This window comes from Hypanus sabinus, unplaced genomic scaffold (assembly GCF_030144855.1).
Source record: "Hypanus sabinus isolate sHypSab1 unplaced genomic scaffold, sHypSab1.hap1 scaffold_1188, whole genome shotgun sequence".
In the NCBI taxonomy this organism is placed as follows: Eukaryota; Metazoa; Chordata; class Chondrichthyes; order Myliobatiformes; family Dasyatidae; genus Hypanus; species Hypanus sabinus.
This window is the reverse complement of record NW_026779249.1, coordinates 1-130646: the sequence shown is the minus strand read 5'-3', so window position 1 is coordinate 130646 and position 130646 is coordinate 1. Positions and strand designations below refer to the sequence as shown.

At 49.2% G+C, this 130646-nt stretch overlaps 1 protein-coding gene across 5 annotated transcripts; it reads left to right on the top strand.

Annotated features, from left to right (window-relative positions):
- The first annotated feature begins 49898 nt into the window (after positions 1-49898).
- LOC132386521 (NACHT, LRR and PYD domains-containing protein 12-like) lies at positions 49899-108624 on the top strand. Of its 5 annotated transcripts, none has more exons than XM_059958809.1 (13): positions 49899-49915; positions 58667-58942; positions 63208-63299; positions 65057-65223; positions 70152-70323; positions 70422-70487; positions 73221-74985; positions 105990-106076; positions 106232-106402; positions 106558-106728; positions 106884-107054; positions 107201-107368; positions 107533-108624. In XM_059958809.1, exons 3-13 carry the CDS (start codon positions 63290-63292, stop codon positions 107618-107620), a joined length of 3036 nt encoding a protein of 1011 aa, XP_059814792.1. In that variant the 5' UTR covers positions 49899-49915; positions 58667-58942; positions 63208-63289; the 3' UTR covers positions 107621-108624. The 5 variants fall into 5 exon arrangements, with proteins under 5 accessions (XP_059814792.1, XP_059814791.1, XP_059814790.1 ...); XM_059958808.1 differs by lacking the exon at positions 49899-49915 and adding an exon at positions 54159-54453; XM_059958807.1 differs by lacking the exon at positions 49899-49915 and adding an exon at positions 55621-58438.
- Positions 108625-130646: the final 22022 nt, after the last annotated feature.

Here is a 130646-nt window from a genome sequence, read left to right as displayed (position 1 = left end):
CACACTCCGGGAGTCAGACACAGAGTGAACCTCCAACTGCACCGTCCCGTTTCACACTCCCGGATTCAGACAGAGTGAAAACCTCTCTGCACCGTCCCATCACACACTACCGGATTCAGTCAGAGTGAAACTCTTTCTCCATGGTCCCATAACAACTTTCAAGGGTCAGACATGGGTTGAAGCTCTCTGGGCACTGTTCATCACACAATCCGGCTGTCAGACACAGGGTGAAGCTGGATCTATAGTGCCGCATCAGAGATTCCCGGAGTGAGACATAGAGTGAAGCGTTAATGTTTCGTCTCACAATCCCGTGGTCAGACACGGTGTGACTCCACCTCCACAACGTCCCATCATATTCTCCTGGATTCAGTAATAGAGTGAAACTTCCTTCTCGTAGACCTATCACACACTCACGGGTCAAACCCAGATTGAATCACGCCATATACCATCTCTACACACTCTCCCGATGTTAGGCACGGAGTGACGCTTCCTGTCTCCATGCCTGTCCTGTGATGAGGAGCGGGTGAAAGAGGGGGATGATGTCTCACCTCTTCTGCTGGTCAAAAATTCACAGATTTGAGCCTTGGTTTCGTTGACGGATCTGTACTTCGTTTCCATCTCATTGAACTGGTGACGGAGATCGTTGTGCATTCGTTTAAGATCGGACAGATTAGAGTTGAGCGCAGAAAGCTTGGATTGAAGGGTTGAGTTTAACTCATTGTAGTTTCCGTGACAGGTTTTCTTAGAGTGACGAATCTGTGACTCTGAGAGAGATGGTGAAGGATGTTTAGCGTTTACAGTGACACGTGAGTCAGCGCCAAGCTACCGAACGGGTCCCAGAGAGTGTGGTGTCAGTGTCACGGTGAAGGATGTGATTCTGGCACAGTGAGAGGCGTCGGCGTCACCATGAGCGACGTGTCGTTGTCACGCTGAGGGGTATTTCAATATCCATCTGAAGTTTTTATTGTTGTTACCAGTAAGGGCTGCGTCTGTATCGTGCGGGACATGTCCGAATAGGGACTTGTCAGTGTTCAATCTAATAGGAGTTTCTGTGCCCCGGCGTGAGTTGTGCCGGGTCACAACGAACTGGATCACGATGTCAAAACGAGGAACATTTCAGTGTGAGGGGCCCTGGGGTGTTACCGAGGGTGGAGTATGTGTGTAATGGTGTGCTGTTCTCGCAGAGCGGGGTTATGTATGTGTCACGGTGAGATATGTCATGGCCACGGTGTGTGTGAGAGTGTCACGCTGAGGGATGTGTTGGTGTCATGGAGAGGACTTCGGTGGCATTGTGAACGTCTGTTTCACGTTAAGTGGTTTCCATGGGTCAGGGTGAGGTGTGGGTACCTGCCTCAATGAGCGGTACATCGGTGTTATGTTGAGGGGTGATACTGTCTCGGTAAGGGCTGTTACAGTGAGCAGTGTCGGCGTCACCATCAGGGACGTGTCGGGGTCGCGCTGAGGGGTATATCAATGTCACGGTGAAGGTTTTTTTTTTGTTTTTACCATGAGGGTTTGCGTCACTACCGTGCGGGGCATGTTCAGGTTGCTGTGACGGACGTGTCGGTGTCACTCTAATAGGAGTTCCTGTGCCCCACCGAGAGGTGTAACGGGTCACAATGAAGTGTATCTCGATATCAAGACGAAGGAAATGTCAGGGTGAGGGGTCCTGTGGTGGCACTGTTCGTGGAGTATCTGTGTCATGGTGTGGGGTGTGCTAAGAAGGGTATGTCTGTGTCACGGCAAGAGACAAATCATCACCACAGTTTTAGCGAGGGTATGACGCTGAGGTGTGTGTCGGTGTCACGGAGAGTACTATGTCGGTGTCATTGTGAATTTAGGTGTCCGTATCACGGTGACGGATTTGCCTGTGTCAGGGTGAGGTGTGGGTAATTGCCTCAGCGAGCTGTGCATCGGTGTTATGTTGACGGACGATACTGTCTCGGTAAGTGGTGTTACCGTGACTTCTGAGTCTTTGTCACGATGCGTTGCGGGGCGGATCACGTTGAGGAGTTTGAAGGTGTCACGGCGTACGGTACCACCGTGTCACGGTGAACCGCGTGTCGGTGTCACTCTGAAGTGTGTTTATGTGTCGATTTGAGGAGTTTATCAGTGACACGGTCAGGGGAATGTCGATGTTACAGTGAGGGGTACGTTGTGGTCAGTGTGACAGCCACGTGTGTGTCACGGCGATGGTCGTGTCAGTGTCGCGGTTAGGAGTGCATCTGTGTCTCATTCAAGGTCGTGATCGCGGCAGTGTTGTTCATGGTAGAATGACTGGCGTGTCAGTGTCAGGACGAGTCTTGATTGTGTTACGGTAAAGGCCGTGTCTTCATCACGGTTAGGGTGGTGACCGTATCATGGTGATGGGTTTTAGTCGGTGTTACGGTGAGGGGCGTGTCGGTGCCCCTGTGGTCTTTTACAATAACTATTTATTCCACTCTCTTTACTTACGGTCTGTCTCCACCCGGAGCCCGTTCCACTCACCGTGGATCGAGAGACCGGCCACAATAATGGCGAGGGCGGACATAACAAGGCAGAGTAGGCAGATCAGACGGTACGGTCTCCTTCCGATGTTCCCTTTCGGCTCCTTTTCATGAGCAGCTGTGGAGAGACCACGCCACCATAACACCATAAGACACAGTGTTAGGCAATTCGGGCCATCGACTCTGTTCCGTCATTCACTCATGGGCTGACCCAATTCCTCCAGTAATCCCCGCTCCCCTGCCATCACCCCATACCCTTTGATTCCCTGGCTAATCAATAACCTGTCTATCTCTGCCTTAAATGCTCCCAATGACTTCTCCCCCACAGCCGCTCGTGGAAACAATTTCCACAGATTTCCCACCGTCTGACTAAAGTGATTTCTGCGCATCTCCGTTCCAAATAGACATCCTTTAATCCTGAGTTTCTGTCCTCTTGTCCTAGATTCCCCTATCACGGGAAGTAACTTTGCCATATCTATTCTGTTCAGGCTTTTGGCATTCGGAATGTTTTCACGAGCTCCCTCCCCCCGCCCCCATTCTCCTGAGATTGAGCAGCCTTTGTACACCACGGTTCCTGTACCTTGTCATCCTTCCCCTGTCTCTTTGGAACGTACCACTGCAGAATGCCACGTAAAGAACCCCTGAACATTTGCCACATTCCTGCCGTACATTTCCTTTGGAGCAACTATTACCAAATAATGCTTCCAGATTCCCGACAGACATCTTCATATTTTCCCTTACTCCAAGTAAAGATTGTCTAACGTGTCCGTCCCTCTCCGTCACCAATGCTGTGGCAAAGGAGATAGAATTGTGGTCACTTCCTCCAAAATGCTCTCCCACTGAGAGACCAGACACCTGACCGGGTTCATTACCCAATACCAGACCAAGTACAGACTCTGCTCTGCTAGGCATATCTACATATTATGTCAGGAAACCTTCTTGACACACGGCACCAAGTCCACCCCATCTAAAACTCTTGCTCTATGGAGTTACTAATCAACATTTGGGAAATAAAAATCTCCCACCACGACGTTGTTATGACATTGTTACACCTTTCCAGGATCAGACTCCCTATCTGCTCTTCTATGTCCCTGCTACTATTGGGTGGTCTATTAAAAACACCTAGTAGCCTGACCCCTTACTGTCTCTAACTCCCACGCACAGAGATTCGACGGACAATCCCTCCATGTCTTCCTCATTTTCTGCAACCGTGATACTATCACTGATAAACAGTGCCGCGTCCCCCTCTTTTCCCTCCCCCCTGTCCGTTCTGGTTTGTTCATATTGATAGATATAATGTACGCTAAATTTTAACAAATCCATTAGCAAGATTCCAGATGGCCGATTGCTCTATAAGATGAATGAGCGGGAGTTAGGGATAGGCAGAGAATGAATGGAGCGCTGAGATGGGAGGGCAGAAGGGAAGATAGTGAGAGTAGAAGAGACAATGGCGAGGGAGATTCTGGATGGCGTGAGACCCATGGAAAGTTGTCGGGTTAATTTGACGAGGGATGACAGATCAGGCACTCGTAGTAGATGCAGCGTACAGAGACTTGACCAAGACTATTAATAAGGGCTCAGATGGTAGACCGGTCTGCAGGATGATGTGCAAACAAAGGCGATCTCTTTGAATGCAGAGTAGTGATCCGGGTTGGATGGCTGATGTAACATACACAACATTTAACGAGATCCCAGAAGGAACATCCAACTGGAAGAATTGGCTTGGCGGTAGAAGAAAAGGTTTAGGGTGGAAGTACGTTTCTCAGACAGGCAGTCCGGCACCAGCGGTGGTCGCCGGCGAGTGGGTGGTGGGACCTGTCATCATTGTCAAACATCGACCTTTTATAGCAGATTATATAGGACACGGGTGGTAAGCTTGTAGACATTGGTGGCGTGTTCAACAGTGGAGGCAGTTATCTCTTATTGTGGGATCTCGATTAGCAAAGGAAGAGGGCCAAGCAGTAGAAAATGTAATTTACTTCGCATATATGTGGACTATCATATTTCAGTAAGGGAAATCAGGGTATAACTCAGTTTTCGGGAGGAACCCTGGGGTTTGTTGTAAAGCAGTGTGTTGCGACCCAGGTACATGGTTCCGAAAAGTGAGGTCAGAGGCAGGCGGGACGGCGAGTACAGGGTTATGGTGGTCACGTTGTTGTTGTAGAAGACGTCCCTAAGGCCACACATCGCGTTCTGGTCTCCCTGCTGCAGGAAAGATGCCACTGAGCTGGAAAGAGCACAGAGGGAGATTTACGAGGATGTTCCGGAACTCGAGGGACTGAGTTACGAATATTTGTCAGGCTTTGGAGTGCAGGGTCGACCTTATAGAGGTCTATAAAACCAAGTGGGCACAGACAGGGTGAATGCGCACTGTAATTTTTTTTCTGAGCTTGGAGAACCGAGGACGTAAGTGGACATGTCAGAGATTAGCAGAAAGAGATTTAATCTGGGCCACAAGTGACAACGCGCTGTCACAGGAAGTGGTCAGTACAGATGCAATATAACTTGTACACGTGCGGGTATAACATGTGACACCATCAGAGTGACGTCAGTAATGTGAACTCTGACCTGCTTGTGCAGTCACCGGCAGATTGGCGGGTCCCGAGGCGGTGTGAGGATCTCCACAATCATCGATATGAAGTTTGTCTTTCGGAAGTTTCAGCACTGAGTAGATGGATGGTTGACCGTCATGGAAAGAAAGACAATGTGAGACAGTGAATTAGAAGGAGGAGAGACCTGTAGAGAGTGTGGGTTTGAGGACAGAGAGAGAGAGTAGAGAAACGGGTAGTGAACGTAGGGAGAGAGAGGTTTAAGTGAGGGAGACAGAAAGGGCCAAGAGGGAGAATAGGCTGCGAGGTGATGAGTGAAGTGCAGGTGAGAGGGATGAGTGAGATAGCGAAAGAGTGTGGGAGGGAGGGTGAGAATGATGGGAGGGTAAAAGTAGGAGACAGAGCAAGATATTTGAGTTAAAGCAAGTGGCGGTGAACGTGGAGATAGACTGAGATTGGATGGAGCGGAAGTGGACGGGCGAAGTGAGCGGTGTGAGGGAAAGTGTGCGCCAGTACAGCGAGAGAGGTAGAGAGGGAGAGTGTGATAGACAGATCAGAGAGTGTGGGGAAGGAAAGAGTTGGGAAAGGGAAGTAGATAGAGGGGAAATGGCAATAGAGAATGCAAGAGACGTAGAAGAGGAGACCTGGAAAAGACAGAGAGAAGGGTTGGGAAAGGGGAGAATGTGTGAGAGGGAGGGTGAGGGAAAGAAAGTAGTGAGCCAGAGAAGAAGAAAGGGGATGATTACCGTGTACGAGATGGGAGAGAAAGGGGGAGTCAGGATAGAGAGAGAGTGATGAGAGGCTGGGGTTAGAAAGGGGAGAGTCCTGCACACATTTTATAAAGTTCACTTTCCTCACTGCTTCTTGCCAGTCTCTTCCCTCCTCGCCACTCCCTCCAGTGTGTTTCTGCTCACCGACCATGCCACAGCACTCACTGCTCACGCACCACCCCACTCACCACACAGCTCTACCTCCTCGTTGCCCCCAGTTTAACCCCCTCTCACGGTACTCCCACCGCACAAAAATCTCATGGCATTCTCTGCACAGAACCCACCCAGAGAAACTCCTCACCCCGTTCCTCAGCTCTCCCTCTGTACGGCCTGGCCGTTGCTCCGCCTCCACAGTCACTCCAACTCTGCCCTAGGTACCTCTCGATGAAGACAGTGAATCCGGTTTTACGACCTGCACATTCATGTAAGCCCCGCTGTCGTCCATCCTGTCCTCCTCCCCCAGGTTGTTTCTGCTCAACGACCATGCCACATCATTGACTGCTCACGCACCATCCCCCTCACCACACAGCTCTCCCTCCTCGTTGCCCCCAGTTTAACCCCCTCTCACGGTACTCCCACCGCACAAAAATTGTCATGGCATTCGCTGCACCGAACCCACACAGAGAAACCTCACACCGTTCCTCAGCCCTCCCTTTGTTGCTCTGTCCGTCTATCCGGCTCTGCCCTACTCACCTCTCGACGGAGACAGTGAATCCGGTTTTACGATCTGCATTATCATGTAAGTCTCGCTGTCGTCCATCCTGTCGAGCAGCTTCTGCCTCTCTGGCCTCAGAAAGGGGAAGTAAAAGATGTCATAGGAAGCCAATGTTCACAAGGGGATCAGACCGACTCAGACCAACAGTAGATGAGCGGCTGATAAAGAGAGGAGCCGAGAGCAGCGGGAGGACGTGCTGTGGAAGAGTGAAACAGTGTGAAGCAGGGTTGACTGGATCGATGAGAGAGGCGGGAGGAAGAGTCGTGTGACTGGGGATAGACAGAGGCAATTGCCTGTGAGGGCTAGGTGAAGGTTTGGTGGAAAGTGAAGCTTGGGTGACAGGGGTCAGAAAGGAGATTGGAATCACAGAAGGGGAGTGCAAGAAGTGTGATAGAATGCGCGGGAGGGGATGTGCTGTGGCGGCTGTGTGTGTCTGTCTGTGTGTGTGTGTGTGAGAGAGAGAGAGAGAGAGAGAGAGAGAGAGAGAGAGAGAGAGAGAGAGAGAGAGAGAGAGAGAGAGAGAGAGAGAGAGAGACAGAGGAAGAGAGAGAGAGAGTGGAAGAGAGACAGCGAGACAAACTGACAGACAGAGAGAGAGAGAGAGCGCCTCGGCTCTGCCAAACAAATACTCTCGGAGTCAGACACAAAGTGAATCTCGCTCCATACTCTCATCACACACACCCGTGATCAGACACAGAGCGAGTCTCCGTCTTCACTCCATATCTCCCTCTCACCAATCACCAGCACTTCACCGTTCCTGTAGTCTCCAACAGAGTGTCTGTCTCTGAAATAAAAGTGTGTGTGCGGGCCCAGAGATAGAACTGATAACTGTGTCTGATCCCGTGAGTGTGTGATGCGACGGAGAGGAGAGAGATTCTCTCTATGACGGACACTTTTAGTGCGGAAAGTGTGGAGGGAGCTTCGCATTGCGTCTGATCCCCGAATTATGAAATGGGAGCTTCAGTCTGGTGTGAATGTATCTTCTGTGTGGCTCACACATACCTCTTCCTCTTTTGAACTTATTTCAAGACGCTTTGAAACTGAGTCAGTATAATGCTGCTTCGGCCCATCGTCTATTCTGGAAAATAGGAAGAATGAGCAGTGAATCTCTGCACAGCGGCCATTCCATTCGTCGGTAGTCAGACGGAGAAAGGGGAATCTTTCACATCTGCCCATCACACATTCACGGCGTCGGTTGTAACGTGAATCTCTCTTCGAAGCGTAGGATTACACAGACACGCCGTTAGAGACAGAGTGAAGCTCCCCCTGCACTGTCCCACAGAAGAATGCTGTTGTCAAACATTCAGAGATGAACCCAAAACAAAATATACTCGGGGGAGCAGAAACAGAGTGGAGCTGCCTAAACTCAGTGCTAGCTCATAGAAACAGCCTTAGAAAACGAGTAAACGTGCCTCTACACTGTCGAATGTCACACTCCCGGGGTCAGACTCGGAGTGAAATTCCCTCCACACCGTCCCGTCGCAAACACCCGGTATTCGAATCCGAGATACCCTCCTCCACACTGTCCCATCAAACAATACCGGGTTAAGACACAGAGTGAATCTCCCTCCAAACCGTCCCATCACACTCTCCTGGGGTCAGACACAGATTGAATTTCCCTCCACATCGTCCCATCACCAGACTCCCGGGGTAAGACACAGTGTGAAGCTACCTGCACACCGTCCCATCACACAATCCCGGGGTCAGACACAGATTTAATCTGCCGACTCACTGTCCGATAACACAGTAACAGATTCAGAAACAGACCGAACATCCCTCCACACTCCCACTCTGCCCCTCACCAATCAACAGCAGTACAGCATTCCTGGAATTTCCGACATTGTGTCGTCTCAGAGATGATAAGTGTGTGTGAGACTAGAGGTGAAACAGAGTAGGGAGGGGAGTGGAAAGACGGCTGTGGACAGGTGGTGGATTTTCAGTCAGTGGGAGGAAATGGTGTGAAACCACACGACTGGCCTGTACAGAGAGTGAAGAGGAGAAGCCGAGAACCGAGAGATCGATATCCGGTGGATGCGAGCAGATGGAACAGAAACGTTGTGCAAGGTGTTTGACCATGTGCCTGACCCCGAGAAAGTGTGATAGGCAGGAGTGGAGGGAGCTTCACTTTGTGTTTGTCCCCGGGTGTGCGTGATTTGACGGTGTGCAGCGAGCTTCGCCATGTGTTTGAACCAGGGAGTGTGTGAAGGGACGGTGTGTTCGGTGGTACCCCATGTGTATAAATCGGGAGTGTGTGCCGGGACGGTGTGAAAGGAGCTTCACCATTTGTTTGTATCGGGGGGTATGTGGCGGGAGTGTGGAACGAGATATACTCTGTGTCTGACACGGGAGTGTGTGATAGGACAGTGTGGAGGAAGCTTCAACATGTGTTTGACCCCGGGGGGGGGGGGGGGGGTGACGGGACGGTGTGGAGTGAGTCTGACCACGGGTGGGTGTGATGGGACGGTGAGGTTTTCCCGCACAGACGTATGGCTCACTGGTCTATAATTATCCGGACAATCTCTGCTTACCTATTTGAAGAGGTGTGTCACAATTCGCCTCCCTATAATCCTATGGTGTCATTCCTGTGGAGGACATAAACGAGGACATAAAGATCGTAGCCAGAGGCTCAGCTATCTCTTCCCTCGCCTTGTGGAGCAGCACCTGCCCCTCAATATCATCATGCTACTGAACATAATCTCACTCATATTGTCCTCAACAGAATAACCTTCCCTCTCATTGGTGAATACAGAAGATGTATTCAATGAGGACCTCGCTCAATAGCAAATCCTCCAGGCACATTCTACCTTCACTCTTGTCATCCTTTCGTTCTTCACATGATTGAAGAATGTCTTGCGATTTTCCTTTACCCGACTCTCCACGACCTTCTCATGCCCCCTTCTTGCTCTCCTCAGCCCCTCCTTAATCCTTTTTCTTGTATTCCAATATTCCACCACAGACCCATCTGATCCTTGCTTTCTAAACCTCATGTGTGCTGTCTACTTCCACCGGACTAGATTGTCCACCTCACTGGTCACCCATGGAGGCTTCATCCTACCGTTCTTTATCTTACCCACAGGGAAGGTTTTACGCTAGCCTCCTGCAAGAGAGATGTAAACATCGAACACATCTAAATAGTACATTTCCCTGCAGAAACTTCATCCTAATTCACACCCACAAGTTCTAACCTCATAGCCTCACAATCTGCCGTCCCACAATTTAAAAATGCTATCCTTTTCCTTGAGGGAAATGGAGGGAATTAAACACTATATCAGACCACGGGAGTGTGTGATGGGACGGTGTGGAGGGTGATTCACTCTGCTTCTGACCGCGGGAGAGTGTGATGTGACGGTGTAGAGGGAAATTCAGTCTGCGTCTGACCCCAGGAGAGTGTGATGGCACGGTGTGGACAAAGATTCAGTCTGTGTTTAAACCCGGGACTGTGTAATGGGACGGTGTGGAGGGAGATTCACTCTGTGTCTGACATAGGGAATGTGTGATAGGACGTTGTGGGGGAAGCCTCACCATGTATCTCACACCGGAACAGTGTGATTGGACGGTGTAGAAGATCATTTCGTTCAGTGTCTCACCCCGGGAGTGTGTGATGGGAGGGTGTGGAGGCAGTTTCTCTCTTGTCTGAAACCGGGAGTGTGTGATAGGAGGTTGTGGGGGGGGGAGTTTCCCTCTGTGTCTGACACAGGGAATGTGGGATGGGACGTTGTGGGGGAAGCTTCAGCATGTATCTCACACCGGAATAGTGTGATTGGACGGTGTAGAAGATCATTTCATTCTGTGTCTCACCCCGGGAGTGTGTGATAGGAGATTGTGGAGGGAGCTTCACGCTGTGTCTGACCCCTAAATTATGAATTAGGGTGGAGTGGTGGGAGCTTCAGTCCGGTATGTATGTATCTTCTCTGTGGCTCACACAGACCTCTTCGTCTTTTGAACTTACTTTAGGGCGCTTTGAAACAGAATTAGAGCAATGCTGCTTCGCCCCATCGTCTGCTTTGGAAAATGGTCGAATAAACAGTGTTCTCTCCGCACAGCGTCCATTACATCCGCCGGTAGTCAGACAGAGAACAGGGAATCATTCCCACCGGCCCATCACATATTCACGACTTCGGTTGTAAAGTGAAGATCTCTCCGAACCGTCCGATATCACAGACTCTCCGGATGAGAGAAACAGTGAAGCTCCCTCTGCAATGTCCGATCAAATAATCCTGTTGACAGATATACAGAGAAGTTTCAAAAAGCACATTCCCGGCATCAGACACAGAGTCAAGATTCGAAAACACAATATCAGCTCAAAAAACAGCGCTAGAAAACAAGCGAATTTGCTTCCACACCATCCATACCGTCCCATCTCTGACTCCCGGGGTCAGCCATAGAGTGAGTCTCCTACCGCTCCGTCCCATTACACAGGCCCGCGGTAAGCCAGAGCGCGAAGCTCCCGTCCACACCGCCCCATCACACACTCCCGGAGACAGACACCGAGTGAATCTGCCGCCTCACAATCCAAAAACACAATAACGGAATCAGAAACTGAGCGAATCTCCCTCCACACTCCCACTCTGTCTTTTCAGCATTTACCGGCACCACAGCGTTCCTGTAGTCTCCGACATTGTGTCTGCCTCAGAGATGATAAGTTTGTGTGAGAGCAGAGGTAGAACAGAGGAGGGAGGGGTGGAGGAGAGAGGGCTCTGGACAGCTGGTGAGTTTGCAGTCACTGGGAGGAAGTGTATTGAAACCACACGACCGGCCTTTTCACACAGAGACGCAGAAAAGCTGTGAACCGAGAGATCGATATCCGGTGGAAGTGAGCAGATGTTCCGCAACGTTGTGCAATGTGCTTGACCATGTGTCTGACCCACAGAATGTGTGATAGGCAAGTCTGGAGGGAGCTTCATCATGTGTTTGACCACGGGAGTGTGTGATGGGACGGTGTAGAGCAAAGAACAGAAAACCGTACATCACGGTAAAGGCCCTTCGGCCCACAATGTTCTGCCTACCCTTATACACTGCCTCCCATATAACCAACCTGCGTAACTTCCTCCATATACCTGTCTAGTGGTCTCTTAGATTTCACTAGTGTATCTGCCCCCACCACTGACTGAGGCAGTGCAATCCTCGCATCAACAACTCACTGAGTAAAAAACATTCCGCTGATATATCCGAACGCTAAGAATATTTTCCAACAGTTTTTCCACCTGAGTCGTCAGGCTCACTGGTCTATAATTATCCGGACTATCTCCGCTTACCTATTTGAAGAAGGGTGCACAATTGGCCTCCCTCTAATCGTCTGGTACCATTCCTGTGGACAACGTGGACATAATGATCCTATCCAGAGGCTCAGCAATCGCTTACCTCGCCTCGTGGAGCAGCCTGGGGTAGATTCCGTCAGACCCGGGACTTACCGTCCGAATGTATTTTAACAACACCAGCACCTTCTGCACTCTATATTAACATGCTCCAATATCAATATGCTCACTCATATTGTCCTCACCGTGATCAACTTCCCTTAATTTGGTGAAAACCGAAGGGAAGTATTCAATAAGAACCTCGCTCACTCCCACAGCCTCCAGGCTCATTTTCCCACCTTTATCTCTAATCGGTCCTACCCTCACTCCTGACGTCCTTTAGTTCTTCACATAACTGAGGAATGTCCTGGGGTTTTCCTTCACCCTACTCTCCAAACCTTCTTACACCCCCTTCCTGCTCTCCTCACCCTCTTCTTGAGCGCGTTTCTTGTTATCCAATATTCCTCAATAAACCCATCTGATCCATGTGTTCACAACTTCATGTAAGCTCACTTCGTCCACCTGACGAGATTGTCCACCTCACTACACAACCATGGAGGCTTCATCCTACCATTGTTTATCTTACTCACAGGGAAAAATTTACGCTAACATCGTGCAAGAGATATCTGAACATCGAACACATTTCCATAGTATACTTCCCTGCAGAAATTAGATTCCAATTCACTCCCGCAAGTTCTAACCTCATAGCTCATAATCTGCCAACCCAAAATTTAAAAATGCTATCCTGTTCCTTGAGGGAAATGAAGGGAGTTAAACACTCTAACTGACCACGAGAGGGTATGATGCAACGATGTGGAGGGAGATTCACTCCGTGTCTGACACAGGGAATGTGTGATGGTACGGTGCGGACAGAGGTTCACCCTGTGTCTGACCCCGGGAGTGTGTGATGGGACGGTGTGGAGGAAATTCACTCTGTGTCTGACCCCAGGAGAGTGTGATGGCACGGTGTGGACAGAGGTTCACCCTGTGTCTGACCCCCGGAGTGTGTGATGGGACGGTGTGGAGGGAGATTCACTCTGTGACTGACCCCGGAAGTGTGTTACCGTCCGGTGAGGAGGGAGCTTCACTCTGTGTCTGACACAGGGAATGTGTGATAGGATGTTGTGGGGGAAGCTTCACCATGTATCTCACACCGGAATAGTGTGATTGGACGGTGTCGAAGATCGTTTCATTCAGTGTCTCACCCGGGGAGTGTGTGATGGGAGGATGTGGAGGCAGATTCTCTCTTATCTGAACCCAGGAGTGTGTGATAGGAGGTTGTGGGGGATCTTCACTCTGTGTCTGACCCCTGAATTATGAAATAGTGCGGAGTGGAGGGAGCTTCAGTCCGGTGTGTATGTATCTTCTCTGTGGCTCACACATACCTCTTCCTCTTTTGGACTTACTTCAAGACGCTTTGAAACAGAATTAGAACAATGCTGCTTTGCCCCATCTTCTGCTCTGGAAAATAGTCCAATGAACAGTGTGCCCAATGAACAATGCACAGCGTCCATTACATCCGCCGGTAGTCAGACAGACAAAAGGGAATCATTCCCACCGGCCCAACACATATTCACGACTTCGGTTGTAAAGTGAAGATCACTCCGAACCGTCCGATATCACAGACTCTCCGGATGAGAGAAACAGTGAAGCTCCCTCTGCAATGTCCGATCAAATAATCCTCTTGACAGATAAACAGAGAAGTTACAAAAACACTTTTGCCAAAGCACATTCCCGGCGTCAGACACAGAGTCAAGATCCTAAAACAAAACAACAGCTCATAAAAAACAGCGTTAGAAAACAAGTGAAGTTTCTTCCACACCATCCCATCTCACACAATCTGTGTTAAACACAGAGCGAAATTCCTTTCATACAGTCGCATCTCTGACTCCCGGGGTCAGACACAGAGTGAGTCTCCTTCCGTTCCGTCCCATTACACAGGCCCGCGGGAAGACAGAGTGCGAAGCTCCCGTCCACACCGCCCCATCACACACTCCCGGAGACAGACATAGAGTTAATCTGCCGCCTCAGAATCCAATAACACAATAACGGATTCAGAAACTGAGCGAATCTCCCTCCACGCTCCCACTCTGCCTTTTCAGCATTTACCGGCACCACAGCGTTCCTGTAGTCTCCGACATTGTGTCTGTCTCCGAGATGATAATTGTGTGTGAGACCAGAGGTAGAACAGAGAAGGGAGGGGTGGGGGAAAGTGGGCTCTGGACAGCTGGTGAGTTTGCAGTCACTGGGAGGAAGTGTTGTGAAACCACACGACAGGCCTTTGCACACAGAGACGCAGAAAAGCTGAGAACCGAGAGATCGATAGCCGGTGGAAGTGAGCAGATGTAATCCCAACGTTGTGCAATCTGCTTGACCATGTGTCTGTCCCCGAGAATGCGTGATAGGCAGGCGTGGAGGGAGCTTCACCATGTGTCTGACCCCGTGAGTGTGTGATGGGACGATGTAGAGCAAAGAACAGAAAACCGTACATCACGGTAAAGGCCCTTCGGCCCACAATGTTCTGCCTACCATTATACACTGCCTCCCATATAACCAAGCTGCGTAAATTCCTCCATACACCTGTATAGTGGTCTCTTACATTTCACTAGTGTATCTGCCCCCATCACTGACTGAGGCAGTGCATTCCTCGCATCAACAACTCACTGAGTAAAATACCTTCCTCTGATATATCCGATCTCTAAGAATATTTTCCAACAGTTTTTCCACCTCAGACGTCTGGCTCACTGGTCTATAATTATCCGGATTATCTCTGCTTACCTACTTAAAGAAGGTTACACAATTCGCCTCCCTCTAATCCTCTGGTACCATTCCTGTGGACAACGAGGACATAATGATCCTATCCAGAGGCTCAGCAGTCGCTTACCTCGCCTCGTGGAGCAGCCTGGGGTAGATTCTGTCAGACCCGGGACTTACCGTCCGAATGTATTTTAATAACACCAGCACCTTCTGTCCCTCAACATTAACATGCTCCCATATCAATATGCTCACTCATATTGTCCTCACCGTGATCAACTTCCCTCTCATTTGGTGAATACCGAAGTGAAGCATTCAATGAGGACCTCGCTCACTCCCACAGACTCCAGGCTCATTTTCCCACCTTTCTCTCTAATCGGTCCTACCCTCACACCTGACGTCCTTTAGTTCTTCACATAACTGAGGAATGTCCTGGGGTTTTCCTTCACCCTACTCTCCAAACCTCACACCCACTTACTGCTCTCCTTAGCCCCTTCTTGAGGGCGTTTCTTGTTATCCAATATTCCTACATAAACCCATCTGATCCATGTGTTCACAACTTCATGTAAGCTCACTTCGTCCACCTGACGAGATTGTCCACCTCACTACACAACCATGGAGGCTTCATCCTACCATTTTTTATCTTACTCAAAGGGACACATTTACGCTAAGATCCTGCAAGAGATATCTGAACATCGAACACATTTCCACATTATACTTCCCTGCAGAAATTACATTCCAATTCACTCCCGCAAGTACTAACCTCATCGCCTCATAATCTGCCGTCACCAAATTTAAAAATGTTATCCTGTTCCTTGAGGGAAATGGAGGGAGGTAAACACTCTAACTGACCACGAGAGTGTATGATGCAAAGATGTGGAGGGATATTCACTGTGTCTGACAGCAGGAGAGTGTGAAGGATGTCGTGCGGGGATCTTCGCAGGGACACTGACCCCGTGTGTGTGTGATGGGTCGGCGTTGATGAACATTTCATTCACCGTCTCACTCCGGGAGTGTGTAATGGGACGGTGTGGAGGGAGATTCACTCAGTGTCTGACACCGGGAGTGTGTGATGGGATGGTGTGGAGGGAGATTCACTCTGTGTCTGACACGGGGATTGTGTGATGGGACTGTGCGATGGCAGATTCACTCTGTGCCTGACCCCGGTAGTGTGTGATGCGACAGTGTGGAGGGACCTACAATCTGTGTCTGTCTCCGGGTTTGTGTGATGAGTCGGTGTGGAGGGAGCATCACATTGTTTCTGAGCTTGTGTGATAGGAAGTTGTGGACGAAGTGTGTTGTCTCACACCGGGCGTGTGTGAAAAGGATTTGTAGGTAGCTTCAGTGCTTGTCTGACCACGGGATTGTGTGCTGTGACGGTGTAGATGGGATTCACTCTGTGTCTGAACACGGGAGGGTGCGAAGAATCGTTTTGGAGATAGCATCACTCTGTATCTGAGCACGGGACTGTGCGACGGGACAATGTGGAAAAAGCTTTGGTCAAGGTTTGACCGCGAGTGTGTATTCGAACCGTCTGGAGTGAGATTCATTCTGTGTCAGACCCCGGGAGTGTGTGATGGGACGGTGTGGAGAGAAATTCACTCTGTGTCTGATCCCGGGAGTGTGTGATGGGACGGTGTGGAGGAAGATTCACTCTGTGTCTGACCACGGGAATGTGTGATGGTACGGTGTGGAGGGAGCTTCACTCTGTGTCTGACCCGGGTATGTGTGATGGGACGGTGCGGAGGGAGATTCACTCTGTGTCTGTCCCCGGGAGTGTGTGATGGGACAGTGTGGAGGGAGATTCACTCCGTGACTGACCCCGGGAGTGTGTGATGGGACAGTGTGGAGGGAGATTCACTCTGTGACTGACCACGGGAGTGTGTGATGGGACGGTGTGGAGGGATATTCACTCTGTGTCAGACCCCGGGAGTGTGTGATGGGACGGTGTGGAGGGAGCATCACTCTGTGTCGGACCCAGGGAGAGAGTGATGCGACAGTGTGGAGGGACCTACAATCTGTGTCTGTCTCCGGGATTGTGTGATGAGTCGGTGTGGAGGGAGCATCACATTGTTTCTGACACAGAGCTTGTATGATAGGAAGTTGTGGATGAAGTGTTTCGTCTCACACCGGGAGTGTGTGAAAAGGATTTGTAGGTAGCTTCAGTGCTTGTCTTACCACGGGATTGTGTGCTGTGACGGTGTGGATGAGGATTCACTCTGTGTCTGATCCCGGGAGTGTGTGATGGGACGTTGTGGAAGAACCTTTCATTCAGTGTCTCAACCCGGCAGTGTGTTACGGCCCGGTGAGGAGGGAGCTTCACTCTGTGTCTGACCCACGGAATGTATGATAGGTCGTTGTGGGGGAAGCTTCACCATGTATCTCACACCGGAATAGTGTGATTGGACGGTGTAGAAGATCATTTCATTTAGTTTCTCACCCCGGGAGTGTGTGATGGGAGGGTGTGGAGGCTGTCCTCTCTTGTCTGAACCCGGGAGTGCGTGATAGGAGTTTGTGGAGGTAGCTTCACTCTCTGTCTGACCCCTCAAATATGAAATAAGTTGGAGTGGAGGGAGATTCAGTCTTTGAAACTGAGTTAGAACAATGCTGCTTCGCCCCATTGTCTGCTCTGGAAAATAATCCAATGAAGAGTGGATCTCTCCGCACAGCGTCCATTACATCCGCCGGTAGTCAGACAGAGAAAAGGGAATCATTCCCACCGGCCCATCACATATTCACGACTTCGGTTGTAAAGTGAAGATCACTCCGAACCGTCCGATTTCACAGACTCTCCGGATGAGAGAAAGAGTGAAGCTCCTCCTGCACTGTCCCAGCAAATAATCCTGTTGACAGGCATACTGAGAAGTTTCAAAACACATTTTCCAAAGCACACTCCCGACATCAGACACAGAGTCAAGATCCGAAAACACAATACCAGCTCATAAAAACAGCGTTAGAAACAAGTGAAGTTGTTTCCACACCATCTCATCTCATACAATCTGTGTTAAACACAGAGCGAAACTCCATCCATACAGTCCCATCTCTGACTCCCGGGGTCAGACATAGAGTGAGCCTCCTTCCGCTCCGTCCCATTACACAGGCCCGCGGTAAGCCAGAGTGCGAAACTCCATCCATACAGTACCATCTCTGACTCCCGGGGTCAGACACAGAGTGAGTCTCCTTCCGCTCCGTCCCATTACACAGGCCCGCGGTAAGCCAGAGTGCGAAACTCCATCCATACAGTCCCATATCTGACTCCCGGGGTCAGACACAGAGCGAATCTCCCTCCACACAGTCCCATCTCTGACTCCCGGGGTCAGACATGGAGTGAGGCTCCTTCCGCTCCGTCCATTACACAGGCCCGCGGTAAGCCAGAGTACGAATCTCCCGTTCACACCGCCCCATCATACACTCCCGGAGTCAGACACAGAGTGAATCTGCCGCCTCACAATCCAATAACACAATAACGGATTCAGAAACTGAGTGAATCTCCTTCCACACCCCCACTCTGCCTTTTCAGCATTTACCGGCACCACAGAGTTCCTGTAGTCTCCGACATTTTATCTGTCTCAGAGATTATAAGTGTGTGTGAGACCAGGGGTGGAACAGAGGAGGGAGGGGTGGAGGAGAGAGGGCTCTGGACAGCTGGTGAGTTTGCAGTCACTGGGAAGACGTGTTGTGAAACCACACGACCGGCCTTTGCACACAGAGACGCAGAAAAGATGAGAACCGAGAGATCGATATCCGGTGGAAGAGAGCAGGTGTAACCACAACGTTGTGCAATGTGCTTGACCATTTGACTGACCCCGAAAATGTGTGATAGGCAGGTGTGGGGGGAGCTTCACCATGTGTCTGACCCCGGGAGTGAGAGATAGGCAGGTGTGGAGGGAGATTCACACTCTGTCTGACACCGGGAGTGTGTGATGGGTCGGTGAGGAGGGAGATTCACTCAGTGTCTGACCCCGGGAGTGTGTGATGGGACGGTGTGGAGGGAGATTCACTCTGTGTCTGACCCCGGGAGTGTGTGATGGAACGTTGTGGAGGGTGATTCACTCTGTGTCTGACCCCGGGAGTGTGTGATGGGACGGTGTGGAGGGAGATTCACTCTGTGTCTGACCCCGGGAGTGTGTGATGGGAAGGTATAGAGCAAAGAACAGAAAACCGTACATCACGGTAAACGCCCTTCAGCCCACAATTTTCTGCCTATCCTTATACACTGCCTCCCATATAACCAAATAGCGTAAGTTCCTCGATATACCTGTCTAGTGGTCTCTTAGCTTTCACTAGTGTATCTGTCTCCACCACTGACTGAGGCAGTGCATTCCTCGCATCAGCAACTCACTGAGTAAAAAACATTCCGCTGATATATCCGAACTCTAAGAATATTTTCCAACAGTTTTTCCACCTCAGTCGTCAGGCTCACTGGTCTATAATTATCCGGACTATCTCTGCTTACCTATTTGAAGAAGGGTACACAATTCGCCTCCCTATAATCGTCCGGTACCATTCCTGTGGACAACGAGGACATAATGATCCTATCCAGAGGCTCAGCAGTCGCTTACCTCGCCTCGTGGAGCAACCTGGGGTGGATTCCGTCAGACCCGGGGTCTTAGCGTCCGAATGTATTTTAACAACACCAGCACCTTCTGTCCCTCAACATTAACATCCTCCAATATCAATATGCTCACTCATATTGTCCTCACCGTGATTAAGTTCCCTCTCATTTGGTGAATACCGAAGGGAAGTATTCAATGAGGACCTCGCTCTTTTGCTCAGCCTCCAGGCTCATTTTCCCACCTTTATCTCTAATCGGTCCTACCTTCACACCTGACGTCCTTTAGTTCTTCACATAACTGAGGAATGTCCCGGAGTTTTCCTTCACCCTACTCTCCAAACCATATCACACCCCCTTCCTGCTCTCCTTAGCCCCTTCTTGAGGGCTTTTCTTGTTATCCAATATTCCTCAATAAACCCATCTGATCCATGTGTTCACAACTTCATGTAAGCTCACTTCGTCCACCTGACGAGATTGTCCACCTCACTACACAACCATGGAGGCTTCATCCTACCATTGTTTATCTTACTCAAAGGGACACATTTACCCTAAGATCCTGCAAGAGATATCTGAACATCGAACACATTTCCATATTATACTTCCCTGCAGAAATTACATTCCAATTCACTCCCGCAAGTACTAACCTCATCGCCTCATAATCTGCCGTCACCAAATTTAAAAATGTTATCCTGTTCCTTGAGGGAAATGGACGGAGTTAAACACTCTAACTGACCACGAGAGTGTATGATGCAAAGATGTGGAGGGGGATTCACTGAGTGTCTGACAGCAGGAGAGTGTGAAGGATGGCGTGGGGCGGGGGGATCTTCGCAGGGACACTGACACCGTGTGTGTGTGATGGGTCGGCGTTGATGAACATTTCATTCACCGTCTCACTCCGGGAGTGTGTGATGGGACGGTGTGGAGGGAGATTCTCTCTGTGACTGACCCCGGGATTGTGTGATGGGACTGTGTGATGGCAGATTCACTCTGTGTCTGACCCCTGTAGTGTGTGATTGGAAGGTGGGCAGGGAGATTCACTCTGTGTCTGACCCCGGGAGTGTGTGATGGGACGTTGTGGAGGGAGATTCACTCTGTGTCTGACCCCGGGAGTGTGTGATGGAACGGTGTGGAGGGAGATTCACTCTGTGTCTGACCCCGGGAGTGTGTGATGGGACGGTGTGGAGGGAGATTTACTCTGTGTCTGACCCAGGGAGAGAGTGATGCGACAGTATGGAGGGACCTACAATCTGTGCCTGTCTCCGAGATTGTGTGATGAGTCGGTGTGGAGGGAGCATCACATTGTTTCTGAGCTTGTGTGATAGGAAGTTGTGGACGAAGTGTGTTGTCTCATACCGGGAGTGTGTGAAAAGTATTTGTAGGTAGCTTCAGTGCTTGTCTGACCACGGGATTGTGTGCTGTGACGGTGTGGATGGGGATTCACTCTGTGTCTGAACGCGGGAGTGTGCGAAGAAACGTTTTGGAGATGGCATCACTTTGTGTCTGAGCACGGGACTGTGCGACGGGACAATGTGGAACAAGCTTTGGTCAAGGTTTGACCGTGAGTGTGTATTGGAACCGTCTGGAGTGAGATTAATTCTGTGTCTGATCCCGGGAGTGTGTGATGGGACGGTGTGGAGGGAGATTCACTCTGTGTCTGACCACGGGAATGTGTGATGGTACGGTGTGGAGGGAGATTCACTCTGTGTCTGACCCCGGGAGTGTGTGATGGGACGGTGTGGAGGGAGCATGACTCTGTGTCTGACCCCGGGAGTGTGTGATGGGACGGTGTGGAGGGAGATTCACTCTGTGTCTGACCCCGGGAGTGTGTTATGGGACGGTGTGGAGGGAGCTTCACGCTGTGCCTGACCCCGGGTGTGTGTGATGGGACGGTGTGGTGGGAGATTCCCTCTGTGTCTGAACCCGGGAGTGTGTGATGGGACGGTGTGGAGGAAAATTCACTCTGTGTCTGACCCCGGGTATGTGTGATGGGACGGTGCGGAGGGAGATTCACTCTGTGTCTGTCCCCGGGAGCGTGTGATGGGACGGTGTGGAGGGAGCTTCACTCTGTGTCTCTTCCGGGAGTGTGTAACGGGACGGTGTGGAGGTAGATTCACTCTGTGTCTGACACCGGGATTATGTGATGGGACTGTGTGATGGCAGATTCACTCCGTGTCTGACCCCGAGAGTGTGTGATGGGACGCTGTGGAGGGAGCATCACTCTGTGTCTGACCCAGGGAGAGGGTGATGCGACACTGTGGAGGGAACTACAATCTGTGTCTGTCTCCGGGATTGTGTGATGAGTCAGTGTGGAGGGAGCATCACATTGTTTCTGACACAGAGCTTGTGTGATAGGAAGTTGTGGACGAAGTGTGTTGTGTCACACCGGAAGTGTGTGAAAAGGTTTTGTCGGTAGCTTCAGTGCTTGTCTGACCAAGGGATTGTGCGCTGTGACGGTGGGGATGGGGATTCACTCTGTGTCTGATCCCGGGAGTGTGCGAAGAATCGTTTAGGAGATGGCATCACTCTGTGTCTGAGCACGGGACTGTGCGACGGGACAATGTGGAACAAGCTTTGGTCAAGCTCTTTTGGAAGAGGACAGCGAGGCTTGAGAGGAAGTGCGGCGGCGGCCATTTTCCAATTGCTTCTCAGATCGGAGTTCTGAGAGTCGGGACTGCGCAGGCGCGTGAACGAGTCCCGGGAAGGAGGGAAGATATATAAAGGAAATACTGAGTGAGGTAGTTCTCTTTTGGAAGAGGACAGCGAGGCTTGAGAGGAAGTGCGGCGGCAGCCATTTTCAAATTGTCCAATTGCTTCTCATATCGGAGTTCTGAGAGGCGGGACTGCGCAGGCGCGTGAAGGAGGCCCGGGAAGGAGGGAAGATATATAAAGAACGCCGCCTTAATAAGCGGGCAGTGAGCCGGGCGCAGAGTGTAGGGCTTGGGCTCAGAGGGCTTAGGGGGAAGAGGGGACAGTAGGCTTACCTTTTAGTTCTTGTATTTTCAGTTATTTGGGAGGTATGAGTGTGAGGGCAGCTTGTTGTTCTCGGTGCCGGATGTGGGATATCCTGGAGTCTCCGAGCCTCCCGGACGTCCACATCTGCGCCAGGTGCGCCGAACTGCAGCTCCTGAGGGACCGAGTTAGGGAACTGGAGCTGCAGCTCGATGACCTTCGCCTGGTCAGGGAGAGTGAGGAGGTGATAGAGTGGAGTTACAGGCAGGTGGTCACTCCGGGACCACGGGAGGCAGATAGGTGGGTTACAGTCAGGAAGGGGAAGAGGCAGGTACTAGAGAGTACCCCAGTGGCTGTACCCCTTGACAATAAGTACTCATGTTTGAGTACTGTTGGGGAGGGGGAACAGCCTACCTGGTGGAAGTGACAGTGGCCGAGCCTCCGGCACAGAGGACGGCCCTGTAGCTCAGAAGGGTAGGGTGAGAAGAAAGAGGTCCATAGTAATAGGGGACTCAATAGTCAGGGGCTCAGACAGGCGTTTCTGTGGAGGTGACCGGGAGTCCCGGATTGTAATTTGCCTCCCTGGTGCCAGGGTTCGGACATGTCTGATCGCGTCCAAGATCCCCTGAAGTGGGAGGGTGAAGAGCCAGAGGTCGTGGTACATGTAGGTACCAATGACATAGGAAGTAAAGGGGAAGAGGTCCTGAAACGAGAGTATATGGAGTTAGGAAGGCAGTTAAGAAGAAGGACCGCAAAGGTAGTAATCTCGGGATTACTGCCTGTGCCACGCGACAGTGAGAGTAGAAATGGAATTAGGTGGAGGATGAATGCGTGGCTGTGGGATTGGAGCAGGGGGCAGGGATTCAAGTTTCTGGATCATTGGGACCTCTTCTGGGGCAGGAGTGACCTGTTCAAGGACGGGTTACACTTGAATCGTGGGGGGACCAATATCCTAGAGGGGAGGTTTGCTAGGGCTACAGGGCGGACTTTAAACTAGTAATATGGCGGGAGCGGGAGACTATTTGAGGAGTAGTAAGATGGGGGGGGGGGCGGGAATCAATGTGAGGAAACTATGGAAGAGGAGGTTAGTTCACCAGTGGAGCAAGTAAATAGACAGTGTGTGAGGGAGGAAAGGCAGGTGATGGAGAAGGGATGCGCTCAGCCCGAAAATGTAGGGGAGAAGAAAGGAAAGGATAATAAATTTGAATGCATTATTAGGGATGGAAAGAGAGGAGGAGATGGAGAGTATCTTAAATGTATCTATTTTAATGCTAGGAGCATTGTAAGAAAGGTGGATGAACTTAAAGCGTGGATTGATACCTGAATTATGATGTTGTAGCTATTAGTGAAACATGGTTGTAGGAAGGGTGTGTTTGGCAACTAAATATTCCTGGATTTATTTGCTTCAGGTGTGATAGAGTAGGAGGGGCCAGAGGAGGAGGTGTTGCATTGCTTGTCCGAGAAAATCTTATTGCGGTGCTTTGGAAGGATAGATTTGAGAGCTCCTCTAGGGAGCCCATTTGGGTGGAATTGAAGAATGGGAAAGGTGCAGTAACACTGATAGGAGCGTATTATAGGCCACCTAATGGGGCGCGTGAGTTGGAAGTGCAAATGTGTAAGGAAATAGCAGATATTTGTAGTAAACACAAGGTGGTGATCGTGGGAGATTTTAATTTTCCACACGGAGACTGGGAAGCTCATTCTGTAAAAGGGCTGGATGGTTTAGAGTTTGTGAAATGTGTGCAGGATAGTTTTTTGCAACAATACATAGAAGTACCGACTAGAGATGGGGCAGTGTTGGATCTCCTGTTAGGGAATGCTATAGGTCAGCTGACAGATGTATGTGATGGGGAGCACTTCGGGTCCAGTGATCACAATAGCATTAGCTTCAATATAATTATGGAGAAGGACAGGACTGGACCTAGAGATGAGATTTTTGATTGGAGAAAGGCTAACTTTGAGGAGATGCGAAGGGATTTAGAGAGAGTGGATTGGGTCAAGTTGTTTTATGGGAAGGATGTAATAGAGAAATGGAGGTCATTTAAGGGTGAAATTATGAGGGTACAGAATCTTTATGATCCTGTCAGGGTGAAAGGAAAGGTTGCAGGTTTGAGAGCACCATGGTTTTCAAGGGATATTAGAAATTTGGTTCAGAAAAAGAGGGATGTCTACAACAGATATAGGCAGCATGGAGTAAAGGAATTGCTCGAGGAATATAAATAATGTAAAAGGAATCTTAAGAAAGAGATTAGAAAAGCTAAAAGAAGATACGAGGTTGGTTTGGCAAATAAGGTGAAAGTAAATCTGAAAGGAGTCTACAGTTATATTAAAAGCAAGAGGATAGTGAGGGATAAAATTGGCCCCTTAGAGAATCAGAGTGGTCAGCTATGTGTGGAACCGAAGGAGATGGGAGAGATTTTGAATGATTTCTTCTCTTCGGTATTCACTAAGGAGAAGTATATTGAATTGTCTAAGGTGTGGGGAACAAGTAAGGAAGTTATGCAACCTATGACAATTAAAGAGGTGGAAGTACTGGCGCTTTTAAGAAATTTAAAAGTGGATAAATCTCCGGGTCCTGACAGGATTTCCCAGGACCTTGAGGGAAGTTTGTGTAGAAATAGCAGGAGCCTTGACGGAGATATTTAATATGTCATTAGAAACGGGGATTGTGCCGGAGGATTGGCGTATTGCTCATGTGGTTCCATTGTTTAAAAAGGGTTCTAGAAGGAAGCCTAGCAATTATAGACCTGTCAGTTTGACATCAGTGGTTGGTCAATTAATGGAAAGTATTCTTAGAGATAGTATTTATAATTATCTGGATAGACGGGATCTGATTAGAAGTAGCCAGCATGGATTTGTGCGTGGAAGGTCATCTTTGACAAACCTTATTGAATTTTTTGAAGAAGTTACGAGGAATGTTGACGAGGGTAAGGCAGTGGATGTAGTCTATATGGACTTCAGCAAAGCCTTTGACAAAGTTCCACATGGAAGGTTGGTTAAGAAGGTTCAGTCGTTAGGTATTAATGCTGGAGTAATAAAATGGATTCAACAGTGGCTGGATGGGAGATGCCACAGAGTAGTGGTGGATAATTGTTTATCGGGATGGAGGCCTGTGACTAGCGGGGTGCCTCAGAGATCTGTTTTGGGCCCAATGTTGTTTGTAATATACATAAATGATCTGGATGATGGGGTGGTAAATTGGATTAGTATGTATGCCGATGATACTAAGGTAGGAGGTGTTGTGGATGATGAGGTGGATTTTCAAAGCTTGCAGGGAGATTTATGCCGGTTAGAAGAATGGGCTGAACGTTGGCAGATGGAGTTTAATGCTGAGAAGTGTGAGGTTCTACATTTTGGCAGGAATAATCCAAATAGAACATGGTAAATGGTAGGGCATTGAGGAATGCAGCGGAACAGAGAGATCTAGGAATAACTGCGCATAGTTCCCTGAAAGTGGAGTGTCATGTAGATAGGGTGGTGAAGAGGGCTTTTGGAACGCTGGCCTTTATAAATCAAAGCATTGAGTAGAGAAGTTGGGATGTAATGCTAAAGTTGTACAAGGGATTGGTAAGGCCAAATTTGGAATATTGTGTGCAGTTCTGGTCACCGAATTATAGGAAAGATATCAATAAATTAGAGAGAGTGCAGAGACGATTTACTAGGATGTTACCTGGGTTTCAGCAATTAAGTTACAGAGAAAGGTTGAAAAAGTTAGGTCTCTATTCATTGGAGCGTAGAAGGTTGAGGGGGGATTTGATCGAGGTATTTAAAATTTTGAGACGTATAGATAGAGTTGACGTGAACAGGCTGTTTCCATTGAGAGAGGGGGAGATTCAAACTAGAGGACATGATTTGAGAGTTAGGGGGCAGAAGTTTAAGGGAAACACGAGGGGGTATTTCTTTACTCAAAGAGTGATAGCTGTGTGGAATGAGCTTCCTGTAGAAGTAGTAGAGGACAGTTCAGTCGTGTCATTTAAGGTAAAATTGGATAGGTATATGGACAGGAAAGGAGTGGAGGGTTATGGGCTGAGTGCGGGTAGGTGGGACTAGGTGAGATTAAGGGTTCGGCACGGACTAGGAGGGCCAAGATGGCCTGACACCGTGAGTGTGTAATGAAACCGTCTGGAGTGAGATTCATTCTGTGTCAGACACCAGGAGATTGTGATTGGACTGTGTGGAGGGAGATTCACTCTGTGTCTGACCCCGGGAGAGTGTGATGGGACGGTGTGGAGGGAGATTCACTCTGCGTCTGACACCGGGAGATTGTGATTGGACGGTGAGAATGGAGATTCACTCTGTGTCTGACCCCGGGAGAGTGTGATGGGAAGGTGTGGAAGGAGATTCACTCTCTTTCTGACCCCGGGAGTGTTTGATGGGACGGTGCGGAGGGAAATTCGCTCTGGCTGACCCCGGGAATCTGAGATAGGTCGGTGTGGACGTAGCTTCTCTGCCTGCCTGTCCCCCGATATGTGAAATCGGATGGAGTGGAGGGTGCTTCACTCTGGTGTGGATGTATCATACATCACTCTTGCTCTTTTTACTTTATTTCAAGAAGATTTGTAACAGAGTTAGAAAAATGTTGCTTCGCCCCATCCTTTCACACCGGCCCATCACACATTCCAGGCGTCAGGTGTAAAGTCTGATCAAACAGACTCGGCGGGTTAGAGATACAGTGAAGCTCCTCATGCACGCTCCCAGCAAATAGTCCTGTTGGCAGACATTCAGAGAAGTCCCAGCACATTCTCCCAACACACTTTCCCGGGATCAGACAAGAGTCAAGATTTCAAAACACAGTCCCAACTCTCAGTAATTTGGCTGGACTCTCTCTCTCTCTCTCTCTCTCTCTCTCTCTCTCTCTCTCTCTCTCTCTCTCTCTCTCTCCCTCTCTCTCTCTCTCTCTCTCTCTCTCTCTCTCTCTCTCTCTCTCTCTCTCTCTCACCACCACCCCTTTATCACTACCCTCACCCCCATTTCAGAAGCCCCGATTTCGTTTCCCCTCCCCCCTTACTTACAGTGGAGGATGTAATTAATCCCCACTGTCCAGTCAGCGGCGCCATTCACGGAAACGGAACAGATGGCCCGGTCACATTTCAGTCCGTTAAAATTCCCCTCTGAGCGGGAGAGAGTGGGAAGAGAGAAAATGGGGAAGAGAGGGTGGGGAGACAAAAAAAAGGCTTAGTGAGGGGGGCAGTGAGATAGAAAGGCAGAAGAAAGAGAGGGGGTAGAGGAAAAAGAAGAGAGCATGATAGAGGAGCTAAATTGAAGCGGGTTATAGGCATTCATGGGAGAGAATCGGGGGATAGTTAGGGGTGAGTGAGGAACGCAGAGAGAGAAAATGATAGACAGAAGGTGATGGAGAGTTTTTGAAAGAGCTTTTGAACTCCGTCTGCTGGACCGACGCCACTGCTATTTTTATTTTTATTTTTTCCTGTCTGTATGCCGGCCCAGTGAGTGTAACTGCAAGCATTCAATACTTTTCTGAAATACTGACAACCCCCAGCTTATTTTCCAATGTGTGAAGAGAGTCAAACCTCAGACACCGCGCAGCGTGTGTTAGTTTCCTGTAAACTTCAATATCTAAATATATGCATTCTTTGATAAGTTCTACACGGTGTGAAAAGGGCAATCTGTTGCTAGTCTCGGTGGCTCGGTTACTTCGTTGGGTGTTTCTGGTTTGTTCCGTGGCCTTGGTTTCTAGAGCACAGAGGGCCTGACTGAACAGTAAGTTGCGGTAGGCGATGGGGTGTTGGTTGGAAGCCTCTCGGACTGTAAATGCAACATATCCGCCCGAGAGAGCGAATAGAATAAAAAGAGAGAGCTCGAGAGAGGCCTAATTGATTCCCTCCGACAATCCACCCTCTCTACTTCTACCCCTCTCTCTACATTCACATGCACTTCTCGCTCTCCCCTTCATTCAGTGATACCCCTTTCTGACACCTGTCACTCACGATTCTCTCTCCTCCAAAACATAACTTTGCCCTCACTATCCCTCCGTCTGTTCTCCACAATCTCATTACTCCCCCTACCCCGCCACGCTCATCTCTTCAGACCACCCTCCTCACACACTCAATCTCCCTCTCACCCAGCACTCCCCTCCCCCTGCTCTCGGGTCCTCTCGTTATCAGCAGCACATCCGGTGTTCCTCTGAGTCGGACTGATCGGCTTGTCAACACGGGCTTCCTCCGACAACGGTTACTTCCCATCGCTGAGCTCAGAGACGCAGAGAATCCTCCACAGGATGGACGACAGCGAGACTTACATGAAAATGCAGATCGTAAAACCCATCTCACCGTCTCCATCGAGAGGTAAGTGGGGCAGAGACAGAGAGAGAGAGAGTTTCAATCTCTTTCTAACACGGGGAGTGTGTGATGCGGGGTTGTGGAGGGAGATTCACTCTGTTTCTGACCCCGGTAGAGTGTGATGGGACGGTGTGGACGGTGATTCGCAGTGTGTCTGACCCCGGGAGTGCGTGATGGGACGGTGTGGAGGGAGATTCCCTCTGTGCCTGACCCCGGGAGTGTGTGATGGGACGGGGTGGAGGGAGATTCCCTCTGTGCCTGACCCCGGGACTGTGTGATGGGACGGGGTGGAGGGAGATTCCCTCTGTGACTGATCCCGGGAGTGTGTGATGGGACGGTGTGGGGAGGAAGATTCATTCTGTGTCTGTCCACGGGAGTGTGTGATGGGACGGTGTGGATGGAGATTCACTCTGTGTCTGCCCCGAGAATGTGTGATGGGACGGTGTGGAGGGTGATTCATTCTGTGTCTGATCTGGGGAGTGTGTGATGGGACAGTGTGAAGGGAGATTCACTCTGTGTCTGACCCCGGGAGTGTGTGATGGGACAGTTTGAAGGGAGATTCACTCTGTGTCTGACCCCGGGAGTGTGTAATGGGACGGTGAGGAGGGAGATTCACTCTGTGTATGTCCCCTGGTGTGCGGGATGGGACGGTGTGGAGGGAGATTCATTCTGTGTCTGATCTGGGGAGTGTGTGATGGGACAGTGTGAAGGGAGATTCACTCTGTGTCTCTCCCCTGGTGTGCGGGGAGGGACCATGCGGAGGAAGCCTCAGTCTGTGTGTGACCCGCGGATTGTGTGATGGGTCCACAGATGAACCTGATGTATCGTAAGTGGAACTTCATTTCAAGACCCTCTCTGTTCCCCGGGTCCGGACGAATGGAGGTCTGTTTCACTTTGTTGGTTTGACTCTGCTCAGCTGATGTACCTATTCCTGTTGAGAAATTTCGTGGCAAGCGCACTGTTATTCCTAATTGATCCCTGTGAGTCAGGTCAGATCAATGCGTGAAAGACTGGATGAGATACGAGCTCTCGGGTGTAGTCGGTGAGGAGTGAGCGTTCTGGGAAGGGTCGGGGTGGAGACAGAGCAGCAGGCGGGGCATTGTAGAGGGAGGGCTGAAGAACAGGATGGGGAGTTGCTGTGGGTTGGGTCGGTGCACAGAATGCCATGAGATGTTTTGTGCGGTCGTAGTACAGTGAGTGGGGTTTAATCTGGGGACACTAAGGAGCATTGTGTTGTGGGGGGAGGGCGGGGTGCGAGAGTAGGGAGTACTGCGGCATGACGGGAGAGCAGGAAACTCTTTGGGAGGAGTGCGGCAAGAGGCAACTCTCTCATCCCCCTCTCTACTCTCTTTCCCCTGCTTCCCTCTTTCTCACACATCTCTCACACGCTGATCCTCTCATCCTCTTTTCTTCCTCTCTGGTCCACTATTTCCTTTCTTTCACCCTTCCTCTGACGCTCTCACCCCTTTCCCACCTCTTCTCTCTGTCTTTTCCACATCTCTCCCCTTCTACGCCTCCCGCTCTCTCCGTTCCCATTTCCCCTCCAGCTGTTTCTCTTTCCCCACTCTCCCCTTCCCACACTCTCTGCTCCCTCTCTCACACTTTCCCTTTCTAACGCTCGCTGTCCTCGCGCATTCTTTCCGTCACTCCCCTCACATCGTCAGTCCACTTCCGTTCCCTCCTAACTCCTTCTCTGTTCCCATTCATCCCCTCTCCCTCTCTCTCGCTCCCTTTGTTTTGCATCCCTCTGCCATCTAAATTTCTCCGCCCAATCCCCACACTCACCTTCTTTTTCGCTATACCTCTCACCAGTCTCACTCTCCTTCAGGCATAACCTCGCTCTCCTTACTCCGTCCCTCTTTCTATCTTTCCCCTTTCTTGCCGCCATTCACTATTTTCTCGTCCATCGCTCCAATCGCTCACTGCTGACTCCATTTATCATTTTCATGCTCACTCTCCTGCTCTGTCTCCTCGGCTCTTCCCCCTCACTTCCATCTCTCTCTCACTCCCAATCCCTACCTCTCAGCCCTCCCTTTCCGCACTCTATTTTCTTGTCCCTCTGTCCTGACCCCTTCCCCATTCTTTACCGGTCTCTCCTTCTATTTCTCTCTCTCTCTCATCCTCTCACTTTCTTCCCCAGACAGTCAGACCTACACCTACTCACAGCTGAATATTGGGAAAGACGAACGCCTCACCGATGAAGGTGAGGATCCTCCCATTGCCTAGGGAACCGGCGAGCTGCGAGTCACTGCACAGGCAGGTCAGAGTTCACAGTAGTGTCGCCATTCTGAAGGAGTCACGTGTCATACTACCAAGTGTCCAGGTTTCTCATGAGTGGTTTACAGAATAGGCAGTTTGACGTCTTTAGCAGGTGAATTTCTAGACACTTCTGTCTTGTCATCAAAGAGGCCATCCTTTTTTGAGATTATCTTACTGTTTTTAAATGACTTGAATCCAAATCCCTTTACAATTCATTGTACTTAGCAGCCTTCTGGATAGGTATTTTCATACTTGACTGTTTATCATGCTTTCCCACATCTATTCTAAAATATTCTACATTAGGATTATTGTTCTCCAACTGACTGCTGGGACACTGGAGTTGCTTCATCTGCCCTTACTCCCAAAAACTCTATACAGTAACACCTTTCCTGTTGAAACGAAAACATACTGATCAAATAGGGCTCTGATGTGCATATTTCAGAGGGAGGGAGTCACCCCTCCCTCTGTCATCTTGCCATGACATATTCTTTAGTCTATATTCGGATGATCAAATTTCCTTCCAAATATTATTGTGTATCTCTTGTTCACAGGCAAGTTTGTAGCTTCAATTGCAGTTTTGCTCCTCCATGTCCCTCAGTGTTCGGAGAGCGTAGCTTCTTCTTTGTTATCTATTTCTTCTCCAAATAGATCTGTTTCCATTGCTTGATGATTTCAAATCCATCCGCTGATATAATTCATTTCTGGGGTACATGTTGTTCCTTGCTCCTTTTGTCCCGTCTTTCAGCTTTCATTGAATATTTTGTAGTTAACAATTTACTTCCCTTTGAGAGATTTAGAGGCGGAGTATTAAAGAACCAGAGTTGTGTTACTTAATCTTTAGCATGTGTATGTTGGCATTTTTCATTTTAACAAGTCTGCTAATGTGTTCATCCGAAGAAAAAAGCAAGTGCTGTATGAACTCAACGGGTCCGAGCAACATCCTTGGAGCCAAAAAGATGATATCTGAATCAGGGTCAAGGTCCTGACTCACAAACTAAACTTTACTGTCTTTTGTTGCGGGGCCTTAACCTTTTCTTTTATGTGTCATTAGTCCATACATAGACCATATATTTGACCTGCCCAACTTTAGTCCTCAAAACATTTTGTTCTTGCTAAATGGGTCACATTGTTTTAGTAAAGAGGGGTATCTTTCCTGTAGTACCATCAGTGGTTTCACGAATAATATTAAACCCACATTGACCACAGCAATTCTGTATTATACTGTTCTCATAATGCATTGCATGTGCCATAATATGCATTTCATTAAGCTATCATCACACATGTTAGCATTCAGCACTGAAAGATAGTTGGAGTCTGCCATCCTCCCAGATGAGCTGTGCCTCAGTTGCCTCTTCCTAGCTTTACTGTTCTGATCTCTCTGAGGGAATCACGTGTAAAAAGACTGAGGTTACTCGGAAAGAAAATAACTCTCCAACTCAGTGAAATAAAACTTGGCTTCAGTTCAGTAAACTAAATTGTGTACATTTCATGGAACAGTAATACAAATTTAATATTTTGAAGTTATGAATCATTATTATGAAGGAGGAAAGAGAAAGGAAATTAGGAAATTAGTTGTCTTCACAAAAACACAAGAGATTCTAGATGAGCTGGAAATCGTAAGCAACACACATAATATTCAGGAGAACTCAACAGGCCAGACAGCACCTATGAAGTGCCTTGACGTCAAATGTCATCGGCTAATTTCCCATCAGAGATGCTGCCTGATATCTTGAGATCCCCCAGCTTGTTTTGTGCATAACGTTAGAATTATGCGGACAGAGACGGAGAAAATTGCCAATGGGCTTTAAAATGTTGTTTCATCCGTTGCGATTGACTTCATTGCAACAAACTTGGATGCTGTTTTCCAAAAAGGCATTTTTGGTGCATGGAACAAAGTCAGACTCCTGGCAAGTGAGAGTCTTGTTTGGGATTTCACTTCAGGTCAAGCTGGTTTAATTTCATGTGTTCAACCTATAGTTAACCACAGATACATCCAGGACCATAAAATCTGTCAGCATCTATTGCTGTAAACTGTCAATGATGCGTGCTGTATTCAAAATAGTTTCTTTTTTATCTGGAAATATCTTGCATCTTGAACTTACAATATTTACTGTAGTATTTTTGTTCCTTACGCTATCTACTGACGCACAGACTTCTGTGTTCTGCAGTTGCGTGTAATGTTCTAATATTAAAAAAAAGCATCATTGAAAGTATAAAGGTAAAGGTTCAGGGGGAGGATAGGGCTGCATCAATTTACTGTCTCTTTGGTGACTTTGAAATCAACACATTAAATTTCCAACACGTTGCCAAAGTGGGTCAATAGCCTTTAATGGAGGCATACAGCATTCATTGCCATTCCATTCCTTTCTGCATCTTTTCTCCAAATATTCAATCCTTTCATTTATTAAAGTCACGAAGAATAAGGGTCCAAGAACAGATCCCTAATGCACTCCACTAGTGACCGACTTCCATGCAGAATATGACCCGTCTACAACCACTCTTTGCCTTCTGTGGCAAGCCACTTGTGGATCCACAAAGCAATATCCCCTTGGATCCCATTCCTCCTTACTTTCTCAGTAAGCCTTGCATGGGGTACCGCATCAAATGCTTTGCTGAAATCCATATACTCAACATTTACTGTTCTTCCTTCATCACCTTCTTCTTCCTTTAGTCACATCTCCACAAAAATTCAATCATTCTCGTAAGGCACGTTCTGCCCTTTACAAAGCCATGCTGACAACTACGAAACATATTGTACTTCTCCAAATGTCCATAAATCCTACCGGTCAAGATCTTCTCCATCAACTTACCAATCTCTGAGGAAAGACTCACTGGTCTACAATTTCCTGGGCAATATCCTCTCACTTTCTTGAATAAAGGAACAACATCCGCAACCCTCCAGTCCTGCGGACCATCCCACGTTTCCATTCATGATGCAAAGATCATCGCCAGAGCCTCAGCAATCTCTTCCCTCGCCTCCCACTGTATCCTGGTGGATACTTCTTCCGGTGCCGGCGACCTATGAAACTCGATGCTTTCCACAAGCTCCATTACATCCTCTTTCTTAATATCTACATGCTCAGGCTTTTCAGTCTGCTGCAAGTCATCACTAAGATACTGAAGTAAAATAATCATTAAGTAGCTAATTTTGTGTTGATAAATATTTATTGTGATCTTATGATCGCATGGTCTCTCCACAGCTGCGCAAGAACGGGAGTCGAAAGTAAAGATCGGAAGTAGACCGTACCGTCTGATCTGCCTGCTCTGCCTAGTTACATCCGCCCTCCTCGTGACTGTGGCCAGTCTCTCGATCTATGGTGAGTGGAACGGTCTCCGGATGGAGTCAGACCGTAAATAAAGAGAGTGGAAAATACTGAGATTGTAAAACACAACAGTGAAATCAAGACACCCTTACCGTAACACCGATGGAAGAAGGCAGCATACATGAGGTTTAGGAAGCAAAGATCAGGTGGGTCGATTGACGAACATATGGTAGCAAGGAAAGTGATGAAGAAGGGGCTGTGGACAGAAAGAAGGGAGCAAGAGAAGGCCTTGGTGAGAAGGGTAAAGGAAAACCCCAAGGCATTCTTCAATTATGTGAAGAACGAAAGGATGACAGGTGTGAATGTAGATTAGAGATAAAGATGGGAAGATGTGCCTGGAGACTGTGGAAGTTAGCGAGGTCTTCAATGAATACTTAGCTTCGGTATTCACCACTGAGAGGGAACTTGATGACGATGAGGACAATATGAGGGAGTTTGATTTTCTGGAGCATGTTGATATTAAGGGAAAGGAGGTGTTGGAGTTTTTTAAAATACATTAGGACGGATAAATACCCGGGGCCTGACGGAATATTCCCCAGGGTGATTCACGAGGGGAGAGAAGAGGTTGCTGAGCCTGTGGCTAAGATCGTTATGTCCTCGTTGTCCACGGGAATGCTACGGGAGTATTGGAGGAAGGTGAATGTTGTCTTCTTGTTCCAATAAGGTAGGGAGGATGGTCCAGGTAATTAGAGACCAGTGAGCCTTACGTCCGTGGTGGGAACGTTGTTGAAAAATATTCTTAGTTATATAATCTATGTCCATTTAGAGAATCATGTTCTGAACAGGGACAGTAAGCATGTCTTTGAGAAGGGCAGCTCGTGTCTAACAAACCTGATAGAATTCTCTGAGGAGGTGACCAGTCATATAGATGAGGATTCAGAATTGGCTTGCCTGCAGAAAGGACAGTGTCGTGGTGGAGGGAATATGTTCGGATTGTTGGGCCGTGACCAGTGGTGTTCCACAAGGATCGCTTCTCGTACCTCTGCATTTCGTGGTTCTATCAACGATATGGATGTGAGGGTAGAAGGGTGGGTTGGAAAGTTTGGAGACGACGCAAAGGTTGGTGTTCTAGTGGATCGTATTAAGTATTTTCGAAGATTGCAGAGAGACTTAGACACTATGCAGAAGTGGGCTGAAAAGTGGCAGATGGAGTTCAACCCGGATAAGTGTGAGGTGGTACATTTTGGAAGGACAAACTCCAAGACAAAGTTCAAAGTAAATGGCAAGATACTTGGTTGTGTGGAGGAGATCCCTGAAAACTGCCTCACAGGTACATATGGTAGTTAAGAAAACTTATGTTTGTTAGCTTTCATAAGTCGAGGGACAGAATTTAAGAGTCGCGAGGTAATGATGCAGCTCCATAAAACTATGGTTCGGTCACACTTGGAGTACTATGTCCAATTCTGGTCCCCTCACTAAAGAAAGCATGTGGAAGCATTGGAAAGGGTACAAAGGAGATTTGCCAGGATGCTGCCTGGTTCAGTGAGTAAGCATTATGATCAGACATTAAGCGAGATAGGGCTTTACTCTTTGGAGAGAAGGAGGATGAGAGTAGGTATGCTAGATGTATGCAAGACATGAAAAGGAACAGCGAAATTGGAAAGACAGCTCATCTTCCCCAGGGCACCACTGATTAATACAAGAGGACATGGCTTTAAGATAAGGGGTGGGATGTTCAAGGGGGATATTAGCTGTAGGTTTTTTACTCAGAGAGTGGTTGAGTGCGTGGAATGCACTGCCTGAGTCAGTGGTGGAGGCAGATTCACTATTGAAACTTAAGAGACTACTAGACAGTTATATGGAGGAGTTTGAGGAGGTAGGTTATACGGAAGGCAGCGTTTAAGGGGTCGGCACAACATTGTGAGACGAAGTGCTTGAACTGTGCTGCACTATTCTATGTTCCATAACACGGACACACCACAAACCGTGATAAAACACGGCCTATACCGTCACATAATCAAGACTCATGCTGACACAGACACGCCATTCACCATCACATCAACAATGCCGTTACCGTAGCACGGTCACGACCTTCAACAAGACGCAGATGCACTCCTGACCGGGACACTGACACGACCATCGCCGTGACACACACGGCTCTGCAACATCGACAGGCCCCTGACCGTGTTACTGATAAACTGCTCAAGCCACACCGACAAACACCTCACAGTGACACCGACACGCTCATCACCGTGACACTGAGTTACCGTACACCGTGACGTGATCCGCTCTGCACCGCATCGTGACAAAGACTCACACGTCACTGTAACACCCCTTACCGCGAAAGTATCACTGCTCAACATAACACCGAATACCGTTCACTGAGGCAATTATCCTCACCTCACACTGACTCCGGTAAACCTCTTAACAGATACCGACACTTAAATTCAGAATGACACAATGATATCGACATAGAACTCTCCGTTACACCGACACACACCTCAGCGTGTCACTCTCACATACACCGTGGCCATAAAATGTCTCTCACCGTGGCACATACATAACATTTTCTTTGCGACCAGCACACCCCACGCCAGGATACCGTGACACATCATCGTTACCCGGTACACCCGCGGGGCCATAGTAACTCCTATCACAGTGATACCGACACGTTCCTCACAGCAACTCGGACATGCCCCGCATGATACTTACGCAGACACACATAATACCAACAGAACAGTCACTGGAACATTGATTTTCCCCCAAGGTGGCGCCAACGCCTCAAACTGTGCCCAAAGGATATGCTTTACTGTGACACCATTCACCGTGACACCAACACAACACTCTCTGTGGACGGTTCGGTAGCGTGATGCTGACTCACGTAAAGGCTAAACATCCTTCACCATCTCTCTCAGTGTCACAGATCCGTCACAAGTTCACTGAGATGGAAACGAAGTACAGATCTGTCAACGAAACCAAGGCTCAAATCTGTGAATTGTTGACCAAAAGAAGAGGTGAGACATCGTTCCCCTCTTTCACCCGCTCCTCATCGCAGGGCAGGCATGGAGAGAGGAAGCGTCACTCTGTGCTTGACATCAGGAATGTGTGAAGAGATGGTATGGAGGGTGATTCACTCTGTGTTTGACCCAGTGTTTTGTGATGGGGCTGCATGGAGGAAGTTTCTCTCTATCTCTGAATCCAGGAGAGAGTGATGGGACGGTGTGGTGGGTGATTCACTCTGTGTCTGACTCCCGGAGTGTGTGATGGAATCGTTCTGAGAGAGCTTCAATCAGGAGTCAGGAGACCGCAGAACCACTGTTCCCATCAAAAATAATTACACCGTTTTGGATACAGTTGGCATGAGGCAAGGCCCGGAGCTCAGTAAGGAAGGAGGGAAAAGAGGAGAGCAGTAGAGATAGTGGATTCAATAGGTAGGAGGCAGATAAGAGGTTCTATGTGAGAGATGGAGAATCTTGGATGGTCTGTTGCCTCCCTGGTGCCAGGGACCGTGATGTCTAGGAACGAGTTCTCAGCATTCTCAAGAGGGAGGGTGACCAATCAGATGCCGTAGACCATGTAGGGATCAATTACGTGGATAGGAAGAAGGAGGATGTTCTGCACAGAGAATTTAGGGAGGTTGGGGCAAAATTGAATGTCGGGACTCCAACGTTGCAATGTCAGGATTTCTAACAGTGCCACGTGCCAGTGAGGCTAGAAATAGGGAGATAATTCAGCTAAATACGTGGCTAAAGAGATGGTGCAGGAGTGAGCGCTTCATTTTCTTGGACAATTGGGTCTTGTTGCAGGGAAGGTAGGGCCTGACGATGGGGCGGGTTGCTGCTGAACTATAGGGGGACTAAAATCCTTGCGGGAAGCTTTGCTAGCGCTGCTGCGGTGGATTTAAACTAGATTTGCAGGGGGAGCGGAACCAGAGTGATAGAGCAAATAGTGAGGTGGAGGAGGAAAAGGTAATCAGAGAACTGCTAGTGCACGGAGCAAAGCCAGTTCTAACATATAAAGAGGCTTTGAGGAAAGAGAAGCAGAATAAAGGGTGTAAAGGTAGTAAGGTAGAAGGGCTAAAGTGCAGTCTCTTCAGTGCCAGAAGCGACGGGAGCAAAGGTGATGAGCTGAGAGCTTGGATAAGTACATGGAATTACGCTGCAGTGGCAATTTCAGAGACGGCTGGCACCAGGGCAGGATTGGATTCCCAATATTCCTGGAATTCAGGAATAAGGGATAGAGAGGGGGAAAGTGGGAGAAGGGATGGCGTTAATGGTCTGGAATAGCACTACGTCTACTGCAAGTGTGGCTAATGCTGCGGGATCCTCCTTTGAGTCAGTGTGCGTGGATGTCAGGAGCAGGAAGAGAGCAGTTACACTACTGGGGGTATTCTATTGACATCTTGTAGCGGCAGAGGCATCTAGGATCAGACTGGGTGGCATATTTAGGAAAGGTGTAAAAATAGCAGGGTTGTTATCGTGGATAACTTTAACTTCCCTAATATTGATTGGCAGCTGATTAGTTCCAATGGTTGAGACGTTGCAGAGTTTGTTAAGTGTGTCCAGGTCGGATTCCTGTCACAGTATGTTGATAGGCCGACTAGGGTGAATGCCATATTAGATCTAGTATTAGGGAGCCAACCGGTTCAGGCCACAGATCTTAGTGAGTGAGCATCCGGGGGACAGTGTCCAACACTCCCTGGCCTTTAGCAGTATCATGTGGAATGATAGAGTCGGAGAGGACGGGAAATCTTTAATTGCGGAAGGTCAAAATTATAACGCTCTAAAGCTTGAACTTGCGGGTGGGGATTGGGACGACATATTTGAAGGGAAATGTAGTATGGACATGTGTTTGATGTTTAGGGATCTCTTGCAGGATTTTAGGGATAAATTTGTCCCCGTGAACAAGATAAAGAATGGTGGTCTGAAGTAATCATGGGTGATAAGTGAGGTGGAAAATCTAGTCAGGTGGAAGACGGCAGCTTACTTGGGGTTTAGGAAGCAAGGATCAGATGAGGCTATTGAGAAATATAGGGTAGCAAGAAATGAGCTTAAGAAGAGGCTGAGGAGAGCAAGAAGGGGGCATGAGAAGGCCTTGACGAGCAGGGTAAGGGAAAGCCCCAAGGCATTCTTCAATTATGTGAAGAACAAAAGGATGACAGGTGTGAAGGTTGGACCGAATAGAGATAAAGGTGGGAAGTTGTGCCTGGTTGTTGTGGAAGTGTGCAAGGTCCTCACTGAATACGTCTCTTCGGTTTTCACGGATGAGAGGGAACCTGATGACAGTGAGGACAATATGAGCGAGGTTGAAGCTCAGGAGCATTGCTGATATTAAGGGAGAGGAGGTGCTGGAGATTTTGAAGTACAGTGGGTCGGGTAAGTCCCAGGGACCTTACAGAATAGTCCCCATGTTGCTCCACGCGGCAAGGGAAGAGATTGCTGAGACTGGCTAGAATCGTTCTGTACTCGTTGTCCAATGGAATTGCACCGGCGGATTGGAAGGAGGCGAATGTTGTCCCCTTGTTCAAAAAAGGTAGTAGGTATAGTCCAGGTAATTATAGGCTTTACGTCTGCGGTGGGAAAGATGTTGGAAAATATTCTTAGAGATAGGATCTACAGGCATTTGGAGAATTGTCGTCTGATCAGGGACAGACAGCATGGCTTAGTGAAGGGCAGATCGTGTCTAGAAAAACTATAGAGTTCTTTGAAGAGGTGACCAGGCATATAGATGAGGGTAGTGCAGTGGATGTGATCTATATGGATTTTCGTAAGGCATTTGATGTTTCCGGACGATAGACTTATTCAGGAAGTCAGAAGACATGTGATCCCAGGAGGTTTGGTTTGCCTGCAGAAAGCTGTGTGCCGTGACGGAGGGGGTATTTTCCGATTGGAGGTTGTGACTAGTGGTGTTCCAAGAGGATCGGTTCTGAGACACCTACTGTTCGTGATTTTTATTAACGGCCTGGATGTGGGTTTAGAAGGTTGGGTTGGCAAGTTTGCAGACGACACAATGGTTGGTGGGGTTGTAAATAGTGTAGAGGATTGTTGAAGATTGCAGAGAGACATTGATAGGATGCAGGAATGTGAAGATGGTGTTCAATCCGTAGAAGTGTGAGGTGGTACAATTTGGAAGGACAAACACCATGGCAGAGTACAAAGTAAATGGCAGAATACATAGTAGTGTATACATAGTAGAGGAACAGAGAGATCTGTGTTTACATGTCCACATATCCCTGAAAGTTGCCTCACCGGTTGATAGAGTATTTAAGAAAGCTTCTGGGGTGTTGGCTTTCATAATCCAAGAGATAGTGTTTTTAGAGTCGCGAGGGAATGATGCAACTCTATAAAACCCTGGTTAGGCCACACTTGGAATACTGTGTCCAGTCTGGTCGACTCACTATAGGAATAATATGAAAGTATTGGAAAGGCTACAGTGGAGATTTACCAGGATGTTGTCTAGTTGAGAGAGTATGCGTTATGAACAGAGTTACGGCAGCTAGGGCTTTACTGTTTGCAGAAAGAAGGACGATGAGAGGATACATGATAGAGGTATACAAGCTATTAAGAGGTATAGATAGAATAGTCAACCAGCGCCACTTCCCCAGGGCACTACTGCTCAATACAAGAGGACATGGCTTTATGGTAAGGGGAGGGAAGTTCAAGGGGGATATTAGAGGAAGGATTTTTACTCAGAGAGGTTGGTGCATAGAATGCACTGCCTGAGTCAGTGGTGGAGGCAGATACACTAGTGAAATATAAGTCACTACTAGATAGGTATATGGAGGACTTTATTTTGGGTGATATATGGGAGTCAGGGTTTAAGAGTCGGTACAACACGGTGGGCCGAAGAGCCTGTTCTGTCCTGTACTAATCTATGTTCTATATCTGTATCTGTTTGTCGTGTGTGCTGAGGTATTTTCCTCCGGGAGTGTGTGATGGATGATGTGGAGGGATATTCACCGTGCCTGATCCTGTTAATATGCGATGGGACGATGTTGGCGGCGGGGTAATTCTCTTAGTGCCTGACCTCAGGTGAATGTGATGGGACGGCATGCCGTGAAATTCACTCTGTGCGTCACCCGGGTGTGTGTGATGGAAGATTCACTCTGTTTCTCACTGTTCCTTGTTCGTGATTTCCAGAGCAAACCTGTTCCGAGAATTGGGTCACAAATAAAGACCGGTGTTATTACTTTTCCACGTTTGAAACATCTTTATACAAAGCGATTCAAGAATGTTCAAATCGTGATTCAAGGCTGCTCGAAATCAATTCAAGGGATGAAGCGGTATGTGTCACAGCACGGGAAGATCCCACAGTAACACTGGAATCATCACACACCCCCAGAGTCAGACAGATATTGAATCTCCCTTCAAACCGTCCGATCACACACTCCCGGGGTCAAACACAGAGTGAATTTCATTCCACACTGTCCCATCACACTCTCCCGGTTGAGACACAGAGTGAAGCACCCTCAACAACGTCCCATCACACAGACCCGGGGTCAGACACAGAGTGTATCTCCTTCCACACCGTCCCATCACACATTATGGGGGTCAGGCACAGAGTGAATCTCCCTCCACACCGTACCATCACACACTCCTGGCGTCTGACACAGAGTGAAGCTCCCTCTGTCCCATCACACACTCCCGGGGTCAGACACAGAGTGAATCTCACTCCGCACTGTCCCGTCACGCACTCCTGGGGTCTGACCCACACTGAATCTCCCTTCACAGAGTCCCGGAAAGGATTCATGTTGTAATCAACTGAGAGAAGCTTTGTATCATAGTTTACGATTCTTGGCATTAATACAGTAAAATTAAATTTTCCAGAACTTTGCATCCCTCAGCCTTTTATACCATTTATACTGGATTGGAAAATGCGAAAACAGGTGAGATTTTGAATGATCTGCCGGGTGAGATTTGGGGATGAGATAGTCCTGACGGAAGAAAATTAAATTCGTTTACGGTCTGAAGTAGTTTTGTGGAAAATGTGAGGGGTATTGGGATTTGTTTGTATGTGGGTAAGTGGCAGAGTGGTACAATAGGAGCATTTTGTGGCCGATACATGTCTGCCGGGGAAGGCAGGGCAGTGGGTATATTTCGGAAACTGACAGAGGGCAGTGGGGAGAGATCAGTACAAACGGAATATTTTAGTACTGACGCATGTCAGTCAGGAGAGCGCGGTGCAGTGGGATCCTTTTGGAGATAGTTGCCGGCCTGTGAGGCGAGGAAGCAACAGCGGGATTAGTTTAGTGAATGCCTTAGATCTGAGGGGCGAGAGTAGGACTACTGGATTAGTTTGGAGACCAGCACAGGGCGATTGGCAAACAGTGTGTTAATGTGATTAGTTCGGAGGTCTTCGCCGGGGTGTAAGGAGAGGGAGGTACAGAGTGATTCGTTTGCTGAATGACATAGATAAGAGCGAAAAGTGCTGGACTGCGGGATTAGACAGTGGGACAATGGAGTTTGTGCGGGGACAAACAGATCAGAGGGGTGTGTGGGCCTTTTCGATTCGTATGGGGACTGCCAGAGGACTGTGGTGTGGAAGCGTTTCGGTGTCATTAGTTTGGGGGATCCGGGGCTGTGGGGAGACATTGGGTCAGTGCAATCAGTTGGGGAACTGACACAGGATAGTGGGGAGACATTGGGACCGTGGTATCCGTCTGGGTACCGTCACGTGGCGGTGAGGGAGAGCGATTGAGTGGGAGGAGTTTGGGGACTGACAGAGGCTGTTAGGAGAGAGCGATTTCCTGGGATTAGCCTGGGGCCGGTAGGGCTCGGGTTTTCCGCTGGAGCTGTTTTGACTCTGTTGAAATTGTTTAACCCTCTTGTCCAGGAATGCGAGCTTCCGTCTCCTGCACAAGGGGTCTTCGGGGGCGCCCTACTGCAGGCAGTGTGATCCGACTGCAGTCAGTAGGATTTATCCTTGCGATCGTGATCAGCATTTCATCTGCGAGAAGTCGTTGTTGCGGGATATTCCTGAAAGGATCCAGGGTCTCTGTCAACAGCCAGTGGAGGCGCGTGAATCAAATGACTCATCCCAGTCTCCCCTTCAATCTCACTCCCCGATCCTTTCAGATTCCCCGCCCACCCTCTCTGCACCTCCCTCCTACTCCAATTCCTCCGCTTAACGCAACCATATTCTCCCCACCACACACCGACAAACCTCTCTGCCCGTCCATCCCCTTCTTTGCCTCCATTCCCCTGTCCCGCTCTTTCTGCTTTCTCTACCTATCTTATTAGTACCTCGTACTTCCTCCGTCCGCTTTCATCTGCTCCTTCTACCCACCTCTTTCACCTCTCTCCCACTTTCGTACGCCTCTCTACACCACTCGATTTCCTCACCGTTCACTCTAATCTCTCCATTTCCCCGATATTTCTGTCTCTCTCCTTTCCACCCACTCTCCCCTCAATCCTGTGCCGTCTGTGGCAGCCCAGCCGATTTGACTCCAGTGCCTATATTTTCCCACTGTCAACTATCAACCCTCCATCCTCTCAAACTCCCTCCTCGCCATCTCTGTCCCTTCCTCCTACCCCATTCTCCAACTGCTGAGGCGTCCCCATTCTCCCCACTACACACCGACAAAACTCTGTCCCCATTAACCCCCGGCTTTGTGGCCATTTCCAACCCGTCCCGTTATTCTCCACCCCCTATTGCCTCGCCCTTTATCTGCCCCCTCTCTCTCCTCTCTCAGCCAACTCTCTCACACTCTCTGCTACCTCTCTACCCACTCCCCCTCTCTCTCCATTATCTCTGAATCCTCCGTCTCCATGATCTTTCTTTCTCTTTCTCCTTCCCACCCGCTCTCACCAGAATCCTGTGTGGTCTAATTCTCGACAACACAACACTGGGGGAAAGTCTGTGCGTATTCCCTCTGTCTGAGCCGCTCTTGGGTTTATGCATCTCTGTAAGTTTGCAACACTGATCCAGGGAATAAAGTCACAAACTTCCCTCCCTCTCTACATAAGCCTCAGTTTCCTGCAATATCCCCGGAGAACTCCCTGCACACTCTTTCCAGGTCAGCGGCATCTTCCTAAAGCATAAAGACTCACCGACGCTTTGTACCACTGCAGCGAGATCTCCCGACTCCCGTGTTCAGTGTCCTGACCGGCGAAGGCCAGCGTGCCAAGTGTCCCGTCCTATCGAATATTTTTAAGAAGGAATCGCTATTTGATTTTCATTTTTTATCTGAAATTTAGAGGCTTGGAATGTGTTCTTCTGCTGCATCAGAACTGCAAAAAATGATGTACAGTTAATGTGAATTACAAACATTAATAAACACCGCAAAAATGTCGAGTGTCTGCTCGTGCGTTCAGAGACGTGATGGCGCAGGGTGAGAAGATGTTCCTGAATCGTTGTGTGTGGGTGTTCAGGCAACTGCGGCTCCCCCCTGATGGTGGTAACGAGCAGAGAGTTTCTACCGAGTGGGGAGAGTACTCAGTGATGGATGCCGCCTTCTCGAGACATCGCCTCTTGACAATGTCCTCGATGGTGGGGAGGGGTGTGACCGTCAGAGTGGCGGCTGAGGCTGGAACCCTCTGTAGCCCGTTACTATTCTGTGCGTGGCAGCATCCGCACCCGGCGGCGATACCGATAGTCAGAAAGATCCCCACCGAACATCCATAGAATTTTCCTCATCTTCACTGACAGAACACATCCCCTCAAACTCCTAAAGCTGTGATCCCTTCCGAACGGAGACAGCTCTGGATGGTGTTGAACCCAAATGCAGAGTCAGGTCTGGAATTAATTCAGACTCAGACTCGAAATGAATAAGCCGGCACCAACCCAAACCAAAGACGACATCTCCAGCAGTCGTACTGGAGACGGAACTCTTACGGATTAGCATTGGTTTTACATTCTAGTCTTCTCAAAATGACTGGGCAGAGGGAAGCTGCACATGATATCTAAATCGCGAGTGTGTGATGGGTCGAGGAAGAAGAAGTTTCTCGATATGCCTCTAACAAGGAGAGAGTGACGGGTCACTGTTGGAGGAGGTTTAATCAGGGCGATGGGACAGTCTGGAGAAAGCTACACTCCGTGTCTGACCCCGGGAGTGTGTGATGTGATGTTGTGGATGGAGCGTTGCTCAGTGTATGACTGTCGGAGTCATCTACTCATAAAATTCTGGTATTAGGACTGGTTTCAACGAGAAACAATTAGAAAGCAATGCCACGAAGTTCTTTTATTTATTTGTTTGTTTGTTTGTTTGTTTGAACAGCGAGCAAGCGATGAAGCCGATTAATTAAGCAAGTGCAAGAAATTATGACATTGATTGTTTTTTTTCAGTTAATCTATAGTTTGCTTCTTTATAATTGCACAGTTAGAGCAGTAGGGATGTCTGGCAAGAGAGATCAATGCTTCCATTGCAGGGCATGGGACGGAAGAGAGACCTCCAGTCACACCGACGACGTCACCTGTGAGAATTGCATCCAGTTGGAGTTTCTCGCTCTCGGCGAACGCTAGGGGGCGCTACACCGCTCAACCTTGCACAGCCACCTCATTTTCTCTCCCAGCGAGTAACTTCTCAGTATACACCTGAAATTCAGTGGACATAACACCTCAGAGGGTGGTTTGCATTAAAAAGGTGGAATGGTGCGGATTAAACTACAGTTGCAGGGGACTGAAAACCAGACTGGCATAACAGTTAGTGGAGTGGTTGTTGGGGCAGATGTTGACAATTCCTCTGACAAAGTCAGGAAGCAGAATATTGAGCCTGCTGGGACTCATGTTCTCGGCTGCGTACATTTCATTGCAGGAAGTATTGTATGAAAGGCAGATGAGATCAGGGCAGGGGCCAGCGACTGGAATTATGATATTGCTGTCATAAGTGGGAGGTGGTTTCAGGGCGGGCAAGACAGTTAGCTCAACATTCCGGATTTTGTTTGAGGAGGAAAGAATTCAAGGGAGATGGGCGGCTTTAACTGTCACATCAGATGCATTGACAAACACACGGGAAGAGGGGTTCAAGTGGCTGTTTCGCTCTGAGTCTGACAGACGGAGTCGTTGTGACAGCGCCTCGCGTTTCGTTGAACCACAACCAATCAGGGAAGCAGATTCATCAGCAAAGACTAAAACACGTGAGACAGGAGCCACTGTTGATGTATTTGTTTTCAATTTATTTATTGTTTCCTTCAATTAGAGCAGTAGGCCATGCCTGGCAGGAGAGTTGAATGCTCCTATTGCAGGACGTGGGTCGGTAGGGAGACCTCAGTGTCTCTGACGACTTCACCTGTGAGATGTTCATCATGATGCAGCTTCTCAGAATCGGCGTTAAGGGGTTGGAACTGGAACTGGATGAATTCGGGATCATTCGGGAAGCTGAGGGGTGATAGGCAGGACATATTGGGAGGAAATTAGACCTAATGTACAGATCACAGGAAACTGGGTGACAGTCAGGATGATGAAAGGGGTTAAACAGCCAGACCTAGGGTAGAGTGCCCACTTGTGCCCTACCCACTCAATAACAGGTCTACCAACTTGTATACTTTTGGATGGGCGGAGGTGTGAAATGACCAAGTAGAGGGAAGTATCTCAGGTCTGGTCTCTTACACTGGTTTTAGCTCTGTGGTTCAGAAGGGAAGGGGGAGGGCGAGGTGAGGAGAGGTGTGATGAGAGGGGATCTATTGTTAGGGAATGAGAAAAGACGTTCTGTGTGTGATAGAGGGATTACTGAATGGTATTTTGCCTCCCGAGTGTCGGGGTCACTACCGCTCTGAGCGGGTCCTCAGCAATATTAAGTGGGAGGGTGAGCAGGCGAAGTTCGGTACGTGCTGATGTGGTTAGAAATAGGAAGGCAACACCGTCTAACACTTGGCTAAGGTGTCGAGGTATGAATGAGGGCTTCTGATGGTTGGAACGTTGGGTTCTCTTCTCAGGAAGTTGTGACTAGTGTGTGAGGACTTTTTTTAATATAATCCAAGTTGAATTTTCATTCAATCTTGCATGAATAGGCATAAATGCAACCGGACGAAACAGCGTTAGTCCAGGACCAAGGTGCAAAAAAAAAACCTTTAATATATAAGGCTTAAAATAGGCCACAACGCAGCTTGAGTCCCGGGGTCCACAGAATGCGATCGATATCTGGATTAGAGACCAATAAAGGTTGTCTTCTGCCTAGCGAACACTAGAGGACGGCACATACACCTGACCTGAGGCTGCGCTACAGCGCCCCCACGTGGCGCAGCCCCTTCATTTTTTCCGCCACCGAGCAAATCTCACCGATTCCACCTGGACTGGACTGGAACTCATGTTCCATTGGGAAGTTCTGTCGTTAAAGTGGAGGAGTGGTGGGGATTGAATCAGAGATGCAGGGGGATGAAAAATAGAATGCCAAAACAAATAGAGGAGTGTTTGTTGAGGCAGATGGGGTTAAGAGCACAGACAAAGTGAGGAAGACAAAGATTGAGCCTGCAGTTAGTCATGCTCTGAGCTGCCCCCGTTTCTAAGCAGGAAGTATTGTAGGAAAGACCAATGAGCTCAGGGCAGGGGTCAATGGCGGGAATTATGATAGTGTAGACATTAGTGAGACGGCGTTTCAGGTCTGGCAGGAGTGTCCGCTCAGCATTCCCGGTATCGGGTGTATTAGTCTTGATGAAGCAGGAAGTATTCAAAGTCGAGGGGCGGCTTTACTGGTCGCATGAGAATCACTGACAAACTCAGGGAGAGAGGGGTTCATGTGCCTCTTTGACAGGGACGTTAATGCGCAGGGAATGCAGGGAGATGGTTGTCGTGCAGTCAGAAGTGATTTACTCAATTGGTATATCACAGCATTGTAGGCCGAAGGGTCTGATCTGTTAGGTGACTTTCGTTCACTGCTCTGCAAGAGTGGCAAAAGACAGATTTCAACTCTTCGAGTGGGCAGACAATGCGGTGCGTTATATCACCGACTCTGATGAAAGATTCTTCAAAAAGGAGTACAAGAACTTCACAAACAGCATCGGCAGTGAGCGAGACACACAGCTGTCACTGTGCACCTACACACACCTCACCGTGACATGGACACAACCCCGACCGGACGCTAAGCGACTCCAACCCGTGACACCCACACGCATCTCGCCGTGACGATCGGCGTAACAGGGATGGAACTGGAACGGGATGAACTCGGGAGCTGAGGGGGTGATAGGGAGGACTTATAAAGAGTTAATTTCAACCAGGGTGTAGGATACAGGAAACTGGGTGACAGACAGGCAGGTGAAAGGGGTTAAACAGCCAGAAACAGTGCAGAGAGCCCTTGTGGCCAAACCCGCACCATAATAACTAACCCCCTTGGATACATCTAGATGGCAGGAGAGAGGTGCAAATGACCAATCAGGGGAAAGGCTCACGGGTCAGGTCTCCGGCACTGACTATGGTTCTGTGGTTCTGCAGTGAAGCGGGTGAAATATGGCGAACTCTATCGATAGGGTTCTCTTTCTTTGGGGAACGGAAAAGCGGTACTGTGGACGAGGACGAGATTCCTCGATGGTATGCGGTCGTTACCGTCACCAGTGTATTGGAGGAAAAGGGACTCTGTATCCAAACTTATGTATGTGCAGGGGTGTCCCAAATTAGAAATTTAGAAACACACACACACACACACACACACACACACACACACACACACACACACACACACAAACACACACACAAACACACACACACACACACACACACACACACACACACACACACACACACACACACACACACACACACACACACATTTATGCAGCTTGAGACACCCTGGGCATTTTTAATGACACTGCATTCTACATTTGTTCACAAAACTGATTTTATTCTGCCGAGCGAACACTGGGGGGCAGCACAGACTCCTGCCTGGAGGCCGCGCCACTCCGCCCCCACCTTACTCAGCTCCTTCATTTCATCTCTCATGAACAATTTTCTCAGTTTGCACCTGAACTGGAATCGAACTAATATCCCAGCGGTAAGTTTTCCCATTAGAAGGGAGAGTGGTGGTATAAACTAGAGTTGCAGGGACATGTAAACAAGAACGCCATTACAGATAGTTGAGTGGTTGTTTACAGAAGTCTCAGCAACAGTCAAGAAGCAAAAGGTTGAGCCTGCTGGGACTCATGTTCTGAGCTGCGTACGTTTCAATGCAGGATGTATTGGTCGAAGGGCCGATGCGCTCAGGTCAGGGGTCAACGCCTCTAAGCCTGACACGGCAGATATTAGTGAGTCTTGATTGCAAGTGGGACAATACCGTTTGCATAAGCTATGAACGAAACACACAACCCTCACTGTGATAGGGAGACGTTCTTCAATGGAACACTGAAAGTGTTTCGGTGTCACTGCCACAACCCACATTTGACGTGAACACGCCCTCATCGTGACACTGACACACTGGCAGGCTCTGCACCACAGCAGGATCTCACCACTCAACGATACCAACACAGAGTCTGGCCCTGCACTGTAACTCGAGTACAGACCTCCCCGTAGGCATAACACCCTCCCTGTCCGAAACTACTCCCCTACTCCATCACCCTACTCCTTCACCATTCCCGGTCACCGGCACACAGACTGCAGTACACCACTCCCGTCTCCATCACGCGTCCCTTGCCTACAAGCAAACCCGTATACGTGATCCACACCCTCTTCTGCACACTTCGCCGTCTCCATCATCGGTTACGTACCCATACACCCCGCCCCTTCCCTGATACACTCCACCCACTAAATGCTTCCCATCTACGTCGCCTTCTCACTCTCCTCGCACCCTGCGACACAGGCAATTGTGCGGAGTATGAGGGGGAGATGATCGCTTTTGTTTCACCTCCCCCCGTACCTTGGCTATCGATCGCCAGGATCTGAACCTCTCCACAACTCTGCATGCGCATGCGCAGGCCGATCACGTTGTTCCACACCACTTGCATCAGTGTTTGCATTCTCACCACCCTTTCCCTGGCCTCCTCTCTCCTCCCCTTCCTTCCTCTAAAGGCAGCACAGAATCCGCTCACACAAGCACACACACCATCTCGGAGAGACACACACATTTCAAGGCTACTGGAAAGCCGAAAATTTGGGCATTGGTGAGTGGGGAGAGGGAGGAGGGAGAGGGTTTCGTACTTTTTTCTGATTCTCGTAGAGTGTGCTGCGATGGTGCGGGAGGTACCTCACATGTCTGACCCCGGGAGTGTGATGGGATAATATTTGGGTTACGTTGCTGTTTATCTGACCCTGGAAGTTGGTGATGCGACGGTGTGGACGGAGCTTCATTCTGTGTATGACCCCGGAGTGAGAGCTGGTACAGTGTGGAGGGCGCTGCACTCTGTGTCTAATCCCGGCAGAACGTGATGGATCGTTGCGGAGGGAGTGTTACTCAGTGTATGTTACAGGGACGTGTGGTGGGATTGTATGGAGTGATTCTCGGTCTGTCTCTGACTCCGAATCAAGGGTCAGTGGATTTCGGCTTTCAAACAGTCCATTCAGAGATAGGGAGCAGGAAAATGGCACCTTACACGTTCTGCTCCAAAGGCTGAATCTGACCCATTTCTATGGCCTGTACTCTCCTCCCCATCCGTCCTGTTTTCTCAGCGCACCATTCAGTCTCTATGATTCTCATGTGGGTGAGTGAGCAGCACGCGGTCCTGTTCCATATTGGTACCCGTGAAATCGGTATGCATGCGAAGGTGATTCTGCAAAGTGAGATCAGGGATTTTGCAATTGAATTAAAGAACAACAGCACTACCCGCCCTAGTGAGGCCGCCTCAGAAGTTTCAGCATGATGCGACTGGTGTCCTGACCTGCGGATATTTAAAGACAGGAAGCTTTAAAGATAGGCAGTTGAGCTCAGGAAATGAATCAATACATTGAATTATGACATTGTAGACATTATTGAGAATTGTGTGTAGGAGGAGCAAGCAGGAAATCACGATATTTCGGGATTCCCTCGCTTTAGACCAGAGAAAGCGGAAGGAATAACAGGAGGAGGGGCGACATTACAGGGCTGAGAAAATGACACCGCAGGGCACAGTCAGAACAGACAAGACAACTCGTCAAAGTGAGGCTTTATCGCTGAAAATGAAGAATAAGAAATGTATGACCGTAATCATTGGGCTACATTATAGACCTGACAACAGTCCGCTGGATGAACAGGAAAGAATCTGTCGAGAAATCGCTGGCTGTTGCAGGAAAAGTAAGATTATGTGAGGAGGTGATTTCAGCTTTCCACCTGTTGACTGAGTCCCAGACTGAAAACGGACCAGTGGGACAGAGTTTGTCAAACATGTTCAGGGAAGGACCCGTAATAAGTACGTAGAAGTCCCAATGAGAGAGAACAACGCTTAATCTCCTACCAGGACATGAAACAAGTCAGGTGACGGAGGTTTTTGCAGGGTGTTATTATCATAGAAGATAGGACAATATAGCACAGTACAGGCCGCTCGTCCGGCCATAAAACCATGCCTGACATGAATGGATAATATGAGGGATATAACATTGAGGTAACTGGAGAAAATTGTCGAGGGGATGTCCCATGTAAGGCTTTTCTTTTCCTTTTGCTTACAAAGAGATTGCTCCGGGCTTCGCACATGCTGCCAGAGCTGGTGTACTTGGCTGAAAGATTACGGAAGTTTAGGCGACACATGAATGGAAGTAAAATAGAGGATTATACAGAGGAGTCATTTGTTATATCTTGGAATGGGTTCAGTGACGGTGGGACTGGGACAGAAAAGACGGCTTGTATCTGAACTGAAAGGAGACTAATGTCCCAGCGGCAAAGTATGTTAGTGCTGCACACCAGGTATGGGGGTGGGGGTGTAATTTTAATAACCGGGGGAATGCGAACCGGACGGCCAGATCACTGGAGAACTCGCCTAGTGAGGTGTTCCCTGTCCGAAGGTTTTCGAGGACTGGATTAGTGGAATTCCCAAACTGTTGAAAGAAACAAAAGGTGATGAAAGTTGAATTTAACTTTCCAGATTTTGACTGGGAATCCCACACTGTAAAAGGACTGGGGAGAGTAGAGTGTGTCGAATGTGTTCCGGTTAGTTTAGTACATCAGTACCTGGAAGTCACAAACGTGAGATTGTGCAAAATCTGATCTGTTTTTAGGAAACGAGAGAGATCCGATGAGAGACGTTTGCGTAGGGGAACACTTTCCAGTCAGTGATCCGAATGCCATTAGACTCAAAGTAAATATGCGTAACAGACAGGTCTGGTCCGCTAATATTGGGTTGGACTACAACCAGGCGTGTTTGGTTAAGGTCTAAGGTGCAGACATAATGTCGGACAATGTGAAACTTTTTTCACTCAGAGGGTGATGAGAGTATGGAATGAGCTTCCGGAACGAGTGGTTTATGCGAGCTCGATCTCGACGCTTAAGAGATGGTTTAGAAGGCAGGGGTATGGTCGGTATGGTCCCGGTACAGGTCGATGGGGGTGGGCAGTTTAAAGAGCTAAGCCGAAGGGTCTAATTCTGTGCTGTACATTTCTCAGACTCTTTAACTCTGACTCGTTGATTCCTTGGTCGCTGATTCACAACAGACCACAGGTTGATCACACAAAGGACAGAGTAAATATCGGAAGTTGAATTATTGGAGCTAAATTCAAATCGAAAGTTGGCGGATATTCTCGGGTATGTTTTGCGGTGATTACAAACTGCCCCGCCCACTGCTCCAACCGCTCCCCCTCGCCGATCGGGGAAGAGGCCAGATGATGGATTGATTTGGAACATGCGGGTTGTTTTTCTGTGAGAATCGGGGCGCAGGTATGTGTGTCAGTAGCTGTCTGGCCCTGCGCATTCTTCAGAACGGGGAGCGGCATTTCTGCCGAAACCAAATCCAGACAGTTAGACGATTCACTCTCATTCGACTCTGAACCAAACCACTTTAATAGTGTATTTCAGCATTTCTTGAATAGATTCGAATTGCATTCCTTTGAATGAAGAAGATCTCACAGATGTAGTCAAAATGAGGTGTGTTGATAGCATAAATACAAGCTTTCGGTTTCCACTGCGGTTGTCTGGAGCTACAAGCAAGAGGTCATGGGTTATGGGTTGAAGATGAAAAGGTTAAGGAGAGCTTGAGAGGAACCATCTTCACGAAGCGGGTTGTGAGAGTGTGGAACGAGCTGCCAGCGACACAATTTACATGCGAGTTCGATTTCAACATTAAGAGATAGTTTGGATGGAAGTGGAACGGAAGGCTTTGGCCCAGTACAGCTTCAAGCAATTAGGCAGTTTAAGTGGCTGAGCCGAATACCATAGAACCATAGAAACATCGAAGATTCCAGCACAGAAACAGGCCTTTTGGCTCTTCTTAGCTGTGCCGATTCATTGATGCTTAGTCCCACTGATCTGCACCTGGGCCATATCCCTCCAAACACCTTTCATCCATTTACCCGCCCAGGTTTTTCTTAAATGTCAAAAGTGAGCCTGCATTCACCACTTCATCTGGCAGCTCATTCCACACTCCCACCACTTTCTGTGTGCAGAAGCCCCCCTTATTCCCTTTAAACTTTTGCTCCTTCACCCTTAACCAACGACCTCTGTTCCTTTTTCTCACCTGGCCTCAGTGGAAAAAAGCCTGCTTGCATTCACTCTATCTACACCCATCAGAATTTTATACACCTGTATCAAATCACCCCTCTTTCTCCTACGCCCCAGGGAATAAAGTCCTAACTTATTCCTCCTTTCTCTGTAACTCAGTTTCTCAAGTCCCGTCTACGTTCCTATGTCTCCTTGATCTCTGATTAAAAGCAGAGAAAACGGGTTGATTAAACAAAGATCAGAAATAATTAGCAGAAATTTAACTTTTCACAGCTTATATTCCCCAATAATATTCTAAGAACTAGTATATGTTCTGAAGTCTTTTCAAGCTGCCACTTCTTGCTACACCACATGCTGATCTTCGCAACCATGGTAACACACAAAATTGTAGAGGAACTCAACAGGAACGGTATCATCATTTCCAGCATTTTACGTTCCCCTCCGACTCGCATCATCTGCAAGTATTCTACAGGTTTTTTCAAGATTCCTTCAAATAATGAGTCCGTGGCATTCCTTACGCAACATTAACTTGGCTATGTTCCCAGTTACCGTTGACAGTATTTTTTAAATGTTTCCTGTAACCTTGAGGGTAAGGGGGAGGGAGAGGCTGATGGAAAGGAGAAGAGTGCGGTTTGATGGAATGAGCAGGAGGAGGAGGGGCAGGATGAGTGTGTAGAAGTTGGAGAGGGGTAAGAGGAGGGTCGGGTGAGGGAGAGGAAGGGTTGTGGACAAGGCGGGCGATTGGGAGGGGTGAGAGAGAACTGCAGTGAAGCAAGAATGGTGAGTGACTGGGAAGCATAGGAGAAAGGAATGAGTGAGGTGGGCGGCAAGAAGAGATGGGAGTGTAGGGGTACTCTATGCATCTCGTGATCACAATGCCACCAGATTCAAAGCAAATATGGAAAAGGGTATCTGCGTGGGTTGAGATTAGAATTTGGAAAGGAAAATATTGATGGCATCAGAAATGACCCTGTGGAAAGGACAGGCCTTTTTCCGGCAAAGGCGTTCTAATAAGCGGGAGACAGTCAAAGGTAAAACTTTGAGAGTATGAAGTGCATATGTGCTTATTCAGAAAAAAAGGTAAGTGGTTTGAGGAAACGTTTTTTTTTCGGAGAGAGATGTTGAGTGTCTGGTTACGCGATAAAAGGATGATTTTACCACAATATTTTACCATACCCACCATAGTAGTTATGTGCAGATAGGTAATGATTGAGTGTACGAATTGCCACGTAACAATTAGAAAGAAATCAAGTGTGCTAAATGAACGCTTTGGGTGAAGGCCAGTTCTAACGGATTATACAGATCAGAACAAAGGGATTGGAAGGGATAACATTGGTCCTCTGAAGGATTAGAACAGTAAACCATACATGGAGCCAAAAGAAATTTGGGAGATGAGGAAATGGAAGAAATGGATTTCCTGCATCTGTAATTTACTCGGGACAAGGATACAGAGTGTGTATAAGTCATGAAGTCCTGGATCCTATGTGGATTAGAGAGGATCATCTGTTTCAGAAAAGGTCTAAAGCTCTGTGAGAATGATAAAGGGATGTGAGTCTGATATCAGTATTGGGAAAGATATTGGGAGCTATTCTAAGGGATAGGATATATGAATTATTTGATAGACATTGACTGATTATGGATAGACAGCATGGCGTCGTATGTGCTTGGTCTTGCCTCTGCAATCTTATAGATATTTTTGAGGGTGCTACAACAAAAGTTGAGGAAGTCAAGGAGGTGGAGATAGTCTTCATCGAATTTAGAAGGGAATTGCCAAGGCCCCGCATGGGCGGACTCTCAAGACGGTCCAGTCACACGGCATTCAATAAACTGGGTGAGACATTGTACTGGTGGGAGAAACCGGAGAGTAGCAGCATCTGGTTCCCTCTCTGACTGGAGCCCTTTGACTGTGAGCTGCAGAGATCAGTGCTGGCTCGGTTGTTCTACGTCATCGAAAGCAACAATCTACATCACACTGTAGTTATTCGGATGTTGCCGGGTCTGGGCGACCTGAGTTAAAGGACAGATTGAGAGGATATTATTGAAACCATGAGGCATATGGGGAGGGTAAGCCCAAGCAAGCTTTTTCCACAGGGACTGCAACCAGAAGTCATGGGTGAAGGCGGAAAGATGAAAAGTTTAAGAGGAACATGAGCGGAAACTTCTTGGCTCAGACGGTTATGGAAGGAGCGGCCAGCATGTCGCTGTTTCAGCGATCGTTTGGTGGGTAGGGGTATGGTGGACTGTGGCCCACACTCAGACCGGTGAGATTAGGCGGTTCAAATTCCTCGGCTGAAGCACTGTTTCTATGCTGTACTGCTCTGTGACTCTTTGAGTCCCTAATCTCCGATCCATAATGCAGACAACAGTCTGATTAAAAGATGGCACAGAATAAATATCAAAAGTTTAATTATTCACACCTAATTCCCCAAGAATACTCCAACAGTGCAGATATGCTTGAAGTCTTTCCACGCTGCCCGTCCCTCTGCACCACACGCTCCCTCTCGCCGATCTTTCGTACCCATGGAACACACTCAAGATGCTGGAGGAACTCAGCAGGTCAAGTAGCATCTATGAAACTGAATAATAATTTGATGTTTCGGGCCGAGCTCCCTCTGTGGAATTGGAAAGAAAGGGGGAAGAAGCCAGATCATTGATTTGGATGATGCGGGTTGTTGTTCTGAGCTCAGGGTCTGCGTTCCGGCTCTGCTGGTCCGGGCACATTTCTTAGAACAGGGAAGGGCTCTTTGCTGAAATCAAATCTATTCAGTTTGACAATTCCCTCTGCTTCGGGTGTGAACAAGGTCACTTTATATATCGTATTTAACCATTTCAGCTGCAGCGTAGAGTGTTAGAAACTTTAGCATAATTTATAGAACATTTCCTATGGTCTCGAATCCGTGACGTTACCATTTACAGTTGTTGCCATGTTTGCTGTTTGTGTTTACCTCAGACTCGCATAATCTGCAGTTGGGTTAAAATAATCTCCAAAGGTCTTGTAAATAAATCAGTCCATGCTCTCCCAATCGTGACTACATCCCTTAATGTGAAGGTCATCACCTCCGAGCTGGAACCTGCACGTTCCCAGTTACGGATTCTTCGAATCTTTTCAGTGCTGTCGAGGTGAGGGGCAGGAGCAGAGTGAGGTGTGAACAGGATCAACAGGCAGCTGTAGATGAAAATGAGTGTAAGGGCAGACAGCAGGGAAAGAGAAACAGAGGGGGCAGGTTTAGAGAGAAAAGGGGAGGTAGAGGGAGATAGAGAAATGGGAGAGAGAGCTTGAGAGGGGAGAGATAAAGGGAGAGAAATGGAGTGGACGGTTAGTGACTAGTTGAGTGAGAAGGATAGTGAGGCTTGGAGATTGAAAGAAATGGGTGAGAGGGGGAGATAGAGAGGAGAGAGGAAGAGAATATGTGAGCTCAAGGGAGAGTGTGAGGGATAGGAGTGAACATGGAGTGACGTGTGAGTTAAGGAGAGAAGCTGAGGATTGTGGGGTGAGAGTGGGAGTAAGAGAGTTGAGTTGTTAGGACCACAGACAAAGTCAGGAATCGCAGGTTAACCAAGGTGCGAATAATGTTCCGAGCTGCGTACATTTCAGTGCCAGAAGCATTGAAGGAAAGGCAGATGGGCTCAGGGCATGGATCAACACGTGGAATTGTGACATTGTAGCCATTCGTGAGGCTTGGTTGCAGGAGGGGCAGGAATGGCTGCTCTGGGTTTCCATTGTTTTAGATGCGACAGTGCATGTGGAATTAAATGGGGGAGGGGTGGCATGAAAATGGCCCGGCAGTGCTCAGTCAGGAAAGACTTCATGGGCAGAACTGTGGAATAAGAAAGATATGACCACATTAATGGGGCTATATTACAGACAATCCAACAGTCTGTGGGATTCAGTGGAGCAGATTTGCTGAGAGATTGCAGTCCAGACCTCTCCTGCATGCTCTGGAGGCAAGTGCAGAAATTGCAGGGCCCGAGCAGAGATCTTCAGATCATCCATGGCGACATGTGAGGTAGCGGAAGATGGGAAGATAGATAATGTTGTCCCACTGATTCAGAAAACCTCCAAATATAAACCAGGAAATTCGAGGCCGGGAATCCTGATATAAGTAGTTGGACAGTAATTGAAAGCTATTCTAAGGGACCAGATCTGTGATTAATTGGGTAGAATTTGACTGATTCGGGATGGTCAGGTTGGCGTTGTGCCTGGTAGGTCGAGCCTCAGCGTTCTTATAAAAGACAAGACAGTGCATGTTACCTAAGTGGACATTTGCAAAGTTCAACTTGGGAACAGGTTTCAGTTGCTGGACACTCAAAATAAGGCAGTAAATTGAACTAAACAGTGGTTTGGTGGGGGAAGCCGCGATGTGGTCGTTGATGGTCGCCTCTCTGACTGGAGGCCTGAGTACAATGGAGTGCTGCAGGGATCAGCGCCGGCTCGGCTGTTCTTTGCCATCAAAACCAACAATCCGGACGATATTGTGGTCAACTGGATCAGCAGAGTTACAGAGAACGCCGATCTTGGGGATATAGGGATCAGCATCAATGGAACTGGACAATGTCGATGCTTCAAGCAGAGACCCATCAGTGAAATTGGAAACGGAGGGGGAAGGGGACAGATTATGGATTGATTTGAAGGTTCGGGTTGTTGTTCTGTGAAACTCGGTGCTCAGGGCCTGTGTGTGAGCTGCTGCCTGTTCACGCACATTCCTCAGAACAGGGAGCGGCCCCTCTCCAGAAATCAAATGCAACCGGTTCTGAAAAAAAAAGAAAACCCTCAGGCAGGCGCAAAGAAAGTCACTTCAATGTCGTACATAAGTCTTTCTGCTGCCAGGAAGAGCGAGATGATCTCTGACATGATTTACACAGGGCCCCGAACTCGCAACATTAACAGTTACAGTTGTTGCCCCGTTTGCCGCGAGTTTCCAGCACCTTATGTTTATCAATTCCCCTGAATCGAGAGGCGCTGAGGAAATCTTTGTCCAGATTTGTTACAGTTGAGTGTGAATATATATGGTCGGAGGTGTTTGGATTAATTTCAGCAGAAAGGCGGCTCCCCGCACCTGATCAGGTGAGTGATGTTGGAGCTGAAAATACCTACACCGGGCATTCCTGTTTACACACAGGGGGCGGAAACTCAAACCCTCCCAGAACCCGGGCTGGATCAAATTTTTAGCCTGGGACTGGCTGGGTTAAACAGAGAAACTCCGCCCCACTTGTTGCGATGAAAGAAAAAGCAGCGATCAACGCGGAAATCTGGACAGAAAGGTTAACGCAGCCTGTTTGTTTTCCTCTTTAGGGTTGCCTCATTGATCCCACTCCCGCCTCCTCCCGCTGTCAGACCCGTCCTGAGCCGGTGAGAGTTAGTGTGACCCGGCCCGCGGCAGTCCCGCTCTACCCCGGCTCACCCGGCCCTGTCCATCGGTTCACAGCCGAGCGGCCTCGGGAGCAGCAGCATCGACTCAACTCTCCGGACAGGGAGAACAAACCGGTTCCAGGCCCATTGACGTCACACCCCGATATCAGACTGTTTTCCCGGGTCCACACTGAACACCAACCGGTTACGATATCTGAGGTAAGTGTTGTCTCTGATTCTGCACAGTTATTCAGAGAGGCGAGGCTCTGTTCGGGATCGGGAGTGGATTTAGTGGGAGAAGGGAGTCCTGACGTGTTCGTGCTAACGAGTCCATTGTCCAGATGGATGAAGAGAAGCGAGGTGGGTACGACTGAGTGCGAGCAGAAGGAATCTTTCACCCTGGTAGAAACATATGAAATATCCCCCGGGACGGCGACCCGTCACCGATCTCTCTCGAACAAGAGAAATCAGCAGATGCTGGAAATCCGAGCAACACGCACACAATGCTGGAGGAACTCTGCAGACCAGGCAGCATCTGTGGAGAGACAGTCCAGTCTCCTTGGAGGCCCCAGGTCGTGTTCTTTACATCGCGCCATTGGTTCCACCGCTCTTCCCTGGAGCAGAAAGGGTTAAATACAATATTAAACTGCATTCACATCTGAACCACAGTGTCTTGTCGAACCGGTTGGGTTGGATTTCAGCGGAACGGCCGCTCCCTGTTCTGAGGAACGTGCTCTGACGGGCAGCCGCTTACACACAGACACTGAGCACCGAGTCTCAGAGGACAACAAGCCCCACCATCCAAATCAGTCAATCATCTGCCCCCTTACCCTTTCCACTCCCGTCCTGATTAAGGGTCTGTTTACACCTATCCAGAGATGCTGCCTGACCTGCTGAGTTCCTTCCAGCATTCTGTGTGTTGCCATGGTTACGAAAGTTCCGTGTGCGGCGGTGGGCGGGGTAATGGCCCACAGTACCCACACTGTCAGAATGTTCTTGGGGAATTAAGGTGAGAATGATTCAACTTCGGATATTTTTTTTCATATTTATTTCCAACTAAACATTTGTCTGTGCTTTGGATCAGCGAACAAGGAGATATTTGTTTTTTTTTTACGCTAATTCCGCTGCTGGTGCTCTTTGTGTTCCTACTGTTTTCTGTTTGCACGAGTGACATTTACCACCGGTCAGGTGAAGTTTAACATCAGCGCCCAACAGTTTCAAAGCAAGGGTGCGAGATGCAAACTGCAAGCACCGTCTCTGTTTCCGGAATTTCCTATTTCAGACCAATACATCTATTGTTCCTGTGTCGATTGAGGGTGTTTTGACCTCTTCTCCACAATGGCCAGTGGAAGCAAAGACGGACTTGAAGTGATGCAGGGATCCGCATGGGGGAATACGTAATGACATTTTAGATCAGTTCAGCCGTGTTCTCATTATCTACACGGCAGTTTCGATTAGACTGGTGGTCCAATGATGGGTTTTGTTGCGTTGACTGAAAAATCTCTGACAATTCAATTAATGTGAGCTTACTAGCATGTGAAAGGAGATATTATGTTATTTATATAGTTGAACTGAACACAAGAGGTTTGCTTGATTTAATGATTTGCGTTCAGCTTTGTGTGTTAAACGTGTGCCCAGCTGTATTAAGGTGTCGAACTTCTGACTCATTCAGTGAGCTGGCCAGCACAGTACGGGACCGAGGGACGCGCTCCCCGTTCCCCATCCCTGACTCTGCAGCCTCCACATCTGCCGCGCGCACCAGCTCAGCGCCCCGCCCACTGCCCTCGCGCGCACCAGCTCACCGCCCCGCCCACTGCCCTCGCGCGCACCAGCTCACCGCCCCGCCCACTGCCTTCGCGCGCACCGGCTCACCGCCCCGCCCACTGCCCTCGCGCGCACCATCTCACCGCCCCGCCCACTGCCCTCGCGCGCACCAGCTCACGGCCCCGCCCACTGCCCTCGCGCGCACCAGATCACCGCCCCGCCCACTGCCCTCGCGCGCTCCAGCACACCGCCCCGCCCACTGCCCTCGCGCTCACCAGCTCACCGCCCCGCCCACTGCCCTCGCGCGCACCAGCTCACCGCCCCGCCCACTGCCCCCGCGTGCACCAGCTCACCGCCCCGCCCATTGCACTCGCGCGCACCAGCTCACCGCCCCTCCCACTGCCCCCGCGTGCACCAGCTCACCGCCCCGCCCACTGCCCCCGCGTGCACCAGCTCAGCGCCCCGCCCACTGCCCCCGCGTGCACCAGCTCACCGCCCCGCCCACTGCCCCCGCGTGCACCAGCTCAGCGCCCCGCCCACTGCCCTCGCGCGCACCAGCTCAGCGCCCCGCCCACTGCCCCCGCGTGCACCAGCTCACCGCCCCGCCCATTGCCCTCGCGCACCAGCTCAGCGCCCCGCCCACTGCCCTCGCGCGCACCAGCTCAGCGCCCCGCCCACTGCCCCCGCGTGTACCAGCACACCGCCCCGCCCACTGCCCTCGCGCGCACCAGCTCAGCGCCCCGCCCACTGCCCTCGCGCGCACCAGCTCAGCGCCCCGCCCACTGCCCCCGCGTGCACCAGCTCAGCGCCCCTCCCACTGCCCCCGCGTGCACCAGCTCACCGCCCCGCCCACTGCCCCCGCGTGCACCAGCTCAGCGCCCCGCCCACTGCCCTCGCGCGCACCAGCTCAGCGCCCCGCCCACTGCCCTCGCGCGCTCCAGCTCACCGCCCCGCCCACTGCCCTCGCGCGCACAATCTCACCGCCCCGCCCACTGCCCTCGCGCGCACCAGCTCAGCGCCCCGCCCACTGCCCTCGCGCGCACCACACGTGGCCAACCCACTGGAGATTTTCAATCCTCCTCGTCAGCTGTCTGGCTCCACTACTTCAAGCATTGGCTTGTCCGATCTTCTTGCTGTCGGATGCACTCTTAACACTTTCCTTCAGCATGCAATTTCAAAGTCGTCGATTGTTTTATAATCAGCCTCACTAACAGTCCAGCTCTCACAGCCATACATCGCAACTGGAAATACCATAGACCCGACTCTACGGTTCTTCGTAAACGATGTCATGTCCCTGCGCTTTAGAATTTTATCTAATTTTCCCATTGCTGCCCTGTCCGGAAACAAGAGTTTTTTTTTTTGTTTGTTTGTTTTTTTTTTAATTTCGTGGCTGCAGTTACCATCTATACAAATCTTTGAACCGACAAAATCTGTTACTGCTTCTACTTCCTTTCCATTTATTACCACGAAGTTGATAGGGCTGGCCGGTGAACTTAATATTGAGGAACAAGTCTCACGCTCATTAGAAGCTTCCGCAGATCCTTCTCACTTTCAGCCATTGGAGTTGCACCACCCGCATGTCTGAGGCTGTTAATGTTTCATCCGGCAGTTTTACAATTCCTCCCTCGGAGTGTCAGGCACCCTGAGCCCATAGGCTACTCCTGGACTGATCCCACTTATTCCACTTACTGTTATTTAATGATTTATGGTTTCTATATTGCTATATTTCTAACACTATTCTGGTATGTTGGTTTTCCTGGTGGTCTTCAGTTTCATTCTGAATATTGCAACAAGCGGCTCATGGTCTGAGATTGCCAGAGACCAGAGGAACTGATTTGTTCACTCAATGCGGCGACACTGGGCTGTGAAGGGGTGTTTGTCAAGTTGTCCTTCAGCAGTCAGGGTACTGAGTGCAGGAGTTGGGACATTATTTTCTGTGAGATAACATCAGCCCAGTAAGTCCCCTGATTTAACCTTGTCGTAGGACAATTTACGAGCTGCCCACCTGCACGTCTTAAGACTGGGGTGAAACTGGATCATCCGGAGGATAACCATACGATCGCGGTGAGAAACTGCAAACTCTCAAAAACTTTCAGAAATTGAAACCGGGTAGTTCCAACTGCAAAGAGTTCTGTTAACCACAGTCGGGCCGTTTTATAAGTCGTTGGTGAGACTGTGTTTGCAATACAAATTATAGTTCCAGCCACCCCGTTTGAAAAGGCTTGATGAAAGTGGAAGCAGTGCAGGGCTGATTTGTGAGTGTGTTGTCCGGGCCAGAAGGCCTCAGTGCTGGGGAGAGGATGCCACTCTATGTCCTTACTCCCTGATGAAAGTGGAAGCTGTGCAGGGCTGATTTGTGAGTGTGTTGTCAGGACCGGAAGGCCTCAGTGCTGGGGAGAGGATGCCACTCTATGTCCTTACTCCCTGATGAAAGTGGAAGCTGTGCAGGGCTGATTTGTGAGTGTGTTGTCAGGGCCAGAAGGCCTCAGTGCTGGGGAGAGGATGCCACTCTATGTCCTTACTCCCTGATGAAAGTGGAAGCAGTGCAGGGCTGATTTGTGAGTGTGCTGTCAGGGCCGGAAGGCCTCAGTGCTGGGGAGAGGATGCCACTCTATGTCCTTACTTCCTGGAATGTAGGAAACTGAGCAGCGACCTTAGAGAAGTGTTTTAAATTATGAAGGGCAGAGGAACCGACTCACTCTGGTTTATTTCTGCTGCAGATAATAGCCAGCAGGTGGTACTTCCTTCCACCCGGAAGGCGGACAAGCAGACGGCAAGCAAGCAACGTCAGTCAGATTCAAAATGGACACAGGTATGCTCACTGGGCTCTTTCTCGTTAAAACTCTGTCATCATGGTACACGTCTAGTCGAATCATCAATAATTCAGAGTAATAAACGTGGGCGCTAAAGGGGCACAAACAGTGATAGCAAACGGTGTCTTTGATCGCACTGGTAAAGCGGCCTTGAGCGATGGAACAATTCATCAGGTCCAGCGCAGGGACCTAACAACGGAAATAGCCGAATAACTCCGGGCAAATCTTCACCTGACTGAAAGGAGAAGGAGCTCTTGAATAAGGCGGGTGTGGGTAACACTCAGACAGCAATACACCAGCGGGCAATGTAACAGTCCAGGGAGCAGATGGAATTCCTGTCAGTATTTGGGACGCCCTGATGTGGGAAACGCCTCCGACAGCCAGTGAGAGAAACAGATGTTGTTTTCTCTTTGGGAAGGGAAATGCTGAATTCTCCCCGGATTTTTGGGTTGTCGGACAGTGGAGGTGCGGGCTGTTTCCCGCAGTCTGCTTTCTGTGGCCGAGTTAAAGAACGGTATATTTGGGAGAATGGGCTAGGTGCAGGAGACAGCGAGCAGGATAAATTTTAAACAGGGAATCTGAGTGAGCTACCAACATATGGTGAACGGGATAAAATTGAAACAAGAGAGTAAGTAGAGAAGGCAACACACACAATGCTGGACGGACAGCAGGTGAGGCCGCATCTCAAGAGGGATATCAACAATCGAGATTTCCGGTTCAGGAATGTTAAGCAGAGACTTTGTATATTGATTTCAAAGATGTCTCGCTGTCATAAAGTAGAGTCAGGACTAGAGGAGCATTCTTTTGGGTGAAGGTCTATGACTAGTCGTGTCCGCAAGGGTCACTGCTTCGCCATGCGTTGTGTCTGATGTATATAAATTAGTAATAAACTATGCATTACGCAAAACGATTACAGAATCACATGGGTGGACTGATTCGTCGATTTACAGAAGTTGGCGCTGTCTTGTAAATTTGAGACTGTTGTCGAAATGTTCAGCATCCAATTATAAATATGAACAGACAGTCACCAGGTAAAATGAATTAGGGCAAATATGAGGAGTTGAACTTTGGGAGGTGAACTTCGCGAGTAACGTGCACAGTGTTTGCTGGGACCGTTAGCAAGATTGATGTACGGACGGGTCTTGTGATGGATGTGCTTAGTTTCCTGAAATTGGCAACACAATTGGCAGCGTGCAACGGCAAGTGGGAGGTGTGAGTATGCATTTTTGAAAATTGTGTTGTATCTGGAAGAATTTTGGTTAAGAAAAACATTCGATATTGTGCACTGATCTGATAAACACATCGCGAGAATCATGTGGAGTGTCTGGAGAGAATGCAGATGTGTGTAGCAATGATTACAGAATATTGGCTTCCAGAAGAGGTCGAACAAACTTGGGTTGCTTTCTCCGGACCGGTGGACACTGAGACCTTTTCTCAGAGAAATGTGTGAATTCATGATAGGCATAGCTAAGGTAGCTAGTCTGTAACTCAGGGCAAATGTTAAATACCCGAGCGAATAGGATTAAGGTTAGAAGGGAAAGTTCAAAAGGGATCTAGGAAGCATGTTGTCCTTAGAAATAGATCAGTTTCTGGAATGAGGGAGGGACTAGAAACGGACTCTCGGCAGCATCGAAGAAACGTTTGAACTCATGCGTAGGCCGGGAACGGAGGGATATTGACCATGTTCCTGAAGAAGGGACTGGTTTAAATTGGCATCGTGTACATCTACTATTTCATGTTCTGTGACTGACTACAGATCTGAACTCGGCCTTCTCCGCCTTCCTGTCAAATTGTGAGGATCACCAACTTTTCCGGTTGACGAGATTCTACAAGGAGCGACTGGAGCAGGCGATTGAGGAGGGTGTGGAGGGAGTCGGATTCATGTTAATGGGCGATGATCACTTCACCGGGCCAGAGTATCACGTAAGTGAGAGGGAAGTACACTGAGTTTAGATTCTACTGAATTTATCAGACCGACTGAACCGGTGTAACGGCACCTCTGGGCTATGAACATCCCACAATGTTTCTGGTCAACATCAAGAAAAGTGTTTTCGTTTGCAGATACACTGAGCCTAAATTCACCACTACAATCCCCTGACCAATTTTCCAAACACTTTCAGTTTTGGACAGGTTAGGATGCAGACAATGATTGACAGGTGACATTAGTGTGTGACTCTTGACGGACTTTGCAAGTGAACAGAGAACCACTTTACACCTCGCTGTCTGACATCACATCATGCGCCTAATGCTCGACCTGAAGGGCCATTCATTAGCCTGTATTCTCCTGATAAACGGGTTTTTTCACAAATCAAATATATAGTGATTAAGTTCTCAGCTCATTTCTCGGGTCCAGCTTAAACCCCATCATCAGTTGAACCAGGCAGAGCTGAATCTCGTCTCCGTTAAACTGCTGATCCGTTTTGTTGGTTAATATCCCAACATGCCTCTTTGTTCCGTTACTTTCTGATCCTTGTGACTGTTCCACTGTGAGTTTGTAACTACCACCACATGTACTATTATCATTGAAAAGAGCAAAATCGGTATCACTGAAAATATTCCAAGCATCTAAAGCTAACACAGAATTACAAATAAACAGCTTTCCAGTCGTCTTTCTGATACTGGAGTGCATTCACCTATTGCCAGCCAGACCATACCGAACTCGACATTCCACAGGAGACAGCCGGCAATTTCAATCCAAACCGCTTTCTCAACATTACCACACGTGCACAGAAGATCAGAATTTGCTGTCTGCTCCTCCCTGCCAATTCCCAGCTGTCTGCTGACACTGGACCCCTCATGGAGCCTGGCAGTGAAGTGTGAACCTTTTGTGGTTCACCAGCAATCTATTCCAAAAACTGATGTCAGGCTAACAGGTCTATAGTATCCTTTCTGCTTTCGCCCACCCTTCTTAAACAGTTGCAATTTTCCAGTCATCGTGGACAATGCCAGAATCTATCGACTATTGACAAACCATTGTCAAAGTCTCCTCAATGTCACCGGCTAATTCCTTCAGAACCTGAGGGTGCATTCCATCAGGTCCAAGAGATTTATCCATTCTCAGACAATTAAGCTTCCTGAGCACCTTCCCAGTCGTAATTTAAACTACACATTCTTCACTTCCCTGACACTCTTGAATGTCCGGTATACTGCGGACTTCTTCTACTGTGAAGACTGATGCAAAATATACATTCAGTTCCTCTGCCATCTCTGCGTGTCTCACTGCAATAGTTACAAAGTCATTTTCTATTGGTCCCATATCTACCCACAACTCTCATTACACGTTATATACTAAAAAAAAAACTTTAGGTATCTTCTTTGACGTTAGTCCCCAGCTTCCTTTCATAATTCATATTTTCCTGCCAAATGTTCTTTTTTAGTTTTCTAGTTTTCTTCTGCAAGCTTTTAAAATCTTCCAAATTCCCGATCCCCAAGTGGACTCAACAGCAAGCAGTTCTAAAAAAGCCATGTCTCAGAAAAACTACAAATGACCTCTTTTGATGTCCAATAGTGGCTTGGTGTTTCCAATCCACTATCATTTAAAATCTCCAATGATTATCATGACGTTGACCTTTGACAACGTCTTTTCTATCTCCTGCTGTAATTTCTAATCCACATCCAGGCTGCTGTTTGGAGGCCTGTATACAACTGTCATTAGGGTCCTTTTCCCCTTGCTATTTCTTAACTCAACCCACTGAGTTTCTACACTGTCCGATCCTATCTCAACACATTCTAATGATTCAATATGCTTTCATGTACACAGGTCCACACAACCCCCTCTACCTACTATCCAATCTTTCCGATATACCATATATTCTTGGACTTTCAGCTCCAAATTGCAGCCATATTTTATTCAAGTTTCAGGAATGGCCAGAATGTCATACTTGCAAATATTTAGCTGAATTTCAAGATCGTCTATTATATTTTTTGTAGTTGTGTGCATTCAAGTATAACACTTTCAGTCGAGCCTTAGTTGTTCTCTGTGTTAAAGGCACAACGCGTCTATTATCCTGTAACTCAAGCCACAGGCTGTTACTATCCTTACCTCCTGCCTATCCTTTCTATCGTCTATGTTTTCCCCATTCTCAACCCTAACACTCTGGTTCCCAACTCCCCGACAAATTATTTTAAAATCTCCCTAACAACTCTAATAAACATGCCTCTAATCTAATTTCTGTATTCAAAACTTTGATTTATGAAGACCCACGCCCTTAAAGTTTTACAACGCTATCTACTTTTGACAACAGTATCAAGAAATTTTGGATCTCTAATCCCTGATACCTTGGTTTTACCAAACTGCTCAAAGCCCTACCAATAAATGTATTCGTGCTATCGTGCTTTTTCCACAACAAATGCAACACCTCACACTTGTCCTCATTAAATTCTAACTGACAATTTTAATCCACCCTTTTCCAGATATTCTAAGTCTCGCTGGAAGCTTTGATAACCTTCCTCGCTGTCCCTACTATGGTGTCATCCACAGGTTTGCTGACCCTCTTTACCACATTATCATACAGTGTTGATGTATGATATAAATGACAGACAACATCAGACACAGCACAGGTCCCCGAAGCACAACACTTACTCATAAGCCTCCAGTCAGAAAGCAAATTTCCACTACCTGTCTTAGCTTCTCTCACAAACCCAATATGTAAACTAACTTACTGTCATGTCATCAATGCCAAGCGAGTTAATCGTACTGACCAGGCTCCTATGATGGACTTGTCAAAGGTCTTGCTGCAGTTCACGTAGACAACATCCACTGAGTTCATTACTTGCTTGGTAATTTACCCGAGAATATCTAAGATTGGTTAAACAGGATCTACCAGGTACATATCAGTATTGACAATTCCTAATCAATCCTTGCCCATCCAAATACTTATATCGAGTCTCTTAGAATAACTACCAATAACTTTACCACCACTGGTGTCAGACTCACCAACCTGAAATTCCCTGGCTTATTCCTACAGCTTTCTCAAACAGCAGAACATTATCTAGCACTCAACACTTTCGCATCGGACTTTTTACATTTCTTTGCTGGAGCTCCTGCACTCTCTGCACTAGCCTCAGAAAAGATGCGAAGGAAAACCCTGGGGTTTTGTCCACCCTAATCTACCTCAAAACAGCAAACACCTCCTCATCTGTAATTTATATAGCGTCGATGATTTAACTGCAATTTTGCCTCACTCTAAATACTCTGTGTATATCCTGAATACATACATGCATGCAAATACATGCAAAATTTGGCACCCTGCATGGTCAGTACTTAGTAACACCCCCTTTGGCAAGTATCACAGCTTATAAACTCTTTCTGTAGCCAGCAAAGAATCTTTCAATTCCTTCTTTAATTCCTCCTGCTCTGTTGAATCATGTCTAACGCAAAGGAAAGCTGGAATGCTGAACAGTCAGACCTGCACCTCTTCCTAACAAATCACATCAATGGTTGCAATTTTGGAATTCAGTGTGCTGATCCACGCTCTAAGCTCATCTGCCTTTCCTACAGTAAACCTTGGATTGAAATAATACGCAACTAGGAACATTAGTTTCACCATGTTCATCCTTTAGTGTCCTGACTCTGTAAGATGGCTTAGCAACATATTTCCTACACAGCCGCTCCATTATCCATTCTGGTTCTTCATCCCCCTGCAACTCTAGCTTAACATCTCTCCCATCCCTATTCAGTGCTAACAACCTTTTCCACAAGGCTATCAGTCCCCATCCAGTTCAGGTGCAAAACGATCACTTGTCCCATCTTCCTCGAAAGAGAACCCAATCATCTAAACATCTGTAGCCCTCCATGTTCAGCCACACGTTAGACAGTATTATCGTCCTATTTCAGATTTCACTCGCAATCGTGCGAGAAATCAATCGTGCGAACACAGCCCTGGAGTTTGCAGGACCTCATCACATTTCCTACTCTTGTCATTGGTACCAACGTGGACCAGGACCTCTGGCAGCTCATACTGCCCTTAAGAATGTGTCAGAGTTGACGAAAGATATCCCTGACGTTGGCAAGACACCATTCAACAGTCTCCTTCTCGTAAAGAGAATCTCCAGCCTGTTCTCCTGACCAATGATCTCCCCCTGTCAGTGCAGCTCACCACTTCTCATCCCTTCTGAGTCGCAAAACCAAACTCTGTGCCAGAGGGATAATCGCAGTGGCTTTCCTCTTCTAGGCAACACCCCGAAGCAGAAAGCTGTACACCTGTTACAGAGGAGTTTTCGGTAGTGGTTGCCTATCCCCTGCCCCCCTCCTGACATTTACACAATTACCTACGGACTGCGCCTTGGGTATATCTCCGTCCCTGAACAGTCTGTCAGTCAATCTGTCAGCCTCCCGAGTGATGCCGCGTTCATCCAGTTTGAGCTAAAATTCCTCAGCACATTCGGTAAGAAGCCGCAGCTGGAGGAAATGCCTGAAGGAGCAGTTGTCAGGCTACCCCTGTCTTGCTGCGCCCTGTAGGAAGAGCATTCGACTATTCTGTCTGGCATTCCCACTGTTCTAATAATGAAAAAGAGGTAAAATATTACCCAAAATCTACCTACAACCTCCGCATCTCAGCTCTGAACCCTCCCTGACACAAAACCTCAACTCCCCGGTTGAATTCTGGCTCAATCAGACCAGGTGTGCTCCGCTTAAAACTCGTGATGTGGATAGTTACCCCGCCGTCTGTGGCGTGCAGGAACTCCTGACTGACCCCACTCCCACCTTTTAAAATCTTTACCCCGCTATGGACACTTCAATGGTTGTGAGTGATCTGTAGTGAGTAGAATGTGGTGGGTCAGTCCATCTTCCGGGTAGATTTGTACCCATCCCTCCGCTACTCAATATGTTCCCCCATTGTTCATTACAGTGCGTGACTGAGCTGGCGGAGAAGGCAAATCGAGCGGGCGCTTCCAAACTCCTCCTGGATCTGGTGATGGAGAAGGGCTCGGGGACCCGGAAGGTGATGTGGGAATCCTTTGTGAAACTACATCACCATTTACCGAAGCTGAGAAGAATACTGAATGAAATACGGGAACGTGGTAGGGTGAACAATACACTGTGTGTTGCAGATGTAAATACTGATGAATTTCCAGTATTTCACAGAACAGACCTCATGCAGGTTAATCTGTTTGAACAGGTGATGGCCAGTTCGCCTACATGGACACTGAGCGGGGTTTATCTGAAGTACCCAAGCATCTGAAAGGTAAACGATGGAAATGATATTTCAAAGTCTTTATTTCACTCTGAGTGTCATACGGGGGGGCATTGGGAGTAGTCCCAAAAGCAAGACACAGACACTGAACTACCAGGAACAGGACTAGGCGTGAGAATGAAGCAAGGAAAATGGGGAGGAAAGGACGCTGGATATGACACAGGCCCCGGACGAGTCAAGGATTCCGGGCCTGGGCTAGGACTTGACGAGGATAGCGGAACCAGGACATGGAACTGGGAACTAGGAGCCTGGGCTAGGACTTGACGAGGATAGCGGAACCAGGACATGGAACTGGGAACTAGGAGCCTGGGCTAGGACTTGACGAGGATAGCGGAACCAGGACATGGAACTGGGAACTAGGAGCCTGCCCTTGGACTCTGAGCCAGAGACTGGACAAGGACCCAGAACCTGGGTCTTGACTCGGGATCGGACTCCAGAACAAGGCGAGGGCAGGCCGAGGCTACAGGACGAGGAGAGGCACAGGACGGGACCAGAGACTCTTGGACGGGACAAGGGAAACTTAGCACAGGACGGGGGAATCCTAGCATAGAACTGGCCAAGGTACTCTTGTGCTGAGCGAGGCAGATGACGGGACGAGAACCCAGAAACTTGGTCGAGGGAGAGACAACAGGACTGGGCATGAGACTCCTGAACAAGGGAACCCCAGCAAAGGACAAGGGAGTCCCAGCACCGGGCAAGCCAAGGTACTCCTGTGTTGAGCGAGGCACATGGACATGACAAGAACCTAGAGGCTGGGTGGTGGAAGAGACAGGAACATGGAACACAGAGCCGGGATACCTCCATGAGCACAGGACGTAAGGCCGGGACTCATCACACAAAACACAGAGCAGGTCCCCTCCTTGGGAACAGGACGTTCGGCCGGGACTCATAACATAAAACACAGAGCAGGTCCCCTCTTTCGGTACAGGACGTAGGACCAGGACTCATCACACAGAACACAAAGCAGGTCCGCTCCTTGGGTACAGGACGTAGGGCCGGGATTCATAACACAGAACACAGAGCAGGTCCCCTCCTTGGGTACGGGACGTAGGGCCGGGACTCATAACACTGAACACAGAGCAGGTCCCCTCCTTGGGTAAAGAATGTAGGGCCGGGACTCATCACACACAACACAGAACATGTCCCCTCCTTGGGCACAGGACCGAGGCCGGGACTCATCACACAGAACACAGAGCAGGACCCCTCCTTGAGTACAGGACGTAGGGCCGAGATTCATCACACAAAACACAGAGCAGGTCCCCTCCTTGGGCACAGGACGTAGGGCCGGGACTCATTACCCAGAACACAGAGCAGGTCCCCTCCTTGGGTACAGGACGTAGGGCCAGGACTCATAACACAGAACACTGAGCAGGTCCCCTCCTTGGGTACAGGACGTAGATCCGGGACTCATAATACGGAACACAGAGAAGGGACCCCTGCTTGGGTACGGGCGCAGGGCCGAAACTATTTACACTGAACCCTGAACATGACGCGACAGTGCCCAAGGCTAGGTAGCGGCAAATCGGCCGAACCTACCGAGTGAAGGCGTGAACATAGAGAGGAATTTCCCCACCATAGGTAGAGTCAAATCGGCCGAACCTAACGAGCGAAGGTGTGGACATAGTCAGAGAGTTGAAAACAGGGCGAGGCTGCAGACACTGGCAAGGCGAGGCAAGGCTCCAGGCGAGGCGAGGCGAGGCAAGGCAGGTCTCCAGGCGGAAGGTGAAGGGAAGGGAAACAGGCAGGGGGATTGGACAGGATCAATCAGGCAGCCAGAGGCTGAATCCTGAAGCTATTCATGAGGCCAGCCCAAATGAGATTCAGCTGCCTCAACAGAAACTGGGGAACTCGGAAAAACTGGAATAAGGAACTTGGACCGAACCGTGAACTGGAATGCCGATTTCACGGTCAGGACCATGACACTGAGAGCCTGAATACCTGTATTTGGAGGCATGTTTTGAGACTATCAGAGTTCAGTATACACTCCTTGAGCTGTGGCTGGCGGACGTATAACCATTTGCTTTTTTTCAGAACACTTTTTACGGTCCGGATCTTCGGATGTGCACGTGGAGAAATCAATGAGTTTGGTGAACAGACCTTCCCGTCAGTCAAAAAGAAGCATAGAATATAGAACATAGAAAAGTATAGAACTGTCTGGCCCTTCGGCCAATAATATTGAGCCGACATTTAAACCGTGCCTTCCATATTACCCCCCACCTTAAATTACTCCATATATCTGTCAGGTAGTCTCTTAAAATTCACTTGTGTATCTGCCTCAGTCAGCGCATTCCACGCACCAACCACTCTCTGAGTGAAAAACCTTCCTCTGATATCCACCTTGAACTTCCCACCCCTTACAGGCCCTCTTGTTCTGAGCGGTGGTGCCCTGGTGAATAGGCGCAGAGACTCTGCAGTGTTGCAGAGTTCAGCATAAACTGAGCAGTCAAAGCAGTGAAACCATCAAATCCACAAAACATTCTCCTCACCAGAATCACGTGTCCACTTGGTGCTCGCTGGAACACCGGGGAATCTGCAAACTTGAAAAGCGGATCTGAATGAGTTCAGAGACGTTTCTGGGACATCGTTCATTTTCACACACTCTTATCTCTGATTTCCCGATTTCACCCAAACATTGCCCTTAACATTTTTTTAATTAGGGGAAATAAGTGGGTGTTCCGTGTTCATCAGATCAGGTTTTGATCACCTACTTCTGTCCGTCCTCAGATGTTCAAAAGAAACACAAGGAGACTTTGCGGACACAGACTGAAACACTGAGAGTGAACACAATCCTGATGAGGGAGAAGGTGAAGGTTTTCCAGCTGGTTGATCGATACGCTGAGCTCACAGTCATTTCTACTGTTCGAGATCGGACACTGGTGGAACACGAGCTGCTGGCAAGAGGCAGAGACCACGAGGAGTGGAGACAGAAACATCTCCGCAGAGAGCTGGAGAAAATTCACATTGCTGATCTATTTCATAATAGTTACTCACGTAGCTTTCGGGACAAAATGAAAAGATTCTTCACACGATTAACTTCGGGTTGTTCTGTAGCAATGGCCGGAGTCCCGGGGATCGGGAAAACGACACTGATACAAAAGATTGTTTACGACTGGGCCACGGGGAAAATATACCGACAATTCCACTTTGTCTTCTGTTTCAAATTCCGAGATTTAAACTCCATTAACTGCAGAATAAACCTGAGGGAACTGATTCTGGATCAATATCCTTACTTTGGGAATATCCTGAGCGAGGTCTGGAGGAAACCAGAGGAATTGCTGTTTATTTTCGATGGTTTGGATGAATTCAAACACAGAATCGATTTTGCGGACAGTCGGAGAGACACAGAACCCAAGCACCAGTGCCCAGATCCCGAGTGGTGGTGTGAAGTGTCTGACATAGTGTACAGTTTAATCCAGGGCAAGCTGCTCCCAGGGTGTTCAGTGCTGGTGACCACCCGTCCCACTGCATTACATTTGTTGGAAAAGGCTGAGATCAGTGTTTGGACTGAAATTCTGGGATTTGTTGGTGAGGAACGGAAGGACTATTTCAGCAGGTATTTTGAAGATCAGACGGTGGCGGAAGCAGTTTTCAAACACGTGCAGGAGAATGAGATCCTGTACACTATGAGCTACAACCCTTCTTACTGCTGGATCCTCGCTCTGGCACTGGGCCCCTTCTTCACACAAAGAGTCAGGGACCCGCAGAGAGTTCCCAAGACCATCACCCAACTGTATTCCTACTATATTTACAACATCCTCAAAAATCATGGCCGTGAGATTGAGAGACCCCGTGATGTGTTTCTCAGGGTGGGTCAGATGGCCTACAGAGGAGTGTCTGAGAGGAAGATTGTGTTTACAGATGGAGATTTGATCAAGTACAGTCTGCAGCCTTCCCAGTTCCTGTCCGGGTTCCTGGTGGAGCTTTTGGAGAGAGAGGATTCTGCCCAGAGCGTGGTGTACACATTCCCATACCTCACCATCCAAGAGTTTGTAGCTGCAGTCGCACAATTCCTGAATCCACATCCTGGCGATATCCTGAAATTCCTCCCTGAAGCCCACATCATGACAGATGGACGATTTGAGGTATTTCTCCGCTTTGTTGCTGGTCTCTCCAACCCAATGACAACTCGGGGCCTGGAGGAGTTTCTGGGTCCATTTCCTCATCAAACAACCTGTCGGGTGATTGACTGGTTGAAGAACAAGGTTAAACGCCAGAGTGGAAACACTGATGACATTGGGAGAAGGAGACTCCTGAACACATTGCACTACCTGTTTGAGTCTCAGAATCGTGGACTGGCTCAGGCCGCACTGGAATCCATGGACACACTTTCATTCCGTGGAATGACACTGACCCCGATTGACTGCGCGGTCCTGTCTCATGTCATCGGACTCTGTAATACAATCAAACACCTCGACCTGGAGGAATGCAACATTCAGTGTGAAGGAATCCAGCGGCTGGGACCCGGGCTGCACAAGTGCCAGGAGTTGAGGTAACTTGATTTATCTCTCACTCAGAACTGTGAAACTGTTCCATTGAGCTGTTTCAAAGTAAACGGATTTGGGTAAACTGCAGTAAATCAGATTGAGATGTATTGTGACAAATGCCACCCGCCCCCACCCCCCCTTCATCCTGTGGGATCACTATTCCCCATCCACCTTTTACCTGTTGGATTTCTCTCAGCCATTATCCTCCCTCTTGTCAGATGTCTCTTCCACACCCACGTTCCTGCTGTGGTATCTCTCTTCCCAACCCCTTCCTCCTGTGGCTCTCTTTCCCATTTCCAATCCTCCTATGGGATCTCTCTTCCACATCCCCCTACCTCCTGTGGGATCTCTCTTCCCCATCTCCCTTCCTTCAGTGGGAATGCTCTTCCGGATCCCCTTCCTCCTGTGGTATCTCTCTTCCTGATTCAGCTTCGTACTGCGGGATCTCTCTTCCCCATCCCCATTCCTCATTTAGGATCTCCCTTCTTCATCCGCCTTCCTCCTGTGCGATCTCCCTTCTCATTCCCTTTCTTCCGTAGGATCTCTCTTTTCTATCCCCCTTCGACCTGTGGGAACTCTGTTCCCAATCCCCCCATAACTGTGGTATCTCTTTTACCCATATCATTTCCTACTGCGGGATCACCTTTCCACATCCCACTTCCTCTTGTGGGATGTCTCTTCCCCATTTACCTTCCTCCTGAGGGATGTCTTTTCACGATCTCCTTCCTCCTGTGGGATATGTCTTCCCCATTCCTTTCTTCCTGTGGGATCCCTCTTCCCCATCCGCTTCCCCATGTAGATTTCTTATCCCGATCTCCTTCCTCCCGTTAGATCTCTCTTCTATATCCTCCTGTGGGATCTCTCTTCCCCATCCCTCTTCCTTCTGTCGGATGTCGCTTTCCCATCCTCTTCCTCCTGTAGGATCTCTCTTCCCCATCCGCCTTCCTCGTGTGGGATCCCTCTTCCCCATCCCCATTCCTCCTGTGAGATCACTTTTCCCCATCCCCATCCTCCTGTGGGATCTCTCATCCCCATCCACTTCTTCCTGTGGTATCTCTCTTCCCCTTTCTCCTTCCGCCTGTGGGATCTCTCTTCCCCATTTCTTTCGTCCTGTGGGATCTATTCACCATCCACGTCCTCCTGTGGGATGTTGCCTTCCCATTCCCCTTCCTCACGTAGGATCTAACTTTCCTATCCACATTCCTGTGGGATCTCTCTACCCCTTGCCCCCAACTGGGATCTCTTTTCCCCGTCCCATTTCTTCGTGCGAAATCTCATTTCTCATTCCCTCCTTCCAGTGGGATGTTTATTCCCTATACCCCTTGCTGCTGTGGGATCTGTCTTCCCAGTCCCCCTTCCTCCTTCAGGATCTCTTTTCCCCATCCCCCTTTCTCCTGTGGGCTCTCTGTTCCCTATACACCTTCCTCCTGTAGGAGCTCTCTTCCACATCCCCAATACTCCTGTGGGACCGCTCTTTCCCATCCCCCTACCTCCTGTGGGATCTCTCTTCCCCATCTCCCTTCCTTCAGTGGGAATGATCTTCCGGATCCCTCCTGTGGTAACTATCGTCCCCATCCCCCTACCTCCTGTTGGATCTATCTTTCTGATTCTGTTTCCTACTGTGGGATCTTCCCAATCCACTTCCTCCTGCCGGAGATTTCTTCCCCATCCCATTTACTCGTGAGGGATCTCTCTTCCCCATCCCACTTCCTCCTGTGGAACAATAGACAATAGATAATAGGTGCAGAAGTAGACTATTCGGCCCTTCGAGCCTGCATCGCCATTTTGTGATCATGGTTGATCATCCACTATCAATAAATGGTTCCTGCCTTGTCCCCATATCCCTTGATTCCCCTACCCATAAGATACCTATGAAGCTCCATCTTGAAAGCATCCAGAGAATTGGTCTCCACTCCAGACCCCCACAACTTTCTGGGAGAAGTTTTTGCTTAGCTCTGTCCTAAATGACCTACCCCTTATTCTCAAACCATGCCCTCTGGTACTGGACTCTCCCAACATCAGGAACATATTGCCTGCCTTATTTTGTCCAATCACTTTATAATCTTATATGTTTCAATCAGATTCCCTCTCAATTTCCTTAATTCCAGTGTGTACAAGCCCAGTCTCTCTAACCTCTCTGCATAAGACTGTCCAGATATCCCAAGAATTAACCTTGTGAATCTACGCTGCACTTCCTCTTAACCCTGGAGACCAAAACTGTACACAATACTCCAGGTGTGGTCTCACCAGGGCTCTGTACAAATGCAAGAGGATTTCCTTGCTCTTGTACTCAATTCCCTTTGTAATAAAGGCCAACATTCCATTAGCTTCTGCACTGCCTGCTGCACCTGTTCATTCACCTTCAGTGACTGATGAACAAGGACTCCTAGATCTGTTTGCATTTATCCCTTCCGTAACTCAACACCGTACAGATAATAATCTGCCTTCCTGTTCTTACTCCAAAAGTGGACAACTTCACACTTATTCACATTAAAAGTCTTCTGCCAAGTATCTGCCAACTCACCCAGCCTATCCAAGTCACCCTGAATTCTCCTAACATCCTCATCACATGTCACACTGCCACCCAGCTTACTATCATCAGCAAATTTGCTGATGTTATTCTCAATGCCTGCATCTAAATTGTTGATATAAATTGTAGTCTCAATACCGAGCCCTGTGTCAGCCCACTAGTCACCACCTGCCATTCCGAAAAACACCCATTCACCGCTCCCCATTGCTTTCTATCTGCCAACTAGTTTTCTATCCATGTCAATGTCTTCCCCCCGATGCCCTGAGCTTTGATTTTACCCACCAATCTCTTATGTGGGACATTATCAAATGCCTTCTGAAAGTCGAGGTACACTACATCCACTGGAACTCACCAGTCTAACTTCCTAGTTACATCCTCGAAAAACTCCAACAGATTAGTCAAGCATGATTTACCCTTGGTAAATCCATGCTGGCTCGGCCCAATCCTATAACTGCTATCTAGATATGCCACTATTTCATCCTTAATAACCGACTCTAGCATCTTCCCCACCACCGATGTCAGGCTGACAGTTCGACAGTGCTGCTTTCTCCCTGACTCCTTTCTTAAAAAGTGGGATAACATTAGCCATTTTCAATCCTCAGGAACTGATCCTGAATCGAAGGAATATCGGAAAATAATTACCAATGCATCTGCAATTTCCAGGGCCACCTCCTTTAGTACACTAGGATGCAGACCATCTGGACCTGGGGATTTGTTAGCCTTCAGTACCATCAGGGTACGCATCACCGTTTCGTTCCCAATGTCAATCTGTTTCATTTCCCCTGTTACGCTATGTCCTTTGCCCACCCATATATCTCGGAGATTGCTTGTGCCTTCCTTAGTGAAAACAGATCTAAAGTACTCATTAAATTATTCTGCCATTTCTCTGTTTCCCATAACGATTTCACCCAATTCATTCTTCAAGGGCCTAACGTTGTTCTGAAATATCTTCTCTCTCTTCCCATACCTAAAAAAGCTTTTGCTATCTTCCTTTACATTCCTGGCTAGCTTGCATCCGTACCTCATTTTTTTTCTCCCCGTATTGTCTTTTTAGTTAAGTTCTGTTGTTCCCAATCATCTGTCCTCCCACTCACCTTAGCTCTGTCATACTTCCTCTTTTTTAAAGCTATGCAATCTCTGACTTCCTTTGTCAACAACTGTGGTCCCTTTTCCCCCTTTGAATCCTCCCTTCTCTGGGGGATGAACTTATTTTGCACCTTGTGCATTATTCCCAAGAATACCTGCCATTGATGTTCCACTGTCTTTTCTGCTAGGATATCCGTCCAGTCAACTTTGGCCAGCTCCTCCCACATGGCTTCATAGTTTCCCTTGTTCATCTGCAACACTGACACCTCCGAGCTGCCCTTATCCTTCACAAACTGCAGATAAAAACATATCATGTTATGGTCACTACCTCCTAATGGCTCCTTTACTTCAAGATCGCTTAAAATCCTGTTCATTACACAAGAATAAATCCAGAATAGCCTTGTTCCTGGTCGGCTCTTGTACAAGCTGATCCAAGAATGCATCCGGTAGGCACTCTACAAACTCCCTATCCTGGGGTCCAGCACCAAACTGTTTCTCCCAGTTCACCTGTATGTTGAAATTCCCCACCCGCCTTCCGCCTGTGTGATCTCTCATTTCCATTCCACTTCTTCCCGTAGGATCACTCTTCCCCATCTCCATCCTCCTGAGGGATCTCTCTTCCCCATCCCCCGTCCTTCTATGGGATCTCTCTTCCCCATCCCCTTCCTCCTGTGGGATCTCTCTTCACCATCCCCCTTCCTTCTGTGGGATCTCTCTTCCCCATCTCCCGTCCTCCTTTGGGATCTCGCTTCCCCATCCACTTCCTCCTGTAGGAACTCTCTTCCCCATCCCCTTCCGCTTGTGGGATCTCTCTTCCCCATCTCCCATCCTCCTCTGGGATCTCTCTTCCGGATCCCCTTCCTCCTGTGGTATCTCTCCTTCCCATCCTCCTACCTCCTGTGGGATCTCTCTTACTGTTTCTGCTTCCTGCTGTGGGTTCCCTCTTCCCCATCTCTTTCGTCCTATGAGATCTCTCTTCCACATCCCCCATCCTCCTGTGGGATCTCTCTTCCCCGTCCTCCTTCTTCCCGTGGGATCTCTCTTCCCGATCCTCCTTCCTTCTGTGGGATCTCTCTTCCCCATCCCCTTCCTCCTGTGGGATCTCTCTTCCCCATCCCATTCCTCCTTTGGTATCTCTGTTCCCCATCCCCCTTCCTCCTGTGGGACAATAGACAATAGGTGCAGAAGTGGATCATTCGGCCCTTCGACCTTGCACTGCCATTTTGAGATCATGGCTGATCATCCACTATCAATACCCGGTTCCTGCCTTGTCCCCATATCACTTGATTCACCAATCCATAAGTTACCTATTTAGCTCCTTCTTGAAAACATCCAGAGAATTGGCCTCCACTACCTTCCGAGGCAGTGCATTCCAGACCCCCACAACTCTCTGGGAGAAATCTGTCCTTATCTCTGTCCGAAATTACCTACCCCTTATTCACAAACCATGCCCTCTGGTACTGGACTCTTCCAGCATCTGGAACATATTTCCTGCCTCTATCTTGTCCAATCCCATAATAATCATGTTTCAATCAGATCCCCTCTCAATCTCCTTAATTCCAGTGTGTACAAGCCCAGTCTCTCTAACCTCTCTGTGTAAGACAGTCCAGACATCCCAGGAATTAACCTCGTTAATCTACGCTGCACTTCCTCTGCAGCCAGGATGTCCTTCCTTAACCCTGGAGACCAAAACGGTCCACAATACTCCAGGTGTGGTCTCACCAGGGCTCTGTACAAATGCAAGAGGATTTCCTTGCTCTTGTACTCAATTCCCTCTGTAATAAAGGCCAACATTCCATTAGCCTTCTGCACTGCCTGCCGTACTTGCTCATTCACCTTCAGTGAATGATGAACAAGGACTCCTAGATCTCTTTGTATTTCTCCCTTACCCAACTCTACACCATTCAGATAAAAATCTGCCTTCCTGTTCTTACTCCCAAAGTGGATAACCTCACACTTATTCACATTGAACGTCATCTGCCAATTATCTGCCCACTCACTCAGCTTATCAAAGTCACTCTGAACTCTCCTAACATCCTCATCACAAGTCACACTGCCACCCAGCTTAATATCATCAGCAAATTTGCTGATGTTATTCTCAATGCCTTCATCTAAATCGTTGATGTAAATTGTAAACAGCTGTGGTCCTAATACCCAGAGAGTTGTGGGGGTCTGAAATGCACGCCACCAGTCACCACCTGCCATTCTGAGAAACTGTTACCTTTTGCTTTCTATCTGCCAACCAGTTTTCTATCCATGTCAATGTCTTCCCCCACCCCACCCCGATGCCCTGAGCTTTGATTTTACCCAACCAATCACAGATGTGGGACCTTATCAAATGCCTTCTGAAAATCGAGGTACACTACATCCACTGGATCTCACCCGTCTAACATCCTGGTCACATCCCCGAAAAACTCCAACAGATTAGTCAAGCATGATTTACCTTTGGTAAATCCATGCTGGCTCAGCCCAATCCTATCACAGCTATCTAGATATGCCACTATTTCATCCTTAATAATGGACTCTAGCATCTTCCCCACCACTGATGTCAGGCTGACAGGTCGATAGTTCTCTGTTTACTCCCTCCCTCCTTTCTGAAAAAGTTGGATAACATCAGCTATTCTCCAATCCTCGGGAACTGATCCTGAATCTAAGGAACATTGAAAAATGATTACCAATGCATCCACAATTTCCAGGGCCACCTCCTTTAGTACCCTAGGATGCAGACCATCTGGACCTGGGGATTTGTCAGCCTTCAGTCCCATCAGTCTACTCATCACTGTTTCCTTCCTAAGGTCAATCTGCTTCCTTTCCCCTGTTACCCTATGTCCTTGGCCCATCCATACATCTGGGAGATTGCTTGTGTCTTCCTTAGTGAAAACAGATATAAAGTACTCATTAAATTCTTCCACCATTTCTCTGTTCCCCATAATAATTTCACCCAATTCATTCTTCAAGGGCCCAACATTGTTCTTAACTATCTTCTTTCTCTTCACATATCTAAAAAAAGCTTTTGCTATCTTCCTTTATATTCCTGGCTAGCTTGCGTTCATACCTCTTTTTTTTCTCCCCGTATTGCATTTTTAGTTAAGTTCTGTTTTTCCTTAAAAACTTCCCAATCATCTGTCCTCCCACTCACCTTAGCTCTGTCATACTTCCTTTTTTTAATGCTATGCAGTCTCAGACTTCCTTTGTCAACCACTGTGGCCCCTTTCCCCCTTTGAATTCTTCCTTCTCTGAGGATGAACTGATTTTGCACCTTGTGCATTATTCCTGAGAATACCTGCAATTGCTGTTCCACTGTCTTTTCTGCTAGTCTAGGCTACACGTCCTCTCTCATGGCTCCATAGTTTCCCCTGTTCAACTGCAACACTGACACCTCTGAGCTGCCCTTATCATTCTCAATCTGCAGATAAAAACATATCATGTTATGGTCACTACCTCCTGATGGCTCGTTAACTTCAAGATCGCTTATCAAATCCTGTTCATTACACAAGCCTAAATCCAGATTAGCCTTGTCCCTGTTCGTAAAAGCTATTCCAAGAATGCATCCCGTAGGGACTCTACTAACTCAGTATCCTGGGGTCCAGCACTAAACTGTTTCTCCCAGTTCACCTGCATGTTGAAATTCCCCATCCACCTTCCTCCTGTGGGATCTCTCATTTCCATTCCACTTCTTCCCGTATGATCACTCTATAACATCCCCCTCACTCCTGTGGGATGTTTCTTCACCATCCCCCTTCCTGCTGTGGGATCTCCCTTCCCCATCCCCCATTGTCCTGTGGGATCTCGCTTCCCCAACCCCATTCTCCTTTGGGATCTCTCTTCCCCATCTCCCATCCTCCTGTGGTATCTCTACTTCCGATCCACCTACCTCCTGTTGGATCTCTCTTCCTGATTCTGCTTCCTGCTGCGGGATCTCTCTTCCCCATCCAATTCCTACTGTGGGTCGCCTCTTCCCCATCCCACTTCCTCCTGCGGGATCTCTTTTCCCCAGCCCCTTTCGTCCTGTGGGATCTCTCTTCTACATCCACCTTGCTCCTATTGGAACTCTCCTTCTCATTCCCCTTCTTCCCGTAGGATCTCTCTTCCCTATCCCCCTTCAACCTGTGGGATCTCTCTTTCCCCATCCCTCCATAACTGTGGTATCTCTTTTCCCCATTCCCGCATCCTCCTGTGGGATCTCTCTTCCCCATCCCGCATACTCCTGTGGGTCATCTCTTCCCCATCCCCTTCCCCCTGTAAATCTATTTTCCCGATCTCCGTCCTCCCGTTGGATATTTCTTCTTGATTCAGCTTCCTAATGCGGGATCCCTCTTCCATATCCACTTCCTGCTCTGGGACATCTCTTCCCCAATACTCTTCCTCCTGTGGGATATCTCCTACCCATCCTCTTCCTGCTGTGGGATCTCACTTCCCAGCCCCTTCCCACTGAGGGATCTCTCTTCTTCATCCCCTTCCTCCTGTGGTAACTCTGTTCCCCATCCCCCTTCCTCCTGTGGAATTTCTTTTCCCCATCCCCCAGAGAGTTCTCTCTTCCCCATCCTCTTCCTGCTGTGCGATCTCTTCCCCATCTCCTTATCTCTGTTGGATCTCTCTTCCTGATTCTGCTTCCTACTGTGGGATCTCTCTTCCCCATCCACTTCCTCCTGCCGGAAATTTATTCCCCACCCCTCTTTCTCCTGAGGGATCTCTCTGCCGCATCCCTCTTCCTCCTGTGGTAACTCACTTTCCCATCCCCCTTCCTCCTATGTAATCTCTCTTCCCAACTAGCTCCTGTGGGATCTCTCATCGCATTCCCCTTCTCCTGTGGGATCTCTCTGGCTGATTCCGCTTCCGACTGGGTTATCTCTTCCCCATCCCCATTCCTCCTGTGGGATCTCCCTTCCCCATCTCTTTCACCCTGTAGGATCACTTTTCCACATTCCCTTTCCTCCTGTGTGATCACTTTTCCCCATCCCCCTTCCTCCTGTGGGATCTCTCTTCCCCATCCTCCTTCCTCCTGTTGGATCGCACTTCCCTATCCCCCTTCCTCCTGGGGGAACTCTCTTTCCCATCCCCTTCCCCCTATAAATCTATTTTCCCGATCTCCTTCCTCCCGTTGGATATCTCTTCATTGTTCAGCTTCCTACTGCGGGATCTCTCTTCTATATACACTTCCTGCTCTGGGACCTCTCTTCCCCATCCCTCTTCCTCCTGTGGGATATCTCCTGCCCATCCTCTTCCTGCTGTGGGATCTCACTTCCACATCCCCCTTCCTCCTGTGGTATCTCTGTTCCCCATCGCCCTTCCACCTCTGGGATCTCTCTTCACCATCCCCCTTCCTCCTGTGGGATCTCTATTCTCCAGCCCCCTTCCTCCTGAGGGATCTTTATTCACTTGCTCCTGTGGGATCTCTCTTCCCCATTCTCCTTCCTTCTATGTGATCTCTCTCCCCGATCGCTTTCCACATATGGGACAACTTCCCCATCCCCCTTCCTCCTGTGGGATTTTTCTCAATCCCACTTTCTGCTGTGTGATCTGTCTTCCCAGTCCCCTTCCTCCTGTGTGTTCTGTCTTCCCAGTCCCCTTCCTCCTGTGGAATCTCTTTTCCCCACCCCCCTTCCTCCTGTGTAATCTATTTTCCCATCCCCCTTCCTCCTGTGGGATCTCGCTTCCCCATCCCCCAGTGAGATCTCTCTTCCCCAGCCCCCTTCCTCCTGTGGGATCTCTCTTCCCCATCTCCCATCCCCCTGTGGTATCTCTACTTCCGATCCACCTACCTCCTGTTGGATCTCTCTTCCAGATTCTGCTTCCTGCTGCGGGATCTCTCTTCCCCATCCAATTCCTACTGTGGGTCGCCTCTTCCCCATTATTTTCGTCCTGTAGGATCTCTGTTCCCCATCCTCCATGCTCCTGTGGTATCTCTCGTTCCCATCCCCCTACCTCCTGTTGGATCTTTCTTCCTGATTCTGCTTCCAACTGTGGGATCTCCCTTCCCATCTGCCTTCCTCCTGTGGGATCTCTTTTCCCCATCCCACTTCCTCCTTCAGGATCTCTTTTCCCCAGCCCCTTTCGTCCTGTGGGATCTCTCTTCTCCATCCACCTTGCTCCTATGGGAACTCTCCTTCTCATTCCCCTTCTTCCCGTAGGATCGCTCTTCCCTATCCCCCTTCAACCTGTGGGATCTCTCTTTCCCCATCCCTCCATAACTGTGGTATCTCTTTTCCCAATCCCCGCATCCTCCTGTGGGATCTCTCTTCCCCTTCCCGCATACTCCTGTGGGTCCTCTCTTCCACATCCCCTTCCCCCTGTAAACCTATTTCCCGATCTCCGTCCTCCCGTTGGATATTTCTTCTTGATTCAGCTTCCTAATGCGGGATCCCTCTTCCATATCCACTTCCTGCTCTGGGACATCTCTTCCCCAATACTCTTCCTTCTGTGGGATATCTCCTTCCCATCCTCTTCCTGCTGTGGGATCTCACTTCCCAGCCCCTTCCTCCTGAGGGATCTCTCTTCTTCATCCCCTTCCTCCTGTGGTAACTCTGTTCCCCATTCCTCCGGTGGAATTTCTTTTCCCCATCCCACAGAGAGATCTCTCTTCCCCATCCTCTTCCTGCTGTGCGATCTCTTCCCCATCTCCTTATCTCTGTGGGATATCTCTTCCCCATCCCCCTTGCTCCTGTAGGATCTCTCTTCCTGATTCTGCTTCCTACTGTGGGATCTCTCTTCCACATCCACTTCCTCCTGCCGGAAATTTATTCCCCATCCCCCTTTCTCCTGAGGGATCTCTCTGCCGCATCCCTCTTCCTCCTGTGGTAACTCACTTTCCCATCCCCCTTCCTCCTATGTGATCTCTCTTCCCAACTTGCTCCTGTGGGATCTCTCATCGCATTCCCCTTCTCCTGTGGGATCTCTCTGGCTGATTCCGCTTCCGACTGGGTTATCTCTTCCCCATCCCCATTCCTCCTGTGGGATCTCCCTTGCCCATCTCTTTCACCCTGTAGGATCACTTTTTCACATTCCCTTTCCTCCTGTGTGATCACTTTTCCCCATCCCCCTTCCTCCTGTGGGATCTCTCTTCCCCATCCTCCTTCCTCCTGTTGGATCGCACTTCCCTATCTCTCTTCCTCCTGGGGGAACTCTCTTTCCCATCCCCTTCCCCCTGTAAATCTATTTTCCCAATCTCCTTCCTCCCGTTGGATATCTCTTCATTGTTCAGCTTCCTACTGCGGGATCTCTCTTCTATATACACTTCCTGCTCTGGGACCTCTCTTCCCCATCCCTCTTCCTCCTGTGGGATATCGCCTGCCCATCCTCTTCCTGCTCTGGGACCTCTCTTCCACATCCCCCTTCCTCCTGTGGTATCTCTGTTCCCCATCCCCCTTCCTCCTCTGGGATCTCTCTTCACCATTCCCTTTCCTCCTGTGGGATCTCTCTTCTCCAGCCCCGAGTGAGATCTCTCTTCCCCAGCCCCCTTCTTCCTGTGTGAACTCTCTTCCCCATCCCCCATCTTCCTGTGGGATCTCTCTTCCCCATCCCACAGAGAGATCTCTCTTCCCCATCCTCTTCCTGCTGTGCGATCTCTTCCCCATCTCCTTATCTCTGTGGGATCTCTCTTGCTGATTCCGCTTCCGACTGGGTTATCTCTTCCCCATCCCCATTCCTCCTGTGGGATTTCCCTTCCCCATCTCTTTCACCCTGTAGGATCACTTTTCCACATTTCCTTTCCTCTTGTGTGATCACTTTTCCACATCCCCCTTCCTCCTGTGGGATCTCTCTTCCCCATCCCCCTTCCTCCTGTGGGATATCGCCTGCCCATCCTCTTCCTGCTGTGGGATCTCACTTCCACATCCCCCTTCCTCCTGTGGTATCTCTGTTCCCCATCCCCCTTCCACCTCTGGGATCTCTCTTCACCATCCCCCTTCCTCCTGTGGGATCTTCCTTCCCCATTCCCCATCCTCCTGTGGGATCTCTCTTCCCCCTCCCCCAGAGAGATCTCTCTCCCCATCCTCTTCCTGCTGTGCGATCTCTTCCCCATCTCCTTAACTCTGTGGGATCTCTCTTCCCCATCCCCCTTGCTCCTGTTGGATCTCTCTTCCTGATTCTGCTTTCTACTGTGGGATCTCTCTTCCCCATCCACTTCCACCTGCCGGAAATTTATTCCCCATCCCCCTTTCTCCTGAGGGATCTCTCTGCCGCATCCCTCTTCCTCCTGTGGTAACTCACTTTCCCATCCCCCTTCCTCCAATGTAATCTCTCTTCCCAACTAGCTCCTGTGGGATCTCTCATCGCCTTCCCCTTCTCCTGTGGGATCTCTCTTGCTGATTCCGCTTCCGACTGGGTTATCTCTTCCCCATCCCCATTCCTCCTGTGGGATCTCACTTCCCCATCTCTTTCACCCTGTAGGATCACTTTTCCACATTCCCTTTCCTCCTGTGTGATCACTTTTCCCCATTCCCCTTCCTCCTGTGGGATCTCTCTTCCGCATCCCCCTTTCTCCTGTTGGATCGCACTTCCCTATACCCTTCCTCCTGGGGGATCTCTCTTTCCCATACCCTTCCCCCTGTAAACCTATTTTCCCGATCTCCTTCCTCCCGTTGGATATCTCTTCATGATTCAGCTCTTCCTGCTCTGGGACCTCTCTTCCCCATCCCTCTTCCTCCTGTTTGATATCTCCTGACCATCCTCTTCCTGCTGCGGGATCTCACTTCCACATCCACCTTCCTCCTGTGGTATCTCTGTTCCCCATCCACCTTCCTCCAGTGGGATCTCTCTTTCCCATCCCCCTTCCTCCTGTGGGATCTCTCTTCCCTATCCTCTTCCTCCTGTGCGATCTCTTCCCCATCTCCTTACTTCTGTGGGATCTCTCTTCTCCATCCCCTTACACTTGTGGGATCTCTCGACCCCATCTCTTTCACCCTGTGGGATCACTCTTCCCATCCCCCTTCTTCCTGTGTGAACTCTCTTCCCAATCCCCCTTCCTCCTGTGGGAACTCACTTCCCCATTCCCCTTCCTCCTGTATGATCTGTCTTCCCAGTCCCCTTCCTCCTGTGTGATCTGTCTTCCCAGTCCCCTTCCTCCTGTGGAATCTCTTTTCCCATCCCCCTTCCTCCTGTGGGATCTCTCTTCCCCATCCCCCTTCCTCCTGTGGGATCTCGCTTACCCATCCCCCAGTGAGATCTCTCTTCCCCAGCCCACTTCCTCCTGTGGGATCTCTCTTCCCTATCCTCTTCCTCCTGTGCGATCTCTTCCCCATCTCCTTACTTCTGTGGGATCTCTCTTCTCCATCTCTTTCACCCTGTGGGATCTCTCCTCCCATCCCCCTTCTTCCAGTGTGAACTCTCTTCCCAATCCCCCTTCCTCCTGTGGGAACTCTCTTCCCCATTCCCCTTCCTGCTCAGGGACTTCTCTTCCCCATCCCTCTTCCTCCTGTGGGATATCTCCTGCCCATCCTCTTCCTGCTGTGGGAACTCACTTCCACATCCCCCTTCCTCTTGTGGTATCTCTGTTCCCCATTCCCCTTCCTCCTGTGGGATCTCTCTTCCCCATGCCCCTTCCTCCTGTGGGAGCTCTCTTCCCCATCCCCCTTCCTGCTGTGGGATCTCACTTCCACATCCCCCTTCCTCCTGTGGTATCTCTGTTCCACATCCCCCAACCTCCTGTGGGATCTCTCTTCCCCATCCCCCTTCCTCCTGCGGGATCTCTCTTCCCCATCCCCCTTCCTGCTGTGGAATCTCACTTCCACATCCCCCTTCCTCCGGTGGTATCTCTGTTCCCCATCCCTCTTCCTCCTGTGGGATATCTCTCCCCCATCCCCCTTCCTCCTGTGGGATCTCTCTTCTCCAGCCCCCTTCCTCCTGAGGGATCTTCATTCACTTGCTCCTGTGGGATCTCTCTTCCCCATTCTCCTTCCTTCTATGTGATCTCTCTTCCCGATCGCTTTCCACATATGGGACAACTTCCCCATCCCCCTTCCTCCTATGGGATTTTTCCCCATCCCACTTTCTGCTGTGTGATCTGTCTTCCCAGTCCCCTTCCTCCTGTTTCGTCTGTCTTCCCAGTGCCCTTCCTCCTGTGGAATATCTTTTCCCCACACCCCCCTTCCTCCTGTGTAATCTATTTTCCCATCCCCCTTCCTCCTGTGGGATCTCTCTTCCCCATCCCCTATCCTCCTGTGGGATCTCGCTTCCCCATCCCCCACTGCGATCTCGCTTCCCCAGCCCCCATCCTCCTGTCGGATCTCTCGTCCCTATCCTCTTCCTCCTGTGCGATCTCTTCCCGATCTCCTTTCTTCTGTGGGATCTCTTTTCTCCATCCCTTTACACTTGTAGGATCTCTCTACGCCATCTCTTTCACCCTGTGCGATCACTCTTCCCATCCCCCTTCTTCCTGTGTGAACTCTCTTCCCAATCCCCGTTCCTCCTCTGGGAACTCTCTTCCCCATCCACCTTTCTCCTGTGGTATCTTTGTTCCCCATCCCCCTTCCTCCAGTGGGATCTCTCTTTCTCATCCCCCTTCCTCCTGTGGGATCTCTCTTCCCCATCCCCATTCCTCCTGTGGGATCTCACTTCCCCATCTCTTTCACCCTGTAGGATCACTTTTCCGCATTCCCTTTCCTCCTGTGTGATCACTTTTCCCCAACCCCCTTCCTCCTGTGGGATCTCTCTTCCGCATCCCCCTTTCTCCTGTTGGATCGCACTTCCCTATACCCTGCCTCCTGGGGGATCTCTCTTTCCCATACCCTTCCCCCTGTAAACCTATTTTCCCGATCTCCTTCCTCCCGTTGGATACCTCTTCATGATTCAGCTCTTCCTGCTCTGGACCTCTCTTCCCCATCCTCTTCCTCCTGTGGGATATCTCCTGCCCATCATCTTCCTGCTGCGGGATCTCACTTCCACATCCACCTTCCTCCTGTGTATCTCTGTTCCCCATCCCCCTTCCTCCAGTGGGATCTCTCTTCCCCATCCCCCTTCCTGCTGAGGGATCTCACTTCCACATCCCCCTTCCTCCTGTGGTATCTCTGTTCCCCATCCCCCTTCCTCCTGTGGGATATCTCCTGCCCATCATCTTCCTGCTGCGGGATCTCACTTCACATCCACCTTCCTCCTGTGGTATCTCTGTTCCCCATCCCCCTTCCTCCAGTGGGATCTCTCTTCCCCATCCCCCTTCCTGCTGAGGGATCTCACTTCCACATCCCCCTTCCTCCTGTGGTATCTCTGTTCCCCATCCCCCTTCCTACTGTGGATATTTATCCTCCATCCCCCTTCCTCCTGTGGGATCTCTCTTCTCCAGCCCCCTTCCTCCTTAGGGATCTTCATTCACTTGCTCCTGTGGGATCTCTCTTCCCCATTCTCCTTCCTTCTATGTGATCTCTCTTCCCGATCGCTTTCCACATATGGGACAACTTCCCCATCCCCCTTCCTCCTGTGTGATTTTTCCCCATTCCACTTTCTGCTGTGTGATCTGTCTTCCCAGTCCCCTTCCTCCTGTGTGATCTGTCTTCCCAGTCCCCTTCCTCCTGTGTGATCTGTCTTCCCAGTCCCCTTCCTCCTGTGGAATCTCTTTTCCCATCCCCCTTCCTCCTGTGGATCTCTCTTCCCCATCCCCTTCCTCCTGTGGGATCTCGCTTACCCATCCCCCAGTGAGATCTCTCTCCCCAGCCCACTTCCTCCTGTGGGAACTCTCTTCCCTATCCTCTTCCTCCTGTGCGATCTCTTCCCCATCTCCTTACTTCTGTGGGATCTCTCTTCTCCATCTCTTTCACCCTGTGGGATCTCTCCTCCCATCCCCCTTCTTCCAGTGTGAACTCTCTTCCCAATCCCCCTTCCTCCTGTGGGAACTCTCTTTCCCATTCCCCTTACTGCTCAGGGACCTCTCTTCCCCATCCCTCTTCCTCCTGTGGGATATCTCCTTCCCATCCGCTTCCTGCTGTGAATCTCACTTCCCAGCTCTTCCTCCTGAGTGATCTCTCTTCCCTTCCCCCTTCCTCCTGTGGGATCTCTCTTCCCCATCCCCCTTCCTGCTGTGGGATCACACTTCCACATCCCCCTTCCTCCTGTGGTAACTCTGTTCCCCATCCCCCAACCTCCTGTGGGATCTCTCTTCACATCCCCCTTCCTCCTGCGGGATCTCTCTTCCCCATCCCCCTTCCTGCTGTGGAATCTCACTTCCACATTCCCCTTCCTCCTGTGGTATCTCTGTTCCCCATCCCTCCCTCTCCTGTGGGATATCTCTCCCCCATCCCCTTCCTCCTGTGGGATCTCTCTTCTCCAGCCCCCTTCCTCCTGAGGGATTTTCATTCACTTGCTCCTGTGGGATCTCTCTTCCCCATTCTCCTTCCTTCTATGTGATCTCTCTTCCCGATCGCTTTCCACATATGGGACAACTTCCCCATCCCCCTTCCTCCTATGGGATTTTTCCCCATCCCACTTTCTGCTGTGTGATCTGTCTTCCCAATCCCCTTCCTCCTGTTTCGTCTGTCTTCCCAGTCCCCTTCCTCCTGTGGAATCTCTTTTCCCACACCCCCCTTCTCCTGTGTAATCTATTTTCCCATCCCCCTTCCTCCTGTGGGATCTCTCTTCCCCATCCCCTATCCTCCTGTGGGATCTCGCTTCCCCATCCCCCAGTGCGATCTCTCTTCCCCAGCCCCCTTCCTCCTGTCGGATCTCTCTTCCCTATCCTCTTCCTCCTGTGCGATCTCTTCCCGATCTCCTTTCTTCTGTGGGATCTCTCTTCTCCACCCCCTTACACTTGTGGGATCTCTCTACCCCATCTCTTTCACCCTGTGGGATCACTCTTCCCATCCCCCTTCTTCCTGTGTGAACTCTCTTCCCAATCCCCCTTCCTCCTCTGGGAACTCACTTCCCCATACCCCTTCCTCCTGTAGGATCGCTCTTCCCCATCCCCCTTCCTCCTGTGGGACCTCCCTTCCCCATCCCCCCATCCTCCTGTGGATCTCTCTTCCCATCCCCCTTCCTGTTGATCGCACTTCCCTACCTCCTCTCCTCCTGGGGGATCTCTCTTTCCCATCCCCTTCCCCCTGTAAATCTATTTTCCGATCTCCTTCCTCCCGTTGGATATCTCTTCATGATTCAGCTTCCTACTGCGGGATCTCTCTTCTATATACACTTCCTGCTCTGGGACCTCTCTTCCACATCCCCCTTCTTCCTGTGGTATCTCTGTTCCCCATCCCCCTTTCCTGCTGTGGGATCTCACTTCCACATCCCCCTTCCTCCTGTGGTAACTCTGTTCCCCATCCCCCAACCTCCTGTGGGATCTCTCTTCCCCATCCCCCTTCCTCCTGCGGGATCTCTCTTCCCATCCCCCTTCCTACTGTGGAATCTCACTTCCACATTCCCCCTTCCTCCTGTGGTATCTCTGTTCCCCATCCCCCTTCCTCCTGTGGGATATCTCTCCCCCATCCCCTTCCTCCTGTGGGATCTCTCTTCTCCAGCCCCCTTCCTCCTGAGGGATTTTCATTCACTTGCTCCTGTGGGATCTCTCTTCCCCATTCTCCTTCCTTCTATGTGATCTCTCTTCCCGATCGCTTTCCACATATGGACAACTTCCCCATCCCCCTTCCTCCTATGGGATTTTTCCCCATCCCACTTTCTGCTGTGTGATCTGTCTTCCCAATCCCCTTCCTCCTGTTTCGTCTGTCTTCCCAGTCCCCTTCCTCCTGTGGAATCTCTTTTCCCCACACCCCCCTTCCTCCTGTGTAATCTATTTTCCCATCCCCCTTCCTCCTGTGGGATCTCTCTTCCCCCATCCCCTATCCTCCTGTGGGATCTCGCTTCCCCATCCCCCAGTGCGATCTCTCTTCCCCAGCCCCCTTCCTCCTGTCGGATCTCTCTTCCCTATCCTCTTCCTCCTGTGCGATCTCTTCCCGATCTCCTTTCTTCTGTGGGATCTCTCTTCTCCACCCCCTTACACTTGTGGGATCTCTCTTTTTACCCATCTCTTTCACCCTGTGGGATCACTCTTCCCATCCCCCTTCTTCCTGTGTGAACTCTCTTCCCAATCCCCCTTCCTCCTCTGGAACTCTCTTCCCCATACCCCTTCCTCCTGTAGGATCGCTCTTCCCCATCCCCCTTCCTCCTGTGGACCTCCCTTCCCCATCCCCCATCCTCCTGTGGATCTCTCTTCCCCATCCCCCTTCCTGTTGGATCGCACTTCCCTACCTCCCTTCCTCCTGGGGGATCTCTCTTTCCCATCCCCTTCCCCTGTAAATCTATTTTCCCGATCCTTCCTTCCCCGTTGGATATCTCTTCATGATTCAGCTTCCTACTGCGGGATCTCTCTTCTATATACACTTCCTGCTCTGGGACCTCTCTTCCACATCCCCCTTCTTTCTGTGTATCTCTGTTCCCCATCCCCCTTCCTGCTGTGGGATCTCACTTCCACATCCCCCTTCCTCCTGTGGTAACTCTGTTCCCCATCCCCCTTCCTCCTGTGGGACCTCCCTTCCCCATCCCCCATCCTCCTGTGGGATCTCTCTTCCCCATCCCCCTTCCTGTTGGATCGCACTTCCCTACCTCCCTTCCTCCTGGGGGATCTCTCTTTCCCATCCCCTTCCCCTGTAAATCTATTTTCCCGATCTCCTTCCTCCCGTTGGATATCTCTTCATGATTCAGCTTCCTACTGCGGGATCTCTCTTCTATATACACTTCCTGCTCTGGGACCTCTCTTCCACATCCCCCTTCTTCCTGTGGTATCTCTGTTCCCCATCCCCCTTCCTGCTGTGGGATCTCACTTCCACATCCCCCTTCCTCCTGTGGTAACTCTGTTCCCCATCCCCCAACCTCCTGTGGGATCTCTCTTCCCCATCCCCCTTCCTCCTGCGGGATCTCTCTTCCCCATCCCCCTTCCTGCTGTGGAATCCACATTCCCCTTCCTCCTGTGGTATCTCTGTTCCCCATCCCCCTTCCTCCTGTGGGATATCTCTCCCCCATCCCCTTCCTCCTGTGGGATCTCTCTTCTCCAGCCCCTTCCTCCTGAGGGATTTTCATTCACTTGCTCCTGTGGGATCTCTCTTCCCCATTCTCCTTCCTTCTATGTGATCTCTCTTCCCGATCGCTTTCCACATATGGGACAACTTCCCATCCCCCTTCCTCCTATGGGATTTTTCCCCATCCCACTTTCTGCTGTGTGATCTGTCTTCCCAATCCCCTTCCTCCTGTTTCGTCTGTCTTCCCAGTCCCCTTCCTCCTGTGGAATCTCTTTTCCCCACACCCCCCTTCCTCCTGTGTAATCTATTTTCCCATCCCCTTCCTCCTGTGGGATCTCTCTTCCCCATCCCCTATCCTCCTGTGGGATCTCGCTTCCCCATCCCCCAGTGCGATCTCTCTTCCCCAGCCCCCTTCCTCCTGTCGGATCTCTCTTCCCTATCCTCTTCCTCCTGTGCGATCTCTTCCCGATCTCCTTTCTTCTGTGGGATCTCTCTTCTCCACCCCCTTACACTTGTGGGATCTCTCTACCCCATCTCTTTCACCCTGTGGATCACTCTTCCCATCCCCCTTCTTCCTGTGTGAACTCTCTTCCCAATCCCCCTTCCTCCTCTGGGAACTCTCTTCCCCATACCCCTTCCTCCTGTAGGATCGCTCTTCCCCATCCCCCTTCCTCCTGTGGGACCTCCCTTCCCCATCCCCCATCCTCCTGTGGGATCTCTCTTCCCCATCCCCTTCCTGTTGGATCGCACTTCCCTACCTCCCTTCCTCCTGGGGGATCTCTCTTTCCCATCCCCTTCCCCCTGTAAATCTATTTTCCCGATCTCCTTCCTCCCGTTGGATATCTCTTCATGATTCAGCTTCCTACTGCGGGATCTCTCTTCTATATACACTTCCTGCTCTGGGACCTCTCTTCCACATCCCCCTTCTTCCTGTGGTATCTCTGTTCCCCATCCCCCTTCCTGCTGTGGGATCTCACTTCCACATCCCCCTTCCTCCTGTGGTAACTCTGTTCCCCATCCCCCTTCCTCCTGTGGGACCTCCCTTCCCCATCCCCCATCCTCCTGTGGGATCTCTCTTCCCCATCCCCCTTCCTGTTGGATCGCACTTCCCTACCTCCCTTCCTCCTGGGGGATCTCTCTTTCCCATCCCCTTCCCCCTGTAAATCTATTTTCCCGATCTCCTTCCTCCCGTTGGATATCTCTTCATGATTCAGCTTCCTACTGCGGGATCTCTCTTCTATATACACTTCCTGCTCTGGGACCTCTCTTCCACATCCCCCTTTCTTCCTGTGGTATCTCTGTTCCCCATCCCCCTTCCTGCTGTGGGATCTCACTTCCACATCCCCTCTTCCTCCTGTGGTAACTCTGTTCCCCATCCCCCAACCTCCTGTGGGATCTCTCTTCCCCATCCCCCTTCCTCCTGCGGGATCTCTCTTCCCCATCCCCCTTCCTGCTGTGGAATCCACATTCCCCTTCCTCCTGTGGTATCTCTGTTCCCCATCCCCCTTCCTCCTGTGGGATATCTCTCCCCATCCCCTTCCTCCTGTGGGATCTCTCTTCTCCAGCCCCCTTCCTCCTGAGGGATTTTCATTCACTTGCTCCTGTGGGATCTCTCTTCCCATTCTCCTTCCTTCTATGTGATCTCTCTTCCCGATCGCTTTCCACATATGGGACAACTTCCCCATCCCCCTTCCTCCTATGGATTTTTCCCCATCCCACTTTCTGCTGTGTGATCTGTCTTCCCAATCCCCTTCCTCCTGTTTCGTCTGTCTTCCCAGTCCCCTTCCTCCTGTGGAATCTCTTTCCCCACACCCCCCTTCCTCCTGTGTAATCTATTTTCCCATCCCCCTTCCTCCTGTGGGATCTCTCTTCCCCATCCCCTATCCTCCTGTGGGATCTCGCTTCCCCATCCCCCAGTGCGATCTCTCTTCCCCAGCCCCCTTCCTCCTGTCGGATCTCTCTTCCCTATCCTCTTCCTCCTGTGCGATCTCTTCCCGATCTCCTTTCTTCTGTGGGATCTCTCTTCTCCACCCCCTTACACTTGTGGATCTCTCTACCCCATCTCTTTCACCCTGTGGGATCACTCTTCCCATCCCCCTTCTTCCTGTGTGAACTCTCTTCCCAATCCCCCTTCCTCCTCTGGGAACTCTCTTCCCCATACCCCTTCCTCCTGTAGGATCGCTCTTCCCCATCCCCCTTCCTCCTGTGGGACCTCCCTTCCCCATCCCCCATCCTCCTGTGGGATCTCTCTTCCCCATCCCCCTTCCTGTTGGATCGCACTTCCCTACCTCCCTTCCTCCTGGGGATCTCTCTTTCCCATCCCCTTCCCCCTGTAAATCTATTTTCCCGATCTCCTTCCTCCCGTTGGATATCTCTTCATGATTCAGCTTCCTACTGCGGGATCTCTCTTCTATATACACTTCCTGCTCTGGGACCTCTCTTCCACATCCCCTTCTTCCTGTGGTATCTCTGTTCCCCATCCCCCTTCCTCCTGTGGGATCTCTCTTCCAATCCCCCTTCCTCCTGTGGTATCTCTGTTCCCCATTCACTTCCTCCAGTGGGATCTCTCTAATCCAGCCCCCTTCCTCCTGTGGGATATCTCCTTCCCATCCTCTTCCTGCTGTGGGATCTCACTTCCCAGCCCCTTCCTCCTGAGTGATCTCTCTTCCCCTTCCCCCTTCTCCTGTGGGATCTCTCTTCCCCATCCCCCTTCCTGCTGAGGGATCTCACTTCCATATCCCCCTTCCTCCTGTGGTAACTCTGTTCCCCGTCCCCCTTCCTCCGGTGGAATTTCTTTTCCCCATCCCCCAGAGAGTTCTCTCTTCCCCATCCTCTTCCTGCTGTGCGATATCTTCCCCATCTCCTTATCTCTGTGGGATCTCTCTTCCCCATCTCCCTTGCTCCTGTTGGATCTCTCTTCCTGATTCTGCTTCCTACTGTGGGATCTCTCTTCCCCATCCACTTCCTCCTGCCGGAAATTTATTCCCCATCCCCCTTTCTCCAGAGGGATCTCTCTGCCGCATCCCTCTTCCTCCTGTGGTAACTCACTTTCCCATCCCCCATCCTCCTAACTAGCTCCTGTGGGATCTCTTCCCAACTAGCTCCTGTGGGATCTCTTCCCAACTAGCTCCTGTGGGATCTCTCATCGCATTCCCCTTCTCCTGTGGGATCTCTCTGGCTGATTCCGCTTCCGACTGGGTTATCTCTTCCCCATCCCCATTCCTCGTGTGGGATCTCCCTTCCCCATCTCTTTCACCCTGTAGGATCACTTTTCCACATTCCCTTCCCTCCTGTGTGATCGCTTTTACCCATCCCCCTTCCTCCTGTGGGATCTCTCTTCCCCATCCCCCTTCCTCCTGTTGGATCGCACTTCCTATCCCCCTTCTCCTGGGGGAACTCTCTTTCCCATCCCCTTCCCCCTGTAAATCTATTTTCCCGATCTCCTTCATCCCGTTGGAAATCTCTTCATTGTTCAGCTTCCTACTGCGGGATCTCTCTTCTATATACACTTCCTGCTCTGGGACCTCTCTTCCCCATCCTCTTCCTGCTGTGGGATCTCACTTCCACATCCCCCTTCCTCCTGTGGTATCTCTGTTCCCCATCCCCCTTCCTCCTCTGGGATCTCTCTTCACCATCCCCCCTTCCTCCTGTGGGATCTCTCTTCACCATCCCCCTTCTCCTGTGGGATCTCTCTTCCCCATTCTCCTTCCTTCTATGTGATCTCTTGTCCCGATCGCTTTCCACATATGGGACAACTTCCCATCCCCCTTCCTCCTGTGGGATTTTTCCACATCCCCCTTCCTCCTGTGGATTTTTCCCCATCCCACATTCTGCTGTGTGATCTGTCTACCCAGTCCCCTTCCTCCTGTCTTCCCAGCCCCCTTCCTCCTATGGGATCTCACTTCCACATCCCCCTTCCTCCTGTGGGATCTCTCTTCCCCAACCCACTTCCTCCTTTGGGATCTCTCTTCCCCATCTCCCATCCTCCTGTGCTATCTCTACTTCCGATCCACCTACCTCCTGTTGGATCTCTCTTCCTTATTCTGCTTCCTGCTGCGGGATCTCTCTTCCCCATCCAATTCCTACTGTGGGTCGCCTCTTCACCATTATTTTCGTCCTGTATGATCTCTGTTCCCCATCCTCCATGCTCCTGTGGTATCTCTCGTTCCCATCCCCCTACCTCCTGTTGGATCTTTCTTCCTGATTCTGCTTCCAACTGTGGGTCCTCTCTTCCCCATCCCCTTCCCCCTGTAAATCTATTTTCCCGATCTCCGTACTCCCGTTGGATATTTCTTCTTGATTCAGCTTCCTAATGCGGGATCCCTCTTCCATATCCACTTCCTGCTCTGGGACATCTCTTCCCCAATACTCTTCCTCCTGGTGGGATATCTCCTTCCCATCCTCTTCCTACTGTGGGATCTCACTTCCCAGCCCTTCCTCCTGAGGGATCTCTCTTCTTCATCCCCTTCCTCCTGTGGTAACTCTGTTACACATCCCACTTCCTCCTGTGGTAACTCTGTTCCCCATCCCCCTTCCTCCTGTGGAAGTTTTTTTCCCCATCCCCCAGAGAGATCTCTCTGCCCCATCCTCTTCCTGCTGTGCGATCTCTTCCCCAGCTCCTTATCTCTGTGGGATCTCACTTCCCTATCCCCCTTGCTCCTGTTGGATCTCTCTTCCTGATTCTGCTTCCTACTGTGGGATCTCTCTTCCCCATCCACTTCCTCCTGCCGGAAATTTATTCCCCATCCCCCTTTCTCCTGAGGGATCTCTCTGTCGCATCCCTCTTCCTCCTGTGGTAACTCACTTTCCCATCCCCCTTCCTCCTATGTGATCTCTCTTCCCAACTTGCTCCTGTGGGATCTCTCATCGCATTCCCCTGCTCCTGTGGGATCTCTCTGGCTGATTCCGCTTCCGACTGGGTTATCTCTTCCCCATCCCCATTCCTCTTGTGGGATCTCCCTTCCCCGTCTCTTTCACCCTGTAGGATCACTTTTCCACATTCCCTTTCCTCCAGTGTGATCACTTTTCCCCATCCCCCTTCCTCCTGTGGGATCTCTCTTCCCCATCCTCCTTCCTCCTGTTGGATCGCACTTCCCTACCCCCCTTCCTCCTGGGGGAACACTCTTTCCCATCCCCTTCCCCCTGTAAATCTATTTTCCCGATCTCCTTCCTCCCTATGGATGTCTCTTCATTGTTCAGCTTCCTACTGCGGGATCTCTCTTCGATATACACATCCTGCCCTGGGACCACTCTTTTCCATCCCTCTTCCTCCTGTGGGATCTCTCTTCCCCATCCCCCTTCCTGCTGAGGGATCTCACTTCCACATCCCCCTTCCTCCTGTGGTAACTCTGTTCCCCATCCCCCTTCCTCCGGTGGAATTTCTTTTCCCCATCCCCCAGAGAGATCTCTTCCCCATCCTCTTCCTGCTGTGCGATCTCTTCCCCATCTCCTTATCTCTGTGGGATCTCTCTTCCCCATCCCCCTTGCTCCTGTTGGATCTCTCTTCCTGATTCTGCTTCCTACTGTGAGATCTCTCTTCCCCATCCACTTCCTCCTGCCGGAAATTTATTCCCCATCCCCCTTTCTCCAGAGGGATCTCTCTGCCGCGTCCCTCTTCCTCCTGTGGTAACTCCCTTTCCCATCCCCCTTCCTCCTATGTTATCTCTCTTCCCAACTAGCTCCTGTGGGATCTCTCATCGCATTCCCCTTCTCCTGTGGGATCTCTCTGGCTGATTCCGCTTCCGACTGGGTTATCTCTTCCCCATCCCCATTCCTCGTGTGGGATCTCCCTTCCCCATCTCTTTCACCCTGTAGGATCACTTTTCCACATTCCCTTTCCTCCTGTGTGATCGCTTTTACCCATCCCCCTTCCTCCTGTTGGATCGCACTTCCCTATCCCCCTTCCTCCTGGGGGAACTCTCTTTACCATCCCCTTCCCTCTGTAAATCTATTTTCCCGATCTCCTTCATCCCGTTGGAAATCTCTTCATTGTTCAGCTTCCTACTGCGGGATCTCTCTTCTATATACACTTCCTGCTCTGGGACCTCTCTTCCCCATCCTCTTCCTGCTGTGGGATGTCACTTCCACATCCCCCTTCCTCCTGTGGTATCTCTGTTCCCCATCCCACTTCCTCCTCTGGGATCTCTCTTCACCATCCCCCTTCCTCCTGTGGGATCTCTCTTCTCCAGCCTCCTTCCTCCTGAGGGATCTTCATTCACTTGCTCCTGTGGGATCTCTCTTCCCCATTCTCCTTCCTTCTATGTGATCTCTTGTCCCGCTCGCTTTCCACATATGGGACAACTTCCCCATCCCCCTTCCTCCTGTGGGATTTTTCCACATCCCCCTTCCTCCTGTGGGATTTTTCCCCATCCCACTTTCTGCTGTGTGATCTGTCTACCCAGTCCCCTTCCTCCTGTCTTCCCAGCCCCCTTCCTCCTGTGGGATCTCACTTCCACATCCCCCTTCCTCCTGTGGGATCTCTCTTCCCCAACCCACTTCCTCCTTTGGGATCTCTCTTCCCCAACTCCCATCCTCCTGTGGTATCTCTACTTCCGATCCACCTTCCTCCTGTTGGATCTCTCTTCCTGATTCTGCTTCCTACTGTGGGATCTCTCTTCTATATACACATCCTGCTCTGGGACCACTCTTCTCCATCCCTCTTCCTCCTGTGGGATATCTCCTACCCATCCTCTTCCTGCTGTGGGATCTCAGTTCCACATCCCCCTTCCTCCTGTGGTATCTCTGTTCCCCATCCCCCTTCCTCCTCTGGGATCTCTCTTCCCCATCCCCCTTCCTCCTGTGGGATATTTATCCCCCATCCCCCTTCCTCCTGTGGGATCTCTCTTCTCCAGCCCCCTTCCTCCTTAGGGATCTTCATTCACTTGCTCCTGTGGGATCTCTCTTCCCCATTCTCCTTCCTTCTTTGTGATCTCTCTTCCCGATCGCTTTCCACATATGGGACAACTTCCTCATCCCCCTTCCTCCTGTGGGATTTTTCCCCATCCCCCTTCCTCCTGTGGGATTTTTCCCCATCCCACTTTCTGCTGTGTGATCTGTCTTCCCAGTGCCCTTCCTCCTGTGTGTTCTGTCTTCCCAGTCCCCTTCCTCCTGTGGAATCTCTTTTCCCCACCCCCCTTCCTCCTGTGTAATCTATTTTCCCATCCCCCTTCCTCCTGTGGGATTTCGCTTCCCCATCACCCTTCCTCCTGTGGGATCTCTCTTCCCTATCCTCTTCCTCCTGTGCGATCTCTTCCCCATCTCCTTACTTCTGTGGGATCTCTCTTCTCCATCCCCTTACACTTGTGGGATCTCTCGACCCCATCTCTTTCACCCTGTGGGATCACTCTTCCCATCCCCCTTCTTCCTGTGTGAACTCTCTTCCCAATCCCCCTACCTCCAGTGGGATCGCTCTTCCCTATTCCCCTTCCACCTGTGGGATCTCCCTTCCCCATTCCCCATCCTCCTGTGGGATCTCTCTTCCCCATCCCCCAGAGAGCTCTGCCCATCCTCTTCCTGCTGTGCGATCTCTTCCCCATCTCCTTAACTCTGCGGGATCTCTCTTCCCCATCCCCCTTGCTCCTGTTGGATCTCTCTTCCTGATTCTACTTCCTACTGTGGGATCTCTCTTCCCCATCCAATTCCTCCTGCCGGAAATTTATTCCCCATCCCCCTTTCTCCTGAGGGATCTTTCTGCCGCATCCCTCTTCCTCCTGTGGTAACTCACTTTCCCATCCCCCTTCCTCCGATGTGATCTCTCTTCCCAACTTGCTCCTGTGGGATCTCTCATCGCCTTCGCCTTCTCCTGTGGGATCTCTCTTGCTGATTACGCTTCCGACTGGGTTATCTCTTCCCCATCCCCCTTCCTCTAGTGGGATCTCCCTTCCCCATCTCTTTCACCCTGTAGGATCACTTTTCCACATTCCATTTCCTCCTGTGTGATCACTTTTCCCCATCCCCCTTCCTCCTGTGGGATCTCTCTTCCCCATCCCCCTTTCTCCTGTTGGATCGCACTTCCCTATACCCTTCCTACTGGGGGATCTCTCTTTCCCATCCCCTTCTCCCTGTAAATCTATTTTCCCGATCTCCTTCCTCCCGTTGGATATCTCTTCATGATTCAGCTTCCTACTGCGGGATCTCTCTTCCATATACACTTCCTGCTCTGGGACCTCTATTCCCCATCCCTCTTCCTCCTGTGGGATATCTCCTGCACATCCTCTTCCTGCTGTGGGATCTCACTTCCACATCCCCCTTCCTCCTGTGGTATCTCTGTTCCCCATCCCCCTTCCTTCTGTGGGATCTCTCTTCCCCATCCCCCTTCCTCCTGTGGGATCTCTCTTCCCCATTCCCCTTCCTGCTGAGGGATCTCACTTCCACATCCCCCTTCCTCCTGTGGTATCTCTGTTCCCCATCCCCCTTCCTCCTGTGGGATATCTCTCCCCCATCCCCCTTCCTCCTGTGGGATCTCTCTTCTCCAGCCCCCTTCCTCCTGAGGGATCTTCATTCACTTGCTCCTGTGGGATCTCTCCTCCCGATCGTTTTCCACATATGGGAAAACTTCCCCATCCCTCCTGTGGGATTTTTCCCCATCCCACTTTCTGCTGTGTGATCTGTCTTCCCAGTGCCCTTCCTCCTGTGTGATCTGTCTTCCCAGTCCCCTTCCTCCTGTGGAATCTCTTTTCCCCACCTACCCTTCCTCCTGTGAAATCTATTTTCCCATCCCCTATCCTCCTGTGCGATCTCTTCCCCATCTCCTTACTTCTGTGGGATCTCTCTTCTCCATCCCCTTACACTTGTGGGATCTCTCTACCCCATCTCTTTCATCCTGTGGGATCTCTCTTCCCATCCCCCTTCTTCCAGTGAGAACTCTCTTCCCAATCCCCCTTCCTCCTGTGGGATCTCTCTTCCCCATCCACCTTCCTCCTGTGGGATCTTCCTTCCCCATTCCCCATCCTCCTGTGGGATCTCTCTTCCCAATCCCCCAGAGAGATCTCTCTCCCCATCCTCTTCCTGCTGTGCGATCTCTTCCTCATCTCCTTAACTCTGTGGGATCTCTCTTCCCCATCCCCTTGCTCCTGTTGGATCTCTCTTCCTGATTCTGCTTCCTACTGTGAGATCTCTCTTCCCCATCCACTTCCTCCTGCCGGAAATTTATTCCCCATCCCCCTTTCTCCAGAGGGATCTCTCTGCCGCGTCCCTCTTCCTCCTGTGGTAACTCACTTTCCCATCCCCCTTCCTCCTATGTGATCTCTCTTCCCAACTAGCTCCTGTGGGATCTCTTATCGCCTTCCCCTTCTCCTGTGGGATCTCTCTTGCTGATTCCGCTTCCGAATGGGATATCTCTTCCCCATCCCCATTCCTCCTGAGGGATCTCCCTTCCCCATCCCCCTTTCTCCTGTTGGATCGCACTTCCCTATACACTTCCTCCTGGGGGATCTCTCTTTCCCATCCCCTTCTCCCTGTAAATCTATTTTCCCAATCTCCTTCCTCCCGTTGGATATCTCTTCATGATTCAGCTTCCTACTGCGGGATCTCTCTTCTATATACACTTCCTGCTCTGGGACCTCTCTTCCCCATCCCTCTTCCTCCAGTGGGATATCTCCAGCCCATCCTCTTCCTGCTGTGGGATCTCACTTCCACATCCCCCTTCCTCCTGTGGTATCTCTGTTCCCCAACTCCCTTCCTCCTGTGGGATCTCTCTTCCCCATCTCTTTCACCCTGTGGGATCACTCTTCCCATCCCCCAACTTCCTGTGTGAACTCTCTTCCCAATCCCCCTTACTCCTGTGGGATCGCTCTTCCCCATTCCCCTTCCTCCTGTGGGAACTCTCTTCCCCATTCCCCTTCCTGCTCTGGGACCTCTCTTCCCCATCCCTCTTCCTCCAGTGGGATATCTCCAGCCCATCCTCTTCCTGCTGTGGGATCTCACTTCCACATCCCCCTTCCTCCTGTGGTATCTCTGTTCCCCAACCCCCTTCCTCCTGTGGGATCTCTCTTCCCCATCTCTTTCACCCTGTGGGATCACTCTTCCCATCCCCCATCTTCCTGTGTGAACTCTCATCCCAATCCCCCTTACTCCTGTGGGATCGCTCTTCCCCATTCCCCTTCCTCCTGTGGGAACTCACTTCCACATCCCCCTTCCTCCTGTGGTATCTCTGTTCCCCATCCCCCTTCCTCCTGTGGGATCTCTCTTCCCCATCTGACTTCCTCCTGTGGGATCTCTCTTCCCCATCCCCTTCCTCCTGTTGGATCGCACTTCCCTATCGCCCTTCCTCCCTGGGGATCTCTCTTTCCCATCCCCTTCCCCCTGTAAATCTGTTTTCCCGATCTCCTTCCTCCAGTTGGATATCTCTTCATGATTCAGCTTCCTACTGCGGGATCTCTCTTCTATATACACTTCCTGCTCTGGGACCTCTCTTCCCCGCCCCTCTTCCTCCTGTGGGATATCTTCTGCCCATCCTCTTCCTGCTGTGGGATCTCACTTCCACATCCCCCTTCCTCCGGTGGTATCTCTGTTCCCCATCCCCCTTCCTCCTGTTGGATATCTCTCCCCCATCCCCCTTCCTCCTGTGGGATCTCTCTTCTCCAGCCCCCTTCCTCCTGAGGGATCTTCATTCACTTGCTCCTTTGGGATCTCCCTTCCCCATTCTCCTTCCTACTATGTGATCTCTCTTCCCGATCGCTTTCCACATATGGGACAACTTCCCCATCCCCCTTCTTCCTGTGGGATTTTTCCCCATCCCACTTTCTGCTGTGTGATCTGTCTTCCCATTCCCCTTGCTCCTGTGTGATCTGTCTTCCCAGTCCCCTTCCTCCTGTGGAATCTCTTTTCCCCACCCCCTTCCTCCTGTGTAATCTATTTCCCATCCCCCTTCCTCCTGTGGGATCACTCTTCCCCATCCCCTATCCTCCTGTGGGATCTCGCTTCCCCATCCCCTAGTGAGATCTCTCTTCCCCATCCCCCAGTGAGATCTCTCTTCCCCATCCCCCTTCCCCCAGTGAGATCTCTCTTCCCCATCTCCTTACTTCTGTGGGATCTCTCTTCTCCATCCCCTTACACGTGGGATCTCTCTACCCCATCTCTTTCACCCTGTGGGATCACTCTTCCCATCCCCCTTCTTCCTGTGTGAACTCTCTTCCCAATCCCCCTTCCTCCTGTGGGATCTCTCTTCCCCATCCCACTTCCTTCTGTGGGAACTCTACCCCATCCCCCTTCCTCCTGTGGTATCTCTGTTCCCCATTCCCCGTCCTCATGTGGTATCTCTGTTCCCCATCCCCCTTCCTCCTGTGGGATCTCTCTTCCCCATCCCACTTCCTTCTGTGGGAACTCTACCCCATCCCCCTTCCTCCTGTGGTATCTCTGTTCCCCATCCCCCGTCCTCCTGTGGGATCTCTGTTCCCCATCCCCCTTCCTCCTGTGTGATCTCTGTTCCCCATTCCCCGTCCTCCTGTGGGATCTCTGTTCCCCACCCCACCTCCTCCTGTGGAATCTCTGTTCCCCAGCCCTCTTCCTCCTGTGGGATCTCTCTTCCCTATCCTCTTCCTCCTGTGCGATCTCTTCCCCATCTCCTTACTTCTGTGGGATCTCTCTTCTCCATCCCCTTACACTTGTGGGATCTCTCTACTCCATCTCTTTCACCCTGTGGGATCACTCTTCCCATCCCCCTTCTTCCTGTGTGAACTCTCTTCCCAATCCCCCTTCCTCCTGTGGGAACTCTCTTCCCCATTCCCCTTCCTCCTGTGGGATCTCTCTTCCCCATCCCACTTCCTTCTGCGGGAACTCTACCCCATCCCCCTTCCTCCTGTGGTATCTCTGTTCCCCATCCCCCTTCCTCCTGTGGGAACTCTCCCCCATCCCCCTTCCTCCTGTGGGATCTCTCTTCCCCACCCCACCTTCTCCTGTGTGATCTCTGTTCCCCATTCCCCGTCCTCCTGTGGGATCGCTGTTCCCCATCCCTCTTCCTCATGTGGTATCTCTGTTCCCCATTCCCCGTCCTCCTGAGGGATCTTTCTTCCCCATCTCACTTCCTCCTGTGGGATCTCTGTTCCCCATCCCCCTTCCTCCTGTGGGAACTCTTTCCCCCATCTCTTTCCTCTTGTGTCTTTCCATCCGTTCCCTCAGGTGGGGTCTCTTCCTCCATCTCCCATCGCCATTTCCTGATTCACAAAACTTCCTCACTGTGGGTCCACATCAACTTCAACCCTGCCCCTTCTGACACTCTGTGGTCAGTAACACTTTTCTAGCCAACGGAGAATGAGACAGAATATGTGGAGTTCACAGGGTCACAGCAACAGACTAAATTACTGACATTGGGTGAATACCGTGGAACTGGGCAGTGAGGGACATTGACAGTGATGGGAACTTCGATCAGTGATTTACGGAAGGGTTTAATGTTTCCTGAAATATCCGCGTGAGAGAATTACCCTCAGACCCACGGTTTGAATCACTTTGTTCTGTTTGTGTTTAGACTCGGGGAGAATGACCTGGGAGATTCAGGAGTGAAACAGTTGTCTGCGGCTCTGAGCAACCCGGAGTGTAAAATACAGAAACTGTGGTAAGTACCAGACTGTGGGAGGTTGTGTTTACAGTCACTGGGTGTCTGACACTGAACATTAATGTGATCAGTAATAGTGTTACTGATAAACACTGGGGATCTGTACCGTCTCCTGTCTCTCTGTGTCCTTCACCCTCACTCTCTCTCATCTCCAGGCTGAACAATGTCGGTCTCACAGACTCTGGTGCCGAGTATCTCGTCTCCGCTCTCAGTACAAAACCATCACTGACGGAGCTGGACCTGAATTATGATAAAATGGGATATTCAGGAGTGAAACTGGTGTTTTTGGCTCTTGGGAACCCGGTGTGTAAAACACAGAAACTGTGGTAAGTACCAGACTGTGGGAGATTGTGTCTACAGTCACTGGGTGTCTGACACTGAACATTAATGTGATCAGTAATTGTGTTACTGATAAACACTGGGGATCTGTACCGTCTCCTGTCTCTCTGTGTCCTTCACCCTAACTCTCTCTCATTTCCAGGCCGAACAATGTCGGTCTCACAGATTCTGGGGCCGAGGATTTCGTTTCCAGTCTCAGTCCAAATCGATCACTGACGGAGCTGTACCTAAGTCTTGATGAACTGGGAGATTCAAGAGTGAAACTGGTCTCTGCGGCTCTGAGGAACCCGGAGTGTAAAATAGAGAAACTGTGGTAAGTACCAGACTGTGGGAGATTGTGTTTACAGTCACTGGGTGTCTGACACTGAACATTAATGTGATCAGTAATAGTGTTACTGATAAACACTGAGGATTTGTACCGTCTCCTGTCTCTCTGTGTCCTTCACCCTCACTCTCTCTCATCTCCAGGATGAGGAATGTCGGTCTCACAGATTCTGGGGCCGAGGATCTCACCTCCGCTCTCAGTACAAACCCGTCACTGACAGAGCTGGACCTGAGTAATAATAAACTGAGAGATTCAGGAGTGAAACTGGTGTCTGCGGCTCTGAGGAACCCGGAGTGTAAAATACAGAAACTGTTGTAAGTACCAGACCTGTGCTTACAGTCACTGGGTGTCTGGAACTGAACATTAATGTGATCAGTAATAGTGTTACTGATAAAAACTGGGGATTTGTACCGTCTCCTGTCTCTCTGTGTCCTTCACCCTCACTCTCTCTCATCTCCAGGCTGTGGAGAGTCGGTCTCACAGATTCTGGGGCCGAGGATCTCATCTCCGTTCTCAGTACAAAACCATCACTGACGTGGCTGGACCTGAGAGAAAACTCTCTGACAGACCGATCTGTCCCCGCTCTCCGCCGCCTCATACTGACACTCCAGAGTCTGAAGCTGATCTGGTAAGTGTTTGTGTTGATGTTCAAAGTGATAAAATATCAGCGGATCCGCGGGTTTTCTGGTGATATTTGTCTGTGAGTGTTGTTGAAACATTAACCCCGGTCCCCTGTTACTGACACTGTTGTGTGATCTGTTCATTTCATCTTTATTCTCCAATCTGTTTCAGGCTGGTGGGGAATCGGTTCAGTGAGACCGGGGAAAAGGAACTGGAGCCTCTGCGGGGAGTCAGACCCGGACTGGAAGTGGCCGTGTGAACATCTGAATGGGGTCAATCGGTTCAGTGAGACCGGGAGGAAGGAACTGAGATCTCTGCAGGAACTGGAGCCTCTGCGGGGAGTCAGACTCGGACTGACAGTGATCCTGTGAACATCTGAATGTGTGAACATCCCCGCCCGCGGGATGGAGCCGATTCCCCCCTGCCCTTTAACTCGCCCTCCCCTTTAACTGCCCCCTGCCTCTCCACTTTAACTCTCCCCACCCCTCTCCTTTAACTCCCGCCCTTAACTTTAATGGCCCCGAGCCGGGGCTGATTCCCAACTGTCTTAACGGAACTGGCTCCGGTCTCGAGCTCGGTGAAATCGGAAGCGCTCCCGCAGTGACGTGCTTCCGCCGGATGTGCGGGTCCGAGACTCTCCCGCGTGCCACCCCGGGGAATTACCCGGACGGGAGGAGCCCGGGGGGCCGGGGCTCAGTCTGGGACACTGGTGTCCCGGGAGAGAATCCTTTTGCCCCCTCTGCTGAGGACGGGGCATTCGGCTGTCTGGCTGATATAATGATGTTAAATTGACAAATACCTCAGCAATGGCTTTGGATCCGCAGCGACCCCGGACACGGCCCTGAAGTGTGATTTTATAATCATCGGTTCCCCGATGCAGAGTGACGGTGATAGACGGGACTGATTAATCTACCGGTCACCCGGTGTCGCCGGTCAGTTAATTCCGAGTGTCTGTGAGCGAGTCGGGAACAGTGTGGCGACCCACTTTCTGCGCAGGTGCACCTGCTCACAAATAGCCAGCGCTCCTGAGCTCTTCTGACGGCATTTCCGCCCGGAGAGTGCGGGCACTCGGGATGAAATTCCAGCGCTGCGAAGTTTGAATAAACTAGTCTGGAACAGATTTATCGACAGCGTGTCGTTGTCTCTAACTCTGTACGTAGTACATAGCTACAACAGCTTATTTATTCCCGCAAGTCAGCAGCTCGCATACTGTTTAATTTGCATTTATCATGATGAAATCAATAAACCGCTGTAACTTCCTGACTTGGTGTCTGACTTGAGTTTGTTTGAGGTTTCTGCTGCCCCCCGCACCCTGTGCACTGCAACAGTGGGTCGGAGCTCCTCACACTGACACAGTAGCGTCTCAGCTCCAGGCTGAGGGAGGTCAGACTGGCAGAGTCTGGGTGCCCAGGATCTCGTCACAAATTAACCCCCTTCCTGGCTAACCGTCCCCCTTCTATACCCCGCAGACAGTTAAAATCGGCTAGAATATTAGACATGTGTCACTGAGGTCCCGAGTACGAGACGGATGGAGGATGGAATACGGGCGTGAAGCACAGAGAGAAGATCCCTCGACATCTTCCCATCACACACTCCCGGGGTCAGACACAGAGAGAATCTCCCTCCACACCGTCCCATCACACACTCCTTGGGTCAGACATAGAGTGAATCTCCCTCCACAACGTCCCATCACACACACCGTGGGTCAGACACAGAGTGAAACTCCCTCCACACCGTCCCAACACACACTCCCGGGGTTAGACACAGAGTGAATCTCCCTCCACACCGTCCCATCACACACTCCCGGGGTCAGACACTGAGTGAATCTCCCTCCATACCGTCCCATCACACTCTCCCTGGGTCAGATACTGAGTGAATGTTCCTCCACACCGTTCCATCACAAACTCCCGGGGTCAGACACAGAGTGAATCTCCCTCCACACCGTTCCATCACACACTACCGGTCTCAGACCCTGAGTGAATCTCCTAACACACCATCCCGTCACACCCTCCCGGGGTCAGACAGAGAGTGAATCACCCTCCATACCGTCCCATCTTACACTCCCTGGGTCAGACACTGAGGGAATCTCCTTCCACACCGTCCCAACATACACTAACGGGCTCAGACCCAGAGTGAATCTCCCTCCACACCATCCCATCACACACTCCCGGGGTCAGATACAGAGTGAATCTCCCTCCACACCGTCCCATCACACACTCCCGGGGTCAGTCAAAGAGTGATTCTCCCTCCCCACCTTCCCAGCACACATTCCTGTGATCAAACACTAGGTGATTTCATCTGTGTCCAATCTTTTCACGTTCCCCGTGGTGATACATGGAGACAGGCTCAATGTAACCCTCCGGCCCGGCCAACGTGAGAAATCTCGTTTATGTTGATTTGTTGCCCGGTTACAAATCAATCCCACGATACGACGAGCGGTATACCATTTGCAACTAAGCGATTGAGCTTTTTCATTCTTCATTTGACTATAGGGTCAGTACAGGAAAAAGAGAAAAAGGGCCCATTTTAACGAAACAGTCTAATGCGCTCCTTGGAGCTCACTGTTTTCCCGTCCGTCCGTTCTCCATCGATTTCCCCCGGGCGTGGTCGACTGCCGACCCCATTCCAAGTCCGGTCCGGCCTGCAGTCTACGATTACCCCGTTCTGGCATTCTCTCTCCATCTTCTGCCGAACAAATACACGCGAGTCCCTCGCTCTCGGGCTCACAGGAAAGAAAACCCCTCCCATCATGGGATGGCGCACATTCTAATGCCCCCATTTTCTATCGTCGTAACACAAACACACTGCTGCTACAGAGAAACCGTTACATTAGCAGTGAAACATTTCCCAGCGCGCTGCATGCACATTAATCGAAGGGATTTATTTTCACAGGATGTTGTTTCCACCTCTGTCGCCCACCGATTCGTTATTTACTGGATTGGAAAATGCGGAGACGGGTGAGGTTGGGAGAGTGATATTTCTGTGGTGTGGGAGTGAGACGACGCCGGAGGGAAAGTGTTTGGGAGTGGGGTAAGTTTGGAAACTGACAGAGGGCCATGGGGTAGAGTGTGTCAGTGGGAGTAGCTTGTTGACTGATGCAGGCTTGTCGGGATTGATTGGGAGTGGGGTAAGTTTGGAGACTGACAGAGGGCCATGGGGGGAGAGTGTGGCAGTGGGAGTAGCTTGTTGACTGATGCAGGCTTGTCGGGATTGATTTGGGAACTGACCCGCGGTGTCATGATATTCGTTTAGAGACTGACCAGTGGTTGTGGGGAGATCGCGGTATCATGAGTTTAGTTTAGAGGCTGACTAGGAGCTGTGGGGAGAGCGGAGATTACTAAGATCTGTTTGGCGACGGTCTCCTGTTTGCTGGATCTGTTTTGCCTCTATTGGAATTGTCTAACTCTCTTTGACAGGAATGTGCCCTCCTTTCTTCTGTACAAGATGTACTATAAATGGTACACCTGCAGAGAGTGCAACCTGCACTCACGGCGTTACAGTTGTAAAGGTATATACAGATTAATCTGCGAGGAGTCGACATATTTATACCCGGCTATTCCTGAAGAGATCCAACATCCCTGTCAACAGCCTGTCGGGTCGACTTCAATCAAGTGACTTCACCCCTCCTCTCCCCATTCAATCTACCCCGCTCTCAAACATCCATCCTTTCACTTCTTTCCAACTTCTTTTCCCCTCCTTAGCCAAGTCTACTCCTCTACTGGTACTTCTATTCTCCACCACAACTCTCCCTCTCCCCTCTGATCCACACCTGCCATTTCTGCCACACTCTCCCGGCTCCCGAAAATGTCCTCTTTCTCTTCCATTTATCTTTTTCCCTTCGTTCTCTCTAAGTTATTCCCTATCCACCACCCTCCCCCTCGGACACCATTCTCTGTATCTACTCTCTCCGTACTTTCCACACACTCTCACCACACTGGCTCTCAGTTCCCCATCCCAGACTGCGCCTCTCCTGTCTTCATACCCACGCTCCTAGGAATGCAGACACATATTCTTGCCTTCTCCCCAGAACTCAGACACTCAAATCCCGGCAACATCATCGTACATCTCTCCCTCCACTCTCTCCAGCTCAAGAAACGGATCCCGTACGGTTGAGCACTGAGTGCTCGGCGCGAGGCCTTCACCGACAGACATTCCATGAAGGAACACTGGCCGACAATAATTGGCAGTCTGAGACTTATAGGGAAGGTGACAGCGAACTACTCTCCGAGGAATGGGAGTGCTGAAACCTGGATATCTGAGGCTGTACTGTCAGGAACAAGACGCGTTCTTCGTGTCACATGAATGTGTTGTGCCCAGTGTAGACCCACTGAGATGCTGATACCCAGTATCTCAGGAATTTCAAATACCATCATACCACAGTGTGGTAGAATTAAGCCATTTGCTCCATTTGTCCAGCTCACCATTTGATCATGGTTGATCCACCCTTATTCCCAATGTCCAGCTTTCGTTCCGTTCTCTGCGTGCTCTGTCTGGTCTGGAATCTATGACTCTCTGTCCAGTAGCTTCTCGTCCACGGCCGCCTGTAGCAACGAATTCCACAGCTTCACCCGTCTTTGGCAAAATTAATACCTCCCAATCTCTGTTGTGAATTGACATCCCTCTGTCCTGTGGCCGTCAAAGGTATGTTTGGAGAAAAGAAAGTGCAGAATTTCATGAAAATAACGCCTCTCCAACTGTTAAACACGGGGGTGGATCGATCAGGCTTGTTTGCAGCCAGTGGGGAAAGTTTCACTGGTAGACGGAAGAATGCATTCAATTAAATACCAGCAAATTCTGGAAGCACCATCACACCGTCTGTAAAAATGCTGAAGATGAAAAGAGACGGCTTCTACAACACGATAATCATCTGAAACACATCCTAAACTCAAACTCCACAACGGACTACTTCAAGCTGAATGTTTTGCCGTGGCCCTCACTATCCCCCGAACTAAACATTATCGACAATCTGTGGATAGACCTCAAAAGAACAGTGCATGCAATTCGGGCAAAGAACCTCGCCAAACTTCCTTTGCACGGAAGAATGTGTGAAGAATCCACCAAACAAGAATTGAAAGACTCTTAGCTGGGTACAGAAAGAGTTTAAAAGTGTGGCACTTACCAAAGTGGGTGTGACTAAGTACTGACCGTGCAGGGTGCTCAAACTTTTGTAACGATATATATAACCATAAAACCATAAACAAATTACAGCACGGAAGCAGGCCATCTCGGCCCTTCTTGTGCGTGCCGAACGCTTACTTCACCAAGTCCTACCGAGCTGCATTCAGCCCATGAACATTCATTTCTTTCCTGTCCATAAACCTGTCCATTTTTTAAATGACAAAATCGAACCTGCCTCTACAATTTCTACTGGAAGATCGTTCCACACAGCTACCACTCTCTCAGTATAGAAATTCCCCCTCGAGTTGCCCCTAACCTTTTGACCCCTATCTTCGAATTCATGTCCTCTTGTTTGAATCTCCCATACTCTCAATGGAAAAAAAAATCTATCCACGTCAACTCTATCTAAACCCTTCATTATTTTAAATACCTCTATCAAGTCCCCCCTCAACCTTCTACGCTCCAAATAGTAAAGGCATAACTTGTTCAACCTTTCTCTGTAACTTAGGTGCTGAAACTCAGGAAACATTCTAGTAATTCCCCTGTGTACTCTTGTTATTTTGTCGGCATCCTTCCTATAATTCGGTGACAAGAACTGTACACAATACTCCAAATTTAATCTCACCAATGCCTTGTACAATTTTAACATTACATCCTAACTGTTATTCTCAGTGCTCTGATTTATAAAGGCAAGCATACCAAAAGCTTTATTCACCAACCTATCCGCATGATATTCCACCGTCAGGGAAATATGCACCATTATTCCTACATCACTCAGTTCTACTGCATATCTCAATGCCCTACCATTTACCATGTATGTCCTACTTTGATTAGTCCTACCAACATTTAACACCCCACACTTATCAGCATTAAACTCCATCTGCCATCTTTTATCCCTCTCTTCTAACTGGCTTAATCCCTCTGCAAGTTTTGAAAACCTTCCTCACTGCCCACTACACCTGCAATCTTTGTATCATCAGCAAATTTGCTGATCCAATTTGCCACATTATCATCCAGATCATTGATATGGATGACAAATAACAATGGCCCCAGCAATAATCCCTGTGGCACACCACTAGTCACAGGCCTCCACTCAGAGAAACAATCCTCCACTACCACTCTCTGGCTTCTTCCATTAAGCCAATGTCTAATCCAATTTACTACCTCTCCATGTCCACCGAGCGACTGAATTTTCCTAACTAACCTCCCATGTGGGAACTTGACAAAGGCCTTACTGAAGTCCATGTAGACAACATCCACTGCCTTCCCTTCAACCACTTTCATGGTCACTTACTCCAAAAACTGCAATAGCTTGGTTAAACATGACCTACCACGCACAAAGCAATGCTGACTGTTTCTAAATACTTATATATCCTATCTCTTAGTATTCCTTCCAATAATTTACCTACTACCGATGTCAAACTTACCGGCCTATAATTTCCCGGCTTACTTTTTGAGCCTTTTTTAAACAACGGAACTACATGAGCTATCCTCCAATCCTCCGGCACCTGACCCGGGGTTAGCGATATTTTAAATATTTCTGCCCGGGCCACTGCAATTTCAAAACTAGTTTCCTTCAAGGTCCGAGGGAATACCCGAGGGGATTTATCTACTCTGTTTTCCAATAAGACAGCAAGCACATCCTCCTAATTAATCTGTATAAGTTCCCTCTAACAGACACAGAGTGAAGCTCCATCTTCCCCGTCAAATCAAACACTCCCGGATCCGACATTAGCTTCATTTCTTCCCTTCACAATCACACCATGAAACTCTATCCGAGTGGACTGTTGCCTGGCCTGTAATGTAGCCCCATGAGCATGGTCATGCATTGCTCATTCCCATTTTGTTCTGACGCCCCTCAGCCTTCGCTGCCCCAGAGCAAAGAAGGAAAAAAAATCTGATCTCTGCTTACAGATTGTGCTATCGATTCGTGGCAGCATCGTAGTGAATCCTTTCTGTATCCTCTCCAAAGACACCCACACTCTTCCTGTAACGGGGCGACCAGAAATGAATTAGGGAACTTGAAAACATCAATCCCCGTCCCAAATACTATCTATTTTCTCGGTCAGTTCCTCGACACACCAATCTTGTTCACTGAAGTCGTTTTCTCCTTCAACGCCTCCATCTGTTTCTTAGTCCGGTCCTTTCCACTCTACACTGAGGCTGAACAGCGCTTCCGCTCCAACTTGCGATGAACAGCGGAAAACAGCCTGGCCGGATCCACACTTGGCAGATCACTCCTGACCCCAATAAAGCTTTATTTCCTCAAATTCGGAAACTAAATCCGACGTCACACCGATCCTTTTCCATAACGACCTTGTCTCTAATGGCATCACCATCACTAGATGCAAAGTTGTCTCTTGCCTTGTCCCATTCCGCAGTCGGAGATCAAGTATTGCACTTCATCGTTGGGACTTAATACGTACTGATTAAGGCAACTTTCTTCCAAACGCTTGACTAACTATCCCACTGGTCCTTTCACAGTATGGGACTCACAGTCAATACCTGCTAAAATCATCCAAGATCACAGCGATATGCTTCTTGCAACAGTCTGGGACCTCTTGCAGGTTTGTTCCTCTAAACTCCCAGGACTGTTAGCTGGTGGATCATGTTGCCCCATGAACGAGTTCATTCATTTCTTATTCCTCAGCTACACCCTTAAAGCCTCAACTGGACGAGTTCTCCATTCTGTCCTAACTGACCATTGTCGTGAAATATTCAACAACTATTAACGCCACCCGTTTCACTTTAATTATCCCCGTACTCGTACGACTAAAACAGCAGATATCGGGAATGCTGAACTAACGGTCCTGCCATTCCTGCAACCAAGTCTCACTATTGGCTGAAATACCATTCTTCCAGGCGTTGAGGTTATCTTCCTTTCGTACAATGCTTCCAGCATGGAGATGGACGCAGCTCAGAATATGAGTCCCAGCAGGCTCACTCTTTTGCTTCCTGAATTTGTCTGAGGTCTGAACAACATCTGTCACAACAACCTCTACACTGTCAGTTATGGGATTCTTGTTCCAAAACCCTACTCCTGTGTAAACCCCACCACTCCCCCTTTCTAATGGCGAAACTCACGCTGGGATATTAGTTCTACTTAGGTTCAGGTGTAAACTGAGAGTTTTGCTCGCGGGCGGAGTAAGTGCAGGAGCGGCACAACACGGAGAGGTGCGGTGCGGTCTCAAGACAGGAGTCTGTGCTGCCCCCCAGTGTTCCCTCCGCAGAAGACAAGCTCTGTTGTAGCCTATTGCAGATTTGCAAAAATGTGTGTACAAGTAAATGTATATACAGTCAACACAGTGTGATCGTATAAGTACTGATTTCCACCGCGTACTTGCTATTTTTCAATCGCAGAAGTATTACGTGTGTTTTGTGCCGCGTGTGATTGTTCACATTGTGTTTATTTATGCTGAGTAGCACTGACGCGTTCGGCTGTATTCATATTTACTGATGTATGGTTGAATGACAATTAAATTCGGTTGGATTGAAACGCTCGCTTATGCACAGTTCTCACCTTCCTTGGAAGAGACCCCAGTGATCCACCTATCTGCAGCGTTTTATTCCCACCCCAACGCCTTAGCCACGTGTTAATCTCTATTATCCTCCGACTCACCTGCTCACCCTCTCACCTGACATTGCTGAAAACCCGATCCGAGAGGTCGCGACCCCGGCACGCGGGAGGGAAAACACCATGTAGGAATCTCTATCCTGCACCGAAAACCAGTTTTATGTTCCCCAAACCAGGAATCCCCGGTAACCACAGCTTGTTTCAGCTTTGCCCCCTAACTCTTAAATCATGTCCTCTCGTTTGAACCTCCCCTACTCTCAATGGAAACAGCCTATTCACGTCAACTCTATCTATCCCTCTCAAAATTTTAAATACCTCTATCAAATCCCCCCTCAACCTTCTACGCTCCAATGAATAGAGACCTAACTGGTTCAACCTTTCTCTGTAACTTAAGTGCTGAAACCCAGGTAACATCCTAGTAAAACGTCTCTGCACTCTGTCTAATTTATTGCTATCTTTCCTATAATTCGGTGACAAGAACTGCACACAATATTCCAAATTTGGCCTTACCAATGCCTTGTACAATTTTAACATTACATCCCAACTTCTGTACTCAATGCTCTGATTTATCAAGGCCAGCGTTACAAAAGCCTTCTTCCCCAGCCTATCTACATGAGACTCCACCTTCAGGGAACTATGCACTGTTATCCCTAGATCTCTCTGTTCCACAGCAGTCCTCAATGCCCTACCATTTACGCTGTATGTTCTATTTTGATTATTCCTGCCAAAATGTAGAACCTCGCACTTCTCAGCACTAAACTCCATCTGCCAACGTTCAGCCCATTCTTCTAACCAGCATAAATCTCCCTGCAATCTTTGAAAACCCACCTCATTATCCACAACACCTCCTACCTTAGTATCATCGGCATACTTACTAATCCAATTTAGCACCCCATCATCCATAATATTTATGTATATTACAAACAACATTGGGCCCAAAACAGATCCCTGAGGCACCCCGCTAGTCACAGGCCTCCATCCTGTTAAACAATTATCCACCACTACTCTCTAGCATCTCCCATCTAACCACTGTTGAATCCATTTTATTACCCCAGCATTAATACCTAACGACTGAGCCTTCTTAACTAACCTTCCATGTGGAACTTTGTCAAAGGCCTTGCTGAAGTCCATATATATACTACATCCACTGCCTTACTCTCGTCAACATTCCTCGTAACTTCTTCAAAATATTCAATAAGGGTTGTCAAACATGATCTTCCACGCACAAATCCATGCTGGCTACTCCTAATCAGATCCTGTCTATCCAGATAATTAGAAATACTATCTCAAAGAATGCCTTCCATTTATGTACCACCACTGATGTCAAACTGACAGGTCTATAACTGCTAGGCTGACTTCTAGAACCCTTTTTGAACCATGGAACCACATGAGCAATACGCCAATCCTCCGGCACAATCGCCGTTTCTAATGACATCTGAAAGATCTCCGTCAGAGCTCCTGCTATCTGTACACAAACTTCCCTCAAGATCCTGGGGAAGATCCTGTCAGGACCCGGAGATTTATCCACTTTAAAATTTCTTAAAAGCGCCAGTACTTCCACCTGTTTAATTGTCATAGGTTCCATAACTTCCTTACTTGCTTCCCACACCTTACACAATTAAATATCCTTCTCTTTAGTGAATACAGAAGAGAAGAAATCGTTCAAAATCTCTCCCATCTCCCTCGGCTCCACACATAGCTGACCACTCTGATTCTCTAAGGGGCCAATTTTATCCCTCACTATCTTCTTGCTTTTAATATAACTGCAGAAACCTTTCGGATTTACTTTCACCTTATTTGCCAAACCAACCTCGTATCTTCTTTTAGTTTTTCTAATCTCTTTCTTAAGATTCCACTTACATTCTTTATACTCCTCGAGCAATTCCTTTACTCCATGCTGCCTATATCTATTGTAGACATCCCTCTTTTTCTGAACCAAATTTCTAATATCCCTTGAAAACCATGGTGCTTTCAAACCTTTAACCTTTCGTTTCAACCTAACAGGAACATAAGGATTCTGTACCCTCATAATTTCGCCGTTAAATGACCTCCATTTCTCTATTACATCCTTCCCATTAACGAATTGACCCAATCCACTCTCTCTAAATCCCTTCGCATCTCCTCAAAGATAGCATTTCTCCAATTAAAAATCTCAACTCTAGGTCCAGACCTGTCCTTCTCCATAATTATATTGAAGATAATGCTGTTGTTATCACTGGACACGAAGTGCTCCTCAACACATTCATCTGGCAGCTGACCTATCGCATTCTCTAACAGGTGATCCAACACTGCCCCATCTCTAGTCGGTACTTCTATGTATTGTTGCAAAAAACTATCCTGTACACATTTCACAAACTCTAAACCATCCAGCCCTTTTACAGAATGAGCTTTCCAATGTACGTGTGGAAAATTAAAATCTCCCACAATCAACATCTTGTGTTTACTACAAATATGTGCTATAGACAATAGACAATAGACAATAGGAGCAGAAGTAGACTATTCGGCCCCTCGAGACTGCACCGCCATTCTGAGATCATGGCTGATCATTCACTATCAATACCCAGTCCCTGCCTTGTCCCCATATCCCTTGATTCCCCTATCCATCAGATATCTATCTAGCTCCTTCTTGAAAGCATCCAGAAAATTGGCCTCCACCGTCTTCCGAGGCAGTGCATTCCACACCTCCACAACTCTCTGGGAGAAGAAGCTCTTCCTTAACTCTGTTTTAAATAACTGACCTCTTATTCTCAATCCATGCCCTCTGGTACTGGACTCTCCCAAAATCTGGAACATATTTCCTGCCTCAATCCTATCAAATCCTTTAATTATCTTAAACGTTTCAATCAGATCCCCTCTCAATCTCCTCAATTCCAGCGTGTACAAGCCCAATCTCTACAATCTCCCTGCGTAAGACAGCCCTGCCATCCCAGGAATCAACCTAGTGAATCTACGCTGCACTTCCTCAATTGCCAGAATGTCCTTCCTTAAACCTGGAGACCAAAACTGTACACAATATTCCAGGTGTGGTTTCACCAGGGCCCTCTACAAATGCAAAAGGACATCCTTGCTCTTGTACTCAATTCCCCTTGTAACAAAGGCCAACATTCCATTTGCCCTCTTCACTGCCTGGTGCACTTGCTCATTCACCTCCATTGACTGGTAAACGAGGACTCCTAGGTCTCTTTGCATTTCTCCCTTACCTGACTCTACACAGTTCAGACAATACTCTGCCCTCTTGTCCCTGCTTCCAAAGTGGATAACTTCACATTTATTCACATTGAATCACATCTGCCAAATATCTGCCCACTCACCCAGCCTATCCAAGTCTCTCTGTATTCTCCTAACGTCCTCTTCGCATGTCACACTGCCACCCAGTTTAGTACCGGCAGCAAACCTGCTGATATAGTTTTCAATGCCCTCATCTAAATCATTGACATAAATCGTAAAGAGCTGTGGTCCCAATACAGAGCCCAGTGGTACCCGACTTGTCACCTCCAGCCAGTCCGAGAAACACCCATTCACTGCTACCCTTTGCTTTCTATCTGCCAACCAGTTTTCTATCCATGTTGAAACCCTGCCCCCAATGCCATGAGCTCTGATTTTACTCACCAATCTCCTATGTGGCACCTTATCGAATGCCTTCTGAAAATCTAGGTACACTACATCCACTAGCTTACCCTCGTCTAACATCCTTGTTACACCCTCAAAAAACTCCAACAGATTAGTCAAGCATGATTTGCCCTTGGTAAATCCATGCTGGCTCGGCCTAATCCTATTTCTGCCATCAAGATGTGACACTATTTCGTCCTTAATAATGTACTCAAGCATCTTCCCCACGACTGACGTTAGGCTAACAGGGCGATAGTTCTCCGTTTTCTCCTTCCCTCGCTTCTTGAAAAGAGGGATAACATTAGCCACTCTCCAATCTTCAGGAACTGATCCTGAATCTAAGGAACATTGGAAAATGATTACCAATGCATCCGCAATTTCCTGAGGCACCTCTTTTAGAACCCTCGGATGCAGACCATCCGGACCCGGGGATTTATTATCCTTCAGTCCTACCAGTCTACTCATCACAGTTTCTTTCCTAATGTCAATCTGTCTCAATTCCTCTGATATCTTATGACCCTGGCCCATCCATACTTCTGGGAGATTGCTTGTGTCCTCCCTGGTGAAGACAGATCTAAAGTACGCATTAAATTCTGTTGCCATTTCCCTGTTACCCATAACAACTTCTCCCAATTCATTCTTCAACGGGCCAACATTGTTCTTAACTATCTTCTTTCTCTTCACATAGCTAAATAAACTTTTGCTATCCCCTTTTCTATTCCTGGCTAGACTAAGCTCATACCTGATTTTTTCTCTCCGTATTGCTTTTTTAGTTAAGATCTGCTGTTTTTAAAACTTTTTAGATTTTAAACTTTCCCAATCATCTGTATTCCCACTCATCTTAGCCCTGTCATACTTCTTTTTCTTTAATGCTATACAATCTCTGACTTCCTTTGTCAACCACTGTGGACCCTTCCCTCTGTTTGAATCCTTCCTTCTCATTGGAATGAACTGCTTTTGCATCTTTTGTATTCTGCCCATGAATATCTGCCACTGCTGATCCACTGTCTTTCCTGCCAGGGCATCCGCCCATTTAACTTTGGTCATCTCTTCCCTCATGGCTCTGTAGTCTCCTTTATTTAATTGCAACACTGACACCCCTGATCTGCCCTTATCCCTCTCAAATTGTAGATATAAACTTATCATGTTATGATCACTACTTCCTAATGGCTCCTTTACTTCAAGATCACTTATCAATTCCTGTTCATTACACATCACCAAGTCCAAAATAGCCTCGTTCCTGGTTGGCTCAAGCACAAGCCGTTCCAAAGATACATCCCTTAGACACTCCACAAACTCCCTATCCTGGGGTCCAGCACCTACCTGATTCTCCCAGTTCACCTGCATGTTGAAATCTCCCATGACGACTGCATTAGCACATGCCAATGTTAACTCCCTAATCAACTTGTACCCAATATCCACGCTACTGTTTGGGGGCCTGTACACAACACCCATTAAGGTCTTTTTACCCTTACTGTTCCTCAGCTCAATCCACACAGACTCTACTTCCCCTGTTCCCAAGTCACCTCTTTCTAAGGACTGAATCTCATTCCTCACCAACAGGGCCACCCCACCCCCTCTTCCCATATTTCTGTCTCTACGAAAGCACGTATACCCTGGTACATTCAATTCCCAGGCCTGATTTCCTTGCAGCCATGTCTCCGTTATCCAAACAGTATCGTAGTTCCCCATTTTCTTCTGAGCTTCAAGCTCATCTGTCTTATTTCTGACACTACGCGCATCCAAGTATAGAATTCTGAGCCTATTCCTCCTCTCTTTGCTTAAAACACTGTCTACTGCACCTAACCCAGCTCCTTGAACTTCCATCGGGCAAATTGCACCCTGAATTTTGATGACCTTCTCAAGATCATCCAAACCTTCTACACATTTAACCCCATGCACCTTCTGACCAACCGTCTGGATTTGGATCCCTGCCCCCTGCACATCTAGTTTAAACCTCCCCGAGCAGCACTAGCAAACACTCCTGCAAGAATGTTGGTACCCCTCCGGTTCAGATGTAGACCATCCCTTCGAAACAGATGCCAATGTCCCTGGAACAAAGACCAATTATCCAAAAACCTGAACCCTTCCTTCCTGCACCATGCTCTCAGCTTCGTATTGATGTGCATAATCATTCTAGTCTTCGCCTCACTCGCACGTGGCAGAGGTAGCAATCCCGAGATTGTCACCCTGGAGGTCCTGCCTTTCAGCTTCACTCCTAACTCCCTGAACTCTCTAAGCAGGACCCCCTCACTCACCTTACCTACATCGTTGGTCCCTACATGGACCACTACATCTGGGTTCATGCCCTCGTTCTCAAGAATAGCCTGCACCCGATCTGAGACGTCCCGGACCCTGGCACCAGGGAGGCAACATACCATCCGAGACTCCCGATCTGCCCCACAAAATCTCCTATCTGCCCCCCTGACTATAGAATCCCCTAAAACTATCGCTCTCTTCTCGTCCCTCCGTCCCTTTCCAGTTGAGGGTTCAACCTCTGTGCCAGAGGCAGGACTACTACAACTCATTCCTGGTAGGTCATCCCCATCAACAGTATCCAGTACGGTATACTTATTGTTAATGGGAATGGCCGCAGGGGTGCTCTGTTCTCTCTGCCTGCTCCCCCTGCCTCTCTGGACCGTCACCCATCTGCCTACTTCTTGGATTTTTGGTGTGACTACCTCCTGATAACTCCTATCTATCTCTGCCTCTGCCTCCCGAATGATCCGTAGTTCATCCAGCTCCAGCTCCAACTCCCTAACTCGGGCTGATAGGAGATGCAGCTGGACGCACCTCTTGCAGGTGTGTTCATCAGGGACAACTGTGTTGACCCTGACTTCCCACATACTGCATACGGAGCACACCAGTGCTCTGACTGTCTCCCCCATACCTGAACTGGATTAATAGAATAAGTCTAAAAAGCACCTAGCGACCTTACCTTCTTCCCCTCAGCGAGCAATCACACAAGCTTACCGAAGTCCCCTTACACCGAAGCCCACTTAGCCAAAGCCCAGGATTCTGCTTCCACGGACTCCGCTGCCCGCTCTGACAAGAAGCCCTGCCTTTTAAAGTGCGCGCTCGACTCTGACGTCACTCGCGCCTGCGCAGTTCCCCTCCTCCACAGGTATTGACGAGGTAGGCTTAAATCCTACCTACACGGTCGAATTCTCTGAGCTCCCAGCTGAATCGCAAGCTGTAACTTGCTCCCGATTCAAAGAAGAAGATATTGTCTCTTCCATTATCTTTCACTCAGTCTGTCTGGCAACAAATTCATTGTTTACAGAAGGTCACCGAGCACACGGAGGAGGGAATGTCACTAAGAGATTCCACGCATTTCTTCAGGTTTGTGATGGAGTAATTTTCCAATTCCAAGCCGTGATGTGGGGATCCTTTGTCGAAATGAGCAATGGATAAGCTGAGATGGACAAAATGCTTGGTATGTCAAAACAACAGACTGAGCTGTAAAATTGCATTGAGACATGGTAGACGTAACAATGTTAAACAACACGGAGTTAGATGATAGATTAGTCTGGCACAGGGACAGGCCCACAATGTTTATACCTCCCTCGAATGCAAGTAAATTAGTAGTCAATAGGCAATCGATGTGAATCCATTGCGCATTCAATACTTCCATATACCTCCACTTTCCTAAAATTTTATGTGCCTCTTAAAAATCCCTAATGTATCTGCTTCTATCATTACTACAGGCGTACATTCACGGCACCCAGAAATCGTGTTAAAGAACTTACATTTCACACAGGGGTAGCCTTTCTCCTTTGAACTTACTCCTCTCACAATAAATGCATATTCATTGTTGTTACACATTTCAGGCACTCAAAAAAAGATGCAGTCTACCTGCTCTATGTATGCCTCTCATAATCTTATAAACGGCTATCAAATGTTACATCATACTCCCCCGCTCCAGAGAAAACAACCCGTTTGTCCAATCACATGTCCTCTAATCCCGACAATATCCTGGTAAATGTCTTTTGCACTCTCTGGAATACCTCAGCAGTTTTCCTAGAGTGAGGTCACCAGATTGGTGAGCAATAATTCAGATGAGGCCTAACTAGAGTTTATTTCAGCTGCAACTTAACTTCCTGACTTTTAAACTCAATGCATCGAGAAACAAATTTAAGACCTGCATAGCCAATTTCAGGGAGGTTTGAATGTAAATTCCAACATCGTTCTGCTCATTAACAACTGGTAAGCGTCTTGCACTTAACAGTCTACCATCTCACAACATTGACCTACCGAGTTTCAACTCTACACATTTGCCTGGGTTAAACTCCATCTGCCATTTCTCTGCCCAAGTGTGAAAATAATTCACAGTATATCCCGCTGTATCCTTTCCCAGTCATCTGTTCTATCCATACCCATGTACATTTTCAGACAGTTCTGTTGTGTACATAACAAACTGCAGAGGTGACAGCACTGATCCCTGCGGAACAGCACTAATCATGAACTCCGGGTAGAATAGGCCCCTTCAACAACCACCTTCTGTCTACAATGGGCAAGCCAGTTCTGAATTCAAACAGCCTATTCTTCTTCGATCCCATGCATGTTATCATCTAAATGAGCCTCCTATGTGGAGACTTGTGAACTGCCTTTCTGAAACACGTTGAAATAGCATTCGTAGCAGAAACCTCCTCAATTATCCTCGTCATGTACTCAATAAAATCAGAGAAAACTACCGTCTGATCAAGGACAGGGGAAGCATAAAACCCTGCTGTCTTTGCACCCCCCCCCCTCCTATTTTGTGGACTGTGAACTGCTTTTTGCTCTTGGATAATCTAATCAGAGGAGCGGAATGTGGAACAGGAAGCTTCAGGTAATGAACTTCGAAACCTGAGACCATTCCCAAACAAGAAACAGTTTGTTCTGTACACGGTGTGGACTCTGAACTGATTCTGAACTCTGGGATATTCTAATCAAAGCTGCGAAGGTTTCACAGGAACATTGAATGTCAGAGTGATGTATAAAATATACATCCTCAAATACATTTTCTTCGCAACCATCCCAGAAAACAGAGGAATGGTCCAAAGAGGAAATGACAGTTAAATGTTAGAAACCCAAAGTCCCCACACATTTCCTAATCTCCCCACATGACTCTCACCTCTCAATCGTCTCCATCATCTCCCTCATCCCTCTCTCCTCTCTTCCCTAAACATTCACCTCCGCTTAATTGCAACCCCAAGTACGCATCCATCTAAATTCGCCCCCCTAACACACATTACTTCCTCATTCCTCTCTCACAGAATCATCCTCTACCCTCTCTTCTCCATTTCTCCATCTCGCTATTGGTATCCCTCGCACCACCTACACACAATTCCTATCTCTCTTCTTTCTCCTTTCCCTTTCATTCACATTTCTTCTCCCAATCGACCCCCCTTGCCCGATTCACTCCTCCGCTCTACCCTCATTCTCACTCCATTTCGTCCCAATCACTTTCCACTGTCCCTCCCAATCTCTCTTCCCCTCTCTATCCCTATCTCTATCCCTATCCTCTTTCGAAATTTCACAACCGTTTTCCCCTCCCTCTCCTTCATCTCTCCCCTCGCTCCACTGACTTCTTATTTTTCCGCTCTACACGTCTTACTCCTATTTTCCACCTCTCCTTTTCTCTGTCACCGCTCCCTCTCCCCCGCACTCTCTCCAACTCAAGGCACTCTCTCTCCCACTCTTAACCGCTGGTTCCCTCTGCCCCCTCTCTCTCCTCTCTCCTTGTATTCGCCTTTGTCCCCCCCCCTCACACTCTCCTCTATTCTTCATGATCTTACATCCCCTCTCTCTACAATCTAAACATCACACTCTATCTCAACCCTATTCCGCTCCCCGTCATCCATTCCCAACCATCCCGCACCCTCTGTCTACCATTCCAGGTCACCCAATCGCTTCTTCTCACTGGTCCTTCTCCAACCCACACCCTTAACATCCTCCTCCCTCTGACACTGCCCCACCAACTAATTTTCCACCTCTCCATCCGCTCTGCTACCCTCGCACCCTGCTGCTCACCCTCACATTCCCGAACCATCGGCTGCCTTCTGACTCGCTCTACTCTTCCCCACGCTGCCCCCCAAATTCACCCTCACATTCCCGAACCATCGGCTGCCCTCTGACTCGCTCTACTCTTCCCCACGCTGCCCCCAAATTCACCCTCACACGCCCTCCTTCCCAAACTCTCCCTGTAAACATAAACATATCCTTTCCGTCAACGTTCCCCCCATCCCTCATTTGTCTCTCATGCTCGTCCACTTATTGACTCTTCCACGCCCCCCTCACGCTCCCTTTGCACTCCCCGTCGCCCTTTCCCTCTCTCACCTATCTCAAAACATCTTAAAACCCACCCTCAAAACCACGCTCACATTTACTCTCATCCTCTACATAACACACTCCCTCACACTGACTTCCCTCATCACCCACACTCACCGGCTTTCTCTCTCCACTCACAATAAACCGAAGCCTAAGCTTCACCTTCACTTGGTCACTCCCCTCAAACTAACGCTCACCCATAACTCTACTGCATTTAAAATGCAAGTGGCAATTTTAACTGGGAAACTTGCAGGCTCCATAAACTAGATAATGTTGTGTCCAAATGTTAAGGAATGCTGTTTTTGAGATGCAATCGGCTCATTTACTTAAAAGAAATCTTGAAAAAAGTTTTTGAACCACGCAGGTATTTCCGACCGGCATAGATTGCATACAATGCATGTTAGTCCATTGATGACTTTGGTAGACAAAGAAATATGCAAATACAGGTACATAATTCCTTGATGGAGGCGTCAAAATTAAATGAAAATGCTTTTTGCCACACTCACCGTCCCGCTTTAACTACGTCACACTCCATGTCAACCCTCTCTCAATTACTCTCATCATTCCCCAACCCTCCCAGCAACCTTTCTCTAGCTCACCCACTCTCAACCTCCAACATCCTCCTCCACCCCATGCCCTCTCCCTCCTCCTCCCTCACATCCTCCAACTCACTCCCCACATTTTCATTCCACTCTGCAGCACTCTGACCCTCCCATTCTCAACCAGTCCCTGCCCCCAGAGCGGCCCTAGCCCACACCCACTCGCCCTCCGTCTCGCTCTCACTCGCCCTCTTTCCCCCACTCTCCCTCTCACCATAAACACACCCGTCAAACGCATCACCTTCCCGCACTCCCTCCTGTCAACTCTCCCCTCATCCCTCCTTTACCCCTCACGTTTGTTCAGACCTTCACTCTTCCACCCACTGTCTAACCCACCCGTTACACTTACCGTCGCCCTCTCCCTCTCTCCTCTAACTATAAACCTCAGCTTAAACCTGACCCTCAAACTCACGCTCTCAATTTTTCTCTCCCTTTCCCTCGCACTCACTCTTACATCACTTCCCCTATCCCCCACACACTCACCCTCATCTTCTCTCTCCCCTCACCATCAAACGTAGCCTATTCCTCACCCCAGCCTTACATATACACTATTTAAAATGTAAGTGGTCATTGTAACTGAGAAGATTGCAGGCTCCACAATCTGGATGATGCTGTTTGTTTTATATATTAAGGAATGTTATCGTTCAGAAGCCACGGGCTGATTTACTTGAAAGGGATCGTGAAGAATATTTGATTGAGGAAACTGCAGATGATTGGAGTTAATATAAATTAAACACACGGTTTTTTTAAATTACTTTGGGGGTGAATTGGTCGTCTGTGTAGCAGAAATACCTAAATGCAATATTAAAGTACTTTTTTCACATCTGGATGTAAATATGTTGTGAACACATTAGACATGATTTCAGTTGGGAAGCCGTTCCCTGATCTCAGAAACGTGCTCGGACACGCAAAGACCCTGAGCTCCGAGTCTCACAGAACAAAAACCCGCACCTAACAAATCAATGAATCATCGTGCCGCTTCGCCCGTCACCATGAAAGCTATCGGACTCAAACATCGACTGTTCGCTTCCATGCATGGACGCTGCCTAACCTACTGAGCTCTTGCAGGATTTTGTGTATTGCCATGGTTACGAAATATCCCCGAGTGGGCTCCTGTGGAACAATGATAGCGGCAGAATGAAAGAAACGACTTGAAAACACCAGCAATTCAGAATATTCTTGAGTAATAGCCAACGCCTGTAAAGTTTAATTCAGGTTGGTGTCAGGAGTAACGGGTTTGAGGGCCCGAGTGGCCTACGCGCATTGGTATATAGACAAAGAAATCTGTGACCAGTAACTTCAAGTAACCCAATCAAATGAATGCGCGCGAAGGCACATGCCAACTGTTCGTTGCATAAGCAGAGTCTTCATATTACACTAATGAAGATTATATCCGAATTGGTGACGAATCAGCATAAGGGAAGGAGATTGACCAAGGAGATTATTATAAATGCACGAGGCGGAAATCAGAGGTCCGTGAGCCAATCTGCATCGGAGGATCACAAGTGGAGCTCCTGAGCGTTATTATTTTGAAGATCTCTCCTGGGCCAAGCATGTGAATGCAGTTCCCTAGGAAACACGCCAGTGCCGCTGTTTCCTTAGTCGTTTGCGAAGATTTGTCATGATTGCCCACATTTTGACAAACTTTTATAGATGTGTAGTGCAGAGCTCATTGTCTGGCTTTATCACAACCTGGCATGAAAACACCATTGCCCTTGATTTGAATGTCACTTAGACTGTAGTGGATACGGCCCCATCCGTCATGAATAAAATCCTCCTCACCATTGAACAGATCTACAGGAAATGTAGTCGCAGAAAAGCATCATCCATCATCAGAGACCCGCTATACAGCCTCTGCTCTCTTCTCGCTGTCCGTCAGGAGGAAGGGATAGAAGCCTCAGGACTCACACAACCACATTCAGCAATAGTTATTACCCCTCATTCATCGGGCTCTTGAACCAAGGGGAATTACTTCACTTACTGGATCATTGAAAATCTCCAACGAACGATGGACTCACTTTCAAGAACCTTTCATCCCATCTTCTGAATGTGCATTGCTTCTTCTTCTTCTTCTTCTTCTTCTTCTTCTTCTTCTTCTTCTTCTTCTTCTTCTTCTTCTTCTTCTTCTTCTTCTTCTTCTTCTTCTTCTTCTTCTTCTTCTTCTTCTTCTTCTTCTTCTTCTTCTTCTTCTTCTTCTTCTTCTTCTTCTTCTTCTTCTTCTTCTTCTTCTTCTTCTTCTTCTTCTTCTTCTTCTTCTTCTTCTTCTTCTTCTTCTTCTTCTTTTTCTTCTTCTTCTTCTTCTTCTTCTTCTTCTTCTTCTTCTTCTTCTTCTTCTTCTTCTTCTTCTTCTTCTTCTTCTTCTTCTTCTTGTGATTGCACGGTTTGTTGTCTTTCCACACTGGTTGTCCGTCAACGATGGCGTGGTGTTTCGTTGATTCTAACATCATCATTGTTCTATTAGAAATTATGGAGCTTCGAAAAATAGAGGGCTATGAGTAACTCTGGGTAATTTCTCAAGAAAGTAGATGTTGGGCAGAGCATTGTGAGCCCGTATTGTGCTGTAGGTTTTCTGTGTTTCTATGTTGCTATATTTCTTGAACATGCCGGCAAGAAAAAAATAATCAGAGGGAACTATGTGTTGAAAAAATATGTATTTTGTTAATAAATTAATTTGAACTCGGAACGTTGAGAGCGGCAATGATGTGAGTTCCTGTTCTAAGGAGCTGAATAATCCATCACCTTCAAACTGAATCAGAAAACAATTCTGACGGTAATTGATGTGTCTGCAGCAGGGGAGATGTAATCGCATGTGCAGGCATTACGTCTCCATCGGACGCTCAGTGTGATAGTTCAAGTTACGACGTGCAGGGATGAAAGCAGAGTCTTTGAGGCCTGATTTAAACCCTGATTCTGACAGCCCTCCACACAGTGCACAACACCTCCAACCATTGTCCAAAAGCTCCAGCACGTCCTCTTTCTTAATATCTGCATAGTCAAGCTATACAGTCCGCTGCATGTCACCATCACCAAGATAATTGTCCACAGTGAACACTGAAACGAAGCATTCATGAAGTATCTCTGCTATTTCCTGCGGTTCCATACACATTATACCACTGCCACACTTAATAGGTCTTACTCTTTACGGCTTATCCTATTGATATTCATATAACCGTACTACCAGATAACAATTACAGCACGGAAACAGACCATCTCGACCCTTCTAGCCCGTGCCGAACGCTGACTTTCACCTGGTCCCACTGTTCGCACTCAGCACATAACCCTCCATTACTTTCCTGTCCATGTACTTATCCAAATGACAATACCGAACCCGCCTCTACTACTTCCACTGGAAGCTCATTCCACACAGCTACCACTCTCTGAGTAAAGAAATTCCCCCTCATGTTACCCATCCTTTTACCCATGTCTCAACTCATGTCCTCTTGTTTGAATCTCCCCTACTCTTAAAGGAAAAAAACCTATCCACGTAAACTCTATATATCCCCCACATAATTTTAAATACCTCTATTAAGGCCCCCCCCCCCAACCTTCTACGCTCTAGAAAATAAGATCTAACTCGTTCAATCTTTCTCTGTAACTTCGGTGCTGAAACACAGGTAACATTTTAGAAAATTTTCTGTGTATTCTCTCTACTTCGTTGACATATTTCCCATAACTCGGTGACCGGAACTGTACACAATACTCCAAATTCGGCTTCACCAAAACCTTGTACAATTTTAACATCCCAACTCCTGTACTCAATGCTCTGATTTATAAAGGCCAACATACCAAAAGCTTTCTTCACCACCCTATTCACATGAGATTCCACCTTCAGGGAACTATGCACCATTATTCCCAGATCACTCTGTTCTACTGCATTCTTCAATGCACTACCATTTACCATGTATGTCCCATTTAGATTATTCCAACCAAAATATAGCACCTCACGCTTATAAGCATTAAACACCATCTGCCATCGCTCAGCCAACTCTTCTAAGTGGCCTAAATATTTCTGCAAACTTTGAAAACCTACTTCATTATCCAACGCGCTCCCTACCTTAGTATCATCTGCATAC

Bases quoted from the DNA above. Each gene is read 5' to 3' on its own strand.
- LOC132386521 (XM_059958809.1), top strand. The intron at 106,729-106,883 runs GTAAGTACCAGA...TCTCATCTCCAG, and splicing joins TGTAAAATAGAGAAACTGTG to GATGAGGAATGTCGGTCTCA. The intron at 107,369-107,532 runs GTAAGTGTTTGT...AATCTGTTTCAG, and splicing joins CAGAGTCTGAAGCTGATCTG to GCTGGTGGGGAATCGGTTCA.